The following is a 144,179-nucleotide window of genomic DNA, read 5'->3' as shown; positions in this document are numbered from 1 at the left end:
AATTTATTTAATTTATTTTTTGAATTGTCATTTGTCTTAACATTGTTCAGGGTGAGGAGATAAAGTAATTGAGTTACATTTACCCTTCTCTTTGATACCCTAATTTAAATACTAGGATGTAAAGTGAACAATATTTAAATACTATGCTATAAAGTCAATACATCTTATGTTACATGATATGGAGATAAAAGAGGGAAGAAAACAAAGATATTTGGTTTATATATATATATATACATATACATACATATGTGTGTATATATGTAATATACACACATATTCATAAAAAACAAGAGAGAAGTACTCATGACAGTTATAGTCCTCATTTCTGTAATTGGCCACATGGTTGTAGCTGGCATTATAACTACCTTCCGAACCACACTTGGTAAAATCTCTCTTAGTCTACTGGGGTTGCCATAACAAAATAGATTACAGACTAGATGGCTTATACAACAGACATTTATTTTCTCACAATTACAGAGGCTAGAAATGCAAGGTCAAGGTGTTGGCAGGGCTGGTTTCTTCTGAGGCCTCTCTCCTCGGCTTGTAGACGGCTGTCTTCTTGTTGTGTCCTCACATGGCCTTCCCTCTGTGTGTGTTGTCATAATTTCCCCTTTTTATAAGGACACTTGTCATATTGGATTAGGGCCCAATCTCCAGCATAGGAATTCTGGGAGGGACACATGCAGCCCGTAACAGTATGTTTGAGGAACAGAAAGGCAACTGGTGTGTTGGGGGTGAAGGTGGTGGGAGGGAAAGTCAAGGAGAAGTCTGGAGAGGCTGGCAGAGGATTCAGAGCTATCATAAGAACTTGGGTTTTGTTTTCCACCAGAGGGTTCTAAGTTACGCTTTGCAGAAATCCTCTGCAAGGGCCTTCCAGAGGGTGAGAGAGGTGACCAGGGCACCAGGGCGGAGGCTCCCACAATCCTCCAGGTGAGCAATGAAGAGGCCTGGGCTGGGGTGGGAAGGAAGTGTGTGCTTTTGAGGCCATAAGAAGGAAAGGACTTGTGGGTCAGTGTGTGGAACAGATATCAGGCAGTTGGAAGTTGATGGAAGAAGTGACCTGGTCAGACCTTCCGAGGAGGGTCTGGGAGGCTGAGACCCCATTTCTTGTTGACTGTGGTTTCCTGAGACCCCATTTCTTGATCACTGTGGTTTCCTTAGATTTGAGCACGGTGCTGGGCATGTAGTGGGTGGCCAATGAATGTTTGTGGAATGGGTGCGTGAGTGACTTAAAGCCAGAAATGGAAAAACTTGAGGATGTTGGGTTTGGGAGAGAGTAGAGTCCAGGGGTGCATGTGGGCCTGAGTGGGGGGCTCAGGGTCTCTGGTGCTCTCAGTGCTCTGGATGGGGGGTGGCAAGCAGACTGCAGAGGTTTACCTAAGACTCCTGGGATGACTTGAGATTTTTTTTTAATTAATTAATTTATTTATTTTGGGCTGTGTTGGGTCTTCGTTGTTGTGCGCGGGCTTTCTCTAGTTGCAGTGAGCGGGGGCTACTCTTCATTGCGGTGCACGGGCTTCTTATTGCAGTGGCTTCTTTTGTTGCAGAACATGGGCTCTAGGTGCGCGGGCTCAGTAGTGTGGCGCATGGGCTTAGTTGCTCCATGGCATGTGGGATCTTCCTGGACCAGGGCTCAAACCCGTGTCCCCTGCATTGGCAGGCAGATTCTTAACCACTGCGTCCCCAGGGAAGTCCATGAGTTGAGATTTCTAACACAGACTTGAAGTAGTGAGCTCCCCATCCCTGGGAGTGTGCAAATGGGGGGGCACATTTCCAGAGGGTTGCAGAGGAAATCTCTATCTCAGGGAAGGTTTGGAGCTGGGGGAAACTTAGTCTGGTCTAAGTGAGTGTCCTTTGGGTTTCCCAGCAGCCCAAGGGTGGCAGGGGTTTCTGCATCCTCCTCACTTCCTGTGACTTCTGAGACTCAGCCTGTCCCACGTGCCTTCTCTGTGTGTGTGTGGCTGGCAGTGCCCTGACATCATGGTTTGGGGTAGGTCTGGGATGCCAAGTTTGCTGCAGCCATCGTGGTTCTAAATTCGGCTCTGCCCTTAAGGCCTTGTGCTTGGAGGTGCTGCCCCCTGGTGGGAAGAATGAGCAGTTCCCCTCACCACTTCATAACCTCCTGGGAGATCTTGCTGATTCTACAGGTTGAGGCTGCCAGCAGGAGGGAAGGCAAGGGAGGGGGTCCAACCTTGCATGCTTGTGATATGGGGATCTGAGCCTGTCTGTGAGGCTGTCCTCTCAGCTGAGGACCACCCACTGGCCTGTGAGGGGGCTGGAGCCACTGCCCAGGACACAGTGGTACAGGGTGGGTGGGGATGACCAGGGCCTTCACTCCCTCCCATTGCCTGATGGCAGATGGGGGAGTGGGGTGGGCTCACACGCTCCATGAATATAGGAGTTTCCACGCTGGAAAATTCCTGCATAAGAACTAGTGCTGGCAGGTGAGTCAGAGAGAAAAACACATCAAGTGAACAAATAAAAACCAAAACCAAAGAGACACACAGAAAGACTCAGGGAGAGACAAAGCCTGTGAGTGAAGTTCAGTAAGCATTGACTGTTTGAATGAATGAATGATCCCTTGGACCCAGCATGAACGTGGATAAGCTCTGACAGCTCAGGCTTATTTTGTTGCTACATTGGGAGGATGTGTCCAGGCTGCTGGCCAGGGATCCTGACATTAACTGGGCTGAGCTAGACGGCATAAAGGCAAAGGGTCCTGCCTCCAGCAGGGGCCTCGGTGGCTGAGGATAAGGGCAGAGCAGCGAGAGGGGACTGAGGATACCCTGTGGGGAGAATGTCCAGCCCCTCCACCCTGCAGGTGGGGTAGTAGAGGCTTCATAGGACATCCTCAGGGCAGGTCCCAGAGAAAGCCCCTGGGGTGGCATAGTAGGAATATGCCGAGAGAGGTCTGGGGAGATGGGGTGAACTTGGAATGAAACACTAGTGGAATGGAAGGTGGTGGGGATGGACAGCCCAGGACAACTAGCACTGGAGACTTGTGTGGGGTTGGCAGGAGAGAGCCAGTGTCCAGGGGGACCCCCCACCTGGGGTATCTGCCTCAGGGTCACATTGTGCTGGGCAGTCCTTGTAAATGTCACTGGCTGTTGGTGTCTCAACTAATGAGATGGGACCTTGTGGCTGGTCCTGGGGGTGAGTTCCGGGAGCCTGAGAATACCAGGATGGGGTGTCCTGGGGTTCACCAGAGGGCAACCCTGGAAAAATGTCTTTGGGGAGGGAGTTGGGGGATTCAGAACACAGGTGCATTAGTGGGGTCATCACATGATGGTCCTGGGGGCCGTAGCCTTCCTGGGAGGATATTCCAGGAGCTGAGGAATGGGGTCAGGAGATGCACTGAGAAATCACGTGGGAGTATTTCTGGGGGAGTTACAGAGCGGGGGTGGGGTGGGCTGAGAGCAGAGGGGGCCATCCTGGGGGCTTTGGGGGTCTCAGAACTTGGTGTTCTTTGGGGGTAAAGATGGGGGATGGGTTGTGGGAGCATCTGGATGGAAGGAGTTTGGGGAAACGAATCATGTGGGGAGGTCAGAGCTTTGGAGGAGGGTGGAACTTGGGGGATGGACTTTGAACACTGGGGGATCCTTTAGTGTGCTATTGTAGGGGAGACCCTTGAGGGTCAGATTCTGGATCTTTGTGGTGGTGTGGGGATGCAGCACTTGTGGGGGGATGTTCAGAACATCAGGGTGTCAGAGAACTTTGGATAATCAGACCCGGGAAACCAAAGGGTGGGTGGATTTGGGGTGCTGAGAACCAGGGATAGTTTTGGAGTGGGCTTGGGAAGGAGATCCCAACCCAAGTGTGGTGGGAGACTAGGATTGTGGGAGATGGGTTTGACAGGGTTAGCACATGGTGGTGTGTGTGTGTGTGTGTGTGTGTGTGTGTGTGTGTGTGTGTGTGTAGGGGGGTTGATCGTGGGGGACGGAGGGTCAGGGAGTCAGAACTGGGGTGTCTCAGGGGATGGCTCCTGGGAGGTGAGTCAAAGCAGGGCAGAACCAGGGATGTCTTGGGAGGTAGCCCACCAGGGCGGGTGTGTCTGTGGGGTCACAGCCAGGCGCATCTGGGTGGGTCCAGCAGTGGACTGGGCCCGGCCTTGGGGGAAGGCAGGACGGAGCCGTCTGGGTAGCAGAAACTTTACTGCCCATAACTCGCCCCAACCCCGCACCGCGCACACCCACCCCTGGCCGTGTCAGCAGCATTTGCGGTACACGACGTGGGGCCCCTGCTCTTCGTACTGCTCCCGCAAGACCCAGCAGAACTTGAAGGCGCTCAGCGAGGCGAGGATGGAGCCGCCGATCCACACAGAGAAATTCCTGGTGGGCTGGGCCGCCACTACCACGTGGGCCTCTGGGGGCAGACCGCGCTGCAGCTCAGCGCGGAAGCGATCCTCAAACCCGGTGAAGAGTGAAGAGCCCCCGCAGAGCAGCACGTTCTGGGCCATATCGGTCCGCAACTCCAGCGGCACCTTCTGAAGACTCTGTTTCGCCATGGTGGGGACGCCCACGGGCGACAGCCCTGGGATCTCGGGGGGGCTGAACAGCAGTTCAGGGCACCGGAACAGCTCTTTGCCCAGCGTGACCATCCGCCCGTCAGGCAGCTTCAAGGTCTGGCGGCATTCCTCCTCGGGCCGGGCCTGTGCCTTCAGGAAGTCGGAGGCCACATAGCAGTAGCGGCGCTTGATGTTCTCCACCGTGTCCAGGTCCTGTCGCCCCAGCGGCAAGCCAGAGCCGAGCAGCATCTCCGCCAGGAAGGCGGTCAGGTGGGTGCCCGCCAGGTCCAGGCGCTCTGTGGCGTGAGGCAGGTTGTAGCCCTGGAAGACGGGCACCGTGTAGGTGACCCCGTGGCCCGTGTCCACCACCAGCCCGCTGACCCGCCCGTGCGCGTAGGCGGACAGCACTGACTGGGAAGCCACATACATGGCGGGGGAGCTCAGTGACTCGAAAGCCACCTCCACCAGCTTCTCGCGGTTGGTGGTGGGGCTGAAGGGCGGATCGGAGAACAGCAGCGGGTGGTCCCGGGGGTTCACGAGGAGGTCGTGTTCCAGCATGTGGCGCCAGATCAGCTCGGCTGCGTCCCAGTCCACCACGATGCCGTTCCGCACGGTCTGCACCAGCATCAGCTCAGGGCGAGCGCGGGCTGCTTCGCCGATGAACGCCTCCAGCACCGGCGGCCCGGTGGTGGTCGACTTCTTGGGCTGGCAGCCGACGACGGTGGCCACGGTGTAGGTGGGCCGGGCCTGCCCCGCGAAGCCCACCTTACAGGTGCCTGTGCCCATGTCGATGACCACCGCCCGGGTCTTTGGGGGCAACCTGTCGCCCACCATGCTGGGGGGTTCTTGCGGCATGGTATTGTTCGCCAGGATTGAGCAGGGGTTCGGGCTAGGCTTGGGGGCCTCTGGGGAGGTCTGGGGCCCCGGGGTGTTGCCCCGATTTGGATCCATGGCTGTAAGTGGTCGCGTGGGTTGCTTGGCAAGGCAGCCCACTTTCCTCTGGGGTGAGGGGGGTGTGGAGAGAAAAGGCTGAGGCCAGGCCTGGGGCAAGCACAGGCGGAGAGAGGGAGAGGGGGCGGGGCCGCTGCTCTATGACGTCATTTTGCTGCTCACAATGCAGGAGTGGGGTGGTGGGATGTAAGGGTGAGCCCTTCCTTGCTCCAGAAAGCTCCCAGAGTATTTAATCTGGGTTCCCCTCTCCGCTCTCTTTTTTAAAAAATTAATTAATTTTTGGCTGCGTTGGGTCTTCGTTGCTGCATGTGGGCTTTCTCTAGTTGCGGCTAGCGGGGGCTATTCTTTTGTTGTGGTGTGCGGGCTTCTCATTGCCGTGGCTTCTCTTGTTGTGGAGCATGGACTCTAGGCGCATGGGCTTCAGTACTTGTGGCACGTGGGCTCAGTAGTTGTGGCGCACGGGCTTAGTTGCTCCGTGGCATGTGGGATCTTCCTGGACCAGGGCTCGAACCCATGTCCCCTGCATTGGCAGGTGGATTCTTAACCACTGAGCCACCGGCGAAGTCCCTGTTATCGCTTTTCGATGCTAGTCATTCTAACAGGTATGAGGTGATGTCTTGTGGCTTTGATCTGCATTTCTCTGATAATTAGTAATGTCGAGCACATTTTCACATACCTGTTGGCCACTTGTATATCTTTTTTGGAAAAATGTCTACTCAATTCCTCTGCTCCCATTTTTTTTTTTTTCGGTACGCTTGCCTCTCACTGTTGTGGCCTCTCCCATTGTGGAGCACAGGCTCCGGACGCACAGGCTCAGTGGCCATGGCTCACGGGCCTAATCGCTCGGCGGCATGTGGGATCTTCCCGGACCGGGGCATGAACCCGTGTCCCCTGCATCGGCAGGTGGACTCTCAACCACTGCGCCACCAGGGAAGCCCGGTTTAATGTATTTTTAAAGCATCTTTCTTTGACAGTGATTAATTAGTTCTCATTTTCTACTATTTACTTAGTTGTTCAACACTAGTATACATACAAAGTAGTTTCAGAAGTGCTAATGCGTGTCATCTGAAAAACAATTTTTTAAAAACTAGAGTACACAATTTCTGGACAGTTCTTTTTGTATTCAACCTTACAGTATCCAGTCAAAACAGTCTTCTAAAGTAAATCTGGTTTCCTTTTTGCCCCGTTCGTTGTGGTTATGTTATTCATTTGTCATACAGTTAGGTTCATTTGTTATAGTTTGCATTCCCTCCCCTATCTGGGGGATTACTTTTTCTTTTTAAACCCACAGTAATATTCACTCTCTGTGGTGGCTGGCACAGTTCTGTAGGTTTTGGCAAATGCTAGAGTTATGGATCAATCAACACAGTCACGACTGAACATGATACACACATGAACATCAACGCATTTGTGACAGAACAATTTCATCACTCTCAAATCCCTTTGCTCTGCCCCTTTGTGGTCACCCCCCTCTTACTCCTTGCCCCTAGAAACCACTGATTTGTCCTTCCCTAAAGTTTTGCCTTTTCCAGAATGTCATACAATGGAATTATACAATAAATGTCCTTTTGTCTCTAGCTCCTTTCACTTGGCACAAATCTGATTTAAATTTAGGTATGTTACGTACAGTACAATGTAGAGACCTTAAGTGTACAGTTCAGTGTGTTTTGACAAATGCATATACCTATGCTGCTACTAAGATACAGAACACTCTCCTCACCCCATAAAGTCCCTTCATGTCTCTTCAGTCAATCCCTGCCCCTCCCTCACAACCTGAGCTTAAATGCAACCACTGTTCTGATTATTTTCCTATCACAGATTTTTTGCTTGTCCTTGAAATTCATACAAATATAACTGTACAATATTTACTCTTGAGTGTGGCTTATTTTGCTCAGTATAATCCCACAGTGAATTTTAATTAATTCATAATAAAAGATGAAATAAATCTACAATGTTTCCTATACACCAGGAAGTCTCTTAAGTGTTTTACATGTATTGATTGAATCCTTAGTATATGTCTAAAAAAGTAGGCACTCTTATTGTTTCTATTTTACAGATGAAAAAACCTTGGCATGAAAAGTTTGTCACTTGCCTAAGGTAACTATCTCTAGAGAACCAGGATTGAGCAGAATAAGAGATTGAACTGTGATAACTTAAGAATGAAGACTACCCTTGATCCCATGGGGAGTTCCCGAGCTGAGGCTGACCCTTCAGGGGTGTCTCAAATTGAGGCAAAGTAATTGTACCTTTGTACCCCGCAAATGAACCAGTCATTGGAAGTGGACTGGCCCCTGGACAGTTGCCATAATCTTAGGTGTGGCACTTTTCTTTGGCCCAAGGGAATTCCCAGAGAGGCTGTCAGCATGAGCCATTAGCAGCCAACACTTCCAGCAGCTGGGGAAGTGACTTAGTCCTAAAAGAAGAAACTGGGAAATATACTGGTCTCCCTTATGGTCCTCCAATTATGCCACTCAGATGTACTTGCTTCTTACAGTGAATGCACATAGGATTCTGGTTGCTATTGTTGCCTGGAGACATTTCCAAGAGAAAGATAAATGGGACGAACTACAGACAACTGTCCACAGCAGCTATTCTCAGCTGTTCTAAGCATCAGCTGCAACTGACACTTATCACTTTCCTCTACTACCCTACCCTACCCTACGTTCCTTTCACCCTTGACTAGCATCTCCACTGGTCTAGGTGGCTTACCTGGCGGGATGATCCAGATCATCGAGGAGTCTGAACACCTGGTCACCATATCTTTCTCAGGATAGAGCTGCTACACTTGTTCATCAACAAAATCGGGAAAAGAATATCAAGAGACGTCTCATTGGATTACCTGAATTCCGAATGTTTTCTTCTTTGCCCTCACTGTGTAATAGAAAACCCACATCTTCTGGGTGACAGGACTAATTACCCATGCCAAAGCCATGGTGACGTCTTTCCTTGTGTGCTGGCCTCATAGCAGCCATAAAGTTCCATGGGGTTCTTACTTTGCCTCCCAGTGGGAGTGTTTGCCTTCTGGGAACCAGGACGTTTAGGTTATTTTTTGCACTTTCCTCCCAAGAACCCCATATCCATCTTGAAGAACACTTGTGGAGGAGACTAGTTTAGACCACAGATGTGAGTATATCAGCACTTTGACAGCACCCAGGATGCTAGAGTAGTTGATGGAATTCCTGGGTAGGGACATGAAGTTTCCACCCAGGTGACTGTTAAGAGTAGATTCTAAGAAGCAAAAGGGGTGAGCAGTTCTGGTTTTCTTCCCCCGCAGAGAACCCACTTACTCTACCTTGCTGCACCTTAGAAGGTTAGTCAGTATGAACTGTACCAATGGGCTTTCTTGCCTTATGGCTTCTGGTTGGGTTTAGTCAATGGGGAGCCTGGGCATGAAACAGGAGGACGAAATAGACTGAAGTCTGGCACTGGCTATTTCTTGCAGAACCTGGGTCTGGACACCACCCCTGTCATCCTCTCAGCTCCTGGAATATGATTCTCTCCTCTCTTATCTCTGGATTTCAATAAGCATTCCCTCCCCTTGCCCCTTCAGGCTTACGGGTGTTAGAGCACTGCCTTTACCAGCTACTGGATACCAACCGCCTTTTGTGGTCTTTCTATTGATACATCCTTCCTACACGACTCTGTAAGTCGCCCTTTTATGAAAACTCTACTTGAACTGCCCTAGTCTGAACGTCTCAGCTGTTTCCTGTTGGGGCTCTAAGAGGCCAACTCATTGAAAGTATAAGGGAAAGTCCTAACAATAACCCATAAAACCCAACACGAGCAGGATCCGCCAAGTCTTTTCTGCCAGTCCATCTTCTCCCACCCCCTCACCATCCCCAGCTTGTTCACACTGGCCTCCGTGGTGCGGGCCTCGGCATACGCTAAGACCGCTCTTGCCACACGAATTCATGTGACTCACTGTTCCAACTCATTAAGGTCTCTGTGCAAGTGCACCTTAACTAAGAGACTTTTCCTTCCGATTCTACATAAAATAGCAGGATCCCAATCCCCTTTAACTATCTTACACTGCTTTCGTTTTCTACATCACACTTATAACAACATACTTTCTTGATTTTTCTGTAGGGAAAACCATTAGGATGTATTTTAATGGCAAAACTTGAGTTTCATTCATTGCTATAGACACCAGTGTCTCAAACAGTGCTTGGCATATAGAATACACTCAATAAATAGGCTAGTGGTTAAGAGCACAGACTGTCTGGATTCAAATATGGGCTCTACCATTTACTAGCCAGTGAACTTGGGCAAGTAATGTAAGTGTACCACGACAGTTTTCTCATCTGCAAAATGGGATATTAATAGTCCACCTTTCTTAAGCTTATACTGAGTACTAAGTTAATATCCATAAGGCATTTAGAAGAGTGCATGGTCTTTGGGAAGAGCTATATAAATGTTCAACCATTTATTATTATTATATTTATTATTATTTTTTGCGGTATGCAGGCCTCTCACTGTTGTGGCCTCTCCCGTTGCAGAGCATGGGCTCCAGACGTGCAGGCTCAGTGGTCATGGCTCATGGGCCCAGCCGCTCCACGGCATGTGGGATCCTCCCGGACCGGGGCACGAACCTGTGTCCCCTGCATTGGCAGGTGGACTCTTAACCACTGTGCCACCAGGGAAGCCCCAAACCGTTTATTATTGTGTTGAAATACGTTGCGATGAAAAAATACAGCCCCTACATAAAAAAGAACAATTCACAAAACAATACCTAACCATTTATGTACCTATTTACATCAAAATACGTAAAGAAAAAATGACAATTACCAAGAAGAATTTGTCAATCCGTAACAACGGTGGAAGACTTTAATTCACATCTATCACTAAATAAGCTTGAAAGAAAAATAAAAACCAACCTGAATGTACATACAATATCTGAACATCATAAAGTCCACTTACTTGATAAAAATGTCATTAAATTAGAAAAAGGTATGTAGCAAATATAGTCTAATTTCTACTAGGATAAACTAAATCACTCAGGAGATAATCAGAAATACCTTTATAAATATGCAATGTGTTAATATTTTTAGAGTAAATGATGATAAACATATTACATATAAAACTATGGAACATAATTTAAGGTTTATCTTAGGGTATAGCTATAGACATAAATGTTTATACTTAAGCAAAGACTGAAAATTAAAGAGCTAGTTGCCCCACCCTAAGGATGAGACACTGATAAAGGTAATCCCATGCTCATAATATTTACACTTTTCATTCCCAGTTTAAAGTATTCTGTGGCCACTCAGAGAAGAGCTGAGGCAATCTCACGTTGAGTATCTTCTAGGGTTCCCCACCTGTGTGACTTCTCAGAAGTCAACAGACAGGACTCACCGAAAGATTTCCCAAAATTAATCCACAGGTTTTGCATCCAGGAATTTCATAGCTTTCCTAACATAAGAGGTATCATTAAAGGCATTCCCTCATTCTTTATACTCACAAATTTCTCTGCAACGACTTTTCAGTTTAAGGAATGTGGGAAAATGGAAGGCTTTCCAGTACTGATGCCATTCAATGGGACATTCTCTCCAGAATAAATCATCGTATCTCTTAAAAGTTGAGAGAACACTGAAGGCTTTCCCATAGTACTTGCACTCGGAATCTCTTCATCTTCTGTTCAGTAATGTAAACTCTTGTGCTATAGGGTTTTCCACATTCCTTATATGAGTGAGTGTTGCTCTGTAGTGATTCCTCATGTGTGTTCTAAGGGATGAGTATCCCTGAAGACTTCTACATTCTGATGATATTCATAGGACTCTCCCCTTAGTGTGAATTGTCACATGACTCCCTAGATATCACCACTGTATTCCTCAGATTTATCCACAATACTTAATCTTTTGTGTACATTAGGGTGAATTTGAGCTGAAAGCTTATCACAAAGACTGGACTCATGAGGTTTCTTTCACGGGTGAATTAACATGAGAGTTATTAAATATTACTTCATACTGAACAGACTGAAAGAATGAGGGTCTCCTGAAGGTCTTACATCAGTGATTTCATGGAAAACTGCTCAGATGGTTCCCAACAATCTGTTTCCTGGTATTCATACTGAGTATGGTCTCTTCCCACACTGTATCAGGATTGGTCTGTGTGACCATTAAAATATGGAAGAAGTGATGATATGTCCTTCTGAGACTAGGTCGTAGAAGACACTGTGGTTTCTGCATTAGCTCTTCTTTAAATCAAATGCTTTGGGAGGAACCTGCTTTTATGTCATAAAGACACATAGCCCTGTGGGGAGTCCTACATGGTGAGAAAATGAAGGTTCCCTGCCAACAACCAGCACTAACTTGCCAGGCATGTGACTGAGCTATTCTCGAAGTGGACTCCTCAGCCAGCAGTAAAGTAGATGACAGTAGCTCCTGCTGACATCTTGACTACAACCTCATGAGAGTTCCTGAGCTAGAACTACACAGCTAAGCTGGTTCTGAATTCCTGACCTATAGATAATAAATGTTTGCTGTTTAAAGCTACTATGTTTTGAAGGGAAATTTGTTATGCAGCAACAGATAACTCATACATCTAAGCGTGAGTTATCACAAGTTGTCTGAGAGATAAGAAATCAGTGAATGCTTTCCCAGTTATTGTAGTCATATCCACCTATTATGGATTCTCTTGTGCACAGAAAGGTAAGAGTTAGTGGTGAAAGATTTCCCACAATGATTACATTCATAGGGTTTTTCTCCAGTGTGAGTTCTTACATGTTTCTTAACAGCTGAGAGATTATTAAAGGCTTTCCCACAGTTACTGCATTCATAGGGTTTCTCACCGGTATGAATTCTCTTGTGCACAGTAAGAGAAAAGCTACTGCTAAAGGATTTTCCACACTGATTACACTCATAGGGTTTTTCTCCAGTATGAGTTCTCATATGCTGTGTGAGATATGAGCTCTTCCTAAAGGTTTTCCCACAATCACTGCACTCGTAAGGTTTCTCTCCTGTATGAATACTGTTGTGCCCAGTAAGGGAGGACCTCGTGCTGAAGGCCTTGCCACACTGATTACATTCATGGTGATTCTCCCTCGTATGAATTCTCTTGTGGCTTTTGAGGTTACAACTAGTGCGGAAGACATGAAAACACTGGTTACATTCGTAGGGTTTTTCTCCAGTGTGGATTCTCACATGCAGTCTGAGGGAGGAAGGATCATTGAAGGCTTTTCCACAGTCATTGCATCCATAGGGCTTCTCCCCATTATGTATTCTCTTATGAATAGTGAGGTAGGATCTACTGCTGAAGGATTTGCCACACTGATTACAGTCATAGGGTTTTTCTCCAGTATGAATTCTTTTGTGCTGAGTAAGGTTAGATTTTGTGCTGAAGACTTTAAAACACTGATTACATTCATTGAGTTTCACTCCCAGATGACTTCTCTCCTGTTAAGAGATGAATGAAAACTATAATTTATAATATTTTTTAATATTCAATGCTGTTATACAAATTCTCTCTCCCAGGAATTCTGTTACATTATTATAATTGATGTTTTGGTTACCTATTTTAAATGCCTGTCAAACTGGGCTTCTGCCCAGTTTGAGCTCTTAGAAGTTAAAAAAAGAGAGACAGACACATTGCCACAAGTTCTTATCATATTCACAGAGCATTTTCTGATAAATTTAAGACCACTTTATAGTTCGACAGTCAATATTTTAATCACATTTAAGGAAATATTTACTTGTGGAAACTCTCAGTAAAGAAACAAGTCTGGAGTTAATTTATAGTTTTCTCCAAATTCACAACTGATTTACAGTATCTCTTCTGGGACACCATTATCTCATATATAAATGACATTTCCCTTTAATGACTCTCCTGTTTATTCTGTGGCTTTTCTAACTTATGGAATTCTCCTACTGTGAAAAAACAGCAATCAACCATGTTAGTCTTACCACTTTTACACCATTAGAATGTTCTTTTCTAAAAACATGCTTCTTAGGAGTTAACCATTTTGCTTTAAGTACCGTCTCCAAATCTGAAACAAATTGAAAAGAAATTTAAGCTGATGGAGAAAAGAAACACAAAAGTACACACGAGTATAGACAGACTGAGGGATTAGGGTTTTTGAGCAAGTTTGCAATGAAAGGGATATGAGTATTCAAATTACAGGTATTAAAAAAGGATTCTAAAAGGATTAGGACTGATCAGAGATTTACAAAGGGAGGAATTATCAGGAAGGTAAAGTAGGAAGGAGTTGGACAAAGAGCTCATATGAGACTTAAATTTAAAAAGGAAAAGAGACGTCTTTATTTTCTCCCCCTGAGTCCAAAGTAAAGTATGAGATGTTGAACAGAAAGTTAAAGAGGAAAGAAAGAAGGTGCATGAGGAAGCTCATAACAAATGTTCATGGCCATCTCTGTCAGAAAAAAAGGACATTTTACAAAGTTCCCTGATTGCCATTTCCAAATGTAATACTCCCATGCCCTGAATCATCGGCTAGAGCTATTCCTCAAAAAGACTATTTCTCATATCTTCCTAGTGCTCACCTGGACAGGTGCCTGGAAGAATTCCTCTTTCCTCTGTCATCACCTTGTCTTCTTGCTCCAACTGGGAGATCAGACTGGGTTTATCAACATGATACCCTATTTGTGGAAAAAAGGCGTGTTATAGGGGGGCTGTGCAAGTGACAAGCAACTGCATGAAACTGAAGCCAAGAATTCTGAAGACGGGCAAGTGTGGCTTTGGAAGCAATGAAATAATTACATCTAAATTCTAATGAATATAGTAACTCTCAGGAAACAAAAATACGAGCAACTCATTCAATATCCAGGTGACAGGGCACACATAGGCCCAAAGTCCATGCCCAAGTTTTTTAAAAAAATTATTTATTTATTTATTTTGGAGCAGAGAAAGGTTTATTGCAAGGCCATGCAAGGAGACGAGGTGGCTCATGCCCTAAAAAGCCTCGAGCTCCCCGAAGGGTTTTGGCAAATCATTTTTAAAAGTCAGGTGGCGGGGGGGCAGGGGAGTTGCAAGATACATGATCAGATCGTGCACAATTCTGATTGGCTGATGATGAGGGAACAGGGTGGTGCCACAAGGGTTAACTTTATCAGTCCTTAGGCTCCAGGAGGCCTGGGGCTATGTGCTCATGGTCATCAAGTAGTTAATATCTTCCATTTGGTGGTGGTGGTATGTGTGGGGGAATCATGCCCAAGTTTAAATACACACTTCAAAAGCTATAAAGCTTTTACATATGGAGAATATAAAGTCAGGGTAAGGAAATATTCAGTTCATAGGGAAGGAATTAAACAGAAAGTTCTATGAGCATGGGGACCATGTCTGTCTCCATCACTGTACTCCTACACCCCAGTAACAGACCCAGAAACAGACACATGCTTGACGTCTTGTGAGAAATGATGACAATGAAAATCATGGAATATGGAACTTCAGAAGTCCCCCTCTCTATGAAAACAGTGAATAAACTGGCAAAAACTGTCAGAACAACTTTATCACAACTCTGAAAACTTATCAAAAGTCTACAGCAACCAGGAAAATGCTTAATCAAAGACAAAAAACAGCTGACATTTTAACTGACCCTTGCCTCATCCTCTACTCCTTGCTTTGGCTGTGACATTGAAGACAACTCCTAGTACTAGAGGGAGTAGGATGGACCTTATTCTCAACAAGCTATGGTTGTTTGTTTTGACCTTTCTGGTGGCTCCCTGAAGAACTGGCTCAAAGGGCTTGCCTTTACTTATCTAACCCCAAACTCTCCGAAGGCTGAGCTGGTTACCCAGTGGGCATGTGCTGAAAACATTAAAAAGCAATATATTAGCCACTACTGCTTGAGGCAAGTGGAAACAGCAAAGGAAAGCAAAAGGCAAACCAAGAAGCCTGGAGGAAAAGTATAGAATAAAATGTTTTGGGGAATTTTTGAAAAGCTTTCTGAAAAGCTCCCTCATATTTCTTTGAATCTAGAAAGCCATGTGCATACCCAGGCTTGGGCACATGCTCAGAAAAGACATGAGAGGGCACTAAGTCCTCACCTTTGGCAGACCTTCAGGCTCTGCACAAACAGGAAGTGAAAACTAAGGCAGAGTTATAAACTGCTTGATTTTGAAGGTATGCCCCTGTATAGAGAGACTAGGAGTTTTTTATTTTTTGTTCCAAGTGTTCAAGGAAATCTGATAAATCACTAGCTAACCATTAAGATAACAGAACAGAGTCTTCAGTGGCCACATACAACAAATACTGACATTACAAAAATGAGTTCAGAAATATCACTAAACATACATACCACAGCAACAACAACAAACTCTAGGGATGGGGAAAAATGTGATTCCAGAATTACTATGTTGTAATATTCCAAATGTCTAGTTTTCAACAACAAAAAATTATAAGGCAGGCCAATGCACAAAAGTATGGCCCATTACAGGAAAAAAAACCCCCAAATTTAGTAGAAACTATCCTTCAGGAAGTCCAAACATTGGACTTGCTAGACCAAGAATTTAAATCAACTGTTTTAAATATGCTTAAGGATCTAAAGGAAACCATAAGAACAAATTCTGACCAAACAGAAAACATCTTAAAGAGACAGAAATTATAAAAAGAAACCAAACAGAAATTATGGAATTGAAAAGTACAATAACTATAATGAAAAATTCAGAAGAGTGGTTCAACAACAGATTTGAGCAAGAAGAAAGAATCAGTAGCCGTGAAGATAGGACAACTTATATTACTCAGTTTGAAAAACAGAAAGAAAAAAAGAATAAACAAAATATGACCAGCACCTAAAAGACCCACGGGATACCATTAAACATACCAACATACACATAATAGGAGTCCCTTAAATGAAGAACAGGCAGAAAGAATATTTAAAGGAATAATGGCTAAAAACTTCCCCAAATTTGATGAAAGGCATAAATGTACACAACCAAGAAGCTTAACAAACCCAAAACAGGATAAATTCAAAGAGTCAGAATCCATCCTGAAACACATAATCAAACTCTGGAAAGACAAAGACAGAGTATCCCGAAAGCAGCAAGAGAGAGGAGATTCATCATGTGCACAGGATCATCAGTGAGAGTAACAGATAATTTTGAATCAGAAACCACAGAGGCAACAGGCATTGGGATAATATACTCAAGCTGCTTAAAAAAAAAAAAAAAAAAAGTGAACCAAAAATTCTGTCCTTTGAAAATAAAGAAATGAAGACATTCCTATAAACAAAATCTGAGTGTTTGTCACTAACATATCTATCCTACAAGAAATGCTAATAGGAGACTTCCAAGCTGAAATGAATGGGCAATGAATACTGACTCAAATCCACACAAAGATATAAAGAACACCAATAAAGGAAAATAAATAGGTAAATATAAAAGTCAAAAACAATTGTTTATTTTTGGTTTGTAACTCATGTATGTTTGGCTATGACTCCTCTTTTTTTCTAATATGATTTAAAAGAGAAATGTCTGAACTAAAAATTATAAATCCATGTTAATGAAACAATGTATAAAGTTATAATTTGTAAAAAACAAACAAACAAAAAACAGCATAAGGAGGGGCACAGCTATACAGGAGCTAAATTTTGTATACTGTTGAAATAAGCTGATATGAAATCAAAATAGATTGCTTAAAATTAAAATGATAATTGCAATCCCTCAGGCAACCACTAAGAAAATAACTAAAAAATATAAACAGAAATGAGAAGAGAATCAAAATGGTCCACTAGAAAATACCTAACACAAAAGTAAACAATAATGGAGAAACTGAGGAATAAAAATGATATAAAGCATGTAGAAAACAAACAGCAAAATGACACAACTAAGTCCTTCTTTATAAGTAATTCCATTAAATGTAAACAGACTAATCTGTCCAATTAAAAGGCAGATTTTGGCAGAATGGATAGAAAATAATCAATTATACGCTATCTATAAGAGACTCACTTTCTATCTAAAGACACTAACAGGTTGAAAGTCAACAAGTGGAAAAAGATATTCCATATAACCCACAGCTAAAAAAGAGAGAATGTGACTATACTAATATCAGGCAAAACAGACTTTAAGACAAAAATTCTTACAAGACACAACAAAATATATGATGATTAAAAGATCAATTAATGAAGAAGATATAATAATTACATATACGTACCTAACAACAAAGGCTTAAAATATACAAATTCAAAACTGACAGAATTGAAGGGAGAAATAGAGTTCTACGATAATAGTTGCAGACTTCAATGCCCACTTTTAATAATGGGTAGAACAACTAGTTAAAAGACCAACAAGGAAACAGAGGACTTAAACAATCCTATAAACTTACTAAACCTAACAGACATAAAACACTTCACCCAACAACAGAACACACATTCATCTCAAGTGCATGGAAAACATGCTCCAGAATAGAGCACATGTTAGTCCACAAAACAAGTCTAAATAAATTTAAAAACAATAAAATCATACAAAGTATCTACTCTGACCACAACAGAAGCAAATTAAAAATAAGCAACAGAGGATAGGTATTGAAAAATTTAATATTGTTATGACAATAATAACCAAAATCATCTACAGATTCAATGAAATCGCTATCAAATTTCTAACAGCTTTTTTTACATAAATGGAAAGGTGATCCTAAAATTCATATGGAATTGCAAGGCATCCTGAATAAACAAAGCAGTCCTGAGAAAGAACCAAATAGGAGGAATCACACTTACTGACATCAAAGCAATGGTAATGTGGTACTGGCACAATGCTAAACACAGATTAATGGAAAATAATTGAGAGTACATAAACTCGCATTTTATGGTCAAATAATTTTTGACAACTGTGCCAAAACAATTCAATGGGGGCAAGAATAGTCTTTGCTACAAAGATGCTGAGACAACTGGATTAATACATGCAAAAGAATGAAGCTGACAATTTCTCCTAAGCCATATAAAAATTAACTCAAAATAGATAAAAGATTTCATTGAAAAGGTAAAACTATAAAATTTTTGGAGGAAAACATAGAGCTAAATTTTCAGGACCATGGTGGCAATAACTAGGTATGATACCAAATGCACAAGAAATAAAAGGAAAAAGTACATAAATTGGACTTAGTCAAAATTAAAACTTGTGTATCAAAGGATACTATCAAGAAAATGAAAAGATACCATACAATGGAAGAAATCATTTGCAAATAGGATCTAGTATTCAGAATATAATAAACCTCTAAAACCCAGAAACAAAGAAGATAACCCAATTAAAAAATTGGCAAAGAACTTGAATAGACATGTCTCGAAAAACGATATACAAACAGCCAACAATTACATGAAAAAAATGTTCAGTGTCATTAGTAATTAGGGAAATGCAAATCAAAACAACAGTGAGATACCACTTCATACCCAGGAGGATGGCTATATTCAAAAAAGTGAATGTTGGGGAAGATATGGAGAAACTGGAACGCTCATATATTGGTGCGGCTGCTGTAAAAAACAGGTTGGCAGTTCCTCAAAAAGCTAAACATAGTAATCTATAACCCAGAATTCCACTCCTAGATACGTAGTGGAGAGAATTGAAAATAGGTGTTTGAACAAAGACTTGTACACAAATATTCAAAGCAGCATTATTTACAATAGGCAGTAAGTGGAAACCACCCAAATGTTTATCAACCAAATGAACGGATAAACAAAATGTGGTATACCCATAAAAGAGCATGTTATTCAGTCATAAAAATAAAGAAACTATACATGCTACAACATAGCTAAACCTTTAAACATTAAGTTGCTTGAAAGAAATGAGACATAAGTATCACACATTTTATGATTCCATTGATATGAACTGCTCTGAATAGGCAAATCCACAGAGATAGAAAGCAAATTAGTGGTTGCCAGTAGTGGGGAATGGGGAAGGTAACAGGTACTGGCCACTTAATGGGTACAGGTTTTAGGGGTGATGCACAACACTGTGAATTTATCAAAAGCCACTGTACAACTGATTCACTATGTTATAAAGCAGAAACTAACACACCATTGTAAAGCAATTATACTCCAATAAAGATTTAAAAAAAAGCCACTGAACTGCATACTTTAAAATGATTAAAATGGTGAACTTTATGTTATGTGAATGATACCTCAATTTTAAAAAAGTCTTGTTACCTGAGTCATTAAATAAATGCAGGAATGATGTCAGGCTTACCAAGTGAAGCCAGGTTCCTGCAGTTCTCCAGCATCACATCTCTGTACAGTGTTCGCTGAGAAGGGTCCAGCAGTGCCCACTCTTCCTGGGTGAACTCCACAGTCACATCCTCAAAAGTCACCAAGTCCTAAACCACCACAAACATCATGGCTTAGCCAAGGACCAATCCCACCAATGTGGACAGGAAAAGAGCCAAGGATGAGAGAGGAGTAGGAACAGGGAATCCAAAGCAGAAGCTGTATGGGCAGGGTTCTGATCTCTGCTCTCAACTGCTCCTAGGGTCAGCCCTGAACTCTCTTCTCCTGTCTATTCGTGCCCACCCCCAATGTTAAATGTACCTCTAACACACAGGTGATTTTCTTTCCCAGTGAGACTGTGACATCCTGCAATCGAATTCCCCTCAATCTCAAAGGATGAGCATAGGCCTAGGACATTGCAGAAATCAGAGAAGTACTTGGTAAATGGATGAATGATGCCCTAATGGCCATCACCAATTGCCTGAGTTTAGGACACAGTCTTTCCTTAGCTTACCCTTAAAACTCTCAGCAAAGGGGGAGGAGAGTAGGGAGGGAAGGATTGGGAGTTTGGGATTAGCAGAGGTAAACTATTATATATAGGATGGATAAACAGCAAGGTCCTACTGTATAGTACAGGGAACTATATTCAATATCCTGTGATAAACCATAATGGAAAAGTATATGAAAAATAATACACACACACACATATATTCTGTCACTTTGCTACACAGAAGAAATTAACATGACATTGAAAATCAACTATACTTCAATAAAATTAAAAAAACAACAACAAAAAACAAAAAAAAACCTCTCAGCAGAACATGGTGTAGACAGTGACCCTGGAGGAGGCTCTACATTGCAGTAAATGCTGACATATGCTAACACTGTTTGGGTTGCCCCAAACCCTCCATCAGATGCCCAAAGACCTGATTTGGCTCTGATGCTGCAGGTCACTGAAGGATAACAAGTCCAACTTCTGGTCAAAGGAATAATGATTTGGAAACAGGAATATCTGACTCACCTGTAACCAGTCTGTCAGGAAGCCATTAGCCAACCCTTCCTCCTCTGTGCATCCTTTCTGGTGAGAGGCTGGGTACGGGGAAGACTGAGCTGGAGAAGAAGAAATGTCCCAAGAATCCAGGATTGCCCCCTGTTCTCACACTCACAAATCTGGAGGCTCCCCCACCTACTTGTGATTGACTGTATCCCCAACAGACACAAATGACTATTCCCACACACAGCACATACCGACACCCAAACACCCACACCCAGCTTCCACAGGAAAACGGAACAGAGCACTGTCTCACCCAGGGCCAGAAAATAGGGCCAAGCGCCCTCCCATGCTGGAGGAAAAGACTACTATTTCCATTTTGCAGATGAAGAAACTGAAGTCCCAAAGGACAGCACTGTTATTTTTTTTTTAATTTATAGAAAGAATTAGAAGTATAATTCAAAAGCTCCCACACATTCGCCACACAGGCGACATCTCCAGAGACACTCAAACCAGCTAAGTCCCAAATCCCAAGAACCACAGAGTCAGGCACCAATGACCTCCAGGTTCCTGGGGTAACACCCCCACCTCAACTTCTCAGTCCCTTCCCTCTACCTGCTCTGTGGTGCAGGGGCCTTTAACACCTGGGCTCTGAGGGCTGACCCTCAAACTCACCAAAAGTGGGGGACAGAACCATGGTCGCCATCCTGTGATTCAGACAGTAAGTTTTCCTGAACAACAGGGAGCAGAAGAACGAGGATGCTCCTCCTCGTATCCCCACAGTGCACTCAGGACAGGGCTCTGGAATAAACGGGAAAGCACAAAGTGTTCACAACCAACTTCCCTCTCCAGGGTACTGAGGACAAATCTTTAGCCTGTCCGCCATTTCCTCCTTCAAAATGCATCTGCCTCTGCCCACAATGGTGGCTACTTCTCCATCCATCTTAAAACCTCAGCTTCACTGAGTCTCAGGGCACATTCTTCCCATCCACGTGGTTGTCACAAACACATTTCCAGCTACAATTCCTCATTCACTGGAGACTCTGGCCCCTGACTCCCAATATTCTTTCAACCTCCCATCCTACCGCACTCGAATGACATCAGAGCCCAGGAGGGTGGCCCTCACAGTACTATGAGTCTGTCCTCATTCCACCTTGGCCACGCACTTCCCCAGGCACCACCCTAGACTTTGTTATCACCGGACATGATTCTACACCTACAACAATAGTTCAGAAATTTCTCTCTCTGAAGCCAATCTCCCAAACTTCGACCTTGCTCATTCATGTTTTTCTTTCACTACATGTGTTCTTCTCCCACGCAAAGGGCTCAGTCCACACACTCTCCCACCCTCCTGCTAGAGCCACCTCCTCTCCTCATTTTTTACTTTCCCAGCTTGGGTCTCACCATCCTTCATTTCAACAAATTTCCTCACCCCTACCTCCTACCTTCACTCTGGCCCAGAACTCCAACCAGGCATGGTTCCAATCATCTGCCTGCTCATGGCAACATCTGGGCAGACCAACCTGCACAAGAGTGGTCATGTTGCCACCTCTAGAAAAGCACGGTCAGCAACGTGAAAAGAGCCCTCAACACTGCAGGGCAATTCTATAAGTCAGTGTAACTTCCTACTCGTGAACCCTTCTCTTATCTCTTTAAATCTCACACAGCCTCACCTTTTCCCTCTATGGTTATCAGCTTCCTGAATAGCTTGAATGATCCAAGCTTCCTGGTATTCACAGCCACACTGAATCAGGGCTGACCTGTGTGACCAACAGAAAATTGTGGAGATGACTTCTGAGGGTAGATCCCTACAAGGCACTGTAGCTTCTGCTTAGTCTTCTGAACTGCTTGCTCTAAGGGAAGGCAACTGCCATATTCAAAGACAATCAAGCAGCCCTGTGGAGAGACCTACTTGGAAAGGAACTGTCCCCTCCAACAGTCAGCACTGATGTGCTAGAATGTGAGGGAACCTCCTTGGAAGTGAACCCTTCGGCACCAGCCAAGCCTTCAGATGACTGCAGTCCCAGCTGATAACCTCCTGCAGCCTCATGAAAGTCCCAAGCCAGAACCTTCCAGCTAAGCTGCTCCTGAATTCCGAACGACAAAAACTGTGAGAGATGGCAAATGATTATTGTTTTAGTCACTAAGGTTAGGGATGCTCTGTCATGCAGCAATACATAACAAATACACCCTCACTTTCAGCAGATGGTCCTGCACCTTACTTCTCAAAGTCATCTCCATGAGAAGGAATCTACCCTTCGTATCTTGCCACCAAAACTATATTCTGCACCATGGTTTCCTCCCTCTCTCGTTATAAACCAGGACCTGCCTTCTCTATAACACTGGGCTCTGCAGTTCTGTTCTGTGTTCCACTCCATCTGCCTTTTTAGGAGCTGGACACCATCGATTCTCTCTCCTTTACCCTTCCCTTCAAGCTCTCCCACTCTACTGGATTCCCTCACACCATTTAAACTCAATAAAGTGTTTTTGGTAGCGAGACACATTTATCCTAAGGGCATAGTTTTCTTTCTAGTTACCACCCAGTCTGTCTCCCTCATCTTTTTTTTTACTCTCTGTCTCATTTCCTCATGTCCCACCCACTCTGAGACACAGTTTAATTTGGTTTCCACCACTACCAATTCAATCAGTAGAATCATTATTGATCTTATTCACAGGATGAAGATGCAGATTTCAACTACACTGATACCATTTCTTATCTGTCAGATCAACAAAGACACAGGGGACCAACCACATCTTTCATTGGCAAGGCTGTAGAAAAAAGCACTCTCATACACTGTTGGGATAGAACTCCTGTGGAAGGAAATTTGTTATCCTCAAGCAAAATGCAAAAACATTTATCATTTCCCTGTCAATCACACTACAAGGAATCTATTTGAAAGATACACAAATACTAAAAGACAAGAGCGAGGTTACTCACTGTAGCATTATTTATAATATCAAAGGATTGGAAACAACACAAATTGCTATATATAGGAAATTGGTTCAGTAAACTACAGAATATCCTCATAATGAAAAAGCATGAAGCCAAAAAAAGAAAGACACGATCTCTAGGTATTGATGGAGAGTTTTATCTCCGATAAATTTAAGTGAAAAACAACAACAACAAAATCAAGGTACAAAGCAACAGAAATGGTATGTTTCCTTTCTATAAGGGAATGCCTCCTCTCCCTGGAGTTACAGAATACAACGTAACACCATAAAACCAGCTTCTCAAGGTCTCTATCTGTGTCCTTCCTGCATCCAAAAGATAAAAGTAATAAAGTGAGTGTGTGCAGGGAGGGGAACACTGGACACTACGGTTGAGTGTCCAGGTGAAAAACTGTTGCAGAGAGTCTTTGACTCCTGGGCCTGTGGGGTAGACAGATTAATGCCTCTGCCCCAAAGACGTCCATGCTCTACTCCTCAGAATCTGTGAATATGTGACCTTACATGGCAAAAGGGACTTTGCAGATGTTAGTAAGGTTAGGATCTGGAGATGGAAAAAATTATTCTGGAATATACATATTGACCCAATGAAATCACAAGGGTTCTTCTTTATAAGAGGGAGGCAGGAAGGTCAGGGTCAGAGGAGATGTGAGGATGGAAGCAGAGGTCAGAGAAAAAGAGAGAGAGATTTAAAGATGTTCTCACTGGCTTTAAAGATGGAGGAAGGAGCCACAAGCCAGGGAATACAGGTGGTCTCTACAAGATGGAAAAGGAATGCAGCCCTGCCAACCCATTTAGGATTTCTGACCTCCAGAGCAAGAAAATAAATGTGTGTTACTGTAAGTCACTAAGTTTATGGTAGTTTGTTACAGCAGCCATAGGAAACTTGAACAGCCTCTCATACCAAATCTTCCCTGAGATCTTAGTGTGAGTACAGCAGACCCAGATAATTGCTGAAGATCTTCTCCACTCTCTGCAGGTAGAAGAAGTCTACATTCTTCCCACCAGGAACCAAATTTGCCTTTAGGAATAGTTACAGTCATGAGCTGAGGAGTGACAGGAGGGGTGGGATCCAGACACCCCCAAAGCCCCAAGAGGAAAGCAGGCTGGGAAGGTGCCCAGGACACTCCCAGGTCCTGAGTACCCTCTCCAGGTCTTTTGGCAGCTGAAGTCTCCTATTAGGGGAGGAGGGGGTCTCTGTTCAGTTTACAGATTCAGTGACTCCTGCACCTGGAGTCAGTGTTGAGAGAGGGTCAGAGAATGGGCCACTCTATACCAGTGTTGCTCAACAGAACTTTCAGGTATGATGGAAATGTTCTATACTTCTGCTCTGTCCAACATGGCAGTTCATATTTTCTATTTCTCTGATGAAACAGAAAATCTAAACAGACTGATCACTAGCAAGGAGACTGAATCAGTATTCAAAAACCTCCCAACAAACGAAAGTCCAGGACCAAGCAGCTTCACAGATAAATTTTACCAAACATTCCAAGAAGAACTAATACCAATCCTTCTCAAACTCTTGCCAAAAACAGAAGAGGGGGTAGTTCTTCCAAACACAGTTTACAAGGAAAGTATTACCCTGATACTGAAAACCAGACAAGGATGCCACAAAACAAGAAAATTACAGGTCAACATCCCTGATGAATACAGATGCAAAAACCCTCAACAAAATATTAACAAACCAAATTCAACAATAAATTAAATCATACACCATGGTGTAATCATATACCATGACCAAGTGGGATTTATTCCAGGGATACAAGGATGGTTTAAATCAAATGTGATACACCACATAAACAAAAAATAAAGAAAAAATATGATCATCTCAATAGATGCAGAAAAAGTATTTGACAAAATTCAACATCCATTTATGATAAAAATTCTCCACAAAGCAGGTATAGAGGAAACACACCTGAACATAATAAAGGCCATATATGATAAGCCCACAGTTAACAACATACTCAATGCTGAAAAGCTGAAAGCTTTTCCTCTAAGATCAGGAACAAGACAAGGATGTCCACACTCTTGCCACTTTTATTCAACATAGTATTGGAAGTCTTCACCAGAGCAATTAGGCAAGAAAAAGAAATGAAAAGCATCTAAATTGGAAAGAAAAAAGTAAAACTTTTTCACTATTTGCAGATGGCATGACTTTACATATGGAAAACCCTAAAGGTTTCATTAAAAAACTGTTAGAACTAATAAACGAATTCAGTAAAGTTGGAGGGTACAAAATCAATACACAAAAATCTGTTGTTTCTTTGCACTAATAATGATCTATCAGAAAAATATATTAAGAAAACAATTCATTCACAATTGCATCAAAAAGAATAAAATACCTAGGAATTTAACCAAGGGTGTGAAAGACCTATATATTGAAAACTACAAGACATGAATGAAAGAAACTGAAGAAGATACAAATAAATGGAAAGATATTCTGTGCTCATGGATTGAGAATGAATGTTGTTAAAAATGTCCATTCTACCGAAAGCAGTATGTAGTCCCTATCAAAATTCCAATGGTATTTCTCACAAAAATAGAGAAATTTTGTATGTAACCACAAAAACAATCCTGAGGAAGAAAAAAGCTAGAGGCATCACATGCCCTGATTTATACTATACAACAAAGCTATAGTAATTAAAACAGTATGGTATTAGCACATAGCTCAATGGAACAGAATAGAGAACCCAGAAATAAACCCACTCATATATGGCCAATTAATTTATGACAAAAGAGCCAAGAATATACAATGAGAAAAGGGCAGTCTCTTCAAAGAATGCTGTTGGGAAAATTGGAGAGCCAAATGCAAATGAGTGAACCTGGACCACTATCTCACACCATAAACAAAAATTAACTCAAAATGGATTAAAGACTTGAACATAAAAACTGAAACCATAAAACTCCTAGAGGAAAACATAAGTGGTAAGCTCCTTGACACAGGTCTTGGTGATGATTTTTTGAATCTGACACCAAAAGCAATAAAAGCAAAAATAAGCAAGTGAGACTACATAAAACTAAAAAACTTCTGCACAGCAACATCAACAACATCAACAAAATGAAAAGACAACCTACTGAATGGGAGAAAACAATTGCAAATCACATATCTGATAAGGGGTTAATGACCAAAATATACAAATAACTCATATAACTCAATAGCAAAACAACAATCAGATTTAAAAAATGGGCAAAAGACATTTTTCCACAGATGACATACAGATGACCAACAGGTACATGAAAAGATGCTCAACATCATTAATCATCAGGGAAATGCAAATCAAAACTGCAATGAGATATCACCTCACTCCTGTTAGAATGACTACTACGAAAAAGACAAGAAATAAGTGTTGGTGAGGATGTGGTGAAAAGAGGACCATTGTGCACTATGAGAAATATAAACCAGTGCAAACACTCAAGAAAACAGTATGGAGGTTTCTCAAAATTTTTAAAAAAACCTACTATATGATCCAGCAATTCTACTTCCAGGTATTTATCAGAAGAAAACAAAAATACTATTCAAAAAGATCTCTCTCTCTCTCTCAGTCCTGAATAAAAGAGCATGGTTGGTCGCCATAAATTGTGCACCTGAAGAATATCTATTGCATGACAAGCAAACATTCCCCTTAAGAATGTCACAGGTAAGACAGAATGAAAAAGGCGTACGCACACACACTATTGATAAAACCCAACAGTATAAAATTACTCAAAATGGTTCTCTGCAATATGAATCACCAGACTGTTATTTCATAAAAGCTTAGAGAAACAAAGTTAATTCTTATAGAAGCCAAGTTGTAGAGTACAATCTTTGGAAACTATTGCCCTACCCTTCAATCTGCAAGTTGTTGCTTAGTACTCCTCCAAGTGATTTTAAATATCATGAAGAAAAAATAAAACAAACAAAAAACAAAACAAGAAACAAAACCAAACAGAAAACACTTGCAAGCAGAAAATACATCTGGTTGCTGGTCAATTCAATTTTAAATTTCTGTTGCCAATATAAAGAAGTTCAAATTATTTTTCCCCCATGTACCCCTATATTTTGAATCTTTGTGGAAGATGTGTAGGGTTTTAGAAGTCAAACTGAACTGGGCCTGAGGAATGTTGTTGAGTAATCTGATATACACATAAAAAATTTATATATTTATACTTATATATAAAATCCTAAAATTTTTAGTATTATGGAATGCAAGTAAATCTATATTTGTTACTTATTTACAGTTATTTACATGCTTGCTTAATGTGTATTTATTTGCACATAACTGTATTTACTTATTTATACTCACATCACCACACACCTTACTATCTTTCCCTTGAATATAATCCGTCAAAAATAAATCATTTTTTTTAAGATGCCCTCACTCTTAGTGACTCCTTGTGTTTACACCTGAGCACAGGGAAGGCCTAGTAGCAGTTTTGCCAGCTGAGGCTGCTGGCACTATTGTTACAAGTTCCACACGGTACTCACCTGGTCACGCAGAAATCCACGGGTCAGTGAGGACAGGTGAAACTTGAGGCTGGTTTCAACTTAAACTTGAACTCCAGAGATAACTTGTACGTAGGAAAAAAAAGAAGGGTACAAAGATTTCTTTTGAGGCCTTTTATAGGGCATAATACAGCTGCTGGATGCAAAGGCCACACCACTCACTTTTCTTTTTTGTATTTACTGTACTGATTGAACGTATAATTGTTGGCTATGACTGGATTTTCCTGATTCCTATCCAGCCATCTGCTCTCCAAGTGGGAGAAGGCGGCTTCATGCGGTGTGCATTCATTCGCCTTGCTGAACTCTTCTGGCTGGATAGTGATTTGTGACTCCAGACGCTTTTAATACGGCTTGTCACTCAGGGGCGCTAAAAGTGACTCAGCTAACCTTTAAGTTCATTCAGGGCTTTGAAGATTGTAAGACCCTAGAGCAGGGTTTCCAAACCTCGGCACTACTGATAATGCTTTGTCACGGGTGCTGTTCAGTGCGTTGTAGGATGTCCAGCAGCACCCGTGGCCTCCACACACTAGATGCCAGTAGCAGCCCCTCCCATTTGTAACAACCAAAACAATGCCTCCACACGTGACTAGAAGTCCCCTAGGGGGCAAAGTCACACCGAGGAAAGGTGATGGGGAGAGGGGGAACTCTGAGGAGGGGACGGCGGCGCCCAGAGCTAGGAGGAAACGGAGGCTTTGGGCCAACCAGAGGGATGAGCCTCAGGGATCGAAACGCGGCTCGCGGGAAAGGGGGAGGAACGCCGGAGCCTGTGACGGGGGTGCCCCAGACCCATGCCCCTCCCTAGACTCCTACAGGAGTCCCGGGACTGCCCGCCGCTCACAGAGTCCTGACCCTCGCACTAAGGCCGAACGTACCACGTGAACCCAGTCCCCCGCGGAGAAAACTTTACACACAGCACAGTGAGCCGCCCGCGTCTCCTTCCTCAGCACCGCCCGGCGCTTCCGCTTCCGGTCTCGGGCAGTAGCCCGGGGCTTCAGTTTCCGGTACCTAGCAGACGCGGATAGCGGGGCATTACGGGGCTCTGGGTTAAGGCGGCGGGCCGGGCGGCGGCCTCGCACCCAAGCCTCCGACGAGGTGTTCTCGTTTGCTTAGTGAGTGCAAGGCTGGGCCGTGGGCTGTGTCAGCGCCAGCGACTGAGACCCACTCTAGGGGCGGGGCTGTGGGATGGTACCAGCTTGTGGGCGGAACCAAACCCAGAGGGCAGGGTTGTGGGCGGACACCCGTTTCTTGACGGGACTGAGGGCGGGGCTGTGGCTGGGTACCGGATCTGGAGGGCGGTGCTAGAGTCTCAGCCTGAAGGTGGGCAGAGACTAGGCCCAGGGGCGGGGATAAGGCGGGGGTGGGTCTTGGGTAGGCGGGCAGGAGAGTGGGAGAAAATCAGCTCCAGGGACGTGGATGAAGACGGGGCTTTCCGTGGACTCTCCAGGCTGTACAGGTAGACGGATGCTAAACAAACAACTTTTCTTCAAGCCTTTCCCCATGTTCAGTGCGGAGCCTCACACAGCCCAATTAAACGATATGCTCATGCTCAGGATTTTTTTTTCTTGTTTTTACTGATGTTCTTAAATTTTTTTTAAAAATTGGATCATATATTCACCTTTCTCTTTAACTTGCTGTCACAAGCCAGTAGATAGGGATCTAACACTATTTTTTTAAATGTTTTTTTGTGGGGGAGGGGGCTAGGTCATAGATACACATATAGGAAATCTTCAAACAGTGGTAGTCAGTAAAATATTCTCACTCCCATACCGTCTCCCGGTCCTTTCTCCCAAAGATAAACATCATTTTCTCCTCTGTCCTTCCAGATACAGTGTGTATATGTATGTATGTGTGTATGTACGTACAGGCCCAAGAGGGATGCCCCCCAGCAGGAAATGAAGCTGGTAAATTGTCTCATTCATTTGGATCTACTGAAAAGAGATTTAAATTTATGCCGGAGAGGATGAACCAGTGATGAATTGATAGAAATAAAACAAAGAAACAAGGAATTTTACCATTTAAAAAATCCAAAGAAAAAAGTGAGAAAGAGAATGTATTTATAAAATCTGGATCTAAAATAAAATAAAATAAAATCTGGATCAAACTCATATGTCATAAAATGGTAAACATCTATGTAATCAAACAATAGACACTGACTTTCGATTTATCCTAATTTATTATATAATTATATTGGGGGAGGGGAATTATGTTTTAAAATAGCAAGAGAACTACATGCTAATTTTTTCAGAGAAGAAGGTAATTAGAAAAAATCAAAAGCTGAAAAATGAAAAAGCTGTATAAGGAGCTAATTTAGAAATACAGAATTACAACCAGAAAAACAAATAAGTTGTTTGTGGGAGTCAGAATAGAGACTGGGGGATGTAGCTTTTCATAAGGCTTAAAATATTATTTGAGACATATGTGTATAGACATACATACACACACACACACACAGAAACCTGAAGTTTTATTCCAAAGGGATCATCAAACTCTAGGAAGAATTTATTTTAAAAAAAAGGTTCACTTTGCAAAAATAGATTTTAAGAACCGCAGACTTCAAGCATTAAAAAAAAAAAAAAAAGCTATAATCACCCTGGTGGAAAAAGGAATAGGCATTACATTCCACAATACATGACAAGCATTTTATGTACATTACTCCTGAGTATTTTCATGGAAACCCATAAGGAAATGCTATTATCTATCTCCATTTTACAGATGAAGAAATCAATGGAAGCGTATTGCTAAAATGTTCATATTTCATTGAAATTTTCAACAGATATCATTTTATTTCAAAATCATTTATTGAATTTTATTTTCATTAATAAAATATCTCATTCTAGCAAATAATCAAACAGTAAGTAGAAAACAGTTTAATAAAACTACAGTTTTCTTTTGATATAGTTAAATATATCAATGTACAGGACATGATGTATGAAAAAACACAGAGATTGATGTGTATGTAGTAAAACTAGTGATTACCTTTTCCCAATTCCTCCTACATTCTGTGAAGGAAACAGGAATCTTTTCACATTCACTTTTTGACATGTAATTGAGAAATTTCTATCCTCACTTTTTTATCCCTTTATTATTTGTAGAACTTTTCAAACCTCACCCTTTATTCTATGAATCTTAATCGTACAGTGACTATTAGAGAAACAGATTCCACTGAGGGTCCTGATAATAAACACAAGGAAACCATACTTTTTTTTCTCTTTCAGGCATTCCTGGAGGTGTCTATAGAAGGTGAGGGTTCCAGGGAAGAAGAGAAGTACTGGATGAATAAATGTTAAATTGTCTTCACATTTTCTCATAATGTAGTGAATAATTTATTCAGTGTTACACAAACTAGAGCTGTGCCTAATCTCCACCTACACTGTGCTACCTTCTACTATATAGAAAAATGATATTTATCAGTCCATGACCTCAACCTGGTCAAGGTCTCATTGCATAAAAATAAAAATGTAATGGTCAGTCAGGCATCCAGGATAAAGTACTAATGGTATTCAATTAATTTGAAATATACCAACCTCATAATAGATGCTAGAAAGGATATCAACCTTAATTAATATCTTACCATGTGCATATATTATCTGCTTATTCCTAGAGTGCTTTAAGTTCTATGATTAAAAATGATTAAGAATTATACTGCATTGAGATTAAAAAAATACTGTCCCACAAGGTTAAAAATTTAGAAAGGTGATAGGGAAAATCAAATTTTCTGTCTGAAAAGTGCATTAGTTTAAACACTGCACTGGCCTATTAACGTGGTGAATATGATAGTGTACACTTATTGATCCATTACTATGTCATAAACACTATTCTAATAAGTACTTTGGTTACCTCCTCTCAACCACCCTCTCAGTTAAGAATTTTTTTTAACACTATTCTACAGACGAGGAAGTTAAACAGAAAGATGATTTGTATTATACCCAAGATCACAGTTTGTAATGTCAGGTAACTTATGAATTCTGGAATGCTCACTTAAAATTAACTTCATTATCAGGAAGAGATCAAGATGGTGGAGTAGGAGGACCCTTAGTGCACCTCCCCCCATGAACACAGCAAAAATACATCTGTATGTGGAGAGATTCTCACCGAAAACAAACTGGAAACTGTCAGAAACACTCTTCTGCAAACAACAACAACAAAACTGTAGAGAAGGACCCACACGGAGTTGGGTAGGAGGAAAGGAGAAGCGATCAGGTCAGGACCCGTGCCCCTAGGAGGGGACACAGAAAAGGAGGGGAATATAGTACAGGCTGGGATAATCTCCCTAGGGCGTGAGGGGTTTAAACCTCATATCAGACACCTCCGTGTGGGATCTGACACCGTAAAAACAATTCTCCCACCTTACACCTGTTAGACTGGCTATTACCCAAAAGCCAAAGAAAACAAATGCTGGCAACGATGTGTAGAAAAGGGGAATCCAGAGGCACTGTTGATGGGAATGTATAGCCACTGTGGACAACCATATGGAAATTCCTCAAAAATTTTAAATAGAACTGACATATGATACAGCAATTGCACTTCTGGGTATGTATGTTGAAAGGCAATGACAAAACTATCTTGAAAAGATAACTGCATTGCATGTTCATTACAGCATCTTCCACAACAGAAAAAAGATGGAAACAACCTAGTGGCCATTGATGAATGAAGGGATAAAGAAATGTGATATACTAATAGTACATACAATGCAATATTATTTAGCCAGGGGAAAGAAGGAAAACCTGCCATTTACTACAATATGGATGAAACTTGAAGGCATTATACTAAGTGAAATAAGTCAGAAAAACAACTGTGTTATCTCTCTTACATGAGGAATCTAAAAATATTGAACTCATCAAAGCAGAGTAGATGGTGGTTGCCTGGGGCTGAGGGGTGATGGGAATGGGGAGATGTTGGTTAGAGTTATAAGATGAAACAGATTCCAGCAATGTAATGTACATCATGGTGGCAATAGGTAACACTGTGGTGTTTTGTACTTGAAACTTATTATGGGAGTGAAGTTAATGTTCAAACCCTAACAACAACAAAAACAAAATACTAGTTATGTGAGGTGAAGGATAGGTAACTAACCTTCTTTTGGTAAACATGTCACAATAGATACATGTATCGAAACAGCATATTGTACACCTTAAACTTACACAATGTTATATGTCAATTATGTCTCAATAACGCTGGGAAAAAACACAAAAAACGCTGCTCTATTTTTGTTGGGAAACAGGTGCATCTACCTCTAGAAGAACGTCTGTAGTTATGTTCACCACTGTTCCAGAAGAATTAATGGAATGGGATAACAGCCAGAAAAGAGGACATGAAATGGTTTGTTCGGAAAAAGCTGTCCTGAATGACAAGGTGAAATGTAAGTCTAAATTATCCCATTTTCTAGTCATTAGGCAACATTTTAAAACTAAATCAATTTCATATTGTTTTTTAATCATTTAAATTCACCCAATCTTGTCCTGCAAGTGCATTTATTACCATTTTACCAATAGTGGACATTATGGAAAGGCATTTCATGAATTCGTAGAAAATCTAAGATTAATACTCAAGTGTGTATATTCTATTATAATATTTTCAGATTTAAAAATCCCTATGTTCATTTATCTTTGAAATTTTTATTTATTTTTACTTTTATTTTTTTTTAGCTTCTGCACAAATCTTTCTTTTTTTGTAACATATTTATTGATGTATAATTGCTTTACATTGTTGTGTTAGTTTCTGCTGTATAACAAAGTGAATCAGCTATACATATACATATATCCCCATATCCCCTCTCTCTTGCATCTCCCTCCCACCCTCCCTATCTCACCCCCCTAGGTGGTCACAAAGCACTGAGCTGATCTCCCTGTGCTATTCGGCTGCTTCCCACTAGCTATCTATTTTACATTTGATAGTGTATATATGTCCATGCCGCTCTCTCACTTCGTCCCAGCTTACCCTTCCCCCTCCCTGTGTCCTCAAAAATAGAACTACCGTATGACCCAGCAATGCCACTACTGGGCATATACCCTGAGAAAGCCATAATTCAAAAAGAGTCATGTACCACAATGTTCATTGCAGCACTATCTACAATAGCCAGGACATGGAAGCAATCTTTGAAAATTTTAAGAAGGTGCTATGTGAAAATAAGAGCTAGTAAATTTAGCGGAACATACTGGAAATTAAACCATGCACACACAAAAAAGCAACATTCCTTTGGTGCTTTCCAAGGTTTCTTGGCTATCTTTTAAGCTGGCATAAATGGATATAAAATATAATATTTTAAGATATATATTTATATAATATTTTAGAAATATTAATAATTTTAATGAGCAATATTTTTTCCCACTAAATAATTGTAATTCTCTTCTGTCACATGCATTCCCTTAATATCTAAGTTTGCCATCAATGCAGTAGTTGTTTATCCTCAGTTAGAAAATGCAAAGCAATAAAACTAGTTATGGAAAGCTTTCAGAAAGCCAAGATAACTACCACAAAAATGATGTGTGACATCTCTAAGGAATATTGGAAAACCATCTTGTAGGAAACAAAAGGAGCCCAAAGACTGAGTTACCCTGACTGAAGACAGTGAAGCATAGTGAAGTGCTAATAACCAGGCTGATACTAGTTAAAGGAGAGACCTCCCCATTCTGACAACATGATCCTTTGCAATCCTATAGTAATGTAAAAGAAGATAAATTTATTGTGATGACTTGGGTGATTTAATGGTCCTCAGGCATCATTAGAGCCAGTGCAATAGGAAAAATAATACCAATGCCTATTTTCCAGTTGCATACCCATGCCTAAGACGTATTATTGACAACCACCCATCTTACCTGTGCACGTTTTGTAATCATGCAATTGCACGCACCTCACAACACACTTCTATAACTTGTGCTACAATGTCAGTCAAGGTTCAGTCAAAAAACAAAAAAGAAGCCAATTAGTTCTTTTAATGAAGAACATTTAATATAGAGAGTTAGTTAAAGCATTATTGAGAGACTGAAAGGCAAGAAAGAACAAAGTGGTAACATAGTAATCATAACTGAAGGAGGAAGCTACTCCACCAAGGGCTTGAGGGGTATAAAGGGATCAGTTGAGCATTTGGGGCACTAAGGCTTTTACAGACCACTGTTGAAAATATGTACGATGAGCACAAGATGGAACATAGAGCAGTGATTTCAAGCACCCCACCCCAAAGCAAGGCCCATGCGTATGATGTTGAGAAGCTATGTGAAGAAAATAATCAGAAATAATGGGGAAGGCCTTCCCTGGTGGCGCAGTGGTTGAGAGTCCGCCTGCCGATGCAGGGGACATGGGTTCGTGCCCCGGTCCAGGAAATCCCACATGCCGCAGAGCGGCTGGGCCCGTGAGCCATGGCCGCTGAGCCTGCGCGTCCAGAGCCTGTGCTCCGCAACGGGAGAGGCCACAACAGTGACAGGCCTGCATACCGCAAAAAAAAAAAAAAAAAAAGAAAGAACGGGGAAAACACATTGCCTTTACTACAGTAGGCTCTTCATATCTTCCCCCTTTGACCTCTGATCTCTTTCAGATCTTGGGCATTCGTCCATGAGCAGTTAGGACACAAGGCATACAGGTCACCTTTGAGTGAAAGATCTGACTGGGATCAGTAGTTCTCAACCTTGGCCACACACTAGAACCACCTGATATTCCTTTGTTAATATATACACGCCACAGTTTCTTTCAAGAAAATGAAGAGTTCCCTTAAACTCCACAACCTCATCAACATTTGTTATGGTTTTTTTTTCAATAATAGCTATCCTAACAGATGTGAGGTGATATTTGATTTAGGTTTTGACTTGTGTTTCCTGATACTAACTGATGTTGAGCACTTTTTCATATACCTGGTGGTCTTGTTCTCATCATAAACCCTCCTATTTATGGAGGGTTTAGGAGTTCAGCACCAGGGAAGGTCCCACAGCTGGGTCTGAACCCAGTCTTCTGATGTAGATGCAGCAGATTTTCATGTCAATTCTTCCTGATACAGGGATTGCAATTCCTTGTCTTCTCCTACCTGAAGGTAACTCAGTTTAATTATTTTGGCATGTCACACTATGATTTAATCTAGAATTATTCAAAATAAGTACTGTAAACACAGTTGGGCAGTTTCCTTATCTATGAAATTATGATAATAATTGAACCTACCTAGTAGGAGTATTGGAAGATTTTTTTAAATTATTAATATTGCTTAGACCAATGGTTTTCATCTCCAGTTGATTGGTAATTTACGTGTGCTTATTTTAAAGTTCACAGGTACCCTGGTCTCAGCCTAGGACCTATTTCAGAATCTCTGCATGTGCGTTTCTTGGTCACCCTAATGTCAAGTTGGACTTGATAAATACCACTTAGAATATTGCCTAACACTTACAAAAATTTCCATTAATATTACCTATTATTAGTCTCATCAATAACCAACACCTATTTTTAAATATAAACATTTAATAATATTTCCTTCAGATCTCAGCTTTTATAGAGATTTGAACATTTACTCATAAAAAGGGACTTTCTTGGTATCTAGCTCAATCCCATTCCTCTATATAACTGGCCCCCAAAAGCAACCATTGTCATGAAGTTGATGGGTATATTTCCCTGTCAGTGCTTCTGTAATGTCAATATTCATTTATGTATCTAAACTGCATTCTTAAAATCTTCCCTAAACAGAATACTACACATATTTCCTCTGAAATGTGCTTGTTTACCACAGCTTTGTGGTTAAGTCTCTTTGTGAAGTACATACAATTACTCCAAACATCTACCCAATGCACATTATTACATAAGGGAAAACATCCTTTACTTTATAAATTTATATTTATACATATAAATATAACAAATTTATATTTCACATATATTTAAAATGTAACAATATAATATAATGTATTTTCACTATTAAATAAATATTTAATTTACATTACATATTTTATAGTATACTATTATTTATATCATTTTCTTCTTACAACAATCCTATGAAAATTCTGTACCTCGCTCATATGGTATCATACAAATGAGAATTTGTATATAATATGAGACTGGTGGCTAGTTGTGCAGTTTCTAAGAATTGATGCATGTTCAGTTTTACTAATGTTGTCTGTATTTGTTTCAATGCAAATATCATTTTCTATCAACCACATCATCATTTGTTAAGATATCATTTGAAAATATTCCTGAGGTCTATCTTGTGACAATGTCATGATATCTGCACATGACATTTTCATATTATACAGGAAATTGTTTCAACCTTAGATTTCAAAACTGGACTGCACAACATCACTATTTATAGAAAATCCTATAATCCATCATGTTAGTGCCATTCTGGCCCCTGTGAACTACTGGTGCTTTCCTGTAATTCACAGATAGACTCACTGAACCAAAGAGGATGAATCAATTCTTCTACCTTCATTTCACATTCTGAGCCAAAAAACTAGGTTAGAAAAGAAACGCTATTTAGCTACAGTGGAGATGACTGAGAACTGGTGCAGGAATAAGCAAATCAAGCATTGAGTCCTGGATTTTTCACCCCATGTATGTGGAGTGTGTATAAACTTCTCCTCCTCTCTGCTTCTGTACCTTCCTGGAAAAAAAGTCTAATACCCAGCACTACACCATGTGTGGCACTTAAGGGATGTTTGTAACTTATAAATATTGGGTCATTTTTATAAAGAATGTCAATCATTATTCAGATAGTATGTTTATTAATTAAATATAATCCCCCAAATTTAATAATGTTTTATATGGCAGAAAAGATCGAAGCCTTTCCTGGTGCAGGATACTGGAGCATGGAATGATATGAAATCCTAAAATGTGTCTCAGCCCATGCATTAAGATGTATCATCCCCTCCATTTCTGACTCTTTTTTCCCCATACTTACGAAAATTTCTGCAATGGCTTTTCAATGATTGAATCCTGCATATGCTGTTAAATGAAAAGAAAATATGTCCCTTAGAAAGTCCATGACATAGACAGAAACAAGCACTATTTTATCTTGTCTCTATTCCTATGTGACATTCTGAAAAAGATGAAAACACCAGCATGAATGGTCCACCGTGTGGAAGCTATATTGCCCACATGGTTTATTCAACACTTAACTGTTTTCTTTTTTTTTAATCCTTGGTGCCTCTTCTGTGCCAACAAGGTATAGGCTCTGGGGAATCAGAAATAAATGAGCCTCAGTCATTTCTTTTCATCTATGAAGAATGTACTTGTATAAAATAAAATAAAATGTCCTGTCAGGGATGTAGGGAAACCATAACATCAGATCAACAGATATTTAAGTCTAATGACACGAGCATTAGCTTTATCATTATTAGTAACAAAATATCAAAAATGTATTTTGCCCTTTCTTTATGCATCCATCACATAGCTATTGCATAGAGGGCGACCATTATTTTTTTAGTCCTGATTCAGTGGGTTTGAATCAATGAGGAATCGACTCATTTGACAATACTAAGTCTCATGGATTCTAAGAAATTGTCCCATAACAAAGAATTAGTGGAGCATACACGATTCAAAATTAAGTTTTGTTTTTTTAAACATCTTTATTGGACTATAATTGCTTTACAATGGTGTGTTTAGTTTCTGCCAGAGCCCCCGAATCAGCTGCTCAAAAATTAAGTTTTTATGCTCCTAAGTTCCATGCCCTAAATGTCATTGTTTTCAGACTTTCTGAAAGTTTTAAGCAGAGGTACAGCAGTCTAACCACAGACGCATCTTGGGTAGATTTTTAAAACTGTTTTCATTTTCCTGCATAGGAATGAACCTTAAGACTCTGATTTTATGTCTCCTTTCATGATTGAGTCAGATGATTATAAGTACAGAGGAGAAGGTGGACAGGTGACGTGAAATCCAGGAACAGGGTCAACAGAGAGACCTACCCTGAAATGTCAGGTGCCGATTATTTCTATGACCTCACCTGTGTTCTTAGACATCCTTCCTATAGTTGATGCAGCAAGTGCTACCTACTACCCTCCCCTGTGTCCTCCAGAAAACTCCAAATAGGAAGGGCAAAGTGAGCAGGGAATCTCTACCAGGACTGACAGGAAAGTAACATGGCTGTTTGGGGTGGCAGGGCGAAAACTGCCCAGATGCCCTGTGTCTGGACTCAGTCTGCCCAGAATGACTGGCTTCAACACTTTCTAACTCATGACCTGGTACCTGTTACATAAAATGCTGTGCTTCTTTCCTCTTACTATAATAATACTTAGGTGTGCACTTATAATTTGGGAGAAATTATGCAGGTGTAATCAAACAAGAAACATAAAAGTCATACCTCAGAGCCTGACACTTAGGAAGCCTTCAATAACATAACATAACATAACATAACATAACATAACATAACATCATAACTGATGTTATGGTTCATGTCATCCTCCTCATCCTTATTGCCACTTTCATAACTATTTGAAGTGCTTAGGGGGAAGGTTCCAGAGACCCATTTGCTGCTACAGTGGGGGAGATGCCAGCCAGAGCCAGAACCAGTGAGGGTGGAAGCAGATCTCTGAATGAGAGTTCTCACACCCCAACCAGAACAAAGAACATTAAGCTTCAAAAGCCTTTATTCCAAAACTGTTTGTATTCGTGCCCTCTCATCTTTCTATACCAAATATCACATTTGTCCTCTTGAGGAGGAAATCCCAACCAGAACCAAGAACATAAATGTCATAGGGCTCTAATCTGAAATTTGTATACTGGTGTCCCCCCAACTGTCTGTCCCAACTGCCATGTTTGTCTTGTTGAGGAAAAAATCATGTTCCCAACACTCCCTTCATCCATCACTTTCTCCCTCAGCACTTACTGGGCTGGGCTGCATCTCTGCTGGAGCAAGACCAAGGAGCACAGATTCACTGCCCCTCTCCTGCCTGCTGTGTGTTGAAGTCTCAGGGTGTGCCCTCAGGACTGGCAGGAAGACAGGCTCAGGCTGGGACCTTCTGATACTGCTTCCTACAAAGGATGGAGACACAGGTGGGGAGCCACAATGTTAGAACTGGCCAATTAATGAGCTGAAGACACTGGCCAATTATTTACAATGGTATGACCTTAGGGCTCAATGTCCAAAGCTCATAATTAGCCAGTTGGTCCACATTGTCCCAATCTCTGGAGACTTGCTAATATTCACGGAACAGAAAAAGGATAAAAGTGAATGTCCTGGGAAGGATCTAGGTCCCTCTTCTCCTCAAGAGGAAATTCACCTGTACTCTTGCTTCTTACTTCTAACTTGCAGAATTCTAACATAAAACTCAGACTTTTTTTCCTCAGTTTAACCACTCAATGTGTGGTTTTGTTATCTACAAATCCATTGTATCAATCATGAAATCTATGCAGCACTAGGTCTATACCAAGGATGTGATACTTTCCATTTTCACAGTTAATATGTGTCTCTAAGGATAACTTCTTATTTTCATTTCTTTATCCTTGCTCAGCTGGCATTAGATATGGTAGAGATTACTGGGTTGGACTTTTTTCTTTCCTTTTTTTTTTTGTGTGTGTGTGCTAATTTGAATGAATCTTCATTTCTAAGTTTTTTCTCTAAATGAATTACATTGGCATATTAGAAAACTATTGACTTTTATTCTTTAATACCTGATACTTTAATTAAATATTTCAGTGGGCCTCCCAGAAGGTTGCAGTCAAGATCAGCCAGGGCTGCAGGCATCTCAGAACTGGATCAGCAGATGTCCACTTTCAAGCACACTCACGAGGCTGTTGGTAGGATTCACCTGTTCACAGAATATTGTCCAGAGAATTCTTTCAGTTCCTTGACACATGGCCTCCGGGTTGGGCAGTTGTTTTTTTTTATCAATATGAGCCGTCAAGAATGCAAGAGAGAGGCAGCAAGAAGAAAGCCAGATTTTTTTTTACTCTATTCTCAGCAGGGACTTCCCAACCTTTCTTCCACATTCTCATTGTTGGAAGTGGGTCTCTATGTACATCTCACCCTCAATGGCAGTAAGATACACAAAGCAATGAAAACTAGGAGTTGGGATCAGTGAGAGTATCTCAGATACTGCCCACCACACAGGGCTCATCCTCTGTAAAGACTATGTTCTCCAAGCAATTCAAGACTCAGGCCCTGTCCATCTAATTTTCAGCATATCCCCAAATTAGTCACACCACCATGATCTCAACAAAAATTCCCTGGACACAAACTAGCATATGGGTAGAACTTTCTTTCCATTGGGTACTGCATTTTGTACGACAGATCCCACTCTACTGCTTTAGGTCATGCAGTCTCAAGTAGACCCCCTTGTTTCTGATGCACTAGGAGAACCCCTCTATCAACACCAGGCCAATCTACAGCTATTCCATGGCCAAATGTAACAAATGTTCCCAGTGAACATGATTTCTTCTAAGTAGAGATGAATCAACTCACTCCAGAATATATATTTTCATTAGATTTCATTGTGGTCTTAGATCTTGAAGACTTTAATAAGTAAAATGTGCTTGGGCTCACCTGTTTTTTTCTACTGTATAAAGTGGGATGTAGGTGGAAAGTGGAGTGATGTAACCTTCTAAATCTTGTCCATGCAGCCTTCCTGACTCAGAGACCTCTTTCTGAGGAAGGCAGAGATTGGTTTGTCATTGATATGAAGAAAACTTTATACCAAAATCAAATTGGATATGGAGAGAAGGATGTTATTTACCTTGTGGGGATAAGTGACGGGGTATTTTTAGGGTAGAGCACATGGTGGATAGGTACAGGTGGATATGAGAGGGAGAGACTATGTGTTGACATATTTAAAATAATTCATCCATGGCAAAAATGTATTACTAAAATGCAGTTATTTCATAGAGAGTAAAATGAATAACTTACTAGAGTCAATGACAAAGTTGAATTTATAGGAATTGGTATATTAAAACCAAAGGTAGTTATGTCTGTGCCCTATAATGTGACATATGCTTTGTTCTTTTCCCAATTCCCAGTGCCTTCCCCCGCCCCCACCTCCATGGTGAGTATCCTTGGCCAAATACCAAGTGAACAAAGGTGGATTGGAGAGACTGGAGGTAAATGCTGTGGTCCTTTAATGTGTTTGGACCTTAGCAAAAATAATGTTAAAATGAAGTTATAGCATTGTGAGTAGAAAAGATCAGATATTAGGGTCACTGCCAAAGATGAGCATACAAGAAGTGGTACATGAAAAACAGATATTGATGTTTATGCAGTACAACTAGTTATTTTTCTTTTTGTTTTTCTCAATTCCTCCACACATGATGAGTATCCTTGAAAGAACACAAACCTACTCACATTAATTTTTTGATGTGTAATTGGGAAATTTCTAAACTCACTTTTTTATCCTTTTATTATTTTTAGAACTTTTAAAACCCCATCCTTTAGTCTGTGAGTCTTAACCTCACAATAACAGGGGACATTTCTGCTTATCATAACTCAGTGCTGGCATCTAGTGGGTAGAGGTAAGGGGTGCTTTTAAATATCATACAATATACAGGACAGTCCCCTATGAAAAAGAATAAAGACCAAAAATACCAATATTGTTGAGGTTGAGAAACCCTGGTCTAGACTGTTGAATGATATTAAAATTTTAATCTAAAAAATTCCAATCTCTATTATTTTATAATGACATTGAAAACATTATCTGAAATAAATCTCAATCTTTCTCCATTATTTTGCACTACTTAATGTTTTTTATTGTGGTCAAATTTACATAACATGAATGTAAAAGAATGAAATTAGAACATTCTCTAACACCATGTACAAAAATAAACTCAAAATGGATTAAAGACTTAAATGTAAGACCGGGTACTAAAAATCTTTTAGAGGAAAATATATGCAGAACCCTCTTTGACATAAATCACAGCAATATTTTTTGGATCCATCTCCATCTTAAGCATTTTAAATGTATAATTGTGTACACTTGACATTAAACACATTCACATTGTCAGGCAACCATCACCACCATCCATCTCCAGAACTTTTTCATCTTCCCAAACTGAATCTCTGTACCCATTAAATGCTAATGCTATTTCCTCCCTTCCTCCAGCCCCTGGATGCCACCATTCTATTTTCTGTCTCTTGCTACCTCATGTGAGTGGAACCATATAATATATATCCATTTGAAATATCTCAATTTTGACATTTCAAACTTGAATCTCTAATGTCCCCTTTCCTTCCCAAATTTGCTCCACCCACAGCCCTCCCTGTCTCAATAGATGCAATTCCATTTTTTCAGTTGTTCAGGCCCCAACCCTGGAGACATTCTTGTCTCCTCTCTTTCTCTCACACATGTATCCTGCCTGGAATCAAATCCTTTTGGCTCTGCCTTCAAAATATAGCTCAACAGACCGATTCTCAACCCTTACACTGCTATCTCCACCTTGGTCCTACCCACCTATATCTCACCTAGCTTGCCTACAGGTAAACTCCAAGCAGGCTTCCTCACATCCTACAATCCACACTCAACCCAGCATCCAGAATAATCTTTTAAAATTCCTAATCATGTCATGTGTCTGCTGTAAACCCTACAATTATTCCTCACATCACTCAGAGAAAATGAAAGCAAAAGTCCTGCAGTGGCAGAGAAAGCCTCACAGGATCAGCCCATGATACCTGTTCTCCTCTTCTTCTATGCTCACTCGCTCTGCTCCAGCTACATTCCCCCCAGGCAACCTCCTACCTCAGGGTCTTTGTATTAACCTTACCCTCTGCTTGGGGCACTCTTTCCCCAGAAACCACTCACCTAAGTCATTCACCATCTTCACCAATGTAACTTTCTCAATGAGTTCACTAGGACCACCCTTTTTTACTAGGACAACATGTCCTCCCCATGCTCCTGATTCTCTTTATCCTGTGGTAGTTGAGCCTAAAATAATGATCGACTCATAGTAAATACTCATTAAAAATAGGTTTGATAAATTGAATAAGTGAATGTGGCTCTGAAGGGGCTGCCAGTCACACTGTCTCTTGACCACAGTTGATTTGTCCATCGTGGAAAGAGGACATGATTGTACCAATCAGAATTCTTTTCTGATAGATATAGATAGATATAGATATAGATATAGATATATGTTTTTAGTCCTGAGCAGCTAAGTTGAGTCCAGTTCCTCTTTAGTAGTGAAGCTACCAGGTATGAGTGGTGAGAGCTGCTGAAGCTGAATCTGACCTCTGTACACCGAAAACCGAATTAAAACTTGGAGACAGAGTTTTGGGTGAAGTAGAAAAGAATAGCTTTATTGCTTTGCCAGACAAAGGGGGCCACAGCAGGCTAATGCCCTCAAAACTGTGTGTCCCAACCTGGAGTGGGTAGTGAGGAGTTTTACAATATGGTTCAAAGAGGGCATGATCAGCTCCTGGACATTCTTCTGATTGGTTGACGGTGAAGTGAGAGTCACTGTCATCAACCTTCTGGTTCCAATCGATCTGGGGTCTACGTGCCTGTGGGCAGCACACAGTTAAGTTCTTCCACCTGGTGGGGTTTTCAGTATCTGCAAAACAACTCAAAGATATTGTTATGTATATTCCTGCTCAAAGGCTGCACTACTGTTTCTTTTTTATTTTAAATCATCTATATTTAAAAAAATAATACTTGAGACACAAACATATCTGTTTTACCTATTAAGTATTTTTACAGGAAAATATGATGATAGATTATCTTTAATTTAAATCTCCTCTGTTTTAAAAACAGTTTTTTAACATCTTTGTTGGAGTATAATTGCTTTACAATGGTGTGATACTTTCTGCTCTATAACAAAGTGAATCAGCTATATGTACACATATATCCCCATATCTCCTCCCTCTTGCTTCTCCCTCCCTGCCTCCCTATCCACCCCTCTAGGTGGTCACAAAGCACCAAGCTAATCTTTCTGTGCTATGCACCTGCTTCCCACTAGCTATCTATTTTATATTTGGTAGTGTATATATGTCAGTGCCACTCTCTAACTTCGTCCCAGCTTACCCTTTCCCCTCCCCATGTCCTCAAGTCCATTCTCTACATCTGCGTCTTTATTCCTGTCCTGCCCCTAGGTTCTTCAGAACAATTTTTTTTTTAGATTCCATATATATGTGTTAGCATACTGTATTTGTTTCTCTCTTTCTGATTTACTTCACTCTGTAGGACAGATTCTAGATCCATCCACTTCAGGACAAATAACTCAATTTCATTTCTTTTTATGGCTGAGTAATATTCCATTGTATACATATGCCACATCTTCTTTATCCATTCATCTATAGATGGACACTTAGGTTGTTTCCATGTCCTGGCTATTGTAAATAGAGCTGCAATGACCTTTGTGGTACATGACTCTTTTTGAATTATGGTTTTCTCAGGGTATATACCCAGTAGTGAGATTGCTGGGTCGTATGGTAGTTCTATTTGTAGTTTTTTAAGGAACCTCCATACTGTTCTCCATAGTGGCTGTATCAGTTTACATACCCACCAACAGTGCAAGAGGGTTCCCTTTTCTCCACACCCTCTCCAGAACTTATTGTTTGTAGATTTTTTGATGATGGCCATTCTGACCGGTGTGAGGTGAACCTCATTGCAGTTTTGATTTGCATTTCTCTAATGATTACTGATGTTGAGCATGCTTTCATGTGTTTGTTGGCAATCTGTATATCTTCTTTGGAGAAATGTCTATTGAGGTCTTCTGCCCATTTTTGGATTGGGTTGTTTGTTTTTTGATATTGAGCTATATGAGCTGCTTGTATGTTTTGGAGGTTAATCCTTTGTCAGTTGCTTCGTTTGCAAATATTTTCTCCCTTTCCGAGCATTGTCTTTTCATCTTGATTATCATTTCCCATGCTGTGCAAAAGCTTTTAAGTTTCATTAGGTCCCATTTGTTTTTGATTTTGTTTTTATTTCCATTTCTCTAGGAGATGGGTCAAAAAGTATCTTGCTGTGATTTATGTCATAGTGTGTTCTGCCTGTTTTCCTCTAAGAGTTTTTAGTGTCTGGCCTTACATTTAGGTCTCTAATCCATTTTGAGTTTATTTTTGTGTATGGTGTTAGGCAGTTTTCTAATTTCATTCTTCTACAAGTAGCTGTCCAGCTTTCCCAGCACCACTTATTGAAGAGGCTGTCTTTTCTCCACTGTATAGTCTTGCCTCCTTTATCAAAGATAAGGTGACCATATGTGCATGGATTTATCTTTGGGTTTCTATCCTGTTCCATTGATCTATATTTCTGTTTTTGTGCCAGTACCATACTGTCTTGATGACTGTAGCTTTGTAGTATCATCTTAAGTCAGGGAGCCTGATTCCTCCAGGTCCGTTTTTCTTTCTCAAAATTGCTTTGGCTATTCGGGGTCTTTTGTGTTTCCACACAAATTGTGAAATTTTTTGTTCTAGTTCTGTGAAAAATGCCAGTGGTAGTTTGATAGGGATTGCATTGAATCTGTAGATTGCTTTGGGTAGTACAGTCATTTTCACAATGTTGATTCTTCCAATCCAAGAACATGGTATATCTCTCCATCTATTTGTGTCATCTTTAATTTCTTTCATGAGTGTCTTATAGTTTTCTGCATACAGGTCTTTTGTCTCCTTAGATAGGTTTATTCCTAGGTATTTTATTATTTTTGTTGCAGTGGTAGATAGGAGTGTTTCCTTAATTTCTCTTTCAGATTTTTCGTCATTAGTGTATAGGAATGTAAGAGATTTCTGTGCATTAATTTTATATCCTGCTACCTTACAAAATTCATTGATTAGCTATAGTAGTTTTCTGGTAGCATCTTCAGGATTCTCTATGTGGAGTATCATGTCACCTGCAAACAGTGACAGCTTTACTTCTTCATTTTGGATTTGGTTTCCTTTTGTTTCTTTTTCTAGTCTGCCTGCTGTGGCTAAAGCTTCCAATACTATGTTGAATAACAGTTGTGAGAGTGGGCAACCTTGTATTTTTCCTGATATAGAGGAAATGATTTTAGTTTTTCACCATTGCGAACGATGTTGGTTGTGGGTTTGTCATATATGGCCTTATAATTATGTTGAGGTAAGTTCCCTCTATGCCTACTTTCTGGAAGGTTTTTAACATAATTGGGTGTTGAATTTGTCAAAAGCTTTTTCTGCATCTGTTGAGATGATCACATGGTTTTTCTCCTTCAATTTGTTAATATGGTGTATCACATTGATTGATTTGCATATATTGAAGAATCCTTGCATTTCTGGGATAAACCCCACTAGATCATGGTATATGATCCTTTTAATTTGCTGTTGGATTCTGTTTGCTTGCATTTTGTTGAGGATTTTTGCATCTATGTTCATCAGTGATATTGGCCTGTAGTTTTCTTTCTTTGTGACATCTTTGTCTGGTTTTGGTATCAGGGTGATGGTGGCTTCATAGAATGAGTTTAGGAATGTTCCTCCCTCTGCTATATTTTGGAAGAGTTTGGAAAGGATAGGTATTAGCTCTTCTCTAAATGTTTCATAGAATTTGCCTGTGAAGCCATCTGGTCCTGGGGTTTTGTTTGTTTGAAGATTTTTAATCACAGTCTCAATTTCAGTGCTGGTGATTGGTCTGTTTATATTTTCTACTTCTTCCGGGCTCAGTCTCAGAAGGTTGTGCATTTCTAAGAATTTGTCCATTTCTTCCAGGCTGTCCATTTTATTGGCATATAATTGCTTGTAGTAATCTCTCATGGTTCTTTGTATTTCTGCAGTGTCAGTTGTTCCTTCTCCTTTTTCATTTCTAATTCTATTGATTTGAGTCTTCTCCCTTTTTTTCTTGATGAGTCTGGCTAATGGTTTATCAATTTTGTTTATCTTCTCAAAGAACCAGCTTTAATTTTATTGATCTTTGCTATTGTTTCCTTCATTTCTTTTTCATTTATTTCTGATCTGATATTTATGATTTCTTTCCTTCTGCTAACTTTGGGGGTTTTTTTGTTCTTCTTTCTCTAATTGCTTTAGGTGCAAGGTTAGGTTGTTTATTTGAGATGTTTCTTGTTTCTTAAGGTAGTATTGTATTGCTATAAACTTCCCTCTTAGAACTGCTTTTGCTGCATCCCATAGGTTTTGTGTCATTGTGTTTTCACTGTCATTTGTTTTTAGATATTTTTTGGTTTCCTCTTTGAGTTCTTCAGTGATTTCTTGGTTATTAAGTAGTGTATTGTTTAGCCTCCATGTGTTTGTAGTTTTTACAGATATTTTCCTGTAATTGATATCTAGTCTCATAGCGTTTTGGTCGGAAAAGATACTTGATATGATTTCAATTTTCTTAAATTTACCAAGGCTTGATTTGTGACCCAAGATATGATCTATCCTGGAGAATGTTCCATGAGCACATGAGAAGAATGTGTATTCTGTTGTTTTTGGATGGAATGTCCTATAAATATCAATTAAGTCTATCTTGTTTAATGTATCATTTAAAGCTTGTGTTTCCTTATTTATTTTCATTTTGGTTGATCTGTCCATTGGTGAAAGTGGGGTGTTAAAGTCCCCTACCATGATTGTGTTGCTGTCGATTTCCCCTTTTATGGCTGTTAGTATTTGCCTTATATATTGATTTGCTCCTATGTTGGGTGCATAAATATTTTCAATTGTTATATCTTCTTCTTGGATTGATCCCTTGAACATTATGTAGTGTCCTTCTTTGTCACTTGTAATAGTCTTTGTTTTAAAGTCTATTTTGTCTGATATGAGAATTGCTACTCCACCTTTTTTTTTTTTTTTTTTTTGCAGTACGCGGGCCTCTCAGTGTTGTGGCCTCTCCCATCGCGGAGCACAGGCTCCGGACGCACAGGCTCAGCAGGCCCATGGGCCCAGCTGCTCCGCGGCATGCGGGACCCTCCCAGACCAGGGCACGAACCCGTATCCCCTGCATCGGCAGGCGGACTCCCAACCACTGCGCCACCAGGGAAGCCCACTCCACCTTTTTTTAAATTTCCATTTGCATGGCGTATCTTTTTCTATCCCCTCACTTTCAGTCTGTATGTGTCCCTAGGTCTGAGGTGGGTTTCTTGTAGACAGCATGTATCCAGGTGTTGTTTTTGTATGTCTATGTCTTTTGGTTGGAAAATTTAATCCATTTACATTTAAGGTAATTATTGATATGTATGTTCCTATTACCAGTTTCTTAATTGTTTTGGGTTTGTTATTGTAGGTCTTTTCCCTCTCTTGTGTTTCCTGCCTAGAGAAGTTCCTTTAGCATTTGTTGGAAAACTGGTTTGGTGGTGCTGAATTCCCTTAATTTTTGCTTGTCTGTAAAGGTTTTAATTTCTCCATCAAATCTGAATGAGATCCTTGCTGGGTAGAGTAATCTTGGTTGTAGGTTTTTCTCCTTCATCACTTTAAATATGTCCTGCCACTCCTTTATGGCTTGCAGAGTTTTTGCTGAAAGATCAGCTGTTAACCTTATGGGGATTCCCTTGTGTGTTATTTGTTGTTTTTCCCTTGCTGCTTTTAATATTTTTTCTTTGTATTTAATTTTTGATAATTTTATTAATAGGTGTCTCAGCACGTTTCTCCTTGGATTTATCCTGTATGGGACTCTCTGTGCTTCCTGGACTTGATTAACTATTTCCTTTTCTGTATTAGGGAAGTTTTAAACTATAATCTCTTCAAATATTTTTTCAGTCCCTTTCTTTTTCTCTTCTTCTTCTGGGACCCCTATAATTCGAATGTTGGTGCATTTAATGTTGTCCCAGCGGTCTCTGAGACTGTCCTCAATTCTTTTCATTCTTTTTCCGTTATTCTGCTCTGCAGTAGTTATTTCCACTATTTTATCTTCCAGGTCACTTGTCCGTTCGTCTGCCTCAGTTATTCTGCTATTGATCCCTTCTAGAGAATTTTAAATTTCATTTACTTTGTTATTCATCACTGTTTGTTTGCTCTTTCATTCTTCTAGTTCTTTGTTAAATGTTTCTTGTATTTTCTCCATTCTATTTCCAAGATTTTGGATCATCTTTACTATCATTATTCTGAATTCTTTTTCAGTTAGACTGCCTATTTCCTCTTCCTTTGTTAAGTCTGGTGGGTTTTTGCCTTGCTCCTTCATCTGCTGTGTGTTTCTCTGTCTTCTCATTTTGCTTAACTTACTGTGTTTGGGGTCTCCTTTTCGCAGGCTGCAGTTTCGTAGTTCCCATTGTTTTTGGTGTCTGTTCCCAGTGGCTAAGGTTGGTTCAGTGGGTTGTGTAGGCTTCCTGGTGAGGGGACTAGTGCCTGTCTTCTGGTAGATGAGGCTGGATCTTGTCTTTCTGGTGGGCAGGTCCACATATGGTGGTGTGTTTCAGGCTCTCTGTGGTCTTATTATGATTTTAGGCAGCCTCTCTGCTAATGGAAGGTGCTGTGTTCCTGTCTTGCTAGTTGTTTGTCATAGGGTGTCCAGCACTGTAGCTTGCTGGTCATTGAGTGGAGCTGGATCTTGGCGTTGAGATGGAGATCTCTGGGAGATGTTCGCTGTTTGATATCACATGGAACTGGAAGGGCTCTTGTGGACCAGTGTCCTGAACTTGGCTCTCCCACTTCAGAGGCACAGCCCTGACACCTGGCTGGAGCACCTAGAGCCTGTCATCCACACAACTTAGAATAAAAGGGAGAGAAAAAAGAAGGAAAGAAAGAAAGAAAGAAAGAAAGAAAGAAAGAAAGAAAGAAAGAAAGAAAGAAAGAAAGAAAGAAGATAAAATAAAATAATGTAAAATAAAAGTTATTAAAATAAAAAATAACTATTAAAAATTTTGTTAAAGTAATAAGAAAATTTTTTTAAAAAATAAAATATTTAAAAAAAGAAAGAAAGAAGAGAGCAACCAAACCAGAAAACAAATCCACCAATGATAACAAGTGCTAAAAACTATACTAAAAAAAAAAAATAAAAACGGACAGACAGAACCCTAGGACAAATGGTAAAAGCGAAGCTATACAGACTGCAAGCATACACATACATACCCCCAGAAAGAGAAAAAGGGGAAAAATATATATATTGTTGCTCCCAAAGCCCACCTCCTCAGTTTGGGATGATTCGTTGTCTATTCAGGTATTCCACAGATGCAGGGGACATCAAGTTGATTGTGGAGATTTAATCCGCTACTCCTGAGGCTGCTGGGAGAAATTTCCCTTTCTCTTCCTTGTTCGCACAGCTCCTGGGGTTCAGCTTTGGATTTGGACCCGCCTCTGCGTGTAGGTCACCTGAGGGCATCAGTTCTTCACTCAGACTGGACGTGGTTAAAGTAGCAGCTGATTCGGGGGCTGTGGCTCACTCAGGCCGGGGAGCGGGAGGAGCAAAGATGCGGGGCAAGCCTGCGGCGGCAGAGGACGGAGTAACGTTGCACCAGCCTGAGGCGCCGTGTGTTCTCCTGGGGAAGTTGTCCCTGGATCCCGGGACCCTGGCAGTGGAGGGCTGCACAGGCTCCCAGGAGGGGAGGTGTGGATAGTGACCTGTGCTCGCACACAGGCTTCTTGGTGGCTGCAGCAGCAACCTTAGCTTCTCATGCCCGTCTCTGGGGTCCGCCCTGTTAGCCGCGGCTCGCGCCCGTCTCTGAAGTTCCTTTAAGCATTGCTCTGAATGCCCTCTCCTCTCGCACCAGGAAACAAAGAGGCAAGAAAAAGTCTCTTGCCTCTTCGGCAGGTCCAGACTTTTCCCGGAATCCCTCCCGGCCAGCCATGGCGCACTAACCCCCTGCAGGCTGTGTTCACACCACCAACCCCAGTCCTCTCCATGCGCTGCGACCGAAGCCCAGCCCGAGCCTCAGCTCCCAGCCCTGCCCACCCCGGCGGGTGAATAGACAAGCCTCTCGGGCTGGTGAGTGCCGGTCGGCACTGATACTCTGTGCGGGAATCTGTCTGCTTTGCCCTCCGCACCCCTGTTGCTCTGTTCTCCTCCGCGGCTCCAAAGCTTCCCCCCTCCGCCACCCGCAGTCTCCGCCCGCGAAGGGGCTTCTTAGTGTGTGGAAACCTTTCTTCCTTCACAGCTCCCTCCCACTGGTGCAGGTCCCGTCCCTATTCTATTGTCTCTGTTTTTTCTTTATTCTTTTGCCCTACCCAGGTACGTGGGGAGTTTCTTGCCTTTTGGAAGGTCTGAGGTCTTCTGCCAGCATTCAGTAGGTGTTCTGTAGGAGTTGTTACACATGTAGATGTATTTCTGATGTATTTGTGGGGAGTAAGGTGATCTCCATGTCTTACTCTTCTGCCATCTTGAAGCTCCTCCTGATTCCATTTATTTAAAATTCTAGAAAATGTAAAAAAAAATCTATAGTGACAGAAATCCAATCAGTGGTTGCCTGGTGGGAAAGGCAGAGGGATGGCAAGGAGGAATTGTGTTGGACAAAGAGGAAACTTCTGGGGCTGATGAATACGTTTATTATCTTGAGTAAGGTGGTGGGGTTTTTTTTGTTTTGTTTTGTTTTGTTTTTTTTTGCGGTACACAGGCCTCCCACTGTTGTGGCCTCTCCCGTTGTGGAGCACAGGCTCCGGACGCACAGGCTCAGCGGCCGTGGCTCACGTGCCCAGCCGCTCCACGGCATGTGGGATCCTCCCGGACTGGGGCACGAACCCGTGTCCCCTGCGTTGGCAGGCGGACTCCCAACCACTGCACCACCAGGGAAGCCCAAGGTGGTGGTTTTATAAGTATGTACACATGTGAAAACTTATTAAATCATGTGGCTTACTGTATATCAATTATACCTCAACAAAGCTCTTAAAAATGTACTTATGGTTGGGTGAGAACTCTTAGGATGTACTCTTTTAACAGCTTTCATATATAATGTATAGTAGTGTCAATTAGCTTTGTCATGTTGTGCATTACATCCTTAGTACTTATTTATTTTATAGCATAATGTCTATGCCTTTGACAACCTTCATCCAATTCTCCCTCCCCCACTCCCCATTTCTGGTGGCCACAAATTAGATCTCTTTTTCAATGAGTTTGTTTGTTTTCTGAAGTATAATTGACCTACAACACTATGTTAGTTGCTGGTACACAATATAGTGATTTCATATTTCTATACATTTTGAAACGATCACCATGACAAGTTGTCATCTGTCACCATACAAAGATATTACATAGTTATTGACTATATTTTCCACAGTGTACATTTCATATCTATGACTTATTTATTTTGTAACTGAAAGTTTGTATCTCTTAATTTCCCTCTCCTATTTCTATCTCCCCTCACTCAGCTCCCTGACAACCACCTGTTTGTCCTCTGTATCTATGCCTGTTTTGTTTAGTTATGTTTGTTTATTTGTTTTGATTTTTAGATTCCACATACAAGTGAAATCATACAGTATTTGTTTTTCTCTGTCTGACTTATCTTACTTAGCATAATACCCTCTAGGTCCATCCATGTTGTTACAAATGGCAAGATTTAATCCTTTTTTTATAATATTCCATTGTATATATATACATACTTATGTGTGTGTGTATATATATATATATATATATATATATATATATATATGGCAATCTTCTTTATCCATTCATCTGTTGATGGGCTCTTAGGTGGCTTCCATATCATGGCTATTGTAAATAATGTAATGAACATAAGGGTGTATGTATCCTTTTGAATTAGTGTTTTCATTTTCTTTGAGTACATACCCAGAAGTGGAACTGCTGGTACTTCTATTTTTAATTTTTTGAGGAATCTCCATACTGTTTTCCATGGTGGCTGCATCAATTTACATTCTCAACAAAAGTACAGGAGGGTTCCCTTTTCTTCACATCCTCATCACCATTTATTTCTCTTGTCTTTTTGATAATAGCCATTCTGACAAGAGGTTTTGATTTGCTTCTCCCTGATGATTAGTGATGTTGAGCATCTTTCCATGTGTCTGTTGGCCATCTGCATATTGCCTTTAAAAAAAAGTCTATTCAGGTTTTCTGCCCATTTAAAATTTTTTTGGATGTCGCCATTCTATCACCATTTTATTGTGTTACAAGGAGAGGTAGCCTATGCAAAAGGGAAAAACCACAATGATGAATAGTTTCAGATAATATACTTCTACTCAAGAAAAACAACTAGAGGCACTCTTAGAATAAAGAGTTCTAGACAATGCAAATATACAATTTAATTATTTTCTACTATGCCAAAATAAACCAATTAGGAATAAATAAAACCAAGGGGCTTCCCTGGTGGCGCAGTGGTTGGGAATCCGCCTGCCGATGCAGGGGACACAGGTTCGTGCCCCAGTCCGGGAAGATCCCACATGCCGCGGAGCGGCTGGGTCCGTGAGCCATGGCCGCTGAGCCTGCGCGTCCGGAGCCTGTGCTCCACAACAGGAGAGGCCACAACAGTGAGGGGCCCACGTACCGCAAAAAAAAAAAAAACAAACCAAGGATATAATTTAAATTAGCAACAAAAAATTAATACGGACTAAACTCTACACGGAATGAGAAGGACTTATATTGAGAAAACTGTGAAGGTTTTCTTGCTCATATAAAAATGTGGAAACATGGAAATATTTTCAAACATGGAAATATTTTCGGATTCTAGCATGGTAAATGTTAACAATAAAGACGCCAATATTCCTGATATTATTTCATCATGAATGCAATTTCAGTCATCAATATTGCAATTGAATTTTAAGGTGAGGAAATGATAAACCTGATCTTTACAGGAAGGGCCCTTTGGATATGTGCCGAGAGGAGGCCAAGTGAACTTTCCCCTGGGAAGACGTGGGGCTCAGAAGTAATTGAGCTGAACCATGGACACTGACTTTTCTCTTCTTGTGGTTCTCCCAAAGTTGTGAAGTCTTCAGAAAATGGAAGGCATTGGACTAATCTAGCTAATTAGGAGCTCTGTGCATCAAGCATTCAAGGCCCCGCAACTGTAAATAGTCAGCCTGTGTCTCCAGCCCTTCAGGTTGCCGGTCCATGTCTAGCAGGCTTCACACCTGTGCCTCCTCCTCCCAGACTAGTCATCCCCATCAGGAGGCTCTGGCTGGAGTTTGTCTTTCTGCCAATCCTGAGGATAGAGCTTCAGCCATCATTGCTCACCAGGCAGAGAGGGGCAGCAGACTGGTCCCCCTTGGGCATGCACCAGCAGGGTCTCAGCACAGCCCAGTGAGTGCTATGGGAGACAGTGGATGGAGGAGGGTTTGTGGGAGTGGTGTTTCCTCATGGTCAGAACAAGCAAAACAGTTGGGATAGACAGAGGATAGGGCACCTACCATCTGTTCTGGTGGGGTCCAAGAGCTCTCATTCAGAGTTCTGCTTTCCTCCCACATTAGTTCTAGTTCCCATGGGCATTACCCCCACGATAGCAGGAAGCAGTTCTCTCTAAACTGTCCCCTAAGTACTCCAAAATCATGAAGTGAGGACGTGGATGAGGATAAGACAGTAAACATGGTATCCTGATTCTTCATTGAGGATTTCCTAGGTTCCAGGCTCTAAGTGTTCCATGTAGCTTGTTTCATTTCAACTGCGTAATCACCACCAAGAAAGAGGAATGAACAGTATTGTCACTTCACAGATGAATAAGGGAGCACAGCATTTAAATATAACTTGTATTAGGTCATGGGGTAAAATAGGAGTGAATTCACGTTTGAATCCAGGCATCCAGCCTCCAGACACAGGGCACTTAGCCAGAATTCTCTCCTGTCATTTTATTTGCCTGGTCACTTCAGGCAGAGACCCCATGTTCACTGCCCTCTGTCCTTTTAGGGGTTCCCGGTAGACCTCAGTGGAGGGTAAGGGGTACCCTTGCTGCATTGACTCTAGGAAGGAGAGCTGAGATCAAGGGAGGACTCATAGAGGATTAGCAGATTGTAATGTAGCACAGATGTCTCTCTTGCTCCTGCCCCTAGATTTTGCTTCAGCTGTCCATGTCCTCCTTTATTCTTGTGCTTTAGTCCTTCTCAATCTCTAAAGGAGACATAAAGGCAGAGTGTTGGGTTCCATTCTTAGTTAGGAAATGGAAATCAGTTAAAAGATATTCCTTAGCTGTGCTTTTAGTTAAGACCACCGTACTTCTGAAGTACTTCTGTTGTACTTTATGAAGTGCATGGAAACAAAGTGAAGATATTTAGTGTATGGGCATCAGAGACTGATAATTTAATTTTATCTCCTCTATTTATTATCTTGAGTGATGTGGGGCAAGCTCTTTGTATCTCTGAACCTCAGTGTTGTCATCTGAGTCAATCCCTAGTTGATACAACTGCTTTGTTGTAAGAATTAAACAGTATAGTGGAAACTACATATTTAATTACATATGTAATGAATGTACACAGGGGACAATAAATTTCAGATACTATTAACAGGCTAGCTTCATACTATTTGATTAAAATAAATTGTCATCTAAAGTATGAATATCTCTGGATCTGAGGAGGTATTTTATTTTGTCCTTATCCAAGTAGATACTGAGTGTTTGGAGGGAAATAGACTGAGTCTCATTCATTTCTGATTCCTCAGAGCCTATACTTCTTTGGCACAGAGTAGGCAACAAAAACAAACAAAACTCTGTTAAAAAAAATTAAATAGACCCTTAGTTCACATAAATGCAGAGTAGACAATACTCTTTCCACCCACTGGGTACTTTTATTTTATTTATTTATTTGTTTGTTTATTTTTGGTTGCACTGGGTCTTCATTGCTGGGCGCGGGCTTTCTCTAGTTGCAGCAAGCGGGGGTGGCTACTCTTTGTTGCGGTGCACAGCCTTCTCATTGTGGTGGCTTCTCTTGCTGTGTAGCACAGGCTCTAGGCACGCAGGCTTCAGCAGTTGTGGCACATGGGCTCAGAAGTTGTGGCTCGTGGGCTCTAGAGCACAGGCTCAGTAGTTGTGGTGCACGGGCTTAGTTGCTCCGCAGGATGTGGGATCTTCCCGGACCAGGGCTCGAACCCGTGTACCCTGAATTGGCAGGAGGATTCTTAACCACTGTGCCACCAGGGAAGCCCCGACTGGGTACTTTTCTGCCTGTACTTTCATCCTTCCAGCAATATCCCATCAGACTAGAGACAAGATACAGTGGGGCTTGGGTGTTTTTATGTCATGGGCTTTCTATGAACATATTATTTTCCTTTTATAAGACACACGTCATTCAATTATCAAAAGTTGTGGAGATTTGGATGAAGTCATGTCATTTGAAACAACAAGGATGGACCTTGAGGGTATTATGCTAAGGGAAATAAGCCAGAAACAGAAAAACAAATACTGTACGATCTCATATGTGGAATCTAAAAAACAAATGAACAAACAAAACAGAAACAGACTTTTAGATACAGAGAGCAAACTGGTGGTTGCCAGAGGGGAGGGTGGTGGGGAAAAGAGCAAAAAATGTGAAGAGGATTAAGAGGTACAAATTTTCAGGTACAAAATAAGTCAAAGGGATGTAATATATAGCATAAGGAATATAGTCAATAACACTAATAATTTTTGTGGTTACAGATGATTACTAGACTTATCATGGTGATCATTTCATAATGGGTTTGATTGTCTAATCACTATGTTGCACACCTGAAAGTAACCTAATATCGTATGTCAACTAACTTCAATTTTTAAAAAATAAATTTATTTATTTATTTATTTATGGCTGTGTTCGGTCTTCATTGCTGGGCGCGGGCTTTCTCTAGTTGCAGTGAGCAGGGGCTTCTTTTTGTTGTGGAGCACGGGCTCTAGGAGCGCAGGCTTCAGTAGTTGTGGCATGCGGGCTCAGTAGCTGTGGCTCGTGGACTCTAGAGCGCAGGCTCAGTAGTTGTGGTGCACAGGCTTAGTTGCTCTGCAGCTTGTGGGATCTTCCCGGACCAGGGCTCAAACCCGTGTCCCCTGCATTGATAGGATTCTTAACCACTGCGCCACCAGGAAAGTGCCCAATATATTTTTTTAGTGTATTAAGTGAAAACAAGACAGAACAAAAATACAAGGATTACTGCAGGCAGACGTTCATCTTCAAATCAGAAGCATAATCAATACATAAAATTAAATCTTGCAATTCATTTCTTAAATAATAAAAAGATGATTCATGAGTGTGTGGCACATGGTAAATGTTTAACAAATGTTAAGTATATGAAGTTATTACTATTTGGAAGTGTACTTTGAATTAGAAAATGGACCTAGACTGTCAGTGTTTGTTGCTGTGCAACAGAAAAAATACTATTCCCACAAATTCCTCTTTTGAGTACAGTTGACCCTTGAACATGGGTTTGAACTGTGCAGGTCCACTTATACACAGACCATAGTACTATGTGATTGGTTGGTTGAATCTGCGAATACAGAATCACTTACATGAAGGGTCAACTGTAGTAATACATGGATTTTCTACTGCTCCATGTTGGTGCCCCTAACTGCAGCATTGTTCAAGGGTCAACTGTAGTAACACATGGTGGTTACACGTGTGAATTCTGAGGCCAGGCGGATTTTAGCTGCCAGTTGTGTGACCTTGGGCAAACTCCTTAGTTTCTCTGCCTCAATTTCCCCATCTGTGAAATGTGGATAATGACAGAATCTATCTCAAAGTGTTTTGTGTGTGTGAAGAGAAAATGCATTAGAGCTGTAAAGTCCTTCAAACAGTGCCTGACACAGAGCTCAATAAACCTTAACTAGTTCAGTTGAATCAAACTAATAATATTTATGTAATGCTAACAACAAGCCATATGTTTTCACGCAAAGATAAAGCAATGTTGGTCTCATACTTTATTGACTGGATTCTTTCCTTCCCTTGTAATCACACTCCTTCCATAATATAAGGAGCCCATATGCTGTGGATGGTTGAAAAGATATCTGGTGCTTGCCCAGAAGATGCTAAGTGAAGGTTATATGAAAATGCTCTCAGCCACAGCTTACCCTAATAGTTCCCTGTCCAACCACACACAAGCCTGATTGTCCTAACTGGTTCTTCAGAATTCTTTGATCTCTGGAGGCAGTATAGTATAGTAATAAAAACCATGGTTTCTGGATTCAGGCATAGTTCCCCTATGTACTAAATATACAACGCTGGCCAATTATTTGAGCTCATTTCTGCTATTTCACTATGGTGTGTTAGGTGGATAATAAGTATCTGCCTCATAAGGCTTTTGTGATGATCAAATACGTTAATATATAGAAATATCTTAAATATTAAGATAGTGAATGATACAGAGTGAAACTCATGAAATGTTAAATATTATTTTCTCTTACTTTTATGATATCATAAAACCAAATAAGTCCCTTCTCTTCAAAACCCTCTCTAAATCTGTCTTCTAAACTCCTCCATGGTCTAAAAACTTGGGACAGAAAAGCAAGTGTTTCTGATCCCACAGAAAGGATGTGGTCCCACCGCAGCCACTGCAGTAGCACTTCCTATGTGCACCTTTGATGCTACTGAATGGCTTTGATTAATTTATGGCTAGTGTTGATAATATATCTGTCCTAGACTAAACACAAAAACTGTTTCTTGTCCCTTGTCTATTTTTTAACACCTTCCAGATTTTTAAAAAATATATTAGCCTTAAAATATATTTTATGATTGAGAAAGGTAACAGAAAAGCAGGTAATTTAGAGCTTCTCTGGATAATCTGGCCTCACAGAGGGAGGTGCTGGGTTTAGAATTCTTTTTTTTTTTTTTAACATCTTTATTGGGGTATAATTGCTTTACAATGGTGTGTTAGTTTCTGCCCTACAACAAAGTGAATCAGTTATACATACACATATGCTCCCACATCTCTTCCCTCTTGCGTCTCCCTCCCTCCCCATCCTACCCCTCCAGGCTGTCACAAAGCACCGAGCCAATATCCCTGTGCCATGCGGCTGCTTCCCACTAGCCACCCACCTTACTATGTTTGTTAGTGTGTACATGTCCATGACTCCCCCTCGCCCCGTCACTGCTCACCCTTCCCCCTCCCCATAACCCCAAGTCCGTTCTCTAGGAGGTCTGCGTCTCCATTCCTGCCTTACCCCTAGGTTCTTCATGACATCCCTTTTTTCTTAAATTCCATATATATGTGTTAGCATACGGTATTTGTCTTTTTCTTTCTGACTTACTTCACTGTGTATGACAGACTCTAGGTCTATCCACCTCATTACAAATAGCTCAATTTCGTTTCTTTTTATGGCTGAGTAATATTCCATTGTATATATGTGCCACATCTTATCATATTTCATAAAACAATGTGTATGATGAATTGCAGGATAGATCTGATCAGAACACTGTGTCCTATATACCTTATTAGCAGAAAGCACAGGTAAATGTATTTATTCAACAAATGTTTGAGTCATTATGAAGTGTCAGTCACTTTAAAAGAAGGAATCCAGGACTAGTCATAAATTTTACTTTAACTACTGAGGAGCTATGGATGTCATTTATAAGGGTAAAACAGGTTAGTTGTTCCATTAATCTACACAAGTGCTAAAACTGCAAACACACACACACACACACACACACACACACACACATATTTAAAATTGGTGAAATCTGAATAAGTTCTGTGGATTTCCACTGGAGGAAACTGGGTGATGAATACATGGGACTTCCATATACATTTTTTTTTACAAAAATATGAACTTGTAATTATTACATAATAAAGACTTTAACACACACACACACACACACACACACACAACTAAGGACCAGAAGCTTAAATGACTTTTTTCAAAGGTCACAGAGGTAAAGTTGAGAAGTGAAGACTAGAAATCAGGTGCCTTGATTCCAGTCCAGTTTTCTTTCCATTCCAACAAGGAAACCATACGGCCTTATGATAACAGGCACATAAAGGTGATCCTCTGCATATACCTCAAATGCATTTCAACTGATAATGCTAATAGTAGAATATTCTGATTGGATGGTTATATAAGCAAATTGGACACAGTAGAAGGCAGGCACTGATACAAGTGACTATCACAAATAGCTAGGGAAATAAGAGAAAATTAAACCCAAATTCAGTAGAAGGAATAAGACCAAAAATTAAAGAATTAGAAGCATAATAAACTGAGAGTTGGTTCTTCAAAAATAATTAACATATCAAAATCCCTACCAAGATGAAGAAAAAGAAAGGGACCACATAAACTACCAAGATCAGGAATGAAAAAGGGGATATAATTACAGCTTTCAGACATTAAAAAGAAATTATAGGATATTATGAATAACTTTATGCCAACAAATTTGGAAAGTTATGGAATGGACAGATACAATTTAGCAAAACTAACACAAAAACAAATAAAAAAATTAAATAACCTTTTGTCTATTTATGTTTGGTGTAATTCATGAGTGAAACTATCTTACAAAAGCCTCCTATGAAGAAAACCCAAAACTAGATTCCCAGGTGAATTTTTCCAAACACATAAAAAATAGATAGTAGATAGTTTAAATTTCATATAAAGTTTTTCAAAACAATTTCCAACTTCTTTTATGAAGCAGTGTAAACCTGATACAAAGCATACAAGTATACTAACATAAAAGAAATTACAAGACAAGCCTCATTAACACAGACACAGAAATAATTTTTTTTAAATAGCATTTTGAATCTAGCAAAATGAAAAGGCTAATAAGCTAATACATATACCATTTCCAAGTATAGTTTATTCCAGGAATACATCTTGTTTTACCATTTGAAAATCAAGGAATGTAGTAATTCACCACATTGAGACCAAAGGAGTTTTTAAAGACTCTGACATAGACAGAAAAGGCACTAGATAAAATTCAATATCATTGATGATTAAAAAAACTCTTTTGATAATTGAGGAATAGAATTCCTTTCATTTAAAAAAGTTATCTATGAAAAACTTACAACTATTATTATACTTAATGGTAAAATATAGAATACTTTCCCCTAACATCAGGAACAGGGCAAAGATGTTCATTTTTACCATTTCTATTTATCACTATAAAGCAATGAGGCAAGAAAAATAAAAGGTAAAGTTTAGAAATCAAGTAAGACTTTCTTTTATTGGCACTGACAGGATTGTATACACAGAAAATCCAAAATAATTCATAAACTATTTGAATAAATAATTGAATTTATAAATATCATGGATAAAAGATCAATGTACAAAAAGAAATTGCAATCCTATGTGCTAGCCCCCAAAATCGAAAAATAAATAAAAATATTTACAAAGGAAAACATATCTCATACCTAGAAATAAATTAAAGTTACTTCAAGACCTCTACAATTAAAACTACAAAACACTGTTAAGAGGAATTAAAGACGACCTAGATAAATGGATAATTATACTATGTTCATCAATTAGAAGACTCAGTATTGTAAAGATGTCAATTTTATTCAGGTTATTCTCTAAAGTCAATGCAATCCCAAGCAAAGTCCCAGAAGATTTGTGAAAATTGGTAAGATCTAAAATTAATATAGAATCAAATCAGGAACAGAGAAGGAAGACAATCCTGATGAATAAAAAAGTTGGAAGGCTCTTGCTACCGGATATCCAAAAATACTGAAAAGCCAAGTAAAGATTGAGAAACCATCTTAGCAATCTAAAGAGATGGTAACAGATGGAATCAAACCTTTCTGAAAGGATTTCTAGAACTACTTAGCCTTGGCTGAGAGTTCCCAGACTTCATAGTTCCCTACCATTGCTAAGACCAGAATGAGCATATTGTGCTAGCTGATGTTATTATTGCCTCTATTTCTACACCCTACCTGCCCCTGCTGCCTCCTTCCCTTCGCCATATACATCACAATTGCCAGGACCCTATGATTCAGTTAGGACTGACTCCACTCTTTTTCTGGATGAGTATGGGAGCCAGTCCTAAACAAACCAGAGAATTATATTCCTCTGGCCACAGTGATTCGATCACAGTTGGCAAGTGAGCCAATCAGATTTAACTGTAATAATCATATTGGAATTGTTCAGAAAGACAATCACTCTCTTCTCCCTGAGACTTCAACCCAGAAAGAAAGCAGCCTGGATCTTCTGAGGGCCACTGTGAAGAAAAAGAGCCCACAAGGAAGAATAGCTAATGCAGAATGATGCACAGACAAGACATGGAAACAGAACTCATCCAGATAACATCTTTTTAGCTCCAGGACCCAGCCACCTCTGAAGTTACTTATACCCAAGGATTTTTCAGTAATCAAACCAATAAATTCCCTTTATAGTTTACAAAAATGAAAAGCATGAAGACATGTCAGAGACTGGGAAAAGTTATCTGCAATACACACACACACACACACACACATATAAAATACACATAATTTACATGTATTATAACATATTTTACGTATATGTATGTAACTAGATATAGACAGAGATACACATACATTAAAAAAGGACAAGTAGGGCTTCCCTGGTGGTGCAGTGGTTGAGAGGCCGCCTGCCGATGCAGGGGACATGGGTTCGTGCCCCGGCCAGGAAGATCCCACATGTCGCGCAGTGGCTGGGCCCGTGAGCCATGGCTGCTGGGCCTGCGTGTCCAGAGCCTGTGCTCTGCAACGGGAGAGGCCACAACAGTGAGAGGCCCGCGTACTGCCAAAAAAAAAAAAAAAAAAAGGGGGCGTGGGGGAATATTGGGTAGGCAATTTCCAGTTTCTGCCATACTAGATCAAAATGAAATTACCATTTACAAAAGAAATTACAAATACCGAAGTGTTGATAACCACAATGACTGCATACTTAGAGAACAATGAGAGTAAATTAGAAACTAATAATAATAATAAAAAAAGACCACTCATGCCTGCATACAAAAAAATACACTTCAACTCCCCGATGGGTCCAAAAAACTCTGTAATGGAAATAACATTTACATCCAAACCAAGACAAAAGCACCTCATAAAACATATGCAGCTACAGCTGAAAGGTATTAGGGGAAATTTATCACCTTAAACATTCATCAGAAAATTAAAACTGGAAATCAACAAGCCAGCAGTAGTCCACTTTAAGGATGAGGCACCAATCTTTGCTTCTAGTATGAATTTTCTTAGAACACAGTAAGTGACGTTCATGAAGGTGTTACCACATGATTTACATACACAGGGTTCCTCTTAGTTGTGAGTTCTCAAGTCTTCAAAACGATGAGCGACAATTTCTTACATTCACAGGGTGTCTCCACAGTGTGAGACCTTGCGTGCTAAGATCTGAAAAAGCCTTGCAGACATTTCCTTATTCCTTACTTTATATGTTTCCTCTAGTGTGAGTTTTCAAATGTCTTCGAAAGTAAGCGGGACAAACAAAGGCTTTCCCACACTCCTTACATTCATAGGGCTTCTCACCAGTGTGGCTTCTTACGTGTCTTCGAAAGGATGAAGGACAACTGAATGCTTTCCCACATTCCAGACATTCAAAGGGTTTCTCTCCAGTGTGCATCCTTGTGTGGACAGTAAGGTACGAAGAATGGCGAAAGGCTTTCCCACACTCCTTACATTCATAGGGTTTCTCCCCAGTGTGCGTTCTCATGTGGATCCTAAGGGCTGAGGGGTAAATGAAGGCTTTTCCACATTTCTTACATTCATAAGGTTTCTCTCCAGTGTGAGTTCTTGTATGTACCGTAAGGTGGGAGGAACTAATAAAGGCTTTCCCACATTCCTTACATTCATAAGGCTTCTCTCCACTGTGAGTTCTTAAGTGTTCGGTGAGGGATGAGGAACGACTAAAGGCCTTCCCACATTCCTTACATTCGTACTGCACCTTTCCAGTGTGATCTCTCACATGTGCTCTAAAGGACGAGGGACAACTGAAGGCTTTTCCACATTCCTTACATTCGTAGGGTTTCTCTCTACTTTGATTTTTCACATGTGTATTCAGGGAAGTGGGAAGATAGAAGGCTTTTCCACATTCCAGACATTCATAGGGTTTCTCCCCAGTGTGTTTTCTCATATGGATACTTAAGGAGGATGGACAATTGTAGGCTTTCCCGCATTCCTTACATTTATAGGGTTTCTCTCCCGTATGTGTTCTGACATGTACGGTGAGCTTTGAGGACTCACTGAAGGCTTTCCCACACTCTTTACATTCATAAGGCTTCTCTCCAGTATGGATTCTTATATGTATTATAAGGTGAGAAGAGGAACTGAAGGCCTTCCCACACTCCTTACACTCATATGGCTTATCTCCACTGTGAATTCTTTTGTGTTTGGAGAGTGAGGAGGAACAACTAAAGGCTTTCCCACACTCCTTACATTCATAAGGCTTATCTCCACTGTGAATTCTTTTGTGCTCTGTAAGGGATGAAGAACAGCTAAAGGTTTTCCCACATTCCTTGCATTCATAGTTTGTCTTTCCTGTGTGAATCTTCATATGCGCCCTAAAGAATGAAGAACAACTGAAGGCTTTGGTACATTCCTTACATTCATAGGGTTTCTCTTCAGTGGGAGTTTTCATATGCTTCTTAAAACAAGCAAAAAAATGGAAAGCTTTCCCACATTCCTTACACTGATAGGGTTTGCTTCCAGTGTGAGACCTTATGTGATTCTTAAGGGATAAATGATCTGTGAAGGCCTTTTTACACTCTTGGCATTCAAAGGCTTTTACTTCAGTAGTTCTCTTGAGTATGTTCAGATTTGAGATATGGCTGAAAGTTTGTCTACACTGATTTTCTTCGTTATGTTCATAGATGTTCTCCACCATGTGACTTCTTTTAAAAAATAAAAATCACATTATTAGCAGCAAGTAAATTTTTACCATTTTCAGTGACTACATCTGTTTCCTTCCCTGTCCAATGATAAGCTGAAAGTTCTCACAGAGGGCTCTACGATAGCCAATATTATCACTGAGTTTTTGGCTTATGGGGTTTTTCTGATGGTTGCTTACAAATGAATTATGTGTCAAACATGGAAGAGCTCAGTCTCATTTGTGGAAAAAATATCTTATGAAAATTCCATATGAAATCACAATTTTTGACCAAGTTTTATATACATGTTTTTTTAATTTCGTGACATTTTAAGATTCTCTCCTGAGACACTACTCTTTCTTATATGAATAGCACTCACCTCAAATGTCTCTCATGGTTTTTGTTCTGATAATCAAAACCATGGTATTCCCAGCTTTTGTGTAAAATGGACAACGAGGAAGCACTCCTTTTGAATCTTACTACATTCTGTTCACTGGATATTTTTTCTCCATAAATATCTTGTGCGGCGACTAATTCATTAGTTTTAAGTTGAGTCTCAAAACCTGAAACAAAAAAGTAAAGGCATCATGAAAGAAGGACTTTTGGCAGTGTGGCTGGTTCAGGACTTTCCCAATAAGCACAGGGTCAAAATGGCAAAGCAATTAAGAAATAATCCCACAAAGATTGAGACTGATGGTAACATAAATAGGGTATTCCTAGGGGAGCAAAACAAAAAGGAACTGGGTAAAATGCACATGACCGAATACTACATTACAAAGAGGAAATATGGGCTTTCCCAAGAACAAGGACTGATGAAAAGTCAAAATAGTAATCGAAGGTATCTGTGGAAGATCAGCTTCCTCAGACATGGCAAAGTTTCACTTTGCTTTTATTTGATTTTTCCAAATGTAATATCCCCCAACCAAGTCAGTTTCTCCCAAGGATTCTTGCCTTCCTGATGCTCCCCCTGGGTGGGTCCTCTCTCTGCTATCTCCAGGTCCTCCTCTTGTTTCCACTGGGAGATCAGATAGGGTGTGTGTAGTGGATACCCTGTTCATGTGGAAAGGTATATCATGAGGGAAAACAATGAGGAACCATAAACATTTCCATGAGACAGGGCAAAAACTTTGCTCTTCTGTTACTCTAAAGGAAGTAGGAGCTTAATTGCAACAAAATGTTGAATTTTTTTTTTTAAGGTGGGACGGGGTGGTGTGATGTCTAGAACTGATCTGACATTCACACCTAAACCTCAGTATTATTAGAAACTGGTCCAATATTCACAGGCAGGACATACTGTTCTCCTGTTGAAGATAAATAATCTCAGAATACCAATCTCAGACAAGGTTACTCTGAGACCATGATAAGATGAAACAAAATAAGGCTACTTCATAATTTAGCCTAGGGACAGACAAAAAATGTCACTGTGCCATCCACAAAATACTAATAGAATTTCCCCTGCATCCAGATTTCTGTCAGCATCCAATCTAAAGTGAACACCTAGGGACTGGGTTGAATGGTGTCCCTAAAAAATTCATGTCCATATATACATTACTATGTATAAAATAGACAACTAATGAGAACCTACTGTACAGCACAGGGAACTCTACTCAATGATCTGTGGTGACCTAAATAGGAAGGAAATCTAAAAAAGAGTGGAAATATGTATACGTATAACTGACTCACTTTGCTGTACAGCAGAAACTAACACAACATTGTAAAGCAACTCTACTCCAATAAAAATAAATAAATAAATGACAGCATAATATAAAAAAAATTCATGTCCAAACAGATCAATGGAACAGAATACAGTCCATAAATAAGTCAATATAAATATAGTCAACTTATCTTTGACAAAGGTGCAAAGGCAATACAATGGAGAAAAATATAGTCTTTCCAACAAACAGTGCTAAAATAACTACTAGACATCAACATACATTAAAAAAAAAAAGAATCTTGACCTTACACTCTTGCAAAAATTAACTCAAAATACAGGGGGAGGCATCCAAAGCTTCAGGAAAAGTTGGGGCCCCATCAATAGGGAGTAAAAACTTAGTTCAAAATAGATCACAGATCTAAATGTAAAACATAAAACTATAGAACTCTTAGAAGATAACATAGGAAAAAATGTAGGTGACCTAAGATTTGGCGATGACTTGTTAGATAGGTGAAAATTAATCAGGGGAAACTTCACTAAAATGGAGTTGAGAGGCTGGAAGGAGAAGCTTTCATGCAGTTGCACAGGACATCAATTATAGGAAGAGGGCTTCCCTGGTGGCGCAGTGGTTAAGAATCCGCCTGCCAATGCAGGGGTCACCAGTTCGAGCCCTGGTCCAGGAAGATCCCACTTGCCATGGAGCAACTAAGTCCGTGTGCCACAACTACTAAGCCTGTGCTCTAGAGCCCACAAACCACAACTACTGAGCCCACGTGCCACAACTACTGAAGTCCATGTGCCTAGAGCCCATGCTCCACAACAAGAAGCCACCAAAATGAGAAGCCCGTGCACTGCAACGAAGAGTAGTCCCCACTCACTGCAACTAGAGAAAGCCCACGTGCAGCAAGAAAGACTCAATGCAGCCAAAAATAAATAAATTTATAAAAAAACAAATTACAGGAAGAATTGTCGATTACAGACTCCAACAAAAGAATCATCAGGGCTTCCCTGGTGGCGCAGTGGTTGAGAGTCCACCTGCCAATGCAGGGGACACGGGTTCGTGCCCCGGTCTGGGAAGATCTCACATGCTGTGGAGCGGCTATGCCCGTGAGCCATGGCTGCTGAGCCTGCGCGTCCGGAGCCTGTGCTCCGCAACAGGAGAGGCCACAACAGTGAGAGGCCCGTGTACCACAAAAAAAAAAAAAAAAAAAAATCATCAAGAATCACCAGTTATAATCCTGACAGGAAAAGATGTACATTGCATCCCCTATAAGAAATCAACTACCCCAGCAACTAAGCCAATATGAAACAATCATCACCCTGAATTCTCATTTTTCTCCAATAGACTTTCATCCAAAACAACCTCTCCCAAATTCCTCCTTTTTCTCTATAAAATTATGTTCTTCTCCCTTGTTTTTTGGACTTGCCTATGGCTTTTGTTATAGCTTTCTTGTCCTAAATTGCAATTCCTCTGCTATGCCCAAATAAACCATTTTTGTTGGTAAAATAACTATCTTATTTTTAAGGTCAACAGATAATGACCTGAAAGACACAATTCATGAGAGAGAGAATTGACAAGTTGGACTTCATTAAAATTAAAAACTTTTGCTCTGAGAAAAAACTGCCAAGAGAATAAAAAGCCACAGACTGGAAGAAATTATCTGAAAAAGACATATCTGATAAAGAAGTGTTATCCAAAATATACACAGAATTCTTAAAACTCAAAAATAAAGAAAATAAACAACCCGATTTAAAAAATGGGCCAAAAACCTTAACAGACACCTCATCAAGGAAGATACACAGATGGCAAATAAGCATATGAAAAGATGTTCCACATCATATGTCATCAGGAAGATGCAAATCAAAACAATGAGATACCACTATACACCTATAAGAATGGCCAAAATCCGGAACACTGACAACAAAGAATTTTGAGAATGTGGAGCTGGTGGGAATGCAAAATGGTACAGTCACTTTGGAATACAGTTTGGCAGTTTCTTACAAAACCAAACATACTCTTAACCATACAGACAGGCAATTGCACTCCCTAGAATTTACCCAAAGGAGTTAACAACATGTCTACACAAAAACCTGCATGTGGATGTTTAGAGCAGCTTTATTCATAATTGCCAAAACTTGGAAGCAATCAAAATGTTCTTCAGTGGGTGAATGGATAAACAGGCTGTGGTACATCCAGACAATAAAATATTAATCAGCACTAAAAAGAAATGAGCTATCCAGCCGTGAAAAGAGGTGGAAAAACCTTAAATACATATTACTAAGTGAAAGAAGCCAGTCTGAAGAGGTTATATATATATATACTGTGTGATTCCAACTACTTGACATTCTGGAAAAGGCAAAACTATGGAGACAGTAAAAAGATCAGTTGTTGCCAGGAGTTGTGGGGAAGGAGAGATAAATTGGGGTGAAGGGGATACAGAATTTTTAAGGGTAGTAAAGCTACTTTATGATAATATAATGGTGGATATGTCATTATATATTTGTCCAAACCTTAAAATGTACAACACCAAAAGTGAACACTAATATAAACTCTGGACTTAAGTTGATAATGATGTGTCAGTGTAGGTTCATCAACTGTTACAAATATACCACTCTGGTAGGAAGGCTGTGAGTGTATGGGGACAGGGGGTATATGGGGAATATCTATCTGTACCTGTTACTCAATTTTGCTGTGAACCTATAAACTGCTCTAAGAAAAATAAAGTGTACTGAGAAAAAAATCCCTGTCCTCCCAGAATTTCAGAATGTTACTTTATTTGGAAATAGTGTCTTTGCAGATATAATCAAGTTAAGGTAAGTTATACTGGATTAGGGTAGGCCCTAAATGCAATGACTGGCGTCCTTACAAGGACAGAAAGACTTAGAGACAGAGGACGAAGGCCATGTGAAGATGGAGGCAGAGATCAGAGTGATGCAGCTGCAAGCCAAGGATTGCTGGCAACCACCAACAGCTAGGAAGGGGACAAGGAGAGATTTTTCCTGAGCCTTCGGAAGGGTCATGACACCCTGATTTCAGACTTCCAACCTCCAGAAATTTAAAAGAATAAGGTTCTGTTGTTCTTGGCCACCCAGTTTGTGGTGCTTTGTTATGGAAGGCCTAGGAAACCAATACAGCCTGCTTCCACAGACCTACCCCCAAGTCATTCAACCTAAGTACACAAATCCTATAATATTTACTTTCTAACACCTTCTTTCTGAGACATGCCATGGCTCCCCATGGCATGTGTTCTCCCTCACTGCTCAAAGTAACAAACCTAACTTGCTTAACTGGTGGTCTCTGGGTACAGGGCACTAACGCTGTAAAATTCTCAAAAGGTCCCAAACCACCAATTTTCTCCCTGTGCCCCAAAGTGACCCCCGAAGTCTGTGCCCACAATTTCTACACTTAATAAGCCTTGAGGCTTCCAACCACAAGAAAAAGAGAAAGTCAGTTCAATACATGTTTATTTTCTTTCTTTTTTAATCTTAATTTCATATTTATCTTCTTGCCCATTACACCTAAGCATTTTGAATACAGTCACATCTTGTTTTTTATAGTATACATTCAAAAGGGTTTGATATAGAGTTCACCCTCAAAAAAAATGCTTAATGAATGAAAGAATGACTGAATGAAGAAAAATAAGACCAACAGCATCTTTATAACACTGGATGAAATGAAAAGTCTGCATTCAGTGCCAGTGTCAGAATGGATAAGGAGATTTCCACTGATTCTTTTTCTGTTGCTGTTTTATACTGGTAGAATATTTCAACAATATGCACTGTTACTGTTTATTTTCATGGTGAACCCACTAGACTGTAAGTTCCTTGGGGTCAGTGACCATGTCTGTCTTATTTACCAATTTATTCCAATTCCTCAACCCAAATCCTAGAACAAAGTCAATTAGTAAGATAAAACTGTTTTCTAAACGACTAAATGAAGGAATGTTGCCACCCTTACCTAATGAGGCCAGGTTCCGGAAGTTTTCCAGCATCACATCTCTGTAGAGGTTTCTCTGAGCGAGATCTAGCAAAGCCCACTCCTCCTGGGTAAAGTCCACAGCCACATCCTCAAAGACCACTGGTTCCTAAAACATTCCACATATTTTGTTCAGAAAAGTGCCAACTCCCCCAATGTGTGCAGGAGGATGAATGAGGCTGGAAATATTGAGGAACTGAGAATCAATTCATAGGAAGTTCAGAAGATTCTATTCTCCCAACATCTACCCTAGGATTCAGTCATCAGATCTTCTTCGTTCTACATAAGCATCCTGACTGATCAAATTTTCTCACAGATTTAACAACACTTTTGAAACAATAAATTTATCTTTCCACAGTTTGATGGTGACCAATTCCAGTCTTACAATAATCCAGAACATCCAGAGGATCTAGCAGAAATGAAATGCTCTAGAAATGAAATAATAATTTCTACATTGAAACCAGCAAAAATTCCTTGTTACAGAAACAATTTCACTGCTTCCTTATATCCCACCACAGCAACCAGCACAACACGAAACACTGGGTCAAATCTGGATGAGGTTTTAATGAATAAAAACACACTGAGGGACAGAGAGCTTTCCTTTTTTTTTTTCATTCCCCACAAACCTTGGGCCCAGGAGTCTGCAAGAAGCACAACATTCAACCCAGGCCCACAGCCGGCCACATTTTCTTGCACTCAAGGCCAGGGGCTGTAAATTATACAACATGAGCTAAATTCAGCCTATCATCTATTTATGTAAGTAAAGTTTTATTGGAACACAATAAAACATTTGTTTATCCACTGTATATGGCTGCTTTCACACTAAAATGGCAGAACTGAGTAAAACAGAAACTCTATGGCCTTCAAAGCCTAAAATGCTTACTATGTGGCCCAATGCAGGAACAGGTTGCTGACCCCTGCTCTAAACAATTAGGAGATCGATGGCCCGGTGGAACTGAAATATTCTTTTGGAGAATTATTAGCTCTTACTCACCTGTGTCATATTTTTCTGTAACTCAGCAGCTGTTCTTTCTTCCTCCATGTTCCCTTCATGAAGAAAGACAGAGTATTGAGAAGTTAGAGCTGAGGCAGGAGAAAGAAGACACGAGAATCTGGGTCTCCCCACAATTTCCATAATCAAGACTGTGGATTTTGCAGCATATCTGTTAGGAGTGATCACTCCCCTCAAAACACACACACACACAGACATGCATAGCCCCAAGACACCCAAGCAAACACACATCAATCTTGTAAGAAAATAGAGGGAGGGGGGAAGAAGTTAGAGCAATCTTATCTCCTCTAGAGCTATAAAACAGTCCTCTGGTTCTTGTAGATCATAAAAAAAACAGGTTATGAGTCCCATTTTGTAAGCAAGTTAACTGTAGTCTAAAAAAATTTAACTGTCAATTTGACCATAATAATGAAAACATAAAAAAAAAATCAGAGAACGCCTTCAATAGTAAGAATATACACACCATCTCAAATCCAGGAAAGTGTGACCTGTATGCCAGACTTCCAGGGGTTCCACTTCCAATATTTATTTCTGTACTGCTTGGCAGGCTAACATGTATTACTCCTCAGTCCCTGACTACTAGACCCTCTCCCACAAGGGCTGCAGGGTCCCCAAAACCTGGTTTTTGAGAAAGAGCATCAACTGACTGAATTCCACATGCAGGTGGCAAGAGAAGACTTCTCCTACTCAATTCTGCAGGAATTGTACAGGAGGTACAGCAGCAGCAGAACAAGAACACTCGGAGTGAAGTTAGCAGTGTGTGTCATCTCTCACAGTGATATCTGTAGCACTACTGCACAAATTTCAAATAACGAAAATGCAACAGTTTCTCCCACTGCCGTGGATGAAGTATGTATTTTAAAGCCAATACAAACTGTAACATTCTTTACTAACATGCTCCATTTAAGCAACCAAGATATGAGAATGACTTGGCAAAGAGATGCCTATACCTCTGCAAAAAGATTATTCATAGAAACTCTGCAAATCAGATCCTATCAAAACCAGTTTATAGTTGAAGAATCTTGGAAAGAGTCACTTAACTATGTGCTCAATGCTACTCAATTAGAAAGCTGCTGAGGAGCTGTGTGTATGCAGCTGTATTTACCTTCAAAGCCTAAATGCCCAATGAGTGTATTTCTGAACATATACCCTACAATTTAGTTGTCAGTGAGGCCCTTATGCCCTAACATTACCAGGGTCTGGCCTAGAACCCTGTTGGGCACACTATGGAGAGTAGACAAATGAAGTATTCTATTCAAGTGTTTTATCTTTGAGCTCCTTCTCTTGACTAAGCCCTATGTCTTCAGCAGGGATGTTTCCCTTAAGGCCCTGACCTCCTGCTCCTTCATCTCATATTTATTTCGGTAATATTCACCCTGTCCTACTATGTGCAGTCACAGGAGACACAGCACTGAACAAAACAGAAAAATACTAAAGTGCCTGGGTCTTATAATCGTTTGAAGGAGGACCACTAAATTAACAAAATATTATCAGGTGGTGGTATATGCTATATAAAAATGCATCACATTATAGGGATAAGGAGATACACACATATTTATCTTTAGCAAATCAGGACTACTTATGTGACAGGGTAGAAGCAGGAAATTAAAATAACTGTTTCAGATAACACTAGAAATCCATGGCTGGTGTGGTACATATATTTATATACAACTGACCCTTGAACAATTGCAGGGGTTGGGGCACCAACCCTCCAGCAGTAGCAAATATGAGTATAACTCATAGTCAGCCCCCAGTACCCAAGGACTCAACCAACACTGATCCTGTAGTATTGTAGTATTTAGTACTGAAAATAATCTGCATATAAGTGGACGCGTGCATTTCAAACCCATGTTGCTCAAGGGTTAATTGTATTTACAAATATCATCCATTCCTGTAGAAGAAAAATCAGTATCAATGGGGTAACCATTGACTTATAAGGGCAGAAAAAGAACAGCATAAAGGTTTAGGGAAAAAAATGAGTATGTGACAAAATTAACAATATTTTAAAAAACTTAAACAGAATCAGATAAAGCTAAATGGCAATACTACCCAAAGCAATCTACAGATTTAATGCCATCCCTATCAAATTACCCATGACATTACAGAACTAGAATAATCCTAAAATTTATATGGAACGATAAAAGACCCAGAATTGCCAAAGCAATCCTGAGGAAAAAGAACAAAGTGAAAGGCATAACCCTCCTAGGCTTCAGACAATACTACAAAGCTACAGTAATCAAAACAGTGTGGTACTGGCACAAAAACAGACATACAGATCAATGGAACAGAACAGAGAGCCCAGAAATAAACCCACACGCCTACGGTCAATTAATCTTCAACAAAGGACGCAAGAATACACAATGGGAAAAAGACAGTCTCTTCAGCAAGTGTAGCTGGGAAAGTTGGACAGCTGCATGTAAATCAATGAAATTAGAACACAACCTCGCCGGTGGAGAAAAGGGAAACCTCCTACACTGTTGGTGGGAATGTAAATTGGTACAGCCACTATGGAGAACAGTATGGAGGTTCCTTAAAAGACTAAATATAGAACTACCATATGATCCAGCAATCCCACTCCTGGGCATATATTTGGAGAAAACCATAATTCAAAAAGATACATGTACCCCAAAGTTCACTGCAGCACTATTTACAATAGCCAAGACATGGAAGCAACCTAAATGTCCGTCAACAGAGGAGTGGATAAAGAAGATATATATATACAGTAGAATATATATATATACAGTAGAATATTAGTATATCTATATTAGAATATCTATATACAGTAGAATATTAGTCAGCCATAAAAAAGAATGAAATAATGCCATTTGCAGCAACATGGATGGACCTAGAGACTGTCATACTGAGTGAAGTAAGTCAGACGAGAAAGACAAATATCATATGATATTGCTTGTACGTGGAATCTAAAAAAAGGTACAAATGAACTTATTTACAAAACAGAAATAGAGTCATAGATGTATAAAACAAACTTATGGTTACCAAGGGGGCAAGGAGGGAGAGGGATAAAGTGAGAGACTGGGACTGACATATACACACTACTATATATAAAATAGATAACTAATAAGGGCCTACTGTATAGCACAGGAACTCTACTCAGTACTCTGTAATGACCTATATGGGAAAAGACTCTAAAAAAGAGTATATATATATATATATATATATATATATATATATACACACACATATATATGCTATATATATATACTATACTATATATATTATTATATATAGTATATATATACTATATATATATAGTATATATACTATATATATAACTCTATATATATACTATGTATATATATACTATATATACTATACATATATATAAAACTGACTCACTTTGCTGTACACCTGAAACTAATACAAAATTGTAAATCAGCTATACTCCAATAAAAATTAAAAAAAAAGAACACACCCTCTCACCATACACAAAAACAAACTGAAAATGGCTTAAAGACTTAAACATAAGGTGTGACACCATAAAACTCCTAGGAGAGATCATAGGCAAAGCATTTTCCAACATAAATTGTACCAATGTTTTCTTAGGTCAGTCTCCCAAGGCAACAGAAATAAAAACAAAAGTAAATGGGACCTAATCAAACTTACAAGCTTTTGCACAGCAAAGGAAACCATAAACAAAACGAAAAGACAACCTATGGAATGGGAGAAAATATTTACAAATAATGCAACCAGCAAGGCTTAATTTCAAAAATACACAAACAGCTCATACAACTCAACAACAACAAAAAAACAACCCGATCAATAAATGGGCAGAAGGACTTCCCTGGCAGTCCAGTGGTTAAGACTCCACACTTCCAATGCAGGAGGCACGGATTTGATCCCTGGTCGGAGAACTAAGATACCACATGCCACACAGCCAAAAAAAAAAAAAAAAAAAACGGCAGAAGACCTGAATAGACATTTCTCCAAAGACATACAGATGGCAAATAGGCACATGGAAAGATGCTCAACAATGCTAATTGTTAGAGAAATGCAAATCAAAACTATAATGGGGTACCCCACCTCACACTGGTCAGAATGGCCATCATTAAAAAGTCTACAGATAACAAGCACTGGAGAGGGTGTGGAGAAAAGGGAACCCTCCTACACTGTTAGTGGGAATGTAAGTTGGTGCAGCCACTATGGAAAACAGTATAGAGTTCCTCAAAAAACTAAAAATAGAATTAACATATGACCCAGCAATCCCACTCCTGGACATATACCCAGAGAAAACTATAACTCAAAAAGATACATGCACCCCTATGTTCAAAGCAGCACTATTCACAATAGCCAAGACATGGAAACAATCTAAATGTCCATGAACAGATGAATGGATAAAGAAGATGTGGTACATATACACAATGGAATACTACTCAGCCATAAAAAAGAGAAGGGAATAATGCTATCTGCAGCAACATGGATACAACTAGAAATTATCATACTAAGTAAAGTAAGTCAGAAAAAGAAAGACAAATACCATATGATATCACTTATATGTGGATCTAAAATATGGCACAAATGAAACTACAAAACAGAAACAGACTCACAGATATAGAGAACAGATTTGTGTTTACCAAGGGGGAGAAAGGGTGGGAGAGGGATAGACTAGGCGTTTGGGGTTAGCAGATGCAAACTATTACATATAGAATGGATAAACAACAAGATCCTACTGTATAGCACAGGGAACTATATTCAATATCCTGGGATAAACCATAATGGAAAAGAATATTAAAAAAGAATGTATATATGTGTATAACTGAGTCACTTTGCTGTACAGCAGAAATTAACACAACATTGTAAATCAACTATACTTCAATTAAAAAAACAATAAAGTGAAAAAAATGTTTACAAAATTAAAAAATATAGGGACTTCCCTGGCAGTCCAGTGGTTAAGACTCTGCGCTTCCAACGCAGGGGGCACGGGTTCGATCCCTGGTCAGGGAGCTAAGATCCCGCATGCTGCAGGACCAAAAAATAAAATAAAATAAATAAATGAATATAAACACAAAACCTGTTTACATCCAGTCATTAAAGAAAAAAATTAGCAGTTTAGAACATACCTACAAAGGAAACAGAAGTTGCAGATTGTTTTACAGACAGGTTCACCAAGTAAGTAAAGGATTCATAATTCCATTTTTTTGGGGGGTGGGGGGGTGCTGTTTTCCTGTGTATTTCCAAGACCAGAAAAGTACTCAAAACTCAAATATATATGTATACACACACACACACGTACATAAATATATGAAAGATCTCATTCATATACACAAGGGCAAAATATTAAAATATTAGTACAGTCCAGAAATGAATAATGAAGATAATAATCACAAAATAAGTTCATTTCCTCCTAGGAATGAAGTGTGGTTAAAATGATTAACATAATTAAAATGATTAATATAATTCACATTAATAGAAAAAGATCACATGACTCATCCCCTTCGATACAAAATAGTGACTGATCTCTATCAATATGCATTGATGATAATAATTTAACCCACTAGGACTAGAGGGAAATAGGCTTTAATTAGAAAAAATATATATTATTTACAAACACCTACAGCAAACATTCTATTTAATGGTGAAATGGCAGAATAATTCCCTCTGGGATCAGGAACAAGACAAGGATGCAACTTAAATGCTATTCTACATTGAACTGAAAGTCCTGGCAAACGCACTAAATAAATAAAAAGAATATGAGGTACACAAAATTAGAAAGAAAACGCAGAAACTGACATATGATCACACTTTCGGTGTGAAATTCAAAAAAAATCTACAGATAAATGACTAACATTTAGAGCTGCAACTGGCAAGGGGGGTTAAAAAGATACTAAGTAATCAGTTCACTTTTATGCAGCTGAATATAATGTAGCAAACTGATGCCCACAGGAAGAGAAAAAAAAATCACAGGTTAAAAATAATATCTCTCGCATCAGGAAGGGAGAGGTGGGGACGGAGTTAGGCAAATGTCACCCCATTCTCACAGAACAAGCCGAAATCCACAGACCTGCGCAGAGACGAGGTTGAGGCTCTCGTCCCCGTAACCCGAATGGCAGGGATGCTTTTCCTTTCTGGAAAGAGAGCAGAGGATGATTTTGGAGGCCGATTAAATACGAGGATGGCTCTCCAACTCTCGCCTGCAGCAGACTCACCCCGACTGCTGGACTCTCACAGAGTTCCTGATTCAGTGAGTTTGGTACCAGCCGCGGCTGCTGGAGGCCCCGGGCGCGGGTGTCCCAGCGTGGAGCGGTGGGCACAGCCCAAGCGGCCGCCTTTTGGCCTCTGACCCCAAGGCCAAGCTCTCCACCTCCCGCGCACCAGACTTGGGGCGGGCTGGGCTGAACCAGGTAGGACGCGGACCGAGGCTAAAATTTACATCAGATTTAGACGGGGTTGCAAGGGGACATGGCCGCCGGCTTGCGCACGCGCAGAAGTGCACGGCTGCTTCCGGTTTCTGCGCCACGCACAGCGTCAGGGGCCGGGCCTCGGGAGCTGGGAAATTTGGGTTGGGAGGGGCGGTGGCAGCTTCCAGCCGCAAGTGGAGGAGAAGTACTAGTTTCCTTCCACGGAGAGACGCGACTGGGTCTTGGGGCTGTGTCAACCTAGGACTTGGGGTTGGAGAGGGCCTGGAGCGGGACCAGGCTATGGGCGGGGCTTGGTTTACTAGGCCTGTGGGGCGGAGATGGGGCGCGACCAGGCCTAGGGGCGTGGCTTAGTTGAATATTCCAAAGAGCTGAGTTTAGGGTGGGATCAGGTCGAGGGGTGGGACTGTAGCAAGAGGAGGTCCCACAGTCAGGCTGGTGATTTGGGGCACTTTGAGACAAGACGATGTCCTCATCCCTGGGGACCACTATAGCAGGTTAACTAGCCAATAAGGCAGAAATGGCAAGCCAAGGCCGGTCTCCGAAGCACAGTTAGGGGAGGCATCTTTGTCCACAGCCAGCACGCCTCTGCTGTGACCCAATCAGATCTGCTGTGAAGGACAGCATCATTCTCGCTGCTCCCCAGAGGGATATTGAGACCCCATCCCCAACCCTTGGGTTGGCCCAACTAAAACACTGCTTAAAGTAACCAAAGTCAAGGAAGTTTATATCCCTGCCTCCCTAGGAGCCCAAAGGAGATGGCTTACCCTACTAAAAGAATGCTCCAAACCACGAGATGGGCGTTGGGCCCTGCTTAGGGGAGCTTCTCACCAGGAGGACACCTAGAGAGGAGGTAGGAGCCCAAACTCTTGGGGAGATGAGAAGTGATGGAGTGGAGGATCCTGGAAAAAAAGGTCTGGTGCCCTCTACTGGAGAAAAAAAATGCAGCACGGTGTCCCACAATAGGAATACTGTGTAGAAATTGAGATACTTTATCCTCTGCTTTGCCAGTGACCATCCAAAAAGTAACAAAAGACCAAAAGGGCAAAAGGAGAAGGCCAAAAACAGAGGCGCTGATTCTCTCTTGAAGGAGGAAATACACATCATCTCTCTCCTTAAGGACCTCCCCCCAAGAAGCACTCCCCCTTCACCCCAGGAAGTGAATGAATTGGGAGGAGAATGAGTTAAAAGGGCAATTACCTGCTTAACTATTAAAATCGGCCCACTTTTGCTAAGAGATGCTTCTGTCCTGGTTGTTCCTCCCAGACTCTCCCTTTTCCCATTATTGGAATGGACCTCCTTGGTCAACCTCATGAAATAAGCCTAAAGCTTTTGCTATGGTGGGTGTCACCTGGTGGGAACCAGTTAACTTTCTCCTACCCATGTGGGTGACCAATATGCCACAGTACTGGCTAAGGACAGGCGCTGAAGGATTACGGTCTGTCATAGCTGACTTACTGAAAGAAGGTACTGATTCCTACCATGTCACCTTTCAGTTCCCTGGTGTGTCCTGAGCCAGTATGAATATATGGAGGCTGCCTACAGATTATAGAGGGTTAAACAAGACTACTCCTTTCTTATAACATCGCTACCAAATATCATCACCTTAATGGATGACATTCAAAATAACATGGGTAAATGGTTTGGAGTTATAGATTTAGCTAAATGCATTCTATTCAGTAAAAGTTTCACAGGAGAGAGAGACACCCTCACCTACTGTCCATGTACTTTATCCTTTGCTCCACTGAAGGCAAAGTGGAACAAACTCGAATCTGCTCTGGAGACCCAGGAAGTGGAACTAAAAACCTTGGACTTGGGAATTTCCTGGTGATCCAGTGGTTAGGACTCCACGCTCTCACTGCTGAGGGCCAGGATTCAGTCCCTGGTCCGGGAACTAAAATCTTACAGGCCGTGTGGCACAACCAAAACAAACAAACAAACAAAAAAACCAAAACCTTATTTTTTTTTGCTGTTCAATATCTATATTTAGTTTTTTTATATAAACTGATCTTTTTTAAACTTTTACTTTATATTGGAGTATAGCCGATAACAATATTGTGGTAGTTTCAGGTGCACAGCAAAGCGACTCAGCCATTCATAAACATGTATCCATTCTCCCCCAGACTCCCCTCCCATCCAGGCTGCCACATAACATTGAGCAGAGTTCCCTGTGCTATACAGTAGGTCCTTGTTGGTTATCCTTTTTAAATAACAATGTGTACATGTCAATCCCTAACTCCCTAATTATCCCTTACCTCCACCCTTCCCCGCCCCCTGAAAAAACCTTGTATTAGACCACACCATTTGAGCAATACTCTGGGGAAAATCAGATCCTCTACTTCTGGCTCCAAATGACCACCAACTTTAACCCCTAATCTGTGACTGGGCCTCTTCCCTGTAGTCGAAGAGCCAAATCTAGACACAGCTAAGCAGTTTTATATTCTGAAGGTGGCAGAGAAGAAAGCCTCTTACAGCATCAGAACCCAGGAGGCAATGAGAAACTCTCATGACAGGCCTCCCATCCTCTCATGTTCTGGGAGGATCACAGGGCCAACTCCCAGACTCACCACAGGTCAAGTCTTTGCCTGCATAGTCTATGTGGATAGAGGCAAAGTCTCAAGGGCACCATTTCTCCACACCTCTAGCCCCCAATCTTTCATGTATCTAGCTAAGAATTCTTTTTAGGTACTTTTTGTGGTAGGCAGAATAGTGCCCCTTGCCAAAATTACCCATGTCTTAATCTGCAGAACCTCTGAATGTTACTTTATATGGCAAAAGGGACTTTGCAGTTATGACTAAATTAAGGCTTTTGAGATGGGGAGATTACCATGGGTTACCTAGGTGGGCCCAATGTAGTCACAGGGATCCTTGTAAGTGAAAGAGGGAGGCAGGAGTCAGAGAAGGAGATGTGAGGACGGAAGCAGAGGTCAGAGCGATGTGGAGCCATGACCCGAGGAATGGAGGCAATCTCTAGAAGCTGGAAAGACAAGGAAATGAATTCTTCCCTCCAGCCTCTGGAAGAAATACAGTCCTGTGGACCCCCTGATTTTAGCCCAGTGAGACCCAGTCCAGATGCCTGACCTCTACAGCTGTAAGATAAAATACTTGTGTTGTCTTAAGATACTAAGTTTCTGGTAACCTGTGATAAAAAGAGAGGTTCACATATTGAGGTATGGGGAAGTCATTCTGGCCTATACATGAGTTAACTTGCATTTTATGCTAAGAAAAATAGCCTGTTTGTGGCCTATCAAACATGCACTGCAGTCTGCTTTAATTATTAAAGAAAAGTGTCCATTGACCAGAAGTAAAGAATGTCCATGTTAAAAATAAAGATAAAAAAAATAAAAAAAAATAAAAAAATAAAAAAAATAAAAAATAAAGATTAAAATAAATAAATTAATTAAAAAATAAATAAATAAAGATTAAATGCCTCCCTTCCTGGGACGCCAATGCTGGTACTCCTTCCATACTAAGACTCCCTTTCCAGGTGCCAAGACCACACTGACTAGCTGTGCACGTGCTGATCTGTTTTTTTTAAACCTTGAAGGAATGTATCCCTGACCTTCTTGATGTTCTTTGTTCTCACAAGACATAAAGCTGTACTGAAAACAAGGCTTCTCTAGAGCAATTTCTCAAAGTAATCTGGGAAGCTGGCTTCCAAGCTATAGTCCTCAGTTTGGCTCAAATAAAACTCTTTTCTTTTCCTATTGTAGATTGCTTATTGATTACTTTTGTCGACACCTATCATAGCAGCAATAGGGGACTAACACAGATACCCTAACAAACTGTCCTGATAGAGCTTGGACCAAAATGGTTCTGTTCCTTTTAGGGAACATCTGACAAGAGTGACTGGGACCATGACTCCCAGTAGGGTGATTCGAGGTAAATGGAGGATATACCACAGCCAGGCTCCCCATCCAGAACCAAGCCAGTTAAATATTAAACTAGGTACAGCAAGAGATGCTGGCAGCCAAACACACCCTGCTTTGACTGGCCAGCAAGAAGTCCAGGGTAATATGATTGTTCATTACCACTCACAGGGCATGCGGGATCCTAGTTCCCCGACTAGGGATCGAACCCACACCCCCTGCAGTGAAAGCTCAGAGTCTTAACCACTGGACCACCAGGAAAGTCCCATATACCAGAATGTTTAGAACAATGTCATCATCTGTGGAAAATATACAAAATAGGCACCAAAAATAATAGGATGAGGCTAAAGGGAATAATAGTGTCCAGAAAGTGAATTTTGTCCTGTCATTTCAAGTTCAATCTCAAGGGAGGCTGCTCCTTCCGGGAGGCTCTTTGAAGTGTCTACATGTGGGCATCCACTTCAGAGGTCACCGTGGGGCGTAGAGAGTTTGTGGAATGAGACCTCGTTAGAGTTTTACTGTGTTGATTACAAATTCAACATCCTCATTTTACTGCAAGTAAACTGATACTTTCTCATCTCCAGAGACCCTGGAGACCAAAATATTGAACCAATCTCATAAAAGTGTTTGTTACCCTGCAGAGCTTCTGTTTGGGATGATGGAAAAGTTTTGGAGATGGATAGTGGGGGTAGCTGCACAATATTGCGAATGTACTTAATGCCACTGAGTCGTACACTTAAAAATGGTTAAATTTTATATTACGTATATTTTACCACAATTTAAAAATATGTTTGTTGTCCTTTGCTGTCTTACCTCATTGTTTGCTTTTTTCCCTGAGCAGCATGTCAGCTATACACACTCTTTCTGATCTCCCAGGAGGGGCAAGGGAAGAAGCTGGAGAAAAGTAGGCAAAGGACTTACCCTGGGCCACTGTGCAGGGAAGCCCCAGATATTGGGAACCAGAGGCCCTATCCTTCCTGATGATTACATTTCAAAGGAAAGGCTCTCCAATCCTTAGAAACATTTCAGAGTTATAAGAGATACGTATTCACAATGGTAAACGTTTTCAGGAAATGCTCTAGGAACAAGAGGTCAGCGGCCTACTTTCTCCAGTATTCCTTTACATCCTGACTCCTAATACCATTTCAGTTTCATGAGACAATACAATACACCTGGACCGTGATGCCACAAGTCTTCACTAAACGCCCCTAATACTTCTTCCAGTTTCTCAGCCATAAATCTCCAAGACTTTCGACCTCCCTATCCTTCTACTTTGATTCTAGGTCTACTCACCTGATCTAACCTCCTCTCAAGAGGAATCTCTTCATCCCTGTAAAACGTTGCTATCTAAAGCCATAAAGTTTCTGGGAATTCCCTGGCAGTCCAATGGTTAGGGTTCCACGCTTTCACTGCCAGGGCCAGGGTCCTATCCCTGGTGGGGGAACTAAGACTCCCAAGCTGCAGTGGCCAAAAATAAATAAATAAATAATGAAGATGTAAACTTTCTGAGGATAAATTACAATTCAATCAGATTTAGTAGGTTCATTATATAGCTCATGACCATAACGCTGGGAAACAAGTCCCTCACACCAGAGTGAATAACAGCCATTAAAAATTCCCTTTTCTTTTACTGAAAGATGACTTATAAGATTCCTAAAACTTATTTAGACTGTGCATAGCCACCTTAACTATTTGCCTCCTTCTATGACATGATTATTAACACCCGTGAATCTCTGCCGTGGGAGGTCACTGCACCGTTAGCCTTTGACTGACTCCAGGCTAATACTGAGAACTCCACATTTCTTGGTCTCCCAAATTACAATAAGCTGTTTTCTTTATCTGTCGGTAGCTAAAATGGATCGTCAAGCTCAAAAACATAATGGAAACCAGAGTCCAACTGGGTATCACAGTCACTCTCGCAACTCATTGGCTGAAGAATCTCCCCATTGCTTCAGGACAGCAGCCTCAGCCACATAGTTAGCAGAAGCCATCTTAAACTTAGGGTCACCTCTTCACCTCCAGTGTCAGAGGCCCCAGACTGAGATGCAGAAGCGTTTGCTCCCTCTCGCCCTAACTGCGGTTTGAAGCTCCCTTCCCAGGTAGGGGGAATCACAGAGAGGAAGCTAAACTATAATGAAAAAATGAATGGTGCACAGGGAATTTATGTTGCCATGTGGAAAGGTCAAGTACATCTAGGCGGTAACTGTATACATATCTCCGTGGGGAAAGTGCAGCAAGAGTTGTGCAATGACACTATGCATCAAAATTTGAAAGCAATTGTTATTCATGTAAGACATGTAAGATGCATGGGCTATGGAGGAAAACAAACCACTACACAGGTCCTGGACCACAGCCCTGCCTTCCGGGGCCTGACCCAGCACCCCAGCACCAATCCGCGGGAGGAAAAAGATACCTCTCTTCTGCTCCGAGATGAAAGAAGGGCAGCCTCCGGCGTCTGCCCAACCTCCGAGGCCCTGTCCCTTACGCTGTGCGAGGAGCCTGGAAGTGCGCGTGCGCGTGCGCGTTTGGATCTGCGCGTGCGGAAGGCGGCAGCTGTCTTTGCTGTGCGGTCCGGCGCGGGTCTGAGGTAAGATTTTCGCCTCTTGGTGTGTCCCGCCTCTGTGCGGTCAAGCAGGAGGAGAAGACACCAAATAAGAGGGTCAGAGGGCGTGGCCTCGCGCGCTGACCTGGCCGCCCCGGCCTCCGGCCGGCGCTCCCGGGCGGCGGCCCTTCCCGCGAGAGTCCGGGCCCGCTCGGCCAGCGGCGGTCCGGGCGGCAGCTCTGGGTGGAGGCGGGTCGGCCAGGCCTTGTCTTCATCCGCGATGCTCCCGATTTCAAAAGGCTCCAGAGCAACCTTTGGGTCCTTTCTCCACAAGGGAAAGGAATAGCATCTCTGTCGTTCTCGTCCCAGCACTCCGGCCCCAATGGCCCCCTGTCCCCGGGTCCCGGTGAGCACTCGGTGGCTTTGTTCCGGCCGTGGGTGTCGGTTATTGAAGTTTGGTAAGTTATATTCCGTTGGAAAGAGAAACCTTTGCAGGTTATTAGGCAGCACGTGTGTGTGATCTAAATAAATGCAGGAGTGAAGGAATTCATATAAATACTAAATTTACCACGTCAGAGCCCTGTAAAGCCCCAAAGCTTCAAAAGTATAGGAGTCTCAGGGAAGGAAGACGACGTAGGCTAGTTTCTGTTAGTAGCAGAAGTTGGAATTGAACTTACCGTAAGTAAGATGAGTTTTGACGGGTGGATTTTTCTTCCAGGTATTCATCTTGAAACTATTATTATTATTATTATTATTATTATTGTCCGCGCTGCGCAGCTTAGGAGATCTTAGTTCCCCAACCAGGAATTGAACCCCGGGCCCCTGCAGTGAGAGCGTGGAGTCCTAACCACTGGACCACCAGGGAAGTCCCTCATCTTGAAATTCTTATCTAGAGAAAATCTGTGACGTCAATAAAACGAACATCCATGAACCCTTCATCTAGATTCACTAATTAAGATTTTATCTCTCGTTATATATATTATGATGAACCATTTAATGGGAAATTGCAGACATTCACTTCCCCCTTTAATCTTCAGCGTTCATTTCTTAAGAATGAGGACAGTCTCCTACTAAGAACAAAACTGCATTGTCCACCAAGAAAATCAAAAATTTTCCACTTTTCCAAGAGTATATTTTATAGGTGTCCGGTTTTTTGGAAAGCTAGGATCCAAATTAGATTTGCACGTTGCATTTTGGTTTTAGATTTCTTTTACCTAAAACATTTGCCTGTATTTTTGGTTCCTGCCTATTTCAGGATTTTTGTATTGTAAAATGTTGGCATTCTGATATGATGTTTTCCTGTGATTTCATTTAATTAACTTGTCTATCTCATACAGTGGACATTGTGTCTAGAGCAGTAGTGTCTAATACAAATATAATATGAAGTACAGATGTAATTTTTAAAATTTTAGTAGCCAAGTTAGGAAAAAATGAAGTTATTTTTAATAATATATCTTATCTAACCCAGTTTATCCAGTTATTAATATATAGTTATTGGTGAAATTAATGACTAATGTAGCTAATATAAAATTATTAATGAAAAATTTTACATTTCTTTTGTACTAACTGTTGGAATCTGGTATGTATTTTCTTTTTTTTTTTTTTTTTGCGGTACGCGGGCCTCTCACCGCTGTGGCCTCTCCCACTGCGGAGCACAGGCTCCAGACGCGCAGGCTCAGCGGCTATGGCTCACGGGCCCAGCCGCTTCGCGGCATGTGGGATCTTCCCGGACCGGGGCACAAACCCGTGTCCCCTGCATCGGCAGGCAGACTCTCAACCACTGCGCCACCAGGGAAGCCCCCTGGTATGTATTTTATACTTAAGCACATCTCAGTGTGGCTGCTAAATTTTTGTTGGAAATTCTTGATCTGTATTTAGCTTTCATAAAATTTACTGTTGAAAAAGTAGACTTGGAAACCCAGATTGCTCCAAACATGCTGAAAAGTTTTTTAGTAACTGAGCAATTTTATTTCTAAACTTAATTAAAAGTAAGTAAAATTAAGAATTCAGTTCCTCAGTCACACTAGCCACATTTCATGTTCACAGTAGCCACATAGAGCGAGCCAATGGCTACTAAGTTAGACTGCAGGTTTAGAGACGTGAAAATTTCCTAGGTGATGTTGTGTACTTCATATTGTATCCCATCAATATGGGATCAGGAGGCACATAAATGCAAGTTGTCCCACTGTGTATTAGGAATGCAAAGCATTTTTTTCCCTTTCGGAGTGTCACAACATATCCGTGGATTTTTCTTTCATTCATCATATTATAAACAGTTGCTGTCATTTGATGCTCAAGCTGTCCCAAACTTGGCCAGGAGGAGTCCTTTTAATTTGACTCATGTGTCCCTTCAACACATACCTATTAGTCTTTGAGTGTAAATCCCCAGTTCACTTTGTACTTTCCAGTTACAGACCTGTAATAAATGATTTCTCCTCTTTCCTTATAGACACCAAGGTCTCTGTGATGGGCTCAGTGCTACTGGGATATAACTGTATCTAGGCCTTTCAGTGGTTATCTAAAAAATATATATATATATATTTTTTGAGACAAAATTGAATTCAAATTGTATTTATAATTTTATATCCTCCTTTTCATATAAATTATTGTCATGAACATACTCTCATATTGTTATTCTTCAAAAACCCAATTAAAAATATATTTTCTTACATTGTAAGTTCATACTCATTCCTAGTAAAAATTTAATATGTGCTTTTTTCTTTATTTTATACTTGTATCTCTTTTCTCTTATTATAAAAACCATGGTTTGTAATACCATTAGTATATTGTTTTATCCAACAGTATGGGTACAGTAGTTTCAAAAATTATAATACCAATATTACTAATGGTAGACTTGCTCAATAAAGTATTGTTTCTTTGCATTTTTTTGTCCTTAATGGTTTATATTAAGTATATGCAGTTCATAGTACTGTGCTCAAATATTTGTGTGAACTCTAAGTCTTTTCTCTCATGGTTTTGTTATCAGTTTGATACACTATTATGTACATTTCTGTTTACATTTAGTTTTAAGGTTTGCTTCCTTTCTGAATTAACTTATTTTTTTAATTTATAAAACTTTTTCACGATTCAAAGGTAAAACTGTATAAAAAGGTATATTCAGAAGTCTTACATCACATTACCACCAGTAGCTAACCATTTCCATTTTATTAGTTTCTGATGTAAACTTTCTCAAAATTCATATATATATATATATATATATATATTCCTTCTTTCCTTCCTTCCTTTTTACCTTCACATGAATGTACTTCTTTCCCCAATTAAACTAAATACTGGAAATCAATCTATATCAGTTCATAGTGATTTTCCTTATCCTTTTTTGTGGCTGCTGAGCCCTTTATTAGTGCATGTATGGTAGTTTAGTCAACTAGCGTCCTATGGATAGAATTTGTGTTGCTTCCAATTATCCTAACCAAAGCAGCCTAATAACAGTAGGAGCAAACCTGTAGTGCAAAAAAACCCAGATTTTTTGACTCATTGCAGTGAGGGAGACTGCATAGCAGAGGAACTGTGGATGTCTCAACCAAACAAAGCAAAATGTATACTTATGGATTCTGAGAATTGTGACATTTTAGGTGAAATTTAAAGGAAGCAGTAATTTGATAGTCTCAAAGCAAAGCAGGACTGTGTTAAGGGGTTAACATCAGGTCTGTACTACAAACAACCCAGGCTCTTGTTTCCTTGAAAACAATAAAATTAAGATAGATGTGGAATATTGTGTCCAGAAACCCTTTATTTGAAGCTCAGTTCCAGGTTTTTAAATCAAGACTGCTTCTTGATGTCAAATATCAAAATAATGATGTATATCCTCCAGGCAAAATTGGGATGTTTCAGTCTTACTGATACAATTTCAAACAGTGAATCTCTGATAGTCTCTGATTTTACAGAACAAAGTTTCTCAGTGAATAAGAAAGCAATAGTAACTCTGTTACATATTCTTTCATGAGATGGTCAGTCAAGTGCTGCCACAAGGGGAGACTGGAGGCCCAGGAAAAAACAAAGTTTATTATACTCTTTAAGTCCTAGAGGCAAGGCAACATGTAACCATGCAGGTTGATGTGGGAAAACACCAGGATGGTCAAGAGGCAGAAGGCACAGGAGAGAGGGGAAGGTTTAGGCCACTGCCTTTATTGGGGTTTCTATGGGAAAGGCAAGGCAGGGCAGAGGAAACAGCCAGGATTGACTGCTTTGAATAATTTTGTCAGGCTTCGGGTATATGGGTGGTCTCTAGTTGCCTGCTACCTGGCCCTGGGATGTTTAAGGCAGAGAAATATTGCCTCCTACAGTGGATGGGTCTGCTGGAGGTAAGTATGGTTCTCGATTGGTTAGTTTGCATATCAAAGTCATGCTTCGGTTTGAGTCCTTTGTTATTTCTCAGAGTTGGCTAGCCCCAAGAAGCAGTCTCTCCCCAGCCAGAAAGGATTTTTTCAGATGTCAAAAGTCATATAATATACAGAAAAAGTGTGTGTGTGTGTGTGTGCGCGCGCGCGCATGAGTGTCCAATACAGTCGGTACTCATGTTTTGATGAGAGTAAGGAAACCAGGGCAATGATAGTAGAGACTTTTAGTGTGGCGTCAGTGCCCCTAACCAACACAGAAAACATTTTACTGTGATAATGGAAAGGAGAAACACAGGTAAAGTACGAGGAGTCCTTGTAGGCCAGCCTATAATTTAAGTTTCCCATTTATATTGCATTAGTCAAGAAAATAAATCTGAAATTTTTTGCAGTCCCTAACAATATCTTAGTGGAGTTGTAGAGTAGATTAGAAATACTCTCATATCAGGTTGACACATCTGGCGGTGGTGTTGGAGGGGATGAGCTGATAAGTTAGTAAAGTACATGTAAAAGTTGGTGGTTGTGTGTGGAACCAAGGGGAAGGAGTGCTGGTGGCTGCAACGCAGAAGGTCTTAGTGGAAAGCTTGGAGGCGGTTAGTGGAAGAAAGCATCAGGGAGTGGGTGGCCCTCTTCCCAGAGGGTCCAGGGGTTGGCCAATATGAGGCACGTGCCTCCTGGGGAAAGCAGTAATCTCCACTAATTCCTTTTCCTTTTTAACATTAAAACTTTGTTTTTAGAGCAGTTTCAGGTTCACAGCAAAATGGAGGGGAAGGTACAGAGAGTTCCCATCTGTCCCCTGCTCTCCCCCCAGCCTCCCCCATTATCAGCATCCCCCACCAGAGCGGTACATTTGTTACAGTTGATGAACCAACATGGGCACCTCATAATCACCCGAAGTCCGCAGACCACATTACAGTTCACTCTTGGTGGTGTAGATTCTGTGGCCTTGGACAAACACGTAATGACATGTTTCCCTCATTACGGTATTATGCAGAGTATTTTCACAGCCCTAAAAACCCTGTGTCTTGCCTATTCTCCCTGACCCCCACAATCGTTGGCAACCTCTGGTCTTACTACTACATACTTTTGCCTTTTCTAAAATGTCATATAGTTGGAATCACACAGTCCATTAATTTTTGGAATGATATCGATACTAGTGACCTCTACCAGATTTCCTTGTAGGCATGGAGTGTAGGGGTGTATGTTTTGGCAGAGAGCAAGGAGTATACCTGGATCGTGGGCTAAGCAGACAAGGAACTCAGAATCATAATAGAATTCCTAATATCAAAGGAAGAAAAGCACAAAGTGTCCTATGTCCAATCTGTGCGTTAGAAGAAACAGTCCCTGGGGTTTAGTGTCAGGGTCAAGTTAGCCCAGGGGGCAAAGTTATCTCCAATGGCGAGATCTCAGACTGGGGTGATGTCTCCTGGGGTGACGTCATCTCTGGCGGTGAGCTCCTGGGCCAGTGTGATGTTGCTGAGTGTGAGACTGGAGTATCCTTTTCAAGTGGGTACCTACTCCAGTTGATGTGGATCTCAGCATTTGCCATGTTTGGTTGAAACACTGTCTTATTTGGAGGGTTTGGGCCTCTGGATTGTAAACCAATGAAAGCACCCAGACCAATAATAAGTCCACAGTTACCTAAACTGTGGTGTGTAGCTAAACTCGACAGGGTTTTTAGTTTTTGAATGAAGTTTAGGCTCCCATATCAGTAGAACAGCTGCCTGGTCTTTGGGATAATCTATGGTTAATAGATCCCAGTGGAGTACACCCCCTCAATCTGGCCTCCAGCCCTTATGGGATAGGGCAAGATTAAAAAAAATTATAAATATAGGTTAAGGTTTGAGGCAAAATAGAGACCTTTTCAGTTGGACTGGAATTTAATGAATAGGAATTGTTCAGGAGACTATTAAGCATCTCAGTTAAACCAGTTATTGGGGTCATGAAAGTTCTATGAATACCTTTTCCGAGAGCCCAACATTGTGTATTCTAAGCAGTGAAATGCGTGTCTTTGTTACTAGCAGTAATGCCTATAACTCCAAAGGGAATAACGAGCATCCTGGCAAGGCCTTGTACTGTAGTCTTAGTTATATGTAAAGACATGTGATTTTGATTTATATTTTCGGTGCCTGTGAGGCAAGAGATTGCCAGAGTTCTGTACCATGAAATAGGACAAATTTTAGATAATAGCCCAACAGTTTATAATAAATGTGATGATGGGACCATTTGTTGGCTAGGGCATCCAGTGCTGAGATGACTGCCTGAAGTTTGACCAAGTGTGTTGTTTCTTGGGTCCCATCCTTTATTTAGGGACATCATGGCTAAGGGATGGAAAGTCCATCAGGCTCCATTACATATGATGGTTAACAGTGTCATTTGTATAGTCCTCCAATTCTCATTGCTATTTACTCAGTTAATCCCAGGGGGCTTCCTAGGTAGTCAAGGGTCTGGGGGAGGAGTGACATCCTCCAGCACCATGGCATCTGGCAAGAGACGGGGAGGCCACCCCTCCTGAAGGTGGAATATATGAAAGGGCCCAGATTTGGTTCCCTCCTCTAATAAGGAGGCCTCAGCAGTTATGCTGTGTTCATGGGGTATTGTTTCCATGACCCAAAGTATAATGGACAAGTGGTTATGGAGGGTCGCAGACTCAAGGTCTGTGAGAATGTCTGTTTCCAAGAAAGTATGTTGACAGCAATTACTGTTTATAATGTACAGGCATATCTTGTTTTATTGTGCTTTCCTTTATTGTGCTTAACAGATAATTGCATTTTTTTTTAATTGAAGATAAATTCTCATATTGGAGAATAACAGTAACCTCAGGAGTTCAGGCTTTTGAGACAAAGTAACCTGCATTCAGACTCTGGCTCACGACTTCTTAATTGGTGATCTTGGGCCAATTACTACTCCTGTTTGAACATAAGTTGCCTCAACTATTGAATGACAGTAATAATAACTGTTGATAATCATGAGAGCTTCCACTGTATGTGTGTTCTGGCACATAATGAGTGCTCAGTAAATGGCAATTATTATTTATATTTATGTGGTCTACAGTTTTTAATGACTTTCACATAATATAACTTCCATCTTCTACAGAGAGATGGCTAATGAATGATGCTTGATGACAGATGAGAAATGCCTCCTGCATAAAGATTGATGGTATGAGGCAAGACTCCTACTTAATCAAGAGGAATTGAGATTAACTTATCCATTAAATTCAGAAACTGTCTTGAAGAGACTTTGGGAATAAGACATGTTAAGGCAGATTTCATTAACAGATTCACAGGATGCCAGCCATTGACCTTTTCCCTTGTGGTAAGTCCTTGTTGATGCTCCTTTCAGAGACTGTGCTTTAACTGGCCTGTGAGCAGCCTGTCTTGTGGTCTGGGTCTATGCAGTCCTGCTTCTGGGCTGTCTAGGAGGGGGCTTAAGTATATAACAATATCCTGTTGTCTAAATCCTAGGGCTTGGGAAAGAGGGGTAAGTATGCCTATTTTTGTGGGAGACGTTCTGCTTAATCACATGAGTTATTATTGTTAGCCAAAAAATTCCCCAACAGTTTTACTTCTCTGGACTTTAATTTCTTTATCTGTAAAATGAGATTAGATTATTAAACTCTTCTTGTTTATCAAAGCCCCAAATCCCATTTCTGACTTCAGATGAGGCGGGCTATAGGGCATTTTATGGCAGCAGTGTGTGTGTGTGTGTGTGTGTGTGTGTGTGTGTGTGTGTGTGTGTGTGTGTATGTGTGTATGTTCACTTAGAATTAGTGTGGAGTGGCTGCCAGGCTTGTGAATATGGAAACTGTGGGCAGCCTGGATTCTCAGGTTTTGTTTCTTCTCCTCAAGGTTGTCTTTCTCAAGACTTTTTCTCTTTTCATTAGGAGAAGTCAGAAGGGGAAAGGACTGTGACTGGGTGTCTGACATATTATTTTCAGGTCAGTAGGAAATTTATTCTTTTATAAAAGCACATGCTTCTTCCTACGAGGTGGATATGTTTCCTACTAGTGAAACAGAGCTTCTGTTTCAACTAGGGCCTGCTTAGGGACTGAGTCCCCAGTTAAATTTCCTCAGGTCTTACTTAGGGCCTTTCATTTACACAGGAGAATGATACTATCACTCCAGTATCTACTAATTCATTCCAGTATTTACTAATTCAGTCCAATTCGTCCATGCTGATTGTGTGCTCTCATTTTGCTATGATAGACAGGGAGCCGACATGTGCCTCTGAGAATTTGTACTGTCACTGGAGCAATAATTCATTTACCAGCATTTACTGTGTCTGTAATGTGCTCAGGGCTATGGCTAACCTGTCAACAGAGAAAAATAAGACCAGAAGAGGTCACAATCTAGTTGTGGTGAGATACGTTCAGTTAGGTGAGAGAGGTGCTCTTAAAGCTACGTAATTGGATGAAGTCACTATGAATACGTCCAGGTAGAGAGGAGAAGGGGCTTGAGGACCATCAAGCTCTGGGGTTGATTATGGAAGAACATAAAACCTGTCTAGGCTTTGAGTCTCCCTTCCTCTTTCTCCAGGGAACATTGATGGAGATGGCAATTGCCTGATGCCAGGATGTTCCTCTTGAAAATGAAAATCTGTTCATTGTAGTGGCTTTAATTTTTCTAGGATAAAAGGCTTAGGACTTCAAAATTATATATATAAGCTTGAGCTTGGGTTTTAGGCAAAAGACTGGCAACCCTTTTGGTGCACAGTGGGGGAGAGAGAGAGAGAGAGAGAGAGTGTGTGTGTGTTTGCATTTTAGTTTTATTTGCATTTTAGTTTTATTTGAAAATTTACTGGTTTGATAAAGTGGACATGAACAATTTTGTTGCTTCTCAAGTTATACCTGATAGTATTTGGTATCCCTGAAGAGCAGAGTCTTGGCCCCTTATTTATGGAAGTATTTGTCATCCCTTGCATGTTCTTCTTACATCCGGCATCTTTCTCTGAGAGCAGGGCACCAGCTATGCAGACCTGGTCTGATCTTTCAGGTGGAACAAAGAGGAAAGCTGAAGAAAACGGAAGAGTTTTCCAAGTGAGGGAAAAGGCACATGTGATTCTTTATGAGAAAGATCTGTAATCCATGAGAGCTGCAGTCCATTTGGAAATGTTAAACAGGAGGCTTTTGAAGAATTTTTTTCCTAAGGATGCTGAGGTCATTTGGGTTCTGAGGTTCCTTGGGTACCTCAAACTTCCCTTTCTCTTCAACTTTTCATTCGCCTTCTTAAACTTCCTTTTGGCTTGACAGTAGGATCTGTCCCATTTATTTCTTTAAATTTTGCATTTGCATTAAGCTCTTTATCCATTTCCTTTCAACGTTGTTTTCCTAGTTACGCTGCTTTCTGTTCATTGTCAGTCTCAACATTTATAGAATCATTTCTTAGTAAATCACCTACCAATTTGACCACAGCACCTTATCATGCGAAATTCTTAGTCCAGCCAAACTTCTTAATCTTTTCTTTTTTTTTTTTTTAATAAATTTATTTATTTATTTTTGGCTCTGTTGGGTCTTCGTTGCTGTGCACGGGCTTTCTCTAGTCGCGGCAAGTGGGGGCTACTATTCGTTGTGGTGCACGGGCTTCTCATTGTGATGGCTTCTCTTGTTGCGGAGCACGGGCTCTAGGTGTGCAGGCTTCAGTCAGTAGCTGTGGCTCGAAGGCTCTAGAGCGCAGGCTCAATAGTTGTGGCGCACGGGCGTAGTTGTGGTGCACAGGCTTAGTTGCTTTGCGGCATGTGGGATCTTCCCAGACCAGGGCTCAAACCCGTGTCTCCTGCATTGGCAGGCAGATTCTTAACCACTGTGCCACCAGGGAAGCCCCTTTCTTTTTGTTTTAAAATGTATCTTAAGTCAATGTTTGAAAGTAAATACACATTGGCCTTCATTTTTAACATCTTCCTTCCATTTATTTCTCCAAGAACATAATTTTTTTAAATCTTATTTCAGATTGGGAGATTTGTCTTAATGCCAGATGTTCAGCACCTCAGTGGAATATTTTGGATGGGAAAAAATCCAGTGTGGTGGAAATGGTAAGATTCACAAGATATAATTCCTTGCCTTCCACACTAGTGGAAAATTAGCAGTTCCATAAGATAGGAAAGCTGCACGATAACCATGATAGATATTTGAGACTAGGGTCATTCACCTGTTTTTCATAGTCTCTGGGCATCATGAATTTGGCAAAAACTTTAAACACCCCTCACGATATATTTCTTCACACAGAGTTCACTCAGCTGAATATTCCCATATATGTCATTCAGATGAAGTTTTTTTCTTTTTTTCTTTTTTGTGGTACGTGGGCCTCTCACTGTTGTGGCCTCTCCTGTTGCAGAGCGCAGGCTCCGGACACGCAGGCCCAGCAGCCGTGGCTCACAGGCCTAGCTGCTCTGTGGCATGTGGGATCTTCCCGGACCAGGGCACGAACCCATGTCCCCTGCATCGGCAGGCGGACTCTCAACCACTGCGCCACCAGGGAAGCCCCAGATGAAGTTTTTGATAAATAATTTCATCTTGATCAATTATCAGCTAAACTCTAAAAATTCCTTTGAAAGTAAAGAATACAACAAAACTTTCTAGCAGAATGATCACTTCATTCTGCTTGAAAGCACTGAGGGTCTGGAACCATGCATTGCAGTGAAAATGGAAGAAAAACAAAAACAAATAAAAAACTTCAGCCATACTAATTTGTTTCTTGTATAGAAAAACAATTCAAGGCAAAGGGGAAAATCTCTGAATATAACAAGGTTGGAAAACTTTTTAAGTCATCATTAATCTCTTCATCAACAGGAGAGAAATTACATTGGAGAGAAATCAATTTTAACCATTGTGAAGAAGCCTTGAGTGAACACTCATGCCTTAAGGCTCAAAGGAAAACTTACATTAGAAAGAAAACTTGTGAGTGTTATCAGTGTGCAAATGCCTTCATAAAGAACTGTGCCCTTGATCTACACAAGCAAACCCATTCTGGAGAGAATGCTCCTGAGTATAATCAGTGTGAAACAGCCTTCAAACAAAATTTACACCTGGTTCACAAGAAAACTTACACTCAAGAGAACCCTATAAATGCGCTGACTGCAAGAAAGGCTTACCTTCTTCCTCGTACCTTAGGGAACGTTTTTTTTCATGGTGGAGAGAGGACGTATGCTTTTAAAGAACGTAGGAAAGCTCTTTCACATTCTACAAACCTTTTTGTACATATGCGAACTCACTAGAGAAATATCCTATGAGTGTAAAGGATGTGGGAAGACTTTCACTCAATCTTCATGTTATTCAGCATTTAAGAATTCACAGAGGACTGATGCCTGTGAAATGTAAGAAACTTGAAAAAGGCTTTTCTTATTCCCCAGATCTTGCTAAGCATATAAGATTTTATACTAGAAACACTGTGTTTGTAAGGAGTGCAGCCCAGAGTTTACTTTTCTCAAAACAGTATTCACATGCGAATTTAAACTGGAGAATGTGGAAAAGCCTTTGTTAGTTCCTCATACCTTACTGTACATATGAAGAATTCACACTGGTGAGATGCCTTATCATTGTAAGGAATGTGGGAAAATGTTTAGTATTTCATCTTGCTTTAAAAGTCACCTGGAAACTCACCCTGGGGTAAAACCTTACAATTATAAGCACTGTGGGAAAGCCTTTATTTGATTCTCATTTCTTATTTGACATTTAAGAATGCACGGTGTAGGGACTTCCCTGGTGGTCCAGTGGTTAAGACTACACTTCCAATGCAGGGGGCACGGGTTCTATTCCAGGTTGGGGAACTAAGATCCCACATATGCTGGTGTAGCCAAAAATAATTAAATTTTAAAAAATTTAAAAAATAAAGAGTGCACAGAAAGACCTTTTGAATGTAAGGAATGTGGTAAAGTATTTAGATAATCCTCGTACTTTAGTCAACATAAAAGAAACACATACGGGAGAGAAGTGTATAAATGTAAAAAATGTGGGAAAGCATTCACTATTTCATCAGGCCTTACAGTACACATGAGAACTCACACTGGTGAACAATCTTTTGAATGTAAGGGATGTGGGAAATCCTTTACTCGATCCACATGTCTTATTAAACATTTAAGAACTCACAGTGGGGAGAAGCCATATATATGAGGAATATGGGAAAACTTTTAGTAATACTTCATGCCTTTCTGAATGTATACACATTCACATTTGAGAGAGAACGCTTGTAAAGAGTGTGGGAAAGCCTTGGATACTTTCACACTTACTGAACATGTACTAATTCATAGTGGAGGTAACCTTATTGTAAGGAATGTGGGAAGCCTTTTGCTCTGCCTTATACTTTAATATTCAGCTGTGAGTTCACGGGTGTGAAAATATTACGAATGTAAAAAGTATAAGATTTTTTTTAGTTTTTATTCTCTGCTTTGGGAAAGTATGAAAGCACACATAATGAGAAATCCCCTGAATGAAAGGGATATAGGAAAGCCTTTGATTGTTCTTTGTCATTAGGAAACATGATTCATACTGGAGAAGAACCATAAATTATAAATATAGGGAGTGTGGAAAAGGCTATGTTAATTTATTGTAAAAGTCACACTGGAGAGATTATGTATGAATGTAAAAACAATTAGAATGCTTTCAATGAATATCTTTTATATATTTTTTATAAATAAAAATCCTAAAAAGTTTTGTTTTTTTTTTTAATGAAAAACCTTTGTTACAAAGAGGTTTTTAAATAAGACCTTGGGAAAGTTTTGGAGTACATGTTTTCACTTACTGCATACAAGAAAATTGATACTGGGAAAGAAAACCAAGTAAATTTTTATTTAAATGAGTTGCCTTTCTTTGTGTGTGTTTTTTTCAAGGTAGACCCATACTTTTAAAGACTAATGATGTTGAGCATAAATATGGTCAACTGATCTTTGATAGAGGAGCAAAGGAAATGGAATGTAGTAAATATAATTCTTTTCAACAGATGGTGCTGGAACAACCAGACACCCACGTGCAAAAGAATAAATCTAGACACAGACCTTGCACTCATCACAAAAATTAACTCAAAATGCATTGCAGCCCTAAGTGTTAAACACACAACTATAAACCTCCTTGAAGATAACATAGAAGAAAACCTAGAAGACCTTGGATGTGGCAATACTTTTAAAAATATGACATAGAAGACATGATCCATAAAAGAAATAATTGATAAACGGGACTTTATTAAAATTAAAAACTTCTGCTCTAAAAAAGGCATTGTTGAGAGAATGAGAAGACAAGCACAAATTGAGAGAAAATATTTGCAAAAGACACAACTGATAAAGGACTCTTACGACTCAGCAATAAGAAAATAAACAGCTGATTAAAAATGGACTAAGACCTTAATAGACACCTCACCAAGGAAGATATGCAGATAGCAAATAAGCATTTGAAAAGATGGCCCACATGAAAAAAAGAGACCACTACAAATCTATGAATCTGTGAGAATGGCCAAAATCTGGAACACTGATAATGATAAATGTTGGTGAAGATATAGAGCAACAGGAAATTTCATTTCATTGCTGGTGGGAATACAAAATTGTACAGCCACTTTGGGATACAATTTGGTGGTTTCTTACAAAACTAAACATAATCCTACCAAGTGATACAGTATTCACACTCCTTGACATTTACCCAAGTAAGTTGAAAACTTATGTCCACACAAAAACCAGTACATGCATGCTTTGGGTTTTTTTTTTGTTTCTTTGCACATGAATGTTTATAGTAGTTTTATTCATAATTGCCAAAACTTGGAAGAAGTCAAGATGTCCTTCAGAAGGTGAATGGATAAACTGGCACATCCAAACAACAAAATATTATCCAGTGCTTAAAATGAATGGACTATCAGGCCATGAAAAGACATGGAAGAACCTTAATGCATATACTAAGTAATGCATATTACTAAGTGAAAGAAGCCAATCTGGAAAGATTACATACTGTATGATTCCAACTATATGACATTCTGGAAAAGGCAAAACTGTGGAGATCAGTGGTTGCCAGGGATTGGTGAGAGTGATGGGTGGAATGTATAAGCAAAGCACAGAGGATTTTTAGGGCAGTGAAAAATACCCTGTATGATACTCTAATGGGTATGCGTCATTACAGTTGACCCTTGAACAACAAGATTTTGAACTTCATATGTAGATCCATTCATATGTAGATTTTTTTCAATGAATATGTACTACAGCATTACACCATTCATAGGTGGTTGTATTTGCAGGTACAGAACCCAGAGGGCCAACTGTTAAGTTGTACTGGTGTTTTCAACTTTGAAGAGGGTTGGGGACGCTAACCCCCGTGTGTTTACAGTGGAGCTGAGAAAGGCTAGTGGGCACTTCTGCCTCAAAACATCCTGCTTTTTTTCCTTGAGCAAAGCCTGGAGTACACAGTTCACATGATACTGCCTTGTCAGGCTGTGCTCATTATGTGGTGAAAGAACCTAGCCTCCTTAAAATATTTTTGGAATGGAATGTAGATTAATATTTTTCCGGTTTAAACACATGCTTCTAGTCTTTAATATTAGTAATTAAGTGCCTAAGATTCCTGGGCCCCTCTTTACATGGGCAGATATTTTATAGAACCGATCTGCCTGAGAAGCATGGTCAGCTGGGAGGGGTTGAGCTTTTAAATACAGATCTCCAGATATGGGTGATTCCATTAAATAATAAGGATCCTCTTAATGATAAAGTTTTTTTATGTCTAGGCAGATGTTTTATTCATGGGGGGTCTAGAAAAGGCACAGAGAGGAAGCTATTGAAATTTTTAAAATCCTTATTTCGGGCTGTCTAACTGTAGTAACAACAACCCCAAAGCACCTTAAAATCTGTCTTTTCTCTACTACCAGATTTCCATTTTAAATCATGGTTCCGGTTATGCATATTTAAGAATCAGCCCTCTTTTGGCCCTGATAAAATCCATTTCTTGGCGGGTAGCTTAAAGTGCTGATCGAGACTGTTTTTTGTTTTTAATACCAGGATAATCATTGTTTAAATTGGAGTCCAGACAAAAAAGTTCTCTGACTTCTGGGGGACTTGCTTTGGTTAGGAAGGGGAGGGGCAGTGACCCCGCAAGAGAATCCATAACGGCTGAGCAGTGAAGTTTGGACTCCTTTTCCCTTCTGACTGCTCAGTCTCCTTTTCAAAACCTTGGGGACCTCTACTTTTTCCATCGAGGAGACCATATGGAGTGAAAGACCCGGGCTCAAGTGCCTGCGCACCATTTTACTTAAATGGGCAATCAAGAGTAAGTTACTCTACTTGAGAAGCCTCCTTCGCTTAAAATAAACTTGCCTGCACTTCGCCTCAATTCTGTGCCCAGGCTCCCTGACCAGGCCTCAGCCACTCTCTCCGGGCCCGCCTCCCAGCCCCGCTCCCCGATCGGAGTTCCGGGGGGGTACTGAACTACTGGAGGCGGGAGCCTCAGGCCCGGGACCCGAAGCAGAGGTGCGCGTCCGCTGGCGGCTTGGTCCTCAATAGCTGCTTCGCGCATCTTACCCGTTTCCATATCCGTTGGCGTTTGATCCGGCTGGGCCCAAGTCCAGGTTCCGACCACGAGTCTGGAAGGGCTGGTCGATAGTGGGGAGGGGTCATGGGTAAGGTTTACGGCGCCAGCTGCTCCTGGGCCGCGGGGCCTCCTGCCGGGCTTCACGCGCGACTTCCCGCCCGGGTCCTCAGGACGCCCCGCTTGTCCTCCAAGCCCCGACCCGTTACATTCGCGCCTGCTGGGGCCGCGGCTTCTTCCCGTCTCCCGGACGACTGCTTGGGTGGTCTGTCCCCGGGAGGAGGCGGGTCTGGAAATAAGGGCAGGGCGCGTCCGCAGGGTCTTTTCTCCGTCGCCTGTCCTCCCCTCTTTAAAAGGCCTCCCCCAAGTCTGACTACTTTTCCTTAAGAAGATGCCCTTTCTTGTACCTCATTTTCTTCCGTTATGACATTCTTTGAAGTACTCATCAGTTCACGGAGATCTGCCCTTTTTTTTTTCTTTGATCTGTCTTACAGTTCTCTAGTGTGTGGAAGCAGCCTAGTCCCCTATTGGTGGACGATTGAGTTGTTCCCATCTGAATGGGCTTGTGCATGTTTCTTCATATTTCTGTACTTAGGACTTTAAGGTCGATTTTTAGAACTAAAGTTGTTGGGTCATGTGTAATATTCCTAGATATTGCCAACTGCCCCCGTTCTATTTTGAGCGCTCAGAACGTGTATTTTGCATCCAGCAAGTTGCACACCTCTCTTAGTTTTCAAATAATCTTAACCTATAGATGCTTTTGGATGTTTACATATCATCCATATGACAGGTTTATTCTTCTTTTACAGTCCTCCAAACTATCATGTCTCCCCATTCTTTTCCGCTTTCCCCAACTTACTGCACTGTCTGTATCATGATTAGTAGAAGGAGCCACTTCTTTTTCTGTGTCTCAAAGGCCTTCAGCTTGTATCTAGTAAATTGAAATGCTTGCTCTATGTTTTCGATACATTTTCAGGTTTAAAGACATTTCCTTCTATTCCTCTTTTCCTCGTTTACTATAATTAACATGTAACTAAAGTGTACAATTCAGTGAATTTTAGTATATTCCCAGAGTTGTGCAACCATCATCACAATATAATTTTAGAAAATTTTCATCATCCCAGAAAGAAATCCACAATATAATTTTAGAAAATTTTCATCATCCCAGAAAGAAATCCCATACTCATTAGCACTCACTCCCACTTCCCTACCCCCCAGGCCACCACTCACTAATCTATTTCTTGTCTTTATAGACTTGTCCATTCTGGACATTTCATATAAATGGAATCATACAATATTTTGTCTTTTGTGAATGACTTTTTTCACTATAATGTTTTCAAGGTTCATCCACATTGTAGCAAGTGTCAGTACTGATTCCTATTAATGGCCAAAAATATTCTTTTGTATAGATACATCACATTTTATTTATCCAGTCATAATTTGATGGTCATTTGGGTTATTTCCACATTTGGGCTATTGTAAATAATGCTGTTATGAACATTCTTGTTAAAGTTTTTGCGTAGACTTACATTTTCATTTCTCTTGGGTTTATACCTAGGAGTGGAATGCTGATTCATATGATAATCGTATATTTAACATTTTGGTGGACTACCAAACTGTTTTCTAAAGTGACTGCACCATTATTCTTTACCACCAGCAAATGAGTTCTGATTTCTCCACATACTCACCAATTGTTATTTGTCTTTCTGATTATAACTATCAAAATGAGTGTCAAGTGGTATCTTGTGGCTTTCATTTGCATGTCCCTGGTGGCTAATAATAAGCATATTTTCATATGCTTAATGGCCATTGTATTTTCTTTAGAAAAATAGATATTTTGCCCATTTTAAAAATTGAGTTTTTTTAAATAGAGTTGGCCAAAATTATTTTTAAATCATGCAATGTTGGGTATTATCAAACACTTTTACTGTATTATTGAGATGATCATACTGTTTTCTACTTTGATCTATTCATGAAACAAATGACATTAATTGATTTTCTAGTAAGCCTCTCTTACATTCCTGGGATAAACTCGACTTGGTTCTGATGTATTATCTTTCTCATTTTTTGATGTATTTGATTTGGACTTATTTTCTATAGACTCTTTGTATCTATGTTTATTAATGAGACCTCAGTATCATTTTGTTTTCTTATAATGGCTGTCATGTTTGATATCAGTATTATACCAATCTCAAGGAACATTCCTCTTCCTTTATCTACTTAATCAAGGTAATCCCTTTGATAAGGCAAACTGTTTTGTGACATCATCTTAAAAGTGGCCTGTCCATCCCCTCCCCTTCTTTCCCCGCATGGTAATTATGTAAGGTACTGTCATAGATTAATCAAAATGCACACATGACGTTTTGGATCGTGCACATTTCTGGAGTTTTGCATAAGTGTGTCTAATCCCTGAAAGATTTGAGTCAGATTAGAATTTTCTCTTCTTTGAATGGCAGAACTGATATATAAAACCTCTGAGCCTGGTGTTTTCTTCATGGGAGAAATTTATATGCCTAGTTCTTTATTTTGTTTTTGTTTTTTTGGTTGTTGTTTTGTTTTTTAAAGAATCTATCTAGGCAGTGAATTATTTGGGCTGGAGAGACCTGGAGTCTCTCTGAGGGGGTCAGCAACAACCCAGATTATTCCACTTTTATATATTTTTTTAAATTGTGGTAAAATATATACAATATAAAATTTGCCATTATAAACATTTTAAAGCATACAATTCAGTGGCATTAGTCACAATCACAGGGTTGTGCAACTATCACTGTCCAGGTCATTTTTGATAATTATTTTAGGACTATTCAGTTTGTTATTTCTAGTCTTATTTCTCTAGGAATTGAGCTATTTCCTGTGACTTCTGAGCTTGATTAGCATACAGTTATTCACAATATCTTACATGTTTATTCTCTGCAGCATCTATAATTGTGTTCTTTTTTGCTTTTCAATTTTCTTTGCACCTTCTCCCTCTTTTTTTCTTGAATAATCTTGCATGATTTTTCCTATTAATTTTCAAAGAATCAATTGTTTTTGTTTGATCTTTTCTGGATTTTTGTTTTCTAGTTCATCATATTATTCTTTCTTTCCTTCAATTTTTAAAAATTTATTTTGAGATTTTTTTCCTCTAAATTTTTTTTGGCCACGCCACGTGGCATGCAGGATCTTAGTTCTCTGACCAAGGATCGAACCCAGGCCCTTCGTAGTGAGAGTGCTGAGTCCTAACCACTGGACTGCCAGGGAATTCCCTAAATTCTTAAATTGGAAACTTAGACTAATTTTTAACTTTTTTTCGAATATAAGTACATAAAGCCTACTTTTTTTTTTCCTAAGGCCCACTTTAGCTGCAACCTACAAGTTTTGGTACTTAGCACTGATCAATACCATAGTATTAATGTACTTTTCAATTTCTAATTTAATTCATTAATTATATCTTTTACCCATGAGTTCTTCGTAAGTGTAGTAATGTTCTCTAAACTCCAGATGTCAATGGCTTTTTTCTATTAGATTGAACTATGGTGAAACTGCTAACATTCAACCTTTTTTTTAACCTATAAAAATGGCAGTTTCATATTTTTCAACATAATTTACTTTTGTAATTAATATATAACTTAATTTCATTTTGGTCAGAGAACATATCTGTATACATCTTCTCTGAAAGGCTTAAGACTAACTTTATAGTATAGCAGTGGGGTCAGTTTTGTAAACATTCCACTTATGCTTGAGAAAGATATGTATTCTCTATTGAGAGTAGTGTCTATAAGTGTTTTAGATGAAGGATGTTCATTTTACTATTCAGACCTTCAAATCCTCTTTTTTTCCTCTGATTATCCATTACTCAGAATAGTGTGTTAAAGTCTCTTACACTGATGGAGATTTGTCAGTTTCTACTTTAATTCTGTTAGCTTCTGTGTATAAATTTTATGAGACTATGTTACTTGTGTATACAACTTCAGAATCTTTATACTTTCTCATTAATTGAATCTTATATCCTAATATAGTTACCTGTTGTAGTGCCTTTTGTCTTAAAAATGTGTGAAATTAAGTTAGCCAAACAAACTTTATTTTGGTTAATATTTGCCTGTTATATCATTTCCATTTTTGAGATTTAGTCTTTCTGTGTTGTTTTGTTTTTAGTGCATCTCGTGAAACAGCATAGAGCTGAAATTTATCTTAATCTAACATGGCAGTCTTTGTTTTTAAACTATAGAGTTCAGTCTATTTATTTGTACATTTATTGTGATTATTGATTAAGACATTTTCTGCCATCTTACAACATGCTGTTTATTTTACTTGCTTTTGTTGTTTTTTTCCCCTGCTTATTTTTGTTGCCTTTGTAATAATTGAAGTTTTTTCCTCATTCTATTGTTTCTTCTAGCCTGTGAGTTAAGCCCACTGTGTTCTTCAGTAGTTGCCCTAGCTATTTTATCATGCACACTTAAAGTCTAAAGCTAATCAATACCTTTATTCTCTAACGGAAGAATACCAGGAGCATAAGACTAGTCACATCCCTCCCAGTTTATATATTTTTATTATTCAGTAGCATTCCAGCTTGCTTTTCCATCTCACAAATTAGATATTGCTATTATTATTTTATATAATCAAAGTTCACTTAATATTTCAGACATAAAAATTCCTATTTCCTGGAATACTGAGAATTTACTTTAGTGATGATCTTTAGATGGGTAAGCTCTCTTGGGTCTTTACTTTAAAATGTCTTTATTTTACTCCCCTTTTAAAACTTTAAGCTTTTCATATGGAAATTTTCAAGCACACACAAAAGTAGAGAAAATAAAATAGCGAATCATATCTTCAACACTCAGTTTTCACAATTATCAGTATTTTACCATTCTTGGATCCCGTAGGCCTGAGCTGTCTAATACACTAGCCATATGTGGCTATTCAAATTTAAGTTAAAATTTAAATTACTTAAATAATACTAGCCTCATTTCAGGTGCTCAATAGCCATATGTAAATGGTGGCTATTGTATTAGATAGTGTACATAAGAGTTGGACAGTGCTGGTAGCCTAGTCACCTGCTTTTTCTTTTTTCTGGAGTGTTTTTACAGCAGATTCTGGACGTCATGTCCTTTCATCGGTACTTAAGCATGCGTCTCTGGCTGGTACATAACCATCACCGCGTTTTCCCACCTGGCAAACTCCAAAGTTCCCCAGTTGTCTCCAGAATATCTTTTTACAGTTTGTTCAAATCAGGATCTTAACAGGGTACCCACCTTGTTTTTTTGAATATGTATCTCTTAAGTTTGTTTTATCCCCTCCTCCTCCTTTTTCCTTTTTTTTTTTTAATCCACTGACTTATTGGAGATATCAAGGCGTTTGTCCTACATTATGGATTTAGCTGATTGCTGCTGCTTTGTGTTATTTAACTTGTTTATCTCTGTATTTCCTATTAAAATTAGTTAGTCCAGAAGCTTGATTAGATTCAGGGTTTGATTTCATAAATTCACCCTTGAACCTAAGGAAGATATTTTAACTGGATTTAGAATTCTAAGTTGTTAAGTTATTTTTCTCTCAGCACACTGAGGGTGTCATCCTTTCTTCTGACATACTTTGTTGCTCTTGAGACGTAAGACATCAGTTTGTCTGTCCTTTTTAGGTGACCTGAGTTTTTTCCCTGGCTACTTTTAAGATTGTGGGGGGGAAAAAATCAAACACCAAAGAAGAAAATAAATGTAGGTGTGGATTTCTTTTTATTCTTTCAGCCTGGGATTTATTGTGCTTCCTGGATCCAAAGGTTAGTGTCTTTTACTAATTCTAGGAAATTCCTAGCTAGTTTCTCATCAAATGGTGTAACAAAGTTCTAATCTGGTAGTTAATTGTTGCATTGAATTTCTAACTTCAACGAATCAGTTTCCTTTCTAAAAGTTATGTTTGTTTCTTAAAACTGTTTCATCATTTCTAGTGTATCTTATTCCATATTCATCCATATTTCTCTTAATTTCTTTAAGCCTGTTAAATATAGAGGGTTTTTTACATAATGTCTAAAAAGTTTAATACCTGCAGTATTGTGCTTTCTTCTTCCTGCTGCCTGTGTTTTGACTGCTTCTCACTCATGGTACATTATGTATTTTATATATTTGTGTTTCATAATTTTTTAAACTGTGACTTCCTCAGTTTACTTAGAATTTTATCTGTGGGAATTCTTTGAGGCCTGGCTTGAAGTTGAGTTTTCCAGAGATAGGTCCATTTGCTCACACTAATTGCCTGGGGGACCCTCTTTAATGAAACCTAGAACCTTCTTTAAATAAAATTATTCTCTTAAGGGAATAATTTTGGATTACACAAGTAATGTGAATTTGGACCAAAACGTAAGATTTTCTTTTTCTACTATATCGGATGCCAAGGTCCAGACCAGTACATTTTCTCTCTGTCCCCTTCTGTATGGAAAGTTATATTTCTTTTCTTTAGAACTTTTAATTATGGATTTTCAAACATACTCAGGAGTGTGTATGATGAAACCTCCCTGTAACCATTATCCAGCTTCAATGATTACCATGATTTTGCACTCTTAATTCTTCCCCTTACTTACTATAATAACTGAGTTTTGTTTTCCTGGAGCATGTTAAAACAAATATCAAACATCATGTCATTTCACCCAGAATTTGAGTTGTATCTCTAAAAGAAAAGGATATCATAAGGATACAACCAGCCTAACCCAGTCTGGGGGCAAAAGAAGAAGGAGAACTGTTACAGAGCAAGAGACTTACGAGACAATTCTTTTTTTTTTTTTTTAACATCTTTATTGGAGTATAATTGCTTTAAAATGGTGTGTTAGTTTCTGCTTTATAACAAAGTGAATCAGCTATACATATACGTATATCCCCATATCCCCTCCCTCTTGTGTCTCCCTCCCACCCTCCATATCCCACCCTTCTAGGTGGTCACAAAGCACCGAGCTGATCTCCCTGTGCTATGTGGCTGCTTCCCACTAGCTATCTATTTTATGTTTGGTAGTATATATAAGTCCATGCCACTGTCTCACTTCTTCCCAGCTTACCCTTCGCCCTCCCCGTGTCTTCAAGTCCATTCTATACGTCTGTGTCTTTATTCCTGTCCTGCCCCTAGGTTCTTCAGAACCTTTTTTTTTTTTTTTTTTAGATTTCATATATATGTGTTAGCATACGGTATTTGTTTTTCTCTTTCTGACTTACTTCACTCTGTATGACAGTCTCTAGGTCCATCCACCTCACTACAAATAACTCAATTTCGTTTCTTTTTATGGCTGAGTAATATTCCATTGTATATATGTGCATCATCTTCTTTATCCATTTATCTGTTGATGGACACTTAAGTTGCTTCCGTGTCCTGGCTATTGTAAATAGAGCTGCAGTGAACATTGTGGTACATGACTCTTTTTGAATTATGGTTTTCTCAGGGCATATGCCCAGTAGTGGGATTGTTTAGTCATATAGTAGTTCTATTTTTAGTTTTTTAAGGAACCTCCATACTGTTCTCCATAGTGGCTGTATCAATTTACATTTCCCACCAACAGTGCAAGAGGTTTCCCTTTTCTCCACACCCTCTCCAGCATTTATTGTTTGTAGATTTTTTGATGATGGCCATTTTGACTGGTGTGAGGTGATACATCATTGTAGTTTTGATCTACATTTCTCTAATGATTAATGATGTTGAGCATTCTTTCATGTGTTTGTTGGCAACCTGTATATCTTCTTTGGAGAAATGTCTATTTAGGTCTTCTGCCCATTTTTGGATTAGGTTGTTTGTTTTTTTGATATTGAGGTGCATGAGCTGCTTGTAAATTTTGGAGATTAATCCTTTGTCAGTTGCTTCATTTGCAAATGTTTTCTCCCATTCTGAGGGTTGACAAGACAATTATTTAATAAAAATAAACTTTTAATTCCTAATTTAAATAAATTAGGAGTTTGGGATTAACAGATGCACAAAACTATATATAAAATAGATAAAAATTAAGGACCTACTGTATAGCACAGGGAACTATATTCAATATTTTGTAATAACCTATTATGGAAAATAATCTGAAAAAGAATATATATATGTGTGTGTGTATATATATATATCTGTATACACACACATACATAGCTGAATGACTTTGCTGTACACCTGAAACTAACACAACATTGTAAATCAACTGTACTTCAATTTAAAAATTTTTTTAAATAAACTTTTTTTTTTTTTTTTTTTTTGCGGTATGCGGGCCTCTCACTGTTGTGGCCTCTCCCGTTGCGGAGCACAGGCCCCGGATGCGCAGGCTTAGCGGCCATGGCTCACGGGCCCAGCTGCTCCACGGCATGTGGGATCTTCCCGAACCTGGGCACGAACCCGTGTCCCCTGCATCGGCAGGTGGACTCTCAACCACTGCGCCACCAGGGAAGCCCTTACATAAACTTTTAACAGACATTTTTAGCATTATCACAACACCATTATCACACCCCCCCAAATTAACAGTATTTCTTGATGTTATCAGTGGTCTTTAGCTGAAGACCACCAGGGGCACACAGAGTTAAACAAGTTGGATTTATTACTTACTGCAGCAAGGCAGAATGCACACAATGGTGAACTGTGGAATATCTCAGTAAGAGAGTGTTAGAAAAGACTTATTAAGGACTTTGGTTTTGAACACATGAAACTTAGATTTTATAAATCATTGTTATCTCAATTAAAATAAATTTTAAAATTACTTTTAAAAAAGGAAGGAGAGGGACTTCCCTGGTGGTCCAGTGGCTAAGACTCCCAATGCAGGGGGTCTGGGTTTGATCCCTAGTCAGGGAACTAGATCTCACATGCTGCAACGAAGATTGAAGATCCCACGTGCCACAACTAAGACCCAGTGCAGCCAAATAAATAAATAAATATTGAAAAGAAAAAGGGGGGAACATTGCTCTTGATATACATACTAGCAAATTGGCTAGTATAATAAAAAGTCATACATCATTTTAACATTGAAAAGGTTTCTTTAAAGGGCATTCAGGGTAAAACTACTGACTCAGAAGCATACTGCGTATCGGAATTATAAGATGTCATTTCAAGGATCAAGAGTGTGAGTTGTAAGTGAATGTGATTTTTCAAGCTATAGTGGTATTTCCCGAGGGATGGTGATATTTAAAATAAAATTGTAGTTTAATCCAACAACAATACCTTTTGTCCACTTTGGTAGAAATAGCTATTTTTGAAGGCAGATTTTCTAGTTTTCAAACTAATTTCTTTGTCAATGTTGGGCATTTTTTAGACTTTGTCATTGTCTGGTTGACCTTTGTCAATTGAGAACCTAAAATCATAACTTAAAGGGATATATTTTTAAGATGCCAGCTGAAACCAGGAACTTAGTAAATGCAACTACAAAGCCTTAATATAAAAAAACAAACAAAAAACTCACACATTTTTCTAACCTATAAAAAAAAGAATTGGGGCTCGTATTAGGTGCTTTTGGGGTGAGTTCTGGATTGGATGTTGTAGGGTGCAAGGGTATTATTCTGTGTTGGGCATCTTAGTAAATGTTACCTACAAAGGGGGAAAACTATACAGAGGCTAAAATTATAATTGATAAACATGGAGCAGTCACTCATATTAGCCAGAAAAGGGGGATGTTTGGTCATTTCTGAGGTGTAAATAATGTTTATATTTTGTCCATGTTCAAACACAGTTACAGAGTGTTCTTGCTTTTGTCTCAATATATCATGGTCACAGAGTGACCTTGTCTTGTTGCTGTTTTGGGTGTTGAACAAGAGAACACCCAGACTTTGCTGTGAGTTTCAGGCCAGCTCATCACAACAGCAAGGCCTAGCTGAGAGTACCAGGTCAGCTCCTGCATTTTAGGAACTGCTTTCTCTCTCTCTCTCTTTTTTTTTTTTTTTTTGGTTCCGAAACCCAGGATGCTTTTCTCTTTACCAATATCGTCTAATATCCTGTCTGTGTTCTGTTAACACCACGTGTCTCAAATGTGTTTTTATAGTCGTTCGAATCAAGATCTAAGGGCCACACTTTACAATGGATTGTTACACCTCTTAAGTCTCTTAATCAGGAAGAGTTCTCCCTTCCTCTTTCTCCTCCAAACTGGATTTGTCTGGTTATGTCCTGTATATAATATCATTTAACATGTCCTCTGTCTCCTCTTACCCTTCTTCTATAAACTGCTAATTAAAGGATTTGTTAGGATTTTTTTTGGCAAAAATATTTTATAATTGGTGTTGTTTTTTGTTACATCATATCAGAACTAATGATGTCCAGTTGTCTCTTTTGAGATGTTAAGATTTATCAGTTGGTCCCAGTGTCAGCTTGATCTTACTTTATAAAGTTCCCCAGCACATGTACTTAGTCTTAAATTATCTCCTTCAGGTTTCTTGTTAATTACAAAAGAAAAAAAGTGTAACTTAATGGGGAAACATGCATACCACCTTAACCAAGTGATCAAAGTTAATATCAATAATGAGACAAGACTGGCATCATAAGCCTCCTGAAGTGATGCAGAGAAGGACAAGCATCAATCACATAATACATCATCCAAAAATGAACTTTGTGAATCTAATCATGAGAAAACAACAGACAAACCAAAACTGAGGCTGTCTGTAAAACATCTGGCCTGGACTTTTCAAACCTGGGAAGATGAAGAAAGGCTGAGGGACTGGTCCAGATTAAAGAAGATTAAAGAAACATACTTTGAGGGCGTGATCCTGGATGGGAAGTTTAAAAAGTGACTGCTATAAAGGACATTATTGGGCCAGTTGGTAAAATTCTGCATATGGATTGTATGATAGATAGTAATATTAAATCCTGCTTTCAATCATTGTGTTTGTGTTAGAGAATGTTCTAAGTTCTAAGTTCCTATGATACTCTGAAGAATGTAGGAGAAAAGAGTCATGACATCCGCAATTTCCTCTCAAGTAGATTCGTCTCAATATCATTCTTGATGAAACACACACACACACACACACACACACACACACACCCCTACAGAGAGAGAAAGAAAGCAAATGTGATAGAACTTTAACAACTGATAAAGAGTATAGGGAAGTTCATCATATTTACACTATTCTCACAACTTTTGAGTTTGAAATTTTTTCAAAATAATTTCAAAATTAAAAGTTGAAAATAAACATCCCCATTCACTTTTCATCTAATATTTTAATAGCCATTTCTTGTCATTGCCTAGGTCCATTAATTTACTAGTGGTTGCAGAATGGTGACTTTCTGATTCTAGCATTTTCTTCATAATAAATAAAGCTCCTAATAAAGTTTCTATGATTATTCTATAAAGAGCTTTCCCTTATCGCAACTATTTGGTAATCATAAAATATTGTTCATAAAGGAGGGAGCGCGGTGATACATTTGAGTCTTTAATTACATTCTTTAAATAAATTTATTTATTTTATTTATTTTTGGCTGTGTTGGGTCTTCATTGCTGTGTGCGGGCTATCTCTAGTTGTGGCAAGCAGGGGTTACTCTACTTTGCGGTGCGTGGGCTTCTCATTGTGGTGGCTTCTCTTGTTGTGGAGCATGGGCTTTAGGCACGCAGGCTTCAGCAGTTGTGGCACGTGGGCTCAGTAGTTGTGACACACGGGCTTAGTTGCTTCGTGGCATGTGGGATCTTCCCAGACCAGGACTCGAACATGCGTCCCCTGCATTGGCAGGTGGATTCTTAACCACTGAGCCACCAGGGAAGCCTTGATTCTTTTCAGGAATTTTCAGAATAACAAAATTATATCCTAGCCACCTCCGATAGTGACCATTGAGGGTTTTTTTAGTAACACTATATACTCATGGCTTTGTTTTACATTTGGTATATTTCAACTGATTGTAGTCATTATTCTTTATTAAATTGTTCCATCTTAAGCCAGTGGGAATCTTTTTAAGTTTTCTCCTGTGTGGTAGGCTCCTTGCTTTCTGGTATAAGCTGTTCCAGGCTCATCTTGCACATTTCTTGTTCCATATTGGACTCAGCTATTTGCCAAAGGAGTCCTGGTTTCTTATACAGACAGATGGCATTTTGAGGAATTTTAACACTAGAGCGCTCATTGCTCCTGAGTTGTGAGTGACTCTAGGCATTTTTGGTAGTTCAGTCTAGGGAAAAGTTAAAAAAATAAGTACATACAGGGCTTCCCTGGTGGCTCAGTGGTTGAGAGTCTGCCTGCCGATGCAGGAGACACAGGTTCGTGCCCTGGTCCAGGAAGATCCCACATGCCACGGAGCGGCTGGGCCCATGAGCCACGGCCACTGAGCCTGCACATCCGGAGCCTGTGCTCCGCAACAGGTGAGGCCACGACAGTGAGAGGCCTGCGTACCACAAAATAATAATAATAACAATAAGTACATACAGTATTCCCATTCCTAACTGTTCTTGGATAGGGAGATAAAATCTGTACTGTATGGTTTGTATGTATATGTGCATATATGTGCATTTGTGTGTGCGTTGTTAAAGCTAGTGTGAGGAAGCTTCCAGGCCTGTAAGTGTTGAATATCTGTCAGGTCAAGACTCTCATGGCTTCTTTCTTCTTCTCTAGGTCTGCATGCTCCAGTCCAGGAGCCTGGCCAGGAGGGAGACACAAGAGGAAGAATGGCTGCAGGATTGCTGACAACCTGGTCACAGGTATGTGGGAAGTTATTGTTTCCAAAAAAGCATTGCTGTTGCTAAAGGATACATCTCTTGCCCATGACCCACAGCTTCACAGCCCAGGCAGGCTGGCCTTAGGCTTCCCCAGTTCTCTGGGCTTCTCAGAATAGGAGATAGAGGATGTCTTAGGAAAGGCCTCAACATTTGTTAATTTTTTTTCAGATAATCCTCCAGGGTGAGTATTAGTTCCATATTCTGCTGGGTGCCATGAAGGAAAATAAAGACTTTTTTCACTAATTATTTTTCTCATTCTACAGTATGCTCAGTCTTGATCTTCAATAAGACTGGCAGATTCCTCACAACCTAGTTGTGGAAATATAAGTTCCACTGTGTTAGAAAAGCTGCTAAGCTGCTGGATGATATGGTCCAGGGAGTGAGGACAAAAGTGGAAAATTCCAAGAATTGAGCCTTGGGTCAAATAATGAGACCTCTGAAGCATGTCTGAGCTTCCTACACATTGGGTCTCCTTCCCAAGTCCTGTCAGCCTCACTCGCCATCTTTCTGGTTCAGAGTTAGAGATGGTCCTTGGCTGAACCTGTGTACATGTGATGTTTTAGGACTTGGTGACCTTCGAGGAAGTGGCAGTGGACTTTTCACAGGAGGAGTGGGCACTGCTGGACCCTGCTCAGAAAATCCTGTACAGAGACGTGATGCTGGAGAACTTTAGGAACCTAGCCTCAGTGGGTAAAGTTGACTTCATTCCTTCGTATTCATTTGTTCCTACACGTAATAGTTCTTCATCACATATCTGTTCCAGCAACTGTGAAAAGAATGGCAGTACATGGTAAACACAGAATGGATGGTTCCTGCCCTTGTGGAGCAGTCTTGTGGCTTCCCATGAAAATGCACTGATTGTATTTTCTCGATCCTTAAAAAATTTAGGTAATTTGCAGATCTTGGGCTTGGAATTCAAGGGTCAGGTCATGTGGGGCAAGGAGTATGCGTGTCTGTTTTGGGGCCCCGTGAAATAGTTATATAATCTGATTGTTTTGCTCCCCCTAAAGCTGCACTTGCCTATCTTCAGAATCCTTTAAAACCAAAGTATTGGAATCAATTTTGTGGAAAGATTTCTTGTTTCCTTCACAGTCTCCCCACATCATGTGTCTTTCCCCATGAGCAGGGTATCATCTCTGCAAACACAGTCTGTTCACCGAGGTGGAGCAGGAAGAGCTGAGGCCAGAGCAGAGACGAATTCTCCAAGGTGCTTATAGAGGTGAGCCCCAGGCAGAAAGGGGTCATTGTATGAAATAGCCACAGCCTGCAAGGGGTGATACTGTTGGGAATGTCAGTCATTGTGGGAAAGAAGGCAGAGGCCATTACATGAGCTTTCCTTCTTTCACCATCTCTCCATTCATTCATACTTCCATTTGGTCTCAAAGGAAAAACTATTTTAATTACTCTTTCAATTTCACATTTCCTTGAATACTTTTTGTTCAGTTCTCCCCACTTGCTTTCCAGATAATACCTTCTCTTATTGTCTCAAGCCTCCAGAATCCTTAGTAAAATACCTCTCATTTCCATTGCTTGTCCCTATCATTGGCATCTTTTTCCAGAGCCAAGTTCCTAAATTAATTTCTCTGGTCACTGGTTGCATCTTCTCTTTCACATTTCCCTCCTATATTTAGTGTTATTATTTGAAAACAAATCCATAGGGTGCCTGCCTCCTTTTTTCTTTCATCCCTACTTTTTCTCCCAATAATTATAAAAAATTTCCCCATTCACTTTCAGACCAGGATACTCAACTTAAATCAAAAGACGCAATTCTTACACAGAATGTTCCTGGGGAAAAAACTTCCAATGGCATAAAAACGGTGAGATTCACTAGAAATGGTTCCTGGTTTTTTAGAATGGGAGAACTCTGTGAATTTCAAGGAATTAAAACAGCAGCAGCACCCAAACAAGGGGAGACACTTGAGGCAAGTGGAATTCACTCATCAGAAAGCTGCTTCAGGAAAGCCTTTATGAATCCCATAAAATTGGAGAAATCTCCAAACCTACCTCAACACTTGCTGCCATGCAGAGAATATCAACAAGTAAACATTTACTTAAATGTGATTCAATTATTATTTAATAAATAATTCATTCATTCTTCACACATGACTAGAAAAACTATATTTAGGATGCCCTTTGATGGGAATGAATACCATGGGGTCTTGGGAAGAGTATTCACCTATTTCAACTTGAAAGAATAGCGCAAAAGGTATACACACACCCTGAAAATGGTAAAAATGTTAGTTATAATAATATGCTTTATATATATGGCAGAATCCACATGGGAGTGAGTTCCTCTGTGATGAAAGTGAGAAAGCCTTTAGTCACCACTGATTCCTTATTCTGTAGGCAGCAACTCACCCTGGTGAGAAACCAATGGAATTTAATCATTGTGGAAAATTCTTTAGAAAGAACTGTCACCTTATTTGTCCAAGATATTGCAAGAGAGAGAAATGCAACAAATATAAAGAATATGGGCAAGACTCTGGCCATCCCTCAACTCTTAGGAGTCATGTGAGTACTCACACTGGAGAGAAAATTATTGAATTTAATGGTTGTGGAAAAATTTTCAATCAAGAGTCATCCCTTAGGAAACACTTAACTCTCACAGGAGAGAAATCTTCTGAGTGTAATCAACATCTTATGTCCTTCAACTTACACTCTTCCTTTTCAGTACATCAACAAATACCTACTGGAGAGAAACTCTGTGAATGCAGTGACTATGGAAAAAGATCTTCCCTTAGTTTCCACAAAAAAATGTGTACTGTGGAGGAAAGCTCAAAATGTAATGAACATGAGAAAGTTTTCACTGGCCCCTTGTCCCTTCAGATATGTGTGAGACCTCACGCTGGAGAGAAACGTTATGAATGCAGCAATTGTGGGAAAGCCTTTGTTTTTCAGTCTTCCCTTAAGAAACATGTGAGATCACACACTGGAGAGAAACCTTACGAGTGTAATCATTGTGGAAAATCCTTCAGCCAGAGCTCTCATCTTAATGTGCACAAAAGAACTCACACTGGAGAGAAACCCTATGACTGTAAGGAATGTGGCAAGGCTTTCACTGTTCCTTCATCCCTTCAGAAACATATGAGAACACACACTGGAGAGAAACCCTATGAATGCAGTGACTGTGGGAAATCCTTTATTGATCAGTCATCCCTTAAGAAACATACACGATCTCACACTGGAGAGAAACCTTATGAGTGTAATCAATGTGGAAAATCCTTCAGTACAGGCTCTTATCTTATTGTGCACAAGAGAACTCACACTGGAGAGAAAACCTATGAGTGTAAAGAATGTGGGAAGGCCTTTAGGAATTCCTCTTGCCTAAGGGTACATATGAGAACTCACACAGGAGAGAAGCCCTATAAATGTATTCAGTGTGGAAAAGCATTCAGCACCAGCACTAACCTTATAATGCACAAACGAATACATACTGGACAGAAACTATATGAATGAAATGACTACAGGCTAGCCTTAGGTCCTTTACATCTCACTCATTTTAGAACTCACTCTGGAGAGAAACCCTATTGTGACCAATTTAGAAAGCCTTCAGGCACAACTCTTTAGTCACGTTATACTGGAACCAACCTTATAAATGTTATGGTTCTGTGATTGTATTTATCAGTGAGTGTTTAATCTTTAAAGTGTGACAACTCATTAATTGATGAGTATTAAAGATTATACAGCACTCTAAATTCCCCTTGATCTGCATCACAAAAGTTTTGATACATAATGTTTTTATTGTAATTAAGTACTAAATATTGTCCATTTCTCATCAAGATGTCTTGGACCAAACTATAGGTTATTTAGAAATATATATTTTAATGTGCAGACTCTTGTGCATATTTTAGTTATCTTTTAGTTATAGATTTCTAAATTAATTGCATTATGCACAGAATGCATGGTCTTCATGACACAGATTCTATAAGACATAGATTCAAACAAAATTATTAGAGACTTGCTACATGGCCTAATGTGTGAGACAAAAGAAGTTGCTGTCCCAATATCCATTCCTCCCCTCCTTCTTTCAAGTAACAATACAACTGTGTTCAAATTAGCAGTGTGGACAGTTCTTAAGAATTCATCTCCCAGCTTTCCTTGCAGCTGTGAGTGCCCATGAGCCCACAGTCCTGGCCAATGAGAAAGGAGGCAGAGGTCACTGCTTGTGGGTTCTAAAGAATTCCATGGAAATGGGAGCATCGCATCTGGCGTTTTCACTTTACCATTTGCCCTTTGTCTTATCTCTTCTTTTTTCCTAGAGAATAGACCAATAGGATGACAGTCATACACTACTGATTATATAATAAGAACATAGTATTTAGCTATGTATAAGCAACTATGGGTTACTTATTTCTGGACTTCTTGTAACATGAAAAAAATAAACTAACTGGTTTAACACTCTTGTGGGAAGAGTCTGTTTCAGTGGATTTCAGTCTCAACTGATACATCTCATATGGTCAAGTTTTAAGAATCCTTCAAGTATAGTTGAAAATAATGTGTATTCTATAATTTGTTGGGTGTAACAGATTTTCAGTATATCTGATGGATAAATTTTATTGTGTTTTTAAAATCTGTATCATTAAAAACCTTATCTCATGATCTCCCCTTTACTGAGAGAGGTATGTTAAAATGCCCCAGTATGACTGTGGGTAGTCAGATTGTTTTTTAAATTCTATCTTGTATTTTGAGGCAGTATAACTGGATGCATAAAAATGTAGTCATTTTATATGTTTTTGGTAAATTGTCCTTTCATTCTTATATAGTGTTTATCCTTTTCCCCCTAATAATGAAATTTCATTAATTCACTTGATATAAATGTGAGCTATTGACCTAGTGGATAACATTTAATGCCTACAGATTTTTAAGGACAACCAGAAACAACTTACCTTTCTTCATCACCATATTAGTTATGATGTTCCTTGCAACACCAAGAGAGATCTCCTCCATGACATCCCTTGTGGCAGACAAAGAGATCAGTAGTTCCCCAGTGGCTGTCCCCACCAAAGACACCAGCAGCCCTCACCTATCTCTCTGTTGTGCCTTGCTTTGCTTCTGTAGTGATTTCCAACCTAGTGGGATATGAGGGATCTCATCCATAGAGACTGGTGGCTCAATGTTTAATGAAAAAGGAAAAGGGGAAGGAACATTTTGTTCTTGCTCCCAAGAAACCTCAGAAGTTTTCTCAACTCAAATCAGTTTGTAAATCTCCTGGTCAGTGTGCTTGGGCTCTCTTGAGTACCGCTGCCCATCAACATGTAAGAGCATCCTCCTGAAAACCAAATTGTTACAAAATAAGGATTCCCCCACCTTGGATATAGACTCTAGTCCCCCTGAGGTTGATAGGGACAGTCTAGAAAGGGAGGTCACTGCTCACAGCAGGGGTCACTCGGGACCACCAGGAGCTTAGCAGGTAAATATCTAAAGAAAAAAGAAATAAAGAAAACCAGGGAAACACAAGAGACCAAAAGAAAAAAATTAAGTATAAAGGCTGGGACTTTACGAAGCTACAAGCAATCCCCCCACCCCCTACTAAAAGAAAGGGGAAACTTTAAATCTTACGTGCCAAGTAGTTTTGAGGTCTAGCAAACGTAATGCTGTCTTCGATTGCTTACTGATTTAACAACAATGAAAAACCCCCCAGATGCAGGGGACAGCATTTGAGTTTAGCACTGTGTCCTGCCTTGTGGAATTGACCGGAGAAGACAGACTACTTCATGGATCGGCAGGATTATCGATATGGGAAAATCACTGTTAGGGCTCCAGGAACGAGGCGAGAGGCACGTAGACCTTTTTATGTGCTTGCTTGGGGTGGGTCCCTGCCCGCAGCCACGCCCTTCAGGCGCCAGTATTCAGCGATCTAAATACGCACAAAACGTATCCCACCTCCAACCCCGCCTCAGAAACAGACTGCGCCCCCCACCAGCAGCCCCATCTAAGGACTGGTTCCAGCCTCAATCTTGTCTTTGGGGCTCATTCGGTCCCCAGCCCCCGAACCTAGCCCACCCGGAACCCATCTGTACCCACGCCAGAGAAAACTAGAATTTCTCCACCTGAAGGGATCGAACGTGGCCGACGGTGCCACCACGGAAGCCCCGCCTCTTCCGACCCCTCCCGAGCCGGAAGCGGAAGTGGCGAACTTCGTTCGCCGCAGTCTCTTCCGCTGCTGGCCGGGTGTTTCTTGAGCAGTTTCCGGTTGGTCGTGGTTTGGCCGAATCCGGCGTCCGGTAGGCCGGCGCGTAGGAGAGGGAAGCAAATGGAAGGTGGAATTAGAACGAGTCTGTCCCGGGCCGCCCTGGGGTCAGCTTAGAGAGGCCTACGCCGCTCACTTCCGCCGCGGCCTCGGGGCCTCCCGGAACGGCCAGGTCCAGAGGCCGCCCCGGCGAAATATCCTAAGGGTGCTTCCGCGGGGTCGTTTAGGTTTCATCCTGTGCTCCCCTCTTCAAAAGCCTCCAAAGCAGCCTTCGTGATTTTTCTTCGAGAGGTAAAGAATTTCCGCCTTTAGGGTCCGTTGACTCCAGCCCCGTGTCCTCGAGTCCTTCACGCACCCGGCGATTCTGGCACATGCCGGTGAGCAGTGGGAGAAAGAGCCTCCGTTTCCTTTTCTATGCAAAAAAAGAAGTTTCGTCTGAGAATTTGGCACTATCTTTGCGCGTTCTTTATTTTTGGCGCATTACATTCGGGTAGAAATGTACTTTCATGGATGTCTATGGAGTGCGTTTTTTTGTATAGAAATATAAGTTTATATAGGCCACAACTCTTGCTACAAAAGAGAAGCAAGGATGCTCCCTTATCTCTTCATCTGAACTTCCTAAACCTGTACCTCCCTACAAAACTTCAAAACATGGGATTCCAAGAAAAACGGATGGAGGCTTTTTTGCCCTATATCTAGGATAATTGAACTTCTGATTAACAGGATGTTTGGTCTAAGTATTGTTTCCCCACATTTTTCGTTTGAAAAGTCGTAAACCTAAATAAAATGTGAAGCTTCGGTACAATTAACGTCCGTTGAAGTAGAGTCACCCATTTTGGGCATTTTGCATGTTTGCTCTCTTTCTCTAGATAAATACATTTTTTGGTGAGTTATTCGAGGGAGTAAGCTGAAAATAAATTGCAACCATGTATTAATACTTGACCTTTAAATACTTGGTAATGCATCTCCTAAAGATAAGGACATTGTGCTAATTAAACCACAGAACTATTATTTACCCCAAGAAAATTTAAAGTAATAATGTCACCTTCTATCTACTCTGTGAAAACTAAAATCCTCCACATTGCTCTGAAATACACTTCTGAGTGTCTTTGGATCTGAGGTGCAATCAGGGTTTATATACGGCAATTTTTTTGTGTCTTTTAGTCTCCTTTAACCTAGAGCGTTGGCCGTTATTTCTCCATTATATTGATTTTTTGAAAAGTAACACGTTTTAAAAAGTCACACATTTTGAAGTTTTTTAAAGTTGAGATATAATTGACATATATTAGTTGCAAGTGTACAACATAATGATTCAATGTTTGTATATCTATTCCGAATTAAGTCTAGTTAACATCCATTGCCATCCATAGTTACAGATTTGTGTGTGTGTGATGAGAACTTTGAAGATGTACTCTATAAGCAACTTTCAAATATACAATACAGTATCATTACCCATAGTCACCATATTGTATATTGCATGTACTCAGGGCTTATTTATTTTATAACTAGAAGTTAGTACCTTTTGACCACCTTTACCCATTTATCCCATCCCACTCTCCCCTCCTCTGGCAACCATAGATCTGTCTATCCATGCATTCTAGTTTTTTTTTTAAGGTTCTACATATAAGTGAGGTCATATGATCATATGGTATTTGTCTTTCTGTGTCTGACTTCATTTAGCATAGTGACCTCAAGGTCCATCCATGTTGTTGCAAACAGCAAGATTTCCTTCTTTTTTTATCCCATTGTGTGTGTGTGTTGGGTATGTATATGTGTGTGTGTTCATGCAAACACACTATGTTTTCTTTCTTTATTCGTAGATTGACACTTAGGTTGCTTCCATGTCTTGGCTATTGTAAATAACATTGCAGTGAACATGGAGGTACATATATCTTTTGAGTTAGTGTCTTTGTTTTCTTCACATAAATACCCAGAAGTGAAATTGCTGTATCATATCATAGTTCTATTTTTAATTTTTTGAGGAACCTCCATGCTGTTTTCCCTAATGGCAGCCCCAATTTACATTCCCACCAGCAGTGCACAAGGGTTCCCTTTTCTCCACATCCTCACGAACACTTATTATTTGTTGTCTTTTTGATAATAACCATTCTGAGAGATGTGCTATTTCGTTGCATTGATTTGCATTTCCCTTAATAGTAACGTTGAGCACCTTTTCACATACCTTTTGGCCATCTATATCTCTTCTTTGAAAAAACATCTATTCAGATCCTCTGCCCATTTTTAAATTGCATTATTTGTCTTTTCCTGTTGAATTGTATGAGTTCATATAGTTTGGATATTAACCCCTTAGCAGATACATGATTTGCAAAAATTTTCTCCCATTCTGTAGATTGTCTTTTCATTTTGTTGATGGTTTTCTTTGCCACGCAGGAAGTTTTTTACTTTCACCTAGTGCCACTTGTTTATTTTTGCTTTTGGTGCCTTTGTTTTTGCTTTTGTTGTCAAATACAAAAAAATCATCTCCAAGACCAATGCCAAGGGGCTTACTGCTTATGTTCTGTTCTAGGAGTTTTATGGTTTTAGGTCTTACATTCAAGTTTTTAATCCATTTTGAGTTAATTTTTGTGTATGGTGTAAGAGAGTAGTCCAGTTTCATTCCTTTGCACGTGGCTGTCCAGTTTTCCCAACATTACATTTTGAAGAGACCGTCCCTTTTCCATCATATATTCTTGGCTTTTTTGTCATAAATTAATTGTATTTGTGTGGTTTTGAATTTCTGGACTCTGTATTCTGTTCCATTGATCTCTGTGTTTGTTTCTGTTCCAGTACCATACTGTTTTGATTACTATAGCATTATAATACAGTTTAAATTGGGCAGCAGGATGCCTTAGCTTTGTTCTTTTTTCTCAAGATCACTTTGGCTATTCAGAGCCTTTTGTTGTTCCATACACATTTTAGGATTGTGTGTTCTATTTCTGTGAAAAAACGCCATTGGAATTTTGGTAAGAATTTCATTGAATTTTATATTGCTTTGGTACAGGGGACATTTTAACAGTAATTCTTCCAATCCATGAGCCATGGAATATCTTTCCTTTTATTTTTGTCTTCTCCATTTCTTTCATCTACATCTCATAACTTTCAGTGAACAGGTCTTTCATGTCCTTGGTTAAATTTATTCCTAGGTATTTTACTCTTTCTGATGCAATTGTAAATGGGATTGTTTTCTTAATTTCTCTTTCTAGTAGTTTGTTATTAGTGTATAGAAACCCAATTGATATTTTTTATAAGTTCTTACTTTATTAGCATAATTTCTTGTTTTTTCAATTTAATTTAGTTTTTATTTTATATTGGAGTCTAGTTGACTTACAATGTTGTGTTAGTTTTAGGTGTATAGCAAAGTGAATCAGTTATACATATACATATATCCCCTCTTCTTTTAGATTCTTTTCTCATATAGGTTATTACATATTGAGTAGAGTTCCCTGTGGTCTACAGTAGGTCCTTGTTGATTATCTATTTTATATGTAGTACTGTGTATATGTTAATCCCAAACTCCTAATTTATCCCCCTGCCATGCAGTTGATTTTTGTATATTGTTTTCACATACTACAACTTTACTGAATTCATTTATTAGTTCTAACAATGTTTTGGTGGAGCCTTTTGGGTTTTCTGTATATAATATCATGTCGTCTGCAAAGAGTGACACTTTTACTTCTTCCTTTCTAATTTAGATGCCTTTTCTTTCTTTTTCTTGCCTAATTGCTCTGGCTGGACTTCCAATGCAATGTTGAATAAAAGTGGTGAGAATGGGTATCCCTGTCTTTTTCCTGACTTTAGAGAAGCTTTCAGCTTTTCACTGTTGAATATGATGTTAGCTGTGGACTTGTGATATATGTCCTTATTATGGAGCAGCATTCTCTCTGTACCTGCTTTGTTGAGTTTTTAATCATGAATGGATATTAAATTTTGTCAAATGCTTTTTTCTGCCTCTGTTGAGATTATGATATGATTTTTGTCCTTTTTTTAACTTTATTTTTAACTTTTTAATTTTTTTTTTTTGGTTGTACCAGGTCTTTGTTGCAGCAGGCAGGCTCCTTAGTTGCGGCACATGTGCTCCTTAGTTGCTGCACGTGTGCTTCTTAGTTGCGGTTCACTGGTTCCTTAGTTGTGGCATGTGTGCTCCTTATTTGCGGCCGGCGGGCTCCTTAGTTGTGGCATGCAAACTCTTAGTTGCAGCACGCATGTGGGATCTAGTTCCCCAACCAGGGATCGAACCCATGTCCCCTACATTGGAAGGCGGATTCTTAACCACTGCGCCACCAGGGAAGTTCCCAATTTTTGTCCTTCATTCTGTTAATGTGTATCATATTGATTGATTTGCAGATATGGAACCATCCTGCATCTCTGGATATATCCCACTTCATCGTGGTGTATGATCCTCTTAATGTATTATTGATTTGGGTTTGCTAATATTTTGTTGAGGATTTTTGAATCTGTGTTCTTCAGGGATAGTGGCCTGTAATTTTCTTTACTTGTAGTGTTCTTGTCTGGTTATAGTATAAGGATACCACTGGTCTTATAAAATGAGTTTGGAAGTACTCCCTCCTTCCTGTTTTCTTTGGAAGATTTTGAGAAGGATTGATATTCATTCCTCTTTAAATGTTTGGTGGAATTCACCAGTGAAGGCTTATGATCCTGGACTTTGGTTTGTTGGGAGGTTTTTTACTACTGGTTAATCTCCTTACATGTAATCAGTCTGTTCAGATTTTCTGTCTCTTCATGATTCACTCTTAGTAGATTGTATGTTTCTAGGAATTTATCCATTTCTTAGGTTGTCCAGTTTTTTGGTGTACAGTTGTTCATAGCAATCTCTTATGATCATTTGTATTTCTGTGGTATCAGTTGTAGTATCTTTTTCATATTTAATTTTGAGCCCTCTTTCTTTTTCTTGGTGAGTTAGCTAAAGGTTTGTCTTATTTTGTTTATCTTTTCAAACCTCTCAGTTTTATTGGTGTTTTCTATTTTATTTTTATTCTCTATTTCTTTGAGTTCCATTCTGATCTTTATTATTTCATTCCTTCTACTACCTTTGGGCTTTGTTTGTCCTTCCTTTTCTAGTTTCTTGATGTGTAAAGTTAGCTTGTTTATTTGAGCATATTGATATTTCTGATTTTATTTTCATGGTGTGTTTAAATGTTTATTCTGTTTCTTATATTTCTATCAACTGGTAATTGGATCCAGAACAACAGCTAGCACACACTGTCTGAAAAGGGACAGGGGACTTTCCCAGTGGTCCGATGGTTAAGATTCTGCACTTCCAATGCAGGGGGTGCAGGTTCGATCCCTGGTAGGGGAACTAAGATCCCACATGCTGCAGGGCGTGGCCAAAAAACAAAAAAAGAAAAGAAAAGGGACAGATAGGAAGTACTTTATGCTTTCCAGGCCACAAGGTCTCGAATTAGTCCATTCTACTTTTGTCGTGGGGAAGTAGCCATAGATCTCAGTAAACAAGTGTATATGGCTGTTTTTCCATAAAACTTTATTCACAAAAAAAGGCCTGTGAGTCATAGTTTGTCACTTACATTTTGGTCTGCAGGCTTCAAAAGATCATTTACAAAATATATCATAGATAATGTTGTATTTCATCAGGAAGACCTAGATTTATAACATTCTTCTGTTAGTGATGCTACATTTCATTACTTAAGGTAATGATCACCAGAGACCTGTATTTTAAAGGTAAACTACTTTCTTCTTGAATAAGAAAGTAATATGTGGGGTGATATTTTGACACTCAGAATATCTTGTTTTCTAACAACCTTTATCAATTATTCTGGCATCTGTGATTTAGCACTACTAACAGTGATCCTCTGTGTATGTTGTTTCACGTTTGTAGAGGTGCATCTTCAGGACTAGATTTTAAAGTTGGGTTTCTAGGTCAAAGGGTCAAAACATGGTTAATTTTTCTGGTATATAAATCCCTTCCATAAATCTTGTGCCATTTGGTAGTTTCCAAATCAACATTAAAATAGGATTAAAATTATTCTGGAGAAACATAAGGAACACATTTTAGTTTTGACTTCAAGGCACTTGTTTTCAAAAATGATATCCAGGGAATTTCCTGGTGGTCCAACGGTTAGGACTCCGTGCTTCCACTGCTGGGGGCCTGGGTTCAGTCCCTGGTCAAGGAAACCAAGATCCCACAAGCTGCGAGATGAGGGGAAAAAAAAAGTTGATATCCAGTCCAGTTTCTTCCTAAGAGTACTCAAATACGTTTTCAGAAGTACAGTGTTTTGATTTGTATTGTGCACAGACATTTTATATGATTCCTATTTCATTTTGTGTTGTAGTTTTTTTGTTTGTTTTACTTCAATTTGTGCATATCTATGCTGTAACATTTGTGTGGGGATTGGCAATTCTGACAGTCCACCTAATGAGCTAGGCTGTCTTCGAGAAATAGGGAAACAATGGAGATCGAAATAAGGATAGTATTGCTTCTATGGGGTTTACAGTTTATTTAGGAAGACATTTTAAGTGATTGTTGGCAAGTTTGTTATCTGGACATAATAATGGCTTAATATGAGGGGAGAAGATATATTGGGAGGTGTTGATATTTGAGTTGAGAATGAAAGCATGGATATGACTTAGCTAATCAGGTTGTTGAGCTAAGGTGAGGAGGTGTAGAATGAATGAGAACATTTCAGATGAAGGGAACTTCATGAGCAAAATCCCAGAGAAGTTGCGAATTCAGTGTATTTCCTAAGGTGAGGAAAGAGTTGTCTGAAGCAGAGCAGAACCAGAGAGTGTTGGGAGGTATATTGGAGAGTGGGGGATAGGGCCAAGGGAATTACTTACTCTGAATTATATTCTAAGGCCATGGGAAACTTAGGAAATATTTTAATCAAAGGAGTAATTTGAATCTACTTACAACTCCTAGTTTGAGAATGGTCTTCAGAAAGTATGAAAGTGAATGCATGGAGTCAACCTAGAAGTTTATGATAAATAAGCTTTAAAACACGATGGTGATAAATTACAATTGGATTATTATTATGGAAAAGGAAATAAATGAAATGATTTGAGAGTTTTATAGAAGGTAAAGTTGAGAGAATTTTAATTACTTGATGAAGTTATTCCTTCATCTGTTGATTTACTAGAGGATATATTATAGTCAGTGCTTGAATGATTAAGACATAGTGAAGAAAACTGAATTCCTCACATTTGTTCACAGACTTGCAGATATAGTTTCCTAAAGACTAAATGGTAATGTTAACCATTAACACCTTATGTATAAAATTAAAATGGGGAGGAGATAGAAATGAATCGTTCGTTTATATAAATAAACATATGCATTAAATAAATGCATACATATAATAAGCAAAGAGAAAACGTGCAGAACTACTACCATTCTTGTTTCTCTAATTGGTCTTGAGGTTGTGGTTGACATCCATGGGTTACTTCTTCAACAATCAGTTTCACATTTCCCTTGCCCTCAATGAGACCCTCGCCTGGTCTGGGTTATGTACCTGGTGGAGTGGCCCAAATGTTCATTCCCAGGCACACAACAGTAGTGTTAGCTGGGTCATCCATGGAGAAGGGGAGTCCATATTGTTGAGCCCACAGATAGGCTTTATCCCCTTTAGCATGGCCATTTGGTTCATGGACCCATTGAGGAAACACTGTTTTGGCTGGGAAAAGTAATTCACATCTATGGACTGCATCATTTTGTCCACCTGATTATTAATAGTCTTATTTATAGTGGATTGCTCTTGGTGGACATTCATATAGGACACAAATAACTTTACAGTTTATGTGCATTCAGAGACATCCTTTCATATACTTTTCCCAGACTACTTTTCTTGTCATCAACCTTCCAATCTTGTTCCATTCACGTCTTTGACTCTCTAGTCAAGTGATTGACAACTGTTTGTGAAGCAATGTGTATCCATACATGTGGCTGTTTTTCACTCCAGACCTAGCAACAGCCAAATATACTGCTTGAATTTCTGCCACTGGGAAGATTTTTAATTACTACTGCCTTTCAGGGTCATCCCTTCAGTAAGGATATAGAGCTTCAGGTCTAAACTTCCAGGTGTAACTAGCTTACTATGCAGACCCATCTATAAACCAGGTTTTGTCTCAGCCAGCTCGGGTAAGGAATACCACAGGAAGCCATAGACATAGACTGAGGAAGAGGAGGTAGTGCAACTGTACTTAGGTGTTGAAAGAGCCTTGGCAGCCTATCATACAATTTACTTGCACTCACTGGAATTGCCTGAGCTTAATCCCCTAGGAACTCCTAGGAGTTTACATGTTCACCAAACTCTTTTGATACACATTTGCAGAGTTGGGCTTATTTTGTATGTAAGCTGTTTTCTCCTACCTTGTGTTGCATACTGTCCTGTCCCCTTGGATTTTGCACTAGTTGTGTGTCCAGAGGCAACGGCAGGTAATTGTGGTGGGTCTCGAGAGTGAGCATTCCTTCCAAGGCATCTGCTCTAAGTGAGATTATCACACATTTGTCAAGCAGAGGAAGGCTAGTATCTTCAGAAACCTAAGAGCAAGCTACTTCCCCGATAAGGGAGGCTCAGAGTGTCTTGGGGGTTCAATATTGTGAGTGTCATCAGGGTCCCCATAGATATCCCTATTCCAAGTTTCCTGTCTCTTTCTTCCCTGATCAGTGCCTCATTTTCACATGAAAAAGTATGTGAGACTGACTTTAAGTATGGTTGAATACTTGAACTCTGCATTTGATTTTTGCAATATCTTTCCCATGTGACCACATGAAATGAGTTTTTAACCTGTCATGGAATCTCTCTGGTTTCAGACTTTGACTTGAGATAGTAGATCTGAGCTTGTCATTGTCTGGGCAACTACACTCAAAAGAATCCATCTCTCACCACAACCATTATAATCACCATTATTGTTGTACCGTTAAGTGTAGCATTCACCTGGTCTCCCAAGGCAAGAGCTGTACCATAATCATCATAGGTGATTGCTTGACAGTTGTAATTCTGTGAAAGTCTTTCCCATTGGCAAGGCTTTTAGCTCTATGCTTGAGTCTAAATGTTGGACCAAACATATCCCAAAATGTCATCTTTACTACTTTGTCTCCAGGGATCACCTATCTTCACTATTGTGTATAAGTCTGCATGAAATGAAGAGACAGAAATCGTACTTTGATTTAAACAGGAGAAGTAAAGTATAAAATTGTAAAGAGAATTCTGTCATATATCCTAGAGTTCATGGAGAATACCTAAGGAAGGCCAAACTTATAGTGGGGGCCTCTCCCCAAGATTGATTTCAGAGCTTGTTAGAGAAGATATCATGGCAACCCATTGAATGTGAGGAAATTTGCTAGGTTGCCAGGGCCAGAACTAGTTAAGAGTCACTGGGCAAGGATGAAGCTCCCCTCTGGTATGCAGGCAAGCCATGACCAGTATGTAGATGTAGAGAGGGAATTGGGGTGCCACTGCCAGTGCAGGACCTAGAGCACTAAGTGTCCATATAAGGAGGCTTTGGGAAACAAGTGACAGGTGTGCAGATAAGCCGACGCTGGTGTGAGTGCTTGAAAGAAGATGGTGTTCCTCCCACCCTTACATTCTTAGAGTAATCAAATACATTTATGAAAATAGATATATGTTGTATTATGAACAGTTATTTAGGTATAACCTAGGTGTACTTGAAGAGTGATGTGAAGGAGCTCCACTCTGTCAGTCACCAGTTAGTGGGTGCCTTTGGTGTGCCAGACACCGTGCCACTCTTTGTACTGGCAGACACTGACATCCAAAACAGATACAGTGCTACCAATGATATGCCAAAAAAAGAAACTCTCCCCCAAAAAGCTGATCCTTATGTCAGACAACGTTGTCAAGAAGCATTACTACAGATACAGAGGTCATGATAAACAAATCTGTTTCTCCAAAAATATAAAGAATCAAATGCGTATCCACTCAATAATATTGTTGCAAATATATAAAGCATTACTTGAAAGAAGTGGAAGAAGAAATAAACAATTTCAAAATTCTAGTGGGAGATTTTAATGTATTTTGCCCATAGTTTCACTAAACAGTACACAAAAAATCAGTTAAGACCCACATTTGAAAATGCTGTATTAATTGCCTAATATACATATATAACATAATGTATCTAGTAACAGTGAAATCAGAAAGTGCTTGTCTGAGCGCAAGAAGTAAGGAATGGATGGGAAGGGACAAGAAGGCTTTCCAGGGAAATAAATATGTTCTGTTTCTTGTTTAGGCTGGTGATTATACAAGTATATGCAATTATCAAAATTCATCTACTAAATACTTGAGATCTGTGTATTTCATTAGACATTAATTATATCCAACTACAAAATAAACAGAAAAATAAAACATTTTATCAGGTACCGCCTCACTAAACTTACTCAACCTAAGGACTCCTGGTTTGAGACCCCTAGTAGTAAGTACAGTTATAAGGGAGTCTAGACACCTGATTTTTTTTGACCTCATGTATGTATGGGTTTTAGTCTTCTCTACTGAAGAATAAGGACTGTGGGGACAGTGAGGATGAATATGGTCCATAGGTTCATAGGTAATGAACTGTGGAACTTTCATTGTCATCATTCGTATCCAGTTTTGTAGACCAGCATTTGGCCTGGTGGTCTGTGTTTGATATATTAAAGGTTATTGGTGTATAACAAAAAGAAGTTAACTTTTAAATACAGAATGTTAAAAGACAAGAAGCATGAAGAAAGTCTGTGGAAGAAGTAAGTAAACATAAAAGCAAATTTTTCAGTTCCATGAAAAAGGAACTGAAAAATAATATGAAAATGTGATTGTCTGAAAAAATTCATTAAAATAGACAAATGTTGGGCTAAGTATGACAGGGCCTTGCTCCTTGTCCAAGGCAAGGAGAGAGTACAGACCCGTTTGATTTGAGTGTTTCCAAAACGGAGACCCATGGAGGCTTCCCAGTACTTTCATGTATTCTGAATTCTTTTGTAAAAAGTTTGACAAATTTTTTTCTAATCTTTTTGGACCAAGTGTGGAAGACCTAATGATTTCCCCTTTCTTTCTTTATCTGGCCCGGGAACTAACAATGTGTGTGTGTGTGTGTGTGTGTGTGTGTGTGTGTGTGTGTGTATGTGTAGGATACCCTTTATTTTTTTTTACCTGCTTGATTGTTTTCCCATGTTACTAATGAATTGATATATCAATTATTAGTTTATTGTCTATCTTCCCTAATAAGAATGGTGGATATTTAATGCCTAGAATATTTTCTGTATATGTTACTGCTCTCAACTGATTGCCTAGCACAAGGTTGTTGAAAGAAAGGAATAATCCAGTGATAAGAACTAAAGGAGGCCTAGAGCTTCAAACTTCTCCAACATCCATCAAGAGAAGCTCAAGGATGTTGACCAAATAGAATGTATTTTTTTCCCTTCATAAGCCCAGCAGCAGCCTACACCAGTGCTTTTCCAATATAAATATAATGTATAGACCACGTATATAATGAAAATATTTTCAGTACCCACAATAAACAAAAATGAAGATTATTTATATGAATATATTTTATTTTATCTCATATATATTAAAATATTACTTAAACAGTCAATTTAAAAATTTAGATATTTTAATTTTTTTCATTTGAAGAGTTTTAAATTTACTGGACACTAAATTTTTATCATATATACTTAATTTCTGCTTAGAGCATACATAATTTACAGTTGAAAGAGTAGATTCCAGTATTCAAGTTGTTCCAAACATATAGGTAAGCTGTAAGCTCCTAATGAGATATCTGGTACATAATGTACTCAATGAATAATAATTGATGTTACTGATATTCTTGTTGTAGAGCATACTCTTTTAGTAACTATGTTATCTACATAGAAAGAGCTAATTTATGATGTTGTGTGTGAGATAACTAATATTTGTTGATTAATGATTGATATGAAGCAGGACTCCAGATAACCCCATCTCCAGGGGCATGGAGATGTCCCTGTCCACTTGTATTCATAAGCTGCCTGACATGATCTTGACATCAAAGAAAGGAATTTTCAGGCAAATTTCACCATCATTGCAACATGACAGCTATATGTTCCATGTGAAGTCCCTATTAATGTCCTTTTTCAGAGACTCTACTTTAGGATCTGCCAGTCTTTTGGTCTGGGCCTGAGCAGTCATGCTTCTGGTTCATCTAGGAATTGCTGAAGGGAGCCAGATAATGCTGTTCTCTAACTCGGCTTTCTGGTATGCGCATTTAGGTAGAGTTGCTGCATAATCTTTTTTTGTTTGTTTGTTTTTTGGTTTTGTTTTTTTTGTTGTTGTTGTTTTTGTGGTACACGGGCCCCTCACCACTGCAGCCTCTCCCGCTGCAGAGCACAGGCTCCGGACGCACAGGCCCAGCGGCCATGGCCCACGGGCCCAGCCATCCCGTGGCATGCGGGATCCTCCCGGACCGGGGCACGAACCCGCGTCCCCCGCATCGGCAGGCGGACTCTCAACCACTGCACCACCAGGGAAGCCCTGCTGCATAATCTTATTCAAGTATTTTATTGCCTTGACAAATGAAGAGTCACATTACTCAGGTCTTAAGGTTGCTTCCCTGTAAAATGAACCCATTACTCTTTTCCTGATGGGCAGCATGGCTCACCATCCCCTTTTCTGGCTCCAGGTGAGACAGGACTACTCTGGCATTTCACAGCAGTGGTGTGTATATATGTGAGATTTCTTGAGTGTGCAAAGGATAATTGGGAATTTCAAGCTAGAGTTGAATGACTTCCAGGCAGTGACTGTGGGAATTATGATCATCTCTGGGTACTCATGCCTTCTTTCTTTTCTCCTAGGTGTTCTAAGGACCCTTTCGCCTTCCTGAGGAAAAGATAGAGGCAGAAAGGATAATGGCTGAGTGTTTGAGACGTTGTTCTCGGGTAAGAAGCAAGTCTATCCTAAAAAATGAGCTACTGTATCCACCAGATGGACACATTCTGTTTTGGTAGGCCTGTGTCCAGAGCTTCTTAAAGAAATAAAGCCACTGCAGGACTCAGTCCCTGATGAATTCCCTCCTTAAGTGGAAGCTCATACTGGTGACACATTACCCTGAATAATCTCAGTATTTCAGTAATGACTTCCTAATCTTGCCTCTCATGATGGTGACTGCATATTTTTTGTTTTGCTTGGTGCTCTTACACAATAAGGAAGATGACTGTGCATTTCTCAAAGAATGTATTCATTCATCAGCGTTTACAAGTGCTTCCAGTTGGCTTAGGACTATGCTACAGGAGAGAAACAAAACACTTTAAGGCTCATTCTTTTGAGATAAGTTCATGTATTACATGTTCCATTAGAGCTGTAGCTGAGGGATATCAATCATGAGTGAGTGTAGATAGAAGAGAACCTAGGACGATTGTGTCCTGGGGGAGATGATGAGAGACATTGAATCATGGGTCACCCGTCTCCAGTCCCTACCATTGGTGGAGGGCTTACTTTACTGAAGCTAGTATGTGTGTGATGGTTTAGGACTCAGTGACCTTCGCTGATGTAGCTGTGGACTTCACCCAGGAAGAATGGACTTTACTGGACCCCATTCAGAGAAAACTATACAGAGATGTGATGCTGGAGAACTACAAGAACCTGACCACAGCAGGTAAGGCTGCCATCATTCCTATAGCGTCTTAGAGAACAGATATATGTGATGCACTTACTGTGTTGCAGCATGGGTGATGTTACATATGAATATAATGGAAACTAACAGACACTGTTCTTCACATGAATGGGTTTTAATTCGGTTGGCATCTGAAAATGTGCTTCTAGGACTAGCATTATCACCATCGCTCTTAGAAATGTGCATTCTCAGACTCCATCTTTCACCTACTGAGTGAAACTGTGGCATTGGGACCCAGTCATCTGTGTTGTGACAGACACTGGACTTGGTTCTCATGGACACCAACGTTTGACACTCATTGGTGTATTGGTTTCTCCATGTGAATCAACATCTTTTTTTGCACTTACTTTGTTTCCCATATCAAAAAAAGTCTTAAGCTTTGTAATTGTTTATATCATTCTGAATGTGGGCTTCAGGGACCAGAGAGAAACAGTCTTTGTGGAGAACAGAAGGAGGTGAATTTCCTGTTTTATCCCTTCTGAAATAGTTTTACCACAGTTTTAGACATATAGGAGCTGTTTCATTGGACAGTTTCTTCTATTTTTCTGGAGCTTCTTTCATTAATTTATCTTTCCTCATAAACAGGATATCAATCATTGAAACCCACTCTGATCTCTTGGTGGGAACAAGAAGATGATTTGAGGACAGCGGAAAGAAAAGGAGTCCTCCAAGGTGAGTGATTCCTGATCAGTGAAAATTTCAGTGTCTTTGGAATAATAATGAGGAAACTTGTAAAGATGTGCTTTCTCACAGAAGGCTGAGGTCACTGGTCTCTGATGTTTCAGGATATATTCAAGTTGTCATATGTACGTACTTCACATTTACTCACAATTTCTTATGAGCTCACAAAATGGTTTGTTCTTTCTTTATTTTAATATAATTTTATTGAAGTACAGTTGATTTACAACGTTATGTTAGTTTCAGGTGTACAGCAACTGATTCAGTTTTATATATATATATATATATATATATATATATATTCATTCTTTTTCAGATTCTTTTCTCATATAGGTTATTACAGAATACTTAGTAGAGTTCCCTGTGCTATACGTTAGGTCGTTGTTATCTATCTTATGTATAGTAGTGTGTGTATGTTAATCCCAAGCTCCTTATTTATCCCACCCTCCCACATTTCCCCTTTGGTAACCATAAGTTTGTTTTTGATATCTTTAAGTCTGTTTCTATTTTGTAAATGAGTTCATTTGTATCATTTTTTAAAATCAGATTCCACATATGAGTGCTATCATATGATATTTGTCTTTCTCTGTCTGACTTACTTCACTTAATATGATAATCTCTGGGTCCATCCATGTAACTGCAAATGACATTATTTCATTCTTTTTTACAGCTGAGTAATATGCTATTGTACATATGTACCACATCTTTATCCGAAATGGCTTGTTCTGTTTCTTTTTTTAACTTTATCATTTTGATATAGGCTATTTTTCCTAACATTCCTCTTTTCCTTCACTGATAATATTCAGATTTTTTTCCCCATCATATTTAATTTTCATAGAATTCTTTTTAATCAGGTACTGAATTTTGACTCTGCATTCCTATCATTGTTAAATATTTGGCATAGCCAAACTCCTCAAATCTAGTATGTATGTATTGATATTTTTAGCATCTTTAATTTGGAAGCCAATACAAACGAGTATTATTATTTTTAACTCCTTCAGCCTCCTGTTTCTTTCTACAAACTCTTACATTTATTATTTTTTTATGGGAAATGCAACTTAAAACCAAAGACTCAGCAATTCAGCAGGATAATCTTGGGAGAGAAACATCTGTTGGGATGGAAACAGTAACATTGGTAAGTTTAAAACATCATATTTCTCTTTTTCCACATTCAGAAAAGAAAGGGAATTTCATTTATAGCATGAGCACAAGTGATAGATGTTTGCAATAGGTGGCAGTCACCAGGGGAGAGCAATGTCTATGGTGAGATACTCTGCATAGGTTGAATTTGGGGATATCCTAAACCTAGCTTGATAATTATTGCTTCAGAGTTCCCATAAGTCCTCATTTCCACATATGTAACAGGACATTTGAGATTTTACAACAATCCATGAAGTTGTACAGGATTATTTGAAGGTTGGAGTAGATGGAACATCATTCTGGCAGAAGGATTCCATCATTCAACTTGAAAGAAATCAACAGGGCAGAGGTGTATGAATGTAGTAGAAATGGTAAAAGTCATCTTCATCGTTGTAATGATGTTTCAAGTTTGAGATGAGTAGGATCAATTAATGAGTCTGAGCAATCTTTGCATCATCATTCATCTATCCATCCACAGGCAAGAATGCACAATGGACGGAAACTCTGTAACTGTGAGCAATATAGGAAAGACTTCAATGAACACTTGAGCCTTAGGACAGGCAGGAGAACTCAAAATGGAGGCAACACTTACGAGCATAATGAGTATGGAAAAAGCTTCCTTACTCTGCAGAAGAAAACCTCTATGGTTGTGAAGCATTTTGTGTTTAATCACTGTGGAAAAGCCATCATCCTGACTCCAAATATTGTGGACAGGAAAACCTGCATGGGAGAGAAAGCCTTCGAATGCAGTGATGGTGAGGAACCTTGTGTGAATCAGCCTTCTCTTCAGGCACAAGTAGTAACTCAGAATGGGGAAAAACATTGTGAACAGAAGGAACATGGGAGAGCTTCTGTTCACTCCACAAGGCATGGTATACCTGTACGAAATCACACCACAAAAAATAGTTATGAATGTAAGGAGCGTGGGAAAGTCTACAAATATCATATATCCATTAAAATTCACATGGGAACCCACAATGGAGAGAAACCCTATAAATGTAAGGAATGTGGGAAAGCTTTCATTATAGCTTATGAACTTAAGAGGCATATAAAAAATCTCATACTGGAGAAAAGCCCTTTATATGTAAGGAATGTGGGAAAGCCTTCATTAGAGCGTATCACCTTAGGAGCCATATAAAATCTCATACTGCAGAGAGGCCCTTTATATATAAGGAAAATGGAAAATCCTATTTTTATCCCTTATTCTTTAATGATCACATGCAAAATCATAGTGAAACAAAAGTGCATAAATGTAGGGAGTGTGGGAAAACCTTCCTTACTTCCTATAGACTTAAAGAACATATAAAATCTCATAGTGAAGAGAGGCCTTTTCCATGTGAAAAATGTGGAAAATTCTTTAAAACTTCTTCATATCTTAAGATTCACAATCGAATTCACACTGGAACAAAACCATATAAATGTACGGAATGTGGTAAAGCCTTCATCAGGCCTTTTGCACTTACTGAACACATGGAAACTCATGCTAGAAAGTTTTTATGTGAAGATTGTGGTAAACTTTGTCAGATCTCAGTTTAGGGACCATAGAAAATCTCACATTGGAGATAAGCCCTTTCTATGTGATCAGTGTGGAAAATCCTTTAAACATTCCTTATACCTTCATCGTCACAAGACAATTCACTCTGGAATAAAACCTTACAAATGTGATAAATGTGGGAGAGCCTTCACTTGGAAATCAGACCTTTCTAAACATGTCCAAACTCATGGTGGAGAGAAAGAAACCTGAGGATGTAAACAATGTGAGAAATCCTTCAGTTATTCCAACTCCTCAGGAAAAACTCACCCTCTAGCAAAATCCTATAAATGAAGAATATGTGAGAAGACCTTCAGTTCTCTTTGTTCATTTGTCTTGTAAGATATCACTTTGTCTAACTGATGTCAGGTATGTGGGAAAGCCCTCAGTTGCCCTGATACACTTGACGTGAAAAGAGCACACTGGAGAGATGGTCTTCAAGCATAAGGAATGTGGGAAAGCCATCCATCTCACAACCCAGCCTGTTAGGGCTCACAGTGAAGCCATACTATTAAGAAACATGGAAAGCACTTTACTGTTTGCTCAGGGAAATATATATTCCCTAAATATGAGAGATCTTTCAATGCAGAGGAACTCTACTGATATAAGATTTCTGGAAAACTGTACATCTCTTGAGTACTTTGATGTTCACTTGTGATCTCACTGTGGAGAAGAACATTAGGAATGTGAGAAATATTGTAGAGTCATCATTTTTTTCCACTAGATTGTTGCTCATGCTTAATAAACATGGGGTGATTCACAGGCAAGAGAAACAGAGTGTAGTAAATATGGGAAATGCTACCCTGAGTCTGAAATCTTAGGGTTTCTGAGAAAGGATAGTGTTCCAGGTGGTCCCAAAGATCTATTTTGAACATTTTTCATTTGGCCGTGACCTTTCCTGGGCAGTGATATGTCTTTCCCTCATCATCAGGCCAGGCCAGTCTAGTTGCTACATTTTTCCAGGTCACAACCTGGCCAAAAGTGGAACTACAGGGTTCACACTTAGAGCCCCTGTTTTTCCTGTTGGATGGACCTGGTCTTATATTGTGAAGACAGGAACTGCTTGACTATATATGAGGCTCACCAAGTCCATCTACATCAAGTCTCAATGGCCAAAGTGGAGGATATAGTACATCTCTGTAAATCTTGTAAAGATGGCTTTGTCCTCTCTCACACCTGATCCTTTCAGGGTCAGGGTCAAGCATGGGATGAGTGGAGAGGAAGTGAGATTTCATCCACTAATGTGAGACACCCTGATTTCCTGACCTTTGTGGGAGAACAACACCCCGACACCTGTGGAGGACATTCAACCTCAGGCGTTGCAGGAAGAGGGTGAGATTGTTCCTTTTCACCCCTATATTTAGCTCCACACCCATGCAAAACAATCATGTCATGTGTCTGGATCAAGCATTGTCTGCTGTAGGTGACATGTCCTCCCTCTGGGTTTGTCCTCCAATCCAAGTGCTTGAGAAGTGAAAAACTCATGTGACTGGCTGCTCCTGATAATGTGCGCTGCTTGATGCCATGACTGGCAGTTCCTGAAGGTGGGCTTTGGGTTCAGACACAGACAAATGACTAGTACACCTATTATTCCTCTTAAAGATGGCTTTACAGAGGTTCATCTCTCCTCAGTTACTCCCCAATCTTTGTCACCACTGGGAATTACAGAAATTGAACAGGATCTGTCGGGATTTTTTTTTTTTTTTTTTTGCAGTATGCAGGCCTCTCACTGTTGTGGCCTCTCCCGTTGTGGAGCACAGGCTCCGGATACGCAGGTTCAGAGGCCATGGCTCACGGGCCCAGCTGCTCTGCGGCATGTGGGATCTTCCCGGACCAGGGCACGAACCCATGTCCCCTGCATCGGCAGACGGACTCTCAACCACTGTGCCACCAGGGAAACCCCAAAACAGTATTTTTAAATGCCCACGCGCAGGGTCACTTGTGAGGTGGCCGGCACAGGGAGGTCAGTAGCCTCACAAGCACAGCTGCCTCAGCCATTCAGAAACAGAAACACCCTGTTCCCAGGCAGGCACCAGAGGGCAGGCCAAATGCAGTGGGTCATGCAGGGAGAGCATCGGACACACATCACTGAGAGCCGGTGGTTGGGGAGGGAAGGTGGGCTTTGACACCAATCAGCCACCAAGAAGTGCTTCAAGGAAGAAGCCCACACAATATAGTGTTCTGTATTCCCAGCTGAGGGGAGCCCAGTAGCTCCTGGAGCTGCCCTTGTAGATATTTGGGCTCCAATCTGCCTGGCTGCTGAGGCATCACATGGCCTTCCAGGCCAGCGCAGGGGCCTGGTGCCCCCAGAGTCACCATGGGCTGAACGGTGTACCTGTCTAAACATGTTCCGTGACCAAGAACTCTGGGCTTTGCTCTAGAGACAAGACGTGATAGATTCAGGCGGAAGGATATCCCCAACCTGTCCCTTAACTTTTCCATGAACATTGAGATAAGAATGATGAAATTGATTCCACTGATGAAAGTGATTTGTAATGGTGAAATGCGCTGTGTTCCAATGGGTCACAAGTGAACTGGTTCAGAAGCTCAGGGTGCAGATCTCTCCTCCCCTCATGGAGCACAAACACAAGCTGACCCTACTCCACCCTTCACTCTAATGAATAATCTTCCCCACTCCTCGCCTCAAAGCTCCTGTACTAAAGAGATGACTTTCTGCTGTTATGCGGAAAGACATACTGCTCAGGGGTAATAACGTCTTATATAATGTCCCCATCACCAGGGACCCACAGGCCACCTGTTATGTGACAAGTGACAGGGCAGTCAGAGGGAGAGAAGGAGGCAGGAAGACAGCTGTCTGTGACAGTGGCAGGTCTGGGTAAAGAGTGAAGAAAGGGCCAGAGCTGCACTGACTGCAGGGTCCCAGAAAGGCCAGGGGACAAAGCCAATGGGAAACCCAACGGATGCACCACTGGGGGCTGAGGGAGACAGCCAGGTCCAAAGTCGTCTGGGATAGAAAAGGCCAACATGAAGCCTTCATGACCCAGGAAAGCTGGGGACCAGTCACAGCCGTTTCCATCGTCATTACTGTTAGGTCCACAGCGTGGCAATCATGCAGTCTCCACAGCTGTACCCCTATGGAGGAGGCCAATTTACCTCACAAAAGTGCATTCATTTCACTGTTTCTGATGGTACTGAGCACTTCCCTACAGGGCTATCCAAGTCCCTGTCAGATGTAACCTCTCCCAAAAAGGTGGGGCTCTGCCACTTCTCAAGGGGGAGTTGGTTCTTTTTCCCACCTGGGTCTGTTTAGTGGCTCTTCTAACTGTGGACTTATTTCTGGGTCTCTGGGTCAGTGTGCTGCTGAGGAGTTGACGATGGGCATTGCTGTATTCACAAGTCCCAGTACACTTTGTACGAGGGAAAAGGTATTAAGACTTCAATGAAAGACATTAATTTAAAAGGTTTCAGGGTAAAAACTAATATAAAATTAGTGGAGCATATAAATTTCAATCATTGACAGTAAAATCATTTACATGAAAATATACTAACAATGCAGAGAAAGATGAAAAATGTGATAAATACGGAAAAAATAAGATGCTGGACACAAACCCGAATTTATTAGTAATTACATTATATTATAAATACACCAAGGGGGAAAAGAGGATTTTAAGACTGCATTTCAAATACCTGGGCATCTTAAGACTCCATATAATATCTATATCAAAAGAGACATTTAAAAAGTAATGCTACAGGGTTTCCCCGGTGGCGCAGTGGTTGAGAGTCCACCTGCCGATGCAGGGGACGCGGGTTCGTGCCCCGGTCTGGGAAGATCCCACATGCCGCAGAGTGGTTGGGCCAGTGAGCCATGGCCACTGAGCCTGCGCGTCCGGAACCTGTGCTCTGCAACGGGAGAGGCCACAGCAGTGAGAGGTCCGCGTACCGCAAAAAATAAACAAATAAATAAATAAATAAAAAGTAATGCTACGATAAGATTAAGAAATTAAGGAAAAGGAAACTGATATAACTACTGATACACTTACTGTTGAGCCTCATTAAGGAGTAGGACAGCAGGGATCCTTGTTCCCTCTTCTTGCCCCAAACATGGGCAAATGTCTGGGGAAGAGCTTTCATTACTGGATTCCAGATGCTTTTCTGTCTTTCCACCCAGCCTGGCCACTACTGTTCTGCCTCTTCCAGGAAGCCACGTCTCCATCACCAAAACTGTTGGACCAGTGACTTGATTATTCCCTTCCTCCAAGGAAAGTTAGCCTGTTTGTATTGGTTCCCTTTGTCCCTGAGTCTCTCAGGGGTGACACACAGGGCCCACGTGGAGTCTACACATACACTGGGTTGTCTTACAGGAAAGCAATGCTGGGGTTGTAGAATTTATTTCAGTTTCTTTGAAGCAGGAACCAAGCCTGCTTGTAGTCTCAATGGGAGAGATGATGTCGTCTTTCCAAGCTCCTCACTGCGTTTCTCAATTCTGAGAAAAAAAGGGGTCAGAGCCTAGTATTCACATGTACAACATGATGAGCAGGGGCAAGAGCGATGCACGGAGGAGGGTCTTCAAAAAGCTTCTCCTGGTTGACACGTCAACTTGGCTTACGGAGAATTTTCACATGCAAGTGACATCTGGTCAGCCACTGAAGAACAAAAGCTGGGATGAAATCTGCTTCATGGATCTCAGTGAGCACTTGTTGATGACACTATCACTAGGAGTCGAAGCAGCAGAATGAGGCCAACCTGCATATAAACCTCTAACATGACCCATGAGGTCTCAGACTCAGGCAACTGCAACAAATTCTGCTGGAAATGTAGGTTTTATTCCAGAAAATCAGAATGTCATCCAGGGCTAGTTTATAATCCATTACACTGAATTCAAGGGAGTTAAGACTAATCTGCTGATAATTAGTGTCACTGCCAATAATTAAAGAGGTCAACAGATAGGCCAAATAGCAATATGCATACACAAAAAGGAACCAAACATGACACGTTACTCCATATATTAATATGTATAAATGAAGGTTCAGAGGTTAATTCCAGTCCAGGCTTTGTTTTAAGCGTGATTTGGATTATTATTACAATTGTTTGATTAGCCTCAAGAAAGTATCATCAAGAAAGTGTCATGGGGCTTCCCTGGTGGCGCAGTGGTTGAGAGTCCACCTGCCGATGCAGAAGATACGGGTTCGTACCCTGGTCCGGGAAGATCCCACATGCCGCGGAGCGGCTGGGCCCGTGAGCCATGGCTGCTGGGCCTGCGCGTCCGGAGCCTGTGCTCCGTAGCGGGAGGGGCCGCAGCAGTGAGAGGTCCGCGTACCGCAAAAAAAAAAAGATACATGCACCGCTATGTTTGTAGCAGCACTATTTACAATAGCCAAGACATGGAAACAACCTAAATGTCCATTGACAGATGAATGGGTAAAGAAGATATGGTATATACATACAATGGAATATTACTCAGCCATAAAAATAATGTCATTTGCAGCAAAGTAAGTCAGAAAGAGAAAGACACATACTATATGATATCACTTATCTGTGGAATCTAAAATACAACACAAAGGAACATATCTACAAAATAAAAACAGAGAGAACAGACTTGTGGTTGCCAAGGGGGGAAGAGGGGTGGGGGAGGGAAGGATTGAGAGTTTGGGATTACCAGATGCAAACTAGTAGGGTGGATGAACAACAAGGTCCTATGCACAGGGAATTATATTCAATATCCTGTGATAAACCATAATGGAAAAGTATATGAAAAAGTGTGTGTGTGTGTGTGTGTGTGTGTGTGTGTGTATATATATATATATATATATATATATATATATATATACACACACACACACACACACACATACATATACAACTGAGTCACTTTGCTGTACAGGAGAAATTAACATTGTAGATCAACTATACTTCAATAAATTTTTTTTAAAAACTGAAAGTGGATAGGATATTCTTTTTGAAAACAAGTGTCTTGAAGTTAAAACTAAAATTTGTTACACTTAAAAGGAAATCTTAACCAGAGCCAAGCAACTGTCATCACTATTATTAAATATTTGTTGATTCCACTGTTCCTCTTCCCTGTTATTAGATACTGAGTACTACATAATTTTCATGTTTTAAGTGTGATGGATTCTCCACCAAGAAACTTAGAGGTATCCATTATTTCTGATAATGAACCATAATAAAATGGATAAATTTTTTAAAAAAACTAAAATTTGTTCCTTATGTTTCTCCATAATAAATTTTAGATATTTTTTTTAAAGTTGATCAGAAACTACAAAATGGCACAAGATCTATGGAAGGGAATTTGTAATAGCCAACAAAAGTAAATGTATACTTGCCTTTGACCTAGAAAAACACCCTAGAAACTTATTTACTGCAGGTTATTAACAGATACTAAAACAACTGCTAGGGGGAAAAAGATTCTGAGTATCAAAATATCACCCCACATATGAGCTTTTATTCTTATGGAAAAGTCTATCTTTAAAATAGAGAGCTCTGGTGATTACTATCTTAAGCAAGTAATCAAACTTAGCACACTAACCAAGAGATGTCATAAGTTTACATCTTCCCAATGAAATGCAATTTGATGTACACAACATCACCTTCAAAATATTTTGAAATGACCTTTTGAAGCTTCTACACCAGGAGGTGGCACACTTTGGTCACAGGCATGTTTTTGTAAATAGTTTCTTGGGATCACAGCTATGCCCATTTGTTTCCTTAGGTCTTTGGCTGTTCTCCCACTACAAAGGCAGAGCTGAGTAATTCCGTACCTTACAGCCCACAAAGCATCAAGAACTTACTATCTGGACCTGTTCATACCAAAAGCTTGCCAACCTCTCCTCTGAACCCATTTACTAACTGACAGGAAATACAAGACATGAAGGAAAACTTAAACATACTGTGAAAATAGAAGCAGGAATATAAAAATGTGTGACTTTCTAAAAGAAGGCATGTGACTCGTCAAAGAGTCAATATAATGAGTATAATAGACAAACAACAGCAAGTGATCTAGGTTAAAACAGACTAAAAGGCATAAACAATTGTCATATATAAACCCTGATTGGGTTGTAGATCTCAAAACTACCCAAAACATATTTTGGAACAATGTAGAGAAGTTAACCTTTTAGAGTAGATATTAGAAGACATTGTTATTTTTACTTTCCTTTTGTGAAATAATGATATAATGATTTTACTAGGATAATGCCCATATCTTTAGGAGAAGCCTTACCAAGTTCTTAAAAGTCAAGTACCATGTATGCATTTTATTTTCAACTTACACTCAAACACCTCACTATACAATGTATTCGTAAATCTACGAGAGAACAAATCTGCACAGTGCTAAAAATAAGTGAACCTACTACAACAAACATTCATTGTACCGGATGTTAACATTTTGAGGTTTAAGATGTTACCAAAAAAAAAAAAAAAGTGAGTAAAAAACACACTTAGTCCAAACTACACTCCTACCAGGACGAGAAGAAGACAACATCAGAAGTAGACAGCTAGCCCAAGATACTGGGCCTGACTCGTATGATCATTTATAATGTTTTCTTGACTTCTTGAACCATTGCATATGAATCAAATGTTTTCCTATCATGGGCATGATCCTATGCTAGTTTTAAAAATCAACCCAATTGTTGGGTTTGTGACCAATTATCTTTGTCTAGTACTTCTGGATTACCTTGGTGGATTTCTCCACTCCAAGGCTCTAATTGGTTGGCCCTTAGGAAATGTATTCTAAAAGAAAGAAATTATAGTCCTGTTCAAGCCACTATCGGTATACTAGGTGGGATCCTCTCACCTAGCCAATTAATAATACCTGCTCTGACACTGGCCATAAAAATGAATTTTCCTC

At 40.1% G+C, this 144,179-nt stretch overlaps 5 protein-coding genes across 13 annotated transcripts; 2 read left to right on the top strand and 3 right to left on the bottom strand.

Moving 5' to 3' along the window:
• Nucleotides 1-4,204: 4,204 nt before the first annotated feature.
• On the bottom strand, nt 4,205-5,455 carry ACTL9 (actin like 9; the record flags this gene model as incomplete). The annotated part of the gene is made up of 1 exon (XM_079915596.1): nt 4,205-5,455. The coding sequence occupies one exon, from the start codon at nt 5,453-5,455 to the stop codon at nt 4,205-4,207; it is 1,251 nt and encodes a 416-aa protein (XP_079771722.1).
• A 4,764-nt stretch (nt 5,456-10,219) lies between these two features.
• LOC307183277 (uncharacterized protein) lies at nt 10,220-29,128 on the bottom strand. 2 transcript variants are annotated; one of them, XM_079915599.1, is made up of 9 exons: nt 28,888-29,128; nt 27,998-28,080; nt 22,260-22,346; nt 21,262-21,387; nt 20,617-20,705; nt 19,579-19,705; nt 13,948-14,043; nt 13,354-13,436; nt 10,220-12,846 (listed from the first exon to the last, which is right to left on the bottom strand). In XM_079915599.1, the coding sequence occupies exons 4-9, from the start codon at nt 21,290-21,292 to the stop codon at nt 12,064-12,066; spliced, it is 1,209 nt and encodes a 402-aa protein (XP_079771725.1). In that variant the 5' UTR covers nt 21,293-21,387; nt 22,260-22,346; nt 27,998-28,080; nt 28,888-29,128; the 3' UTR covers nt 10,220-12,063. The 2 variants fall into 2 exon arrangements, with proteins under 2 accessions (XP_079771725.1, XP_079771724.1); XM_079915598.1 differs by lacking the exon at nt 22,260-22,346 and having other exon boundaries at nt 28,888-29,127.
• Nucleotides 29,129-63,561: 34,433 nt separating this feature from the next.
• LOC307183262 (uncharacterized protein) lies at nt 63,562-78,548 on the bottom strand. Of its 3 annotated transcripts, XM_079915562.1 has the most exons (7): nt 78,158-78,548; nt 78,013-78,076; nt 71,976-72,028; nt 70,964-71,090; nt 66,303-66,401; nt 65,731-65,914; nt 63,562-65,375 (listed from the first exon to the last, which is right to left on the bottom strand). In XM_079915562.1, exons 3-7 carry the CDS (start codon nt 72,021-72,023, stop codon nt 63,917-63,919), a joined length of 1,917 nt encoding a protein of 638 aa, XP_079771688.1. In that variant the 5' UTR covers nt 72,024-72,028; nt 78,013-78,076; nt 78,158-78,548; the 3' UTR covers nt 63,562-63,916. The 3 variants fall into 3 exon arrangements, with proteins under 3 accessions (XP_079771688.1, XP_079771686.1, XP_079771687.1); XM_079915560.1 differs by lacking the exons at nt 78,013-78,076; nt 78,158-78,548 and having other exon boundaries at nt 71,976-75,160; XM_079915561.1 differs by lacking the exons at nt 66,303-66,401; nt 78,013-78,076; nt 78,158-78,548 and having other exon boundaries at nt 71,976-75,161.
• Nucleotides 78,549-84,730: 6,182 nt separating this feature from the next.
• Nucleotides 84,731-117,609, top strand: LOC307183296 (zinc finger protein 177-like). Of its 3 annotated transcripts, none has more exons than XM_079915633.1 (10): nt 84,731-84,823; nt 92,230-92,448; nt 93,017-93,070; nt 95,078-95,160; nt 113,113-113,198; nt 113,780-113,906; nt 114,343-114,435; nt 114,951-115,033; nt 115,563-115,727; nt 115,888-117,609. In XM_079915633.1, the coding sequence occupies exons 4-10, from the start codon at nt 95,103-95,105 to the stop codon at nt 116,050-116,052; spliced, it is 777 nt and encodes a 258-aa protein (XP_079771759.1). In that variant the 5' UTR covers nt 84,731-84,823; nt 92,230-92,448; nt 93,017-93,070; nt 95,078-95,102; the 3' UTR covers nt 116,053-117,609. The 3 variants fall into 3 exon arrangements, with proteins under 3 accessions (XP_079771759.1, XP_079771761.1, XP_079771760.1); XM_079915635.1 differs by having other exon boundaries at nt 92,982-93,070; XM_079915634.1 differs by lacking the exon at nt 93,017-93,070.
• A 1,792-nt stretch (nt 117,610-119,401) lies between these two features.
• LOC307183283 (zinc finger protein 426-like) lies at nt 119,402-138,073 on the top strand. Of its 4 annotated transcripts, none has more exons than XM_079915606.1 (6): nt 119,402-119,697; nt 132,191-132,274; nt 132,864-132,990; nt 133,594-133,680; nt 134,688-134,821; nt 135,305-138,073. In XM_079915606.1, the coding sequence occupies exons 2-6, from the start codon at nt 132,245-132,247 to the stop codon at nt 135,962-135,964; spliced, it is 1,038 nt and encodes a 345-aa protein (XP_079771732.1). In that variant the 5' UTR covers nt 119,402-119,697; nt 132,191-132,244; the 3' UTR covers nt 135,965-138,073. The 4 variants fall into 4 exon arrangements, with proteins under 4 accessions (XP_079771732.1, XP_079771733.1, XP_079771734.1 ...); XM_079915607.1 differs by having other exon boundaries at nt 119,402-119,783; nt 132,906-132,990; XM_079915608.1 differs by having other exon boundaries at nt 119,402-119,783; nt 134,757-134,821.
• The last annotated feature ends 6,106 nt before the right edge of the window (nt 138,074-144,179 follow it).

This window comes from Stenella coeruleoalba (genome assembly GCF_951394435.1).
Source record: "Stenella coeruleoalba genome assembly, chromosome: 3".
In the NCBI taxonomy this organism is placed as follows: Eukaryota; Metazoa; Chordata; class Mammalia; order Artiodactyla; family Delphinidae; genus Stenella; species Stenella coeruleoalba.
This window is presented reverse-complemented; position numbering and strand designations above follow the sequence as displayed.

Excerpts from the sequence above, each read along its gene's own strand:
- LOC307183277 (XM_079915599.1), bottom strand. The coding sequence starts at position 21,292 with ATGGCGACCATGGTTCTGTCCCCCACTTTTG. Across the intron at positions 13,437-13,947 it reads TCTTCCAGGCACCTGTCCAG|ATTTGGAGACGGTACTTAAA; the intron begins GTGAGCACTAGG and ends AATTTGTTTCAG. Across the intron at positions 12,847-13,353 it reads ATTCTAATGGTGTAAAAGTG|GAGAGAAGTCATCTGGGAGT; the intron begins GTAAGACTAACA and ends ATCTCTTAACAG.
- LOC307183262 (XM_079915560.1), bottom strand. The coding sequence starts at position 72,224 with ATGTGTGTTTGCTTGGGTGTCTTGGGGCTATGCATGTCTGTGTGTGTG. Across the intron at positions 71,091-71,975 it reads TACAGAAAAATATGACACAG|GAACCAGTGGTCTTTGAGGA; the intron begins GTGAGTAAGAGC and ends GGAATGTTTTAG. Across the intron at positions 65,915-66,302 it reads CCAGGGGGAGCATCAGGAAG|GTTTTGAGACTCAACTTAAA; the intron begins GCAAGAATCCTT and ends TTTTTGTTTCAG.
- LOC307183296 (XM_079915634.1), top strand. The coding sequence starts at position 95,103 with ATGTTCAGCACCTCAGTGGAATATTTTGGATGGGAAAAAATCCAGTGT. Across the intron at positions 113,199-113,779 it reads TGCTGACAACCTGGTCACAG|GACTTGGTGACCTTCGAGGA; the intron begins GTATGTGGGAAG and ends GTGATGTTTTAG. Across the intron at positions 113,907-114,342 it reads TAGGAACCTAGCCTCAGTGG|GGTATCATCTCTGCAAACAC; the intron begins GTAAAGTTGACT and ends CCCCATGAGCAG.
- LOC307183283 (XM_079915606.1), top strand. The coding sequence starts at position 132,245 with ATGGCTGAGTGTTTGAGACGTTGTTCTCGG. Across the intron at positions 132,275-132,863 it reads GTTTGAGACGTTGTTCTCGG|GACTCAGTGACCTTCGCTGA; the intron begins GTAAGAAGCAAG and ends GTGATGGTTTAG. Across the intron at positions 133,681-134,687 it reads AAGAAAAGGAGTCCTCCAAG|CCTCCTGTTTCTTTCTACAA; the intron begins GTGAGTGATTCC and ends TAACTCCTTCAG.